At 39.1% G+C, this 127,999-nt stretch overlaps 9 protein-coding genes across 19 annotated transcripts; 3 read left to right on the forward strand and 6 right to left on the reverse strand.

Annotated features, from left to right (window-relative positions):
• Positions 1-4,368: 4,368 nt before the first annotated feature.
• Positions 4,369-16,819, forward strand: slc43a3a (solute carrier family 43 member 3a). Its single transcript, XM_041983292.1, has 13 exons — positions 4,369-4,673; positions 5,542-5,859; positions 9,271-9,400; positions 11,980-12,026; positions 12,997-13,073; positions 13,212-13,304; positions 14,158-14,297; positions 14,374-14,516; positions 14,780-14,923; positions 15,047-15,154; positions 15,232-15,418; positions 16,273-16,396; positions 16,528-16,819. The coding sequence occupies exons 2-13, from the start codon at positions 5,667-5,669 to the stop codon at positions 16,669-16,671; spliced, it is 1,530 nt and encodes a 509-aa protein (XP_041839226.1). The 5' UTR covers positions 4,369-4,673; positions 5,542-5,666; the 3' UTR covers positions 16,672-16,819.
• A 514-nt stretch (positions 16,820-17,333) lies between these two features.
• LOC121638472 lies at positions 17,334-37,772 on the reverse strand. 2 transcript variants are annotated; one of them, XM_041983281.1, is made up of 7 exons: positions 37,486-37,772; positions 31,237-31,565; positions 30,793-30,857; positions 30,549-30,706; positions 29,921-30,412; positions 21,227-22,722; positions 17,334-19,569 (listed from the first exon to the last, which is right to left on the reverse strand). In XM_041983281.1, exons 1-7 carry the CDS (start codon positions 37,724-37,726, stop codon positions 18,892-18,894), a joined length of 3,459 nt encoding a protein of 1,152 aa, XP_041839215.1. In that variant the 5' UTR covers positions 37,727-37,772; the 3' UTR covers positions 17,334-18,891. The 2 variants fall into 2 exon arrangements, with proteins under 2 accessions (XP_041839215.1, XP_041839216.1); XM_041983282.1 differs by lacking the exon at positions 37,486-37,772 and adding an exon at positions 34,298-34,732.
• A 1,515-nt stretch (positions 37,773-39,287) lies between these two features.
• Positions 39,288-55,861, forward strand: LOC121638476 (nocturnin-like). 3 transcript variants are annotated; one of them, XM_041983293.1, is made up of 6 exons: positions 39,288-39,415; positions 44,001-44,285; positions 52,795-52,940; positions 53,029-53,206; positions 54,399-54,730; positions 54,810-55,861. In XM_041983293.1, the coding sequence occupies exons 3-6, from the start codon at positions 52,803-52,805 to the stop codon at positions 55,329-55,331; spliced, it is 1,170 nt and encodes a 389-aa protein (XP_041839227.1). In that variant the 5' UTR covers positions 39,288-39,415; positions 44,001-44,285; positions 52,795-52,802; the 3' UTR covers positions 55,332-55,861. The 3 variants fall into 3 exon arrangements, with proteins under 3 accessions (XP_041839227.1, XP_041839230.1, XP_041839229.1); XM_041983296.1 differs by having other exon boundaries at positions 53,035-53,206; XM_041983295.1 differs by having other exon boundaries at positions 39,290-39,415; positions 53,032-53,206; positions 54,810-55,859.
• LOC121638473 (interaptin-like) lies at positions 39,737-42,557 on the forward strand. Its single transcript, XM_041983283.1, has one exon. The coding sequence runs from the start codon at positions 39,827-39,829 to the stop codon at positions 42,092-42,094; it is 2,268 nt and encodes a 755-aa protein (XP_041839217.1). The 5' UTR covers positions 39,737-39,826; the 3' UTR covers positions 42,095-42,557.
• Positions 55,862-56,901: 1,040 nt separating the features above from the next.
• elf2b (E74-like factor 2b (ets domain transcription factor)) lies at positions 56,902-73,087 on the reverse strand. Of its 7 annotated transcripts, none has more exons than XM_041983289.1 (10): positions 72,850-73,087; positions 65,503-65,670; positions 65,183-65,420; positions 60,053-60,166; positions 59,560-59,736; positions 59,231-59,317; positions 58,922-59,117; positions 58,425-58,838; positions 58,132-58,312; positions 56,902-57,894 (listed from the first exon to the last, which is right to left on the reverse strand). In XM_041983289.1, exons 2-10 carry the CDS (start codon positions 65,575-65,577, stop codon positions 57,316-57,318), a joined length of 2,061 nt encoding a protein of 686 aa, XP_041839223.1. In that variant the 5' UTR covers positions 65,578-65,670; positions 72,850-73,087; the 3' UTR covers positions 56,902-57,315. The 7 variants fall into 7 exon arrangements, with proteins under 7 accessions (XP_041839223.1, XP_041839222.1, XP_041839219.1 ...); XM_041983288.1 differs by having other exon boundaries at positions 58,922-59,114; positions 59,560-59,739; XM_041983285.1 differs by having other exon boundaries at positions 59,560-59,739.
• A 315-nt stretch (positions 73,088-73,402) lies between these two features.
• LOC121638038 (cytochrome c1-like) lies at positions 73,403-78,495 on the reverse strand. Its single transcript, XM_041982457.1, has 4 exons — positions 78,483-78,495; positions 77,976-78,215; positions 77,118-77,879; positions 73,403-74,653 (listed from the first exon to the last, which is right to left on the reverse strand). The coding sequence occupies exons 1-4, from the start codon at positions 78,493-78,495 to the stop codon at positions 74,616-74,618; spliced, it is 1,053 nt and encodes a 350-aa protein (XP_041838391.1). The 3' UTR covers positions 73,403-74,615.
• An 880-nt stretch (positions 78,496-79,375) lies between these two features.
• On the reverse strand, positions 79,376-90,624 carry LOC121638477 (cytochrome c1-like). 2 transcript variants are annotated; one of them, XM_041983298.1, is made up of 4 exons: positions 87,257-87,364; positions 86,471-86,571; positions 84,481-84,553; positions 79,376-80,740 (listed from the first exon to the last, which is right to left on the reverse strand). In XM_041983298.1, the coding sequence occupies exons 2-4, from the start codon at positions 86,552-86,554 to the stop codon at positions 80,328-80,330; spliced, it is 570 nt and encodes a 189-aa protein (XP_041839232.1). In that variant the 5' UTR covers positions 86,555-86,571; positions 87,257-87,364; the 3' UTR covers positions 79,376-80,327. The 2 variants fall into 2 exon arrangements, with proteins under 2 accessions (XP_041839232.1, XP_041839231.1); XM_041983297.1 differs by lacking the exon at positions 87,257-87,364 and adding an exon at positions 90,468-90,624 and having other exon boundaries at positions 79,378-80,740.
• A 7,827-nt stretch (positions 90,625-98,451) lies between these two features.
• LOC121638286 (ras-related protein Rab-33B-like) lies at positions 98,452-102,723 on the reverse strand. Its single transcript, XM_041982987.1, has 3 exons — positions 102,090-102,723; positions 98,981-99,159; positions 98,452-98,902 (listed from the first exon to the last, which is right to left on the reverse strand). The coding sequence occupies exons 1-3, from the start codon at positions 102,306-102,308 to the stop codon at positions 98,575-98,577; spliced, it is 726 nt and encodes a 241-aa protein (XP_041838921.1). The 5' UTR covers positions 102,309-102,723; the 3' UTR covers positions 98,452-98,574.
• A 2,701-nt stretch (positions 102,724-105,424) lies between these two features.
• Positions 105,425-122,064, reverse strand: LOC121638285 (N-alpha-acetyltransferase 15, NatA auxiliary subunit). Its single transcript, XM_041982985.1, has 20 exons — positions 121,874-122,064; positions 116,360-116,444; positions 116,162-116,266; positions 114,671-114,828; positions 114,092-114,226; positions 112,137-112,290; positions 111,497-111,616; positions 111,307-111,402; positions 111,068-111,174; positions 110,866-110,938; positions 110,612-110,781; positions 110,356-110,508; positions 109,085-109,213; positions 108,763-108,976; positions 108,485-108,678; positions 108,253-108,361; positions 108,075-108,173; positions 107,837-107,980; positions 107,255-107,352; positions 105,425-106,934 (listed from the first exon to the last, which is right to left on the reverse strand). The coding sequence occupies exons 1-20, from the start codon at positions 121,925-121,927 to the stop codon at positions 106,737-106,739; spliced, it is 2,595 nt and encodes an 864-aa protein (XP_041838919.1). The 5' UTR covers positions 121,928-122,064; the 3' UTR covers positions 105,425-106,736.
• Positions 122,065-127,999: the final 5,935 nt, after the last annotated feature.

Raw genomic sequence — 127,999 nt, forward strand, 5'->3', positions numbered from 1 at the left:
AGAATGAATGAATGAAAAATACTTTATTAATCCCAAAGGGAAATTCAATATTGTAGTAGTAGTAATTTTTTAGTAAAACAATCACATTAATTAATTAAGGGCTTTGTTCTTCAGCCTGATAGCTGCTGGAAGGAAGGATCTTCTGTATCTCTCTGTCTTGCATCGGACTTGAACAAGCCTCCCACTGAACACACTCTGTTGTTTCGTCACGGCGTTGTGTAGAGGGTGTGAAGGATCTTCCATTATCTTCGTCAGCGTGTACAGAATTCTTTTTTTGATGATCAACTCCAGCGGCTCCAGAGTTACTCCAAGCACAGAACCGGCTTTCTTGATCAGTTTGTTAATTCTTTTCAAGTCTCTGGTTCTGATGCCGCTGCCCCAGCAGATTGCTGCAAAGCTGATTGCACTTTCAACAACAGACCTGTAGAACATTTGCAACATTTTGGTGCAGACGTTAAAAGATCTCAGCTTCCTTAAGAAGTAGAGTCTGCTCTGACCTTTCTTGTAAATGTACTCAGTGTTGCTTTTCCACTCAAGTCTGTTGTCCAGCTGAACTCCAAGGTACTTGTATTCCTCCACCACCTCCACCTCCTCTCCCATGATGGAAACACTTCTATGTGTGTTCTTGTTCCTCCTGAAGTCAACAATCATCTCCTTTGTTTTCTTGGTATTCAAGATGAGATGATTGTCACCGCACCATTTCACAATCTGACCGACCAGTTCTCTGTACTCTGCTTCTTGTCCATCACTGATACACCCAACAACTGCTGAGTCATCAGAGTATTTCTGCAGATGACAGAACTCAGAGTTGTACTGGAAGTCTGAGGTGTACAGCGTGAATAGAAATGGTGAAAGTACAGTCCCTTGTGGTGTTCCAGTGCAGCTGACCACCATCTCAGACACACAACCTTTCAGTCTCACAAACTGTGGTCTGTTTGTGAGGTAGTCGTAAATCCAGGTGGTTGTGGAGGGATCCACCTGGAATTTCTGCAGCTTCTCACACAGCAGAGCAGGCTGAATCATATTAAAAGCACTTGAGAAATCAAAGAACATGACCATATACAAGAATATAAACCTAGCAGAGCTCTTAGATCCAAAGACTCTGGTCAACTAGTCCAAACCAAAATCCAGACTAAACATGGAGAAGCAGCATTTAGCTGTTATGCTGCAAACAAATGGAACAAACTGCCAGTGGAGATTAAACTTTCACCAAATGTAGACATTTTTAAATCCAGGTTAAAAACATTTCTTTTCTCATGCGTCTATGCATGAAATCTGCACAGTAACTTTTTTAACTTATCTTGCTTTTAATCATTTTAATGTAATTTATTATTTTATTGTGATTTTACTATTTCTAAATATCTGTAACGTCTTTGTTTTATGTAAAGCACTTTGAATTGTCCTGTACATGAAATGTGCTATACAAATAAACTGCCTTGCCTTGCCTTGCTTACACTACCATGTCTGTAGAAAGTTTAGTAAAAACTATAACTATTTCAGGTGTTTGAAAAGATGTTAAATTCACTCTAAGTTCACATCCTACAATCATGAAGTTCTCAGTAAGCGGTTAAAACAGAATAATAGAACAATATTATCCCAAAAATGAGAAATAGATTATCAAAAAATGAATAATCAGTTAAGACTGAAAGGATACACATACAGTACACACACACACACACACACACACACACACACACACACACACACACACACACACACACACACACACACACACAAAACCAATGATCATGCCTGCAATATGATTGACAGAGCTTCTCACAAACAGTAAATTTTCCTTTTTATTTCATTATAGTTGACTTGTGATTTACAGTTAAGTGTAACTTGTAGAACTGAACAGTAGAGGGCTGTGTTCATTGCTGACAGAGTGATGTTTGGGCTTGGATTGCTGTTTGTGTGGTATGTATGTATCAAGATCATTAAACTACACCGACTGCTGGTCTCCCGCAGCAGCACACGTCAGAGGAAGAGAGGATCAAGTCAGCACACAAGCAGAAACCTAACCTGATGAGAAAAAAACAGGCTAATCAGCATTTTTTTTTGTTAAATGTTTTGTTGTGAGGCATTCCTTTGTGAAAAGAAACACTTGGATGTTTGTTTTGTGTGGTGTACTGAAAATATTAGAGGCAGTTATGTTGAGAGAGTAATACAGCTTCTTCAACCCATGATGCTGACTGTGTATAAAACTTACAGCAGAGAGATTCTGCAATATCATTATAAAGAGTAGTTTATGATTCTTATTATTTTACCATGACAAATTCAATAGTTTTGCTGTGGTTATGTTGGCAGGTAAAACATTGTTTGGATGGTTTTCATAAGTCTTTAGGAACTTGATGACATTAAAACCGAGCTCCAGAATGAGGAAGACAGGAGATTTTAGTTTGTTCATGGCATGGTTGTTGGTGGACAGACTGGTTAGAGATGATAGAAAGGAAACAGTAACTCAGAGAACTAGTTCCAAACAACATATGCAGAATAGCATATCTGAACACACAACACATCCAACCTTGAAGCAGATGCGCTACAGCAGCAGAAGACCACATCAGACAGACTCCGTTTCAGCTCCACATTCAGATATTAGGGTCAGAATTTGGTGGAAACAACATGAAAGCATGGATCCATCCTGCCTTATATAAACGGTTCAGGCTGCTGGTGGTGTAGTGATGTGGGGATATTTTCTTGGCACACTTTGGGCCCTTTAGTACCAGCATGACATGGTTTAACCAGCACAGCCTACCTGAGTATTGTTGCTGACCATGTCCATGTCACGGACTCTGTGTCATGGACTCTGGGCTCTAGTGTCTGCCCTTTTTGTTAGTTTCCTCCTTTCCCCTATGTATGTTTGTGGGCGTGGTTGTTTCTTCAGACAGATTCCTATGGTGCAGCTGCCATTCATCAAATCATCACGGCTACCAGTCATCTACTTATCCACCAGCAGAGTATTTAGACCACATCCTTCCTTCACTTGACACCAGAGCATTGAGCTACCAACACTTGGTATCTGGTCTCTTGTATTTGAGAAATTCCGTCTTGCTCGTGTTTCCTGGTTTTAAATCTGCATTGTCTTCCAGAGAATCCTGTTTAAGCCTTCAAGAGCCACGCCTGTTTAACTCTGCCCCTACAGACCGAGGATCCACTGTCTGCCTGCTCACTGTTTCTACCAGCTCACAAGACATTTTTAGTCGTCAAATAAGTATTTTTTGTTCTCAGTTCTAGAACTCTGTCTACTCCTTGGGTCCACCATCTTGCCCTTGTGACAGTCCATTTTTTTTTAACTCTCCAGCTGCTTTCTTGAAAATGACGATGAGTTCACTGAACTCCAACGGCCTCCACAGTCACCAGATCTCCATCCAATAGAGCAGCTTTGGGATGTGGTGGAACGGGAGATTCTCATCGTGGATGCAGCCGACAAACCTGCAGCAACTGTGTGATGCTGTCATGTCAATATGGAGAAAACCTCTGAGGAATGTTTCCAGTACTTTGTTGAATTAATGCAGTTCTGAAGGCAAAAGGGCATCCAACCTGATACTAGCAAGGTGGACTTTATTTATTTATTTGTTTATTTATTTATTTTAATATAACTTGTCCTGTCCAGCATGATGGTCTGGCTGCTGTTATGCCAACCAAATTTGCTTTGCCAAGGGGAGCTTTATGCACAAGGCTCCTCTCGTTAATTTTTTTGTTTTGTTTTTTTTTTTTCATTTCACTTATTTATAATTAATTATGGAATTTATGTAATCTTGCTGGACCTGACCGGAGGGGGCAGAAAAAAGGGAGAATAACAAAGAGAAGTAAAAAGGAGGTTATAAAAAAGGAAGAGGAGACAAAGACAGAAGCAAATACGCTTCAATCCAACCTAACACCAGACAGCTGCTACACCTGTACAGATAACACAACAGATAATTTCCTACAGCTTTTATAGGTAAACTAAGCTGACAATGAGTTCTTAAAAACATAACCAAGTCAGCAACAGGTTTCACAACAACAACCAAAGTAACAGAAACCCACACACAAACAATAAACATAAACAAAAGTAGCTCTTAGTGTTTAAACCCACTTGATAACGCAGTTACTGTCAGCATGCAAGCCAATTATACTGTACATTATAATACATATATTATAACCCCCCCCCAAAAAAAAAATCTGATAATTCATAAATATAAATAAAACTTATTTTAAATTATTCTCTTTCTTACATTCAATAATTCATTAATCAGCTGAACCTGCAGGGGGCTCCTGGAGCTGTTTTTATTCATGACTTCATGACTTCATAACTTCATAACTTCCCTGAAAGAAGTGAGGAAAAAGGAAATAGATAGAAAACTCGTCAAGCAGCCAATACCAGTATATTAGCCTGTTAAGGAACTAATGAAAACAGCTGTCCAACGGCTGTCTCTCAGAGATTATGACTGATCTGTGGACAGAGTGAGAGCGAGAGACTGAGAGAGAGAGAGAGAGAGAGAGAGAGAGAGAGAGAGAGCGTCCACTGAGCGTCTTGGTGTGAGGCGCATCTTAGCTCTGCAGAGACCACACACAAGAAGTCTTCTCCATTTGGTCCACCTGGAGATTTCTTAACATAATTTCAGAAATGGTTAAGGAAGTCTCAATGTAGTCAGACAAGTTGTGTTTCAGGACAAAGTTCACACAACACTGAGGTGAGTTCCTTCCATACAGCAGTTTTTTTTGGTTAATATACTACTATTTATTTTCCACCCATGTGTTTAGCGGGGAAACGTTATTAAAACATTTTATGGTCGCATCTTAGAGCCAGATTGGAAGCACTTTGTAGCATTGTTTAGCTGTGTGTCATTACATATAGCTTAAGCCAACTAATCTGGATTACAGTCAGTACCTCCTGTTGATAACAGCCACTATCTGCTGTCCGCATGTTGTAGGCTTGTGTTAACATGAGAACGGTAGGGAGTGTTTAAAAAGGGGAAAAGTGTTATTATCTCTGTTAATGTACACATAGTTTCATGTAATAAGCAATTTCTTATGCTATATTTGTCTTACTTGTCTTTTAATTATATTTTCAGTTAGTTAATCTTAAATTTAATGAGACTGTTCATTTAGAGCCATTAATGGACCAAAATATGAACTTAACTGACTTCAGCTAAAGTGGAGAAACAAATATAATATTTAGCTCAGATGTCATGAGTTAGGCAAAGGCAAATTTCAGATACTTTGAAACCTTTTTATTTGCTCCAGTTTAGCAAATAGTGTTGTGGTTAAAATGAGCCAGTAATGCTGATGTGACTCAAGCTTATGTGAACTAAGTTTTTGCTGCTAGTGTGTAAATAATATACACACTAATCCCAGTGTAATCTCAGTGTTTTATTATCTAGTCATCCACTTATTTTAGCAGCTCTGATTGTATCGTACATTGTCATCACATCTGTCACGCAGATGCTAACAGATATGATGTTATTATAGTTTTCACACAGTCAACAGCTTGTTGTGTGAGCTGTAACCGAAACAAGACAAAGAAATAAATGTCTGCTGCATGTTTTTAATCTGTTGTAGGACGATCTGTGCAGGCTGTTGGATGAGCTGAAGAGAGCTGCAGAAAACTAACGAGTGAACACCAGCTTTATCTCAGGATAAAAGAAACACTACTGGAGACTGTGTTGGGTGAGAAGGACTGAACCATGCAGGGGTGCGTGGTTGGTACCAGGCTGCGCTATTGGCTGACCCTGGTCTCTGGGATGTTGGAGTGCCTGTGCTTTGCTGGTGTGGTGTTCGGTTATGCTTCCCTAGTGTTTGTGCTGAAGGATGACGGATACTTCAGTGACCTGTGTGTTAGCAGCCCATCAGACAACAACAGCACTCTGCCTGGGACAGGTGAGCATCTCTAGAGTCATTGAGAGTGATGAGGTTTTTTTCAAGGGTCCCTGCTGGTTGAACTCTAGATTTTTAACTTGATGTTCTTTTTAAAAAGTCAACATGAATTAAGTTTAAAACTTCAGAGTAGAAGATGGAAGACATTTTCACAAAGCACAAGGAATCATATCTTTAAACTGCAGCAAGTAAACAAAGATATCAGACCAGAAATCACCAAAATATATATCCTTTCAACCCAATTTGATTTTTATAGCATTAAAAAATAATAACTTTGGGGCAGTTTACATGGAGAAGACAACCATTTCCAATTGTTTGATCATACAAGCAAAAGCAGAGAAATACTACAAGGATACAAGAACATTTTATTTCTGTTCTGCCATATAACATGATCAATAAATAAAAAATAACTCAGGTAATGGTGCATACTATAACAAATACAAAAAAATAACTAACCAAAAGATAAAGTTAAAAAATAAATAATAAACTAAAAGATACAATACTTAAAATTAGGGATGCACTGATACCAGCATCAAGCATCAGTTCGATATATGCGTGTAGTACAGGTACTTAGTATTTATAGAAGTGTTCCTATATTACACAACCTGATACCAGTGTGGAAAAACAAGGGCTGTCAAAATTAATGTGTTAATGCAAAGAGATTATTGGTGATTTTCATCATCGGATGTTCAGAAACAAAATAATCACTAATGCTATTATAAAAATCCGAATTTGGCATTATATTGGGAAGAAAAGCTGGTTTTGGGCATATAAATACATTGTCACAGCTGTGAACAAATTTCACTAAAAAAACACTTTATCTTCTTTATTTATGAGGATTCTGACCATTTCTGGCAGCGAAATGACCCATGTGATATATCACACAATTTACCATGCAGTTATTCTGGTCCAATCTCCTCACCAGTGAACTGTAATGAGATTTATTAGTGTTCATATCAAATCAAACTTTATTTATATAGTGCTTTCACATACCAGGAGGTACCCAGTACCTTGACATCCCAAGAATATAACTGTACTCAGTATCGGCAAGTACTCAAATGTAAGTACTTGTATTTGTACTCGACTGGTATCAGTGCATTCCTACTTCAAATCCATTACATACATTTCAGATACACATACTCAAAATTCTCAGTGCAGTGTGTGCTGGTATAGGTTCATAGCAGGGTTACAGCTCATTTATCATCTTACTGTAGGGAGTAATTGGAAACATTTGGACCATGACACAATTTTTTTATTTGATTTTTTATATATATATATATTCACAGTGTTGAATTTCTTTTTTGGTGGTTCAAATATAATTGAAAAGAAAAGTGTCAAGTTGTCTCTCGAACAGATGTAAGCTTTTCCTTTAGATTTTTATTTCTTTATCAGTCAAGCATATAAAAACTCAGCATCTGGTTAAAACAGGGCTTTCAGTGGAACAAAGGAGATAACAGGAGCATGATGCATGAGCAAACTATCGATTTAGTACATTCAGAGAAAACTAAGGAACACTGGTCAGCTCTTGAAAGAGAGCTGGACATTCAGGAAGTAACGAGGGAGGGAGATAAAAGGGTGTTTTTGCATGGTAAACAAACACAACCTCATCATAAGATCCAAGCAAATGAAGAATTTAACTTAACATTATTTAAGTCTACTTTAAAGATAAAGCTTTACCACAAGTTGCATTCAATGTATGACTGAGTCTCAAAAACAGTTTGGGCAGATTACACTTTATCAGTAATGCCTTAGAAGCTAATAAATAAATAAATAAATAAATAAATAAATAAAAAGCCAGAAAAGTTCTGAAACACTGTTCTACAAAGATGCAACCTATTCCAAAATTAAAAAAGAAAAAACAAATACATAGAATACTCAATGGCTCATGATCCAAAACATCCATCAATGATAAATCACATGATGACCTGTTATCATGTGATTGACTCAGAGCTTCCAGTAGCTCTGAGCCACTATTGTTTGTTAATAATGTGACTGAAAACAGAACCAGGGGGTGAATTCTGAAGTCCAGAGATAAAAGTGATTAAACATTGCTTTACAGCACATTTGGACAATGACACGAAACATTCAGTGGCACCAATGAAACATGGAATATCCAACATAATGACCCTATGATGAGCTGCTGACACATCTAGAGTGTACTCTGCCTCTCACATGATCGCCTTGAGTCGGTCACCCACAAACAAATGATAACTACATGCAGCTCCTCCAAGTTTCTGGCAAAACCAAAGAAAGGAGACCAGTTCTTTGAAGTCACTGGATTCCAGATATTAGTCAGTGCCTCCAAAGAGTTTCTGACAAGTATGAAAAATAACTTTTTCTTTTTGCTTAATTTAATTTATCTTTTTTTGTTTGGCCACATTATAATAAAATAGAACAAAGTAAAGTTCTTTAAAGCAGCACTACTGAACGTTTACACTTTGGTGCCCCCTAATGAAGGTTAATTCAGAATCTGTCTTGCATCTTGTCTCTTCTCTTAACTCCCTCCAACCAGTAAAGCAGGAATCACAACTCCGGTCCTCGAAGGTCAGTGTCCTGCAGGAAATGTTTCTCTACTCCAAAACCTGATTCAAATAAAATGGATCTCCAGCAGCTTGTTGTCAAGTTCTCCACAAGTCTGTCAATGACTCATTCATCTGAATCGGGTGTGGTGCTGCAGGGACACATCCAATACCTGCAGGATACCTGCCTTCGAGGACTGGAGTTGGAGATCCCTGCAGTAAAGGCTAACCTGATACTGACTCTTGCTGTGTCACTTTCTCTCTTTCTTTTCCTCACTTCCTCTGATAAAGTTCTCTTGTGTTTCATTTGCTGAATTAGCCATGGTGTGCCTTCAAAACGGCTAGTGTGTTGATATCCAATTGCTGGTTTGTGATGTGATGCCGTAAAGCAAAACTTTAACATGGTTGGAACAAGAAGTTGTGAAGTGCAGTTTCTCAGCCTCTGGATACTGCAGGTCAGCAATGACTGTAATGTACATAATGAATGTCAGCGTGCCATCAAAACAAGACCGAAGCACAACGTTTTAAGAATGGAAACTTATGTAGTATGGCTTTAATATTTAAACTCTGGATCTAAATACCTGTAAATTGAAGCTGAGATTTTGTATTTTAAGCCCTTATTCATTATACAGCTTTGGTTAATGGCAAATGAAAAAGTATACCTTTCTTGGAAAGTTGGAGAGATATTTAACTTAAGCAGTAAATAACTGACAACTGAATAGTCAGAGTGCAAAACTGAAAACATAAAAACATTCAAAAACCTTCATTAACTGTGTGGTGTCACCAAAATGCCTTTATAAATATAAATAAATCCAAAATATTTCCATGTGTAAGCTTGTTCCAGTTTGCGCAGCTTGTCATAATGTCTATGTGTTTGTCTTTCTCTTTCTAATAGACTGTCGGGGCCAAGATGAGCAGTTTTCTCTGGTCTTCACAATCGCCTCTTTCCTGAACAACTTCCTGAGTCTGGTCAATGGCTACCTGTTTGACCGGTTTGGCACAGTGGTGACCAGGCTGCTGGGAATGTGAGTTCATGTCACCTTTCCTTCTCTCTATTTAGGCTGCAGTCTGAGGCCGTAAAAGCTTTGATTTCCAACTAATTAAAAGTCAAAATTTAACAGTCAAATTAAATGATTTAGTACAAAAACCTAAATGTATATTTCAGTTATTTCCACCGTTTACAGTTAGGGTGGGAGGAAGGGTCAGTGAAGATTAAACTGATAAAAACAGGGAGTTCCTTACAGAGGCAGAGAGATTACACACCGCCTCATATGACCACTTTTTTTTATTTAGACAAGGCAAGTTTATTTGTAGAGCACAATTCAATGACAGGGTGATTCAAAATGCTTTACAGAATACAAGAAACATAATTTAACATTAAAAACAAAAGAAAGAGGACAAAGAGAGAACAGTGGATAAAATAATATTAAAACATTATCAAGTTTCAAATAAAACCTATTGAAATGCAGCAGAGAACAGGTTTAAACTGGATTTAAATAAACTGATCTGAGGCTTTCTGGGAGTTTGTTCCAGACATGTGGAGCATAGAAGCTGAATGCAGCTTCTCCATGTCTGGTTCTGACTCTGGGAACTGATAAGAAACTGGATCCAGATGACCTGAGGGCTCTGGCAGGTTCATACTGGGTTAAGAGGTCACTGATGTATTTTGGTCCTAAACCATTCAGAGCTTTATAGACCAGCAGCAGAACTTTAAAATCTATTCTCTGACGAACAGGCCATGTAAAGACCTCAGAGGTGGACAGATGTGGTCCACTTTTTTGTTCTTTGTGAGGACTCGAGCAGCAGAGCTCTGAATAAGCTGCAGGTGTCTAATTGATTTTTTAGGTAGAACCTCTAAAAACACTGTTAAAATAATCAAGCCGACTAAAGATGAAAGCTGGACTAGTTTTTACAGGTCCTGCTGAGACATCAGATCTTTTACCTTTGATATATTCTTAAGGTACGGAAGTGTGGAGCTGTCACCTAAATAAAAAAAACAAACACCTTATCATGGTATACCGTGATAAATGTTATTGTAAGAACATGAATGAAAGCAGCCGGTACCGTAGCAGATGTTGTGACCTATATTGTAGCAAAATACATTTTATGCAAAATATTCTCATCAAGCAGAAATATTTCAGTTATTTTTGTTAATGATTGATTGTCCTACACTGGTTTATTGTTGTACACACCGAAATGTGAGACAGCTATGAGCAATGTGCGTCACCTGCATGCGCACAGTGAGAGCGTGTGCGTCTGAGTTGCCATAAAGTGTGCACTGCTTTTAGTTAATAACATGAACCAGTGATTACGCCTATGGCTGAAAATAGAAATGAAAATTATAATGGCTATATGCACCGCTGGGACTGGGAGAAATAAGTTGCAGACACAAAGACGTGGTCCTGTCTGAGTGCAACGTCAGCATTATCAGTGTCCTCCAAGCTTCACCAAACCTGTCCAATCCTGTACAGCTTAATCCCATTTGGTAAATTAGGCATTTCTCTGGCCATAGCATGCACAGTTTCCCCATACAACAACGAATGTGGTCCATGTTTTTACAATAAACTTATCACGTTATAACGTGATATGGTCCCAGTTTTCTTTTTATTTGGGTGACAGCTCCACACTTCCGTATTAAGGTGATAGTAGGCTGACTTCGTGTTTCCCTTAATGTGTTTTTTAAAGTTTAGGTCTGAGTCCATCAATACACCCAGATTTCTGGCCTGATAGGTGTTTTTATAAACTTTACAGAAATTAATTTTAGCTTTAATTCAGTCACAGCATGAACAGAGAAACTGCTTTGACATGAAACTTTCCAACTATTAAAATACAGACATGCTGTTAGAAAGCATCTAATAGAAATTAAAGTGTCCTCCTTATTCTGGCATTACATTTATGAACTTATGCTTGTTCTCTAATCTTTTTCCTCCACAAGACTGTTAGGAATAAAGATTTAGAGAACTTTTCTGTTTTACATTAACATTTTAAGTTACTTATTCATTGCAGTACACTTGAATGCATCTTTTTAGATTAGGTGACAGAACAAGTGAAGAAACCCAACCATGAACCAGACAAGACTAACTCTGCTTAAAGCCATGAAACAAGTAATCAAGGAAATACCAGCTTTCATATTTATAGAATATTTCCAGCTGATTCAACTAAAGGTTGGATTAGAAGCAAATTTATATTGCACCTTCCAAATACAAGTTTTTAACAAACTGCTTTGTAATAAAAACAGAAAGGTTAGACGACTAAAAACAGTAGAAATAGAACTTAAATTATAAGAAAAGTTCAAAGTAAAAAATAAAATAAAATATGAACATGATTCAAAATCAACTCTAATAAAAAGTAGATAGATAGATAGACAGCCAGCCAGACAGACAGACAGACAGACAGACAGACAGACAGACAGACAGACAGACAGACAGACAGACAGACAGATAGATAGATAGATAGATAGATAGATAGATAGATAGATAGATAGATAGATAGATAGATAGATAGATAGATAGATAGATAGATAGATAGATAGATAGATAGATAGATAGATAGATAGATAGATAGATATTGATGTTTGTCCTCTAAGTAATCTTTCTCCCTGCAGAGCTTTGTACACCACTGGAACGCTTCTTGTGGCCTTCTCTAGTGCAGGTAGGTGCACACATATAAAACCGATACAATCACTTCAGCTGAAGTTTACAAAGAAATTAGCAGGATTTACATTTACCGAACACTTTATCTGGTACACCTGTTCAATAGTTTATCACAAATAGCCCATTGGACTATCATAGGAACGTGGCATGGCTGTTAGTCTGAGTAGTTCAGAAAATGCTGATCTACTGGGTTTTTCATACACAACCATCTCTAGAGTTTACAGAGAATAGTCTGAAGAAGAGAAAAAATCCAGTGAGCCACAGTGGTTTGGATGAAAATGTTTTGTTTATGGCAGAGGTCAGAGGAGAATGGGCAGACTGGTTGAAGATGTTAGAAAGACAACGAGAAGCCAAACAAGCACTGGTTCCAAACAACATATGCAGAATAGCATCTCTGAATACACAACATGTCCAACCTTGAAGCAGATGTGCTACTGCAGCAGAAGACCACATCAGACAGTCTCCATTTTAGCTCCACAATTTAATGGTAGGGTCAGAATTTGGTGGAAACAACCTGAAAGCATGGATCCATCCTGCCTTATATAAACGGTTCAGGCTGCTGGTGGGGTAATGATGTGGGGAATATTTTTGACACACTATGGCCCCCTTAGTACCAACATGACATGGTTTAACCACCACGGCCTACCTGAGTATTGTTGCTGACCATGTCCATCTCTTTATGACCACAGTGGAGCATCTTCTGACATCTACTTCCAGCAGGATAATGCACCATGTCACAAAGCTCTGTTAACTCAATTCTTAAAGTGGAAGCTTGAGACCAAAGTAGTAAAGTGGACCTGATAGTGAGAATAAACTGGCAATAACAATATTATGCTGATTTATCTGTGAATTGTTATAGCTTACTAAAATATGTAGCCATTTTTGTTATTATTTAATAACTACAAATTCAAAGACACAATTTCAACTCAAAGGTATTATTTTAAACTTTGTTTTGAACTGTTTGGTAGCACTTTCAGTGATGCTTTTCCCAGCCTTATCCTGCATCACTGTGGGAGGAATTCTGCTCCTTATCACTAACATGCAGGTAAATACTCCAGACTCTTTCTCTATGATTATTTTAGCATTTAAAAAAAATTTATTTGATATATACGTCAAACAGAAATATGGTTTTGTAGGTTTATAGAAACAAATAAATTCTGTTGTGGTTTTGTGTGTTGGGAAGGTGGGGAACCTGTTTGCTGCTCATCGCTCCACCATCATCACACTCTACAACGGAGCCTTCGACTCTTCATCAGCTGTGTTCCTCATCATCAAGGTAAAGCACTGACAGAATATAATGATATCATTCTAACTTAATGCTTTCTTATGGCTTTGATCGTACTGACACCCCCACCAACCTACTGTTAATAACCTACAGAAATGTTTGTCAGAGTATAATTTTATTACAGCCTATTACAAAAATGTCAAGAATGTCTATATTTCTTTATAACTGTGGCCTAAAATATCATCACATTTGAACACGTCTTAAATGTAGATGTAAAAAGAAAATCAACTAATGTATTTATTTCATAATAAAAAATAAGATAGCGTATTTGTGAGTGGAAAAGGTATATAATCCTCTGCGATATAATGTTAATATATGGGTGACATTAGAGTTAAATGTTTTCCCTGATGTGAGTAGGCTTCTACTTTATTAATTTGTCATGTCTCAGGAGCACTGTTATCCTCTCTAGAAGCAACTGACCTGACCTGAGCTCAACACCTGCTGCTGCATTTTCTCTTACATTGATTGATGTTCATGTTTATAAGTCCACCATCTGTCCAAGATCAGGAGAGCCACAACTCCCCTAAACAAAGTTTTTTGTCAGAAGTCAGAGCGTTGTTTTATGAACAAAAGTTTGGAGACACCAAAACCCTGCATCACATCTTTAGAAATGATTTCCCAACTGTAAAACATGATGGGGGTAGCATCATGATATGGACCTTGTTTGCTGCTTTTGGGTTTGGGCTGCTTAACATAATCAATGGATCACAACCACAACATTAATCTGTGAACTGGTTAATAAATAATACAGCAAATGTTCAAAACAGTCAAAATTGACCTTAAATGTTGCGGAATGACCCGGGTGAGGAATTCACCAACATTTATTTATCCCACTTCTATTCAGGTTCTGTATGAACAGGGAATTTCTCTTCGTTCTTCCTTCCTCGTGTTGTCCCTGTGCAGCATTATTCACGTGGTGAGGACTTTCCTGCTCATGCCAAAAACCCACATCCCCTACCCTCTGCCTCAGCACTACACCTATGGGTGAGAATATTACATAACCCTGAGGTTATTCAGATCATCTTCATGGATGAGACATAACAGTTTTTCTGATGCTCAGGATGGACTGTGGAAAGGCCAACACTTACAATGTGGAGCAGGCTGAGAGGACGAGGGATGCTGCAATGACAACTTCACAGGAGTTCACTGGGAAAGAAAATACAACACAAGAAGACGGGACACAGACCGAAGACACGGGAAAAGGTTCTTATTACCACCATCACCTTAAAATTGAAGCTTGGCAGCTTCTGGGGGGTTGAATTTGATTGATTCATTAACACTCAAATCATTACATCTGTTCTTTTTTTAAATGTGGAGAAAAGAATAGTGAAAATAGATCTTGTAATAATTAAAATCTGATTGTGATTTGATGTCTATTTTTAATCTTGAGCTTTTTATTTCCGCTTTACATGCTAATAACAAAATGAAAAGTCATAACAAGGTGTAATATAAATATATGTGTTCAGTAATGAGTTTCCAGAGCTGTGTCTTCTCCTGGTTCTTCCTGTGGCATCTGCTGTGGTTGTCCATAATGCAGCTGAGACACTACCTCTTCATCGGCACTCTGAACCCCATGCTGAGCCGGCTGGCTAACAACAACCCCAACCTCGGTAACCTTCCCCGCATTTTCTCCTGCTCTTCTCATTCACCTTTTCATCTTCTTGTATAATCATCACCATCTGACCATAACTCAGCTTTTAAATCTTCCGTCCGCCACACAACATCTCCTTCAGTGAGTCAGTACACCAATGCTTTTGCCATGACCCAACTGTGTGGAGTCCTGTGCGCTCCCTGGAACGGACTCATCCTGGACAGACACAAGGGAAAGCCTCGAGCTGCTGGTAAGTCCCTGATGTTGCAGCTGTAATTTTATGCACAACCACAACAGCTTTCCTCACTTCTTCTCCTCCTGATGTAGGAGAATCGGAGCAGGAGGTGGACCTGCGCTCCTCCTGCTTGTCTCTGTTCTTGACATCCCTGCAGTGCCTCCTCTTCTCCTTATGCGCCTCCATTCCTGTCCTCCCACTGCAGTACATCACCTTCGTCCTGCAAGTCCTCAATCGGTCCTTCCTCTACGGGGGGAACGCAGCTTTCATTAGCATCGCGTGAGTGGCTGGCACACACACCCATACTATTAAGAAGGTGGAAGTCAAGTTAATGATTTAAGTAGTTTTTAGGTAATATGTCCACCCTCATTTGCTTTATACTCTTTTCCACATTTGACAAGTAAATACAGCACTTTTGATTAACTGATAAATTATGATCTGGTTGCAGTGTTGTGGCAAACAAATATGCTTTACCAAGGGGGACTTAATGGATATAAAGTGAATGAGGTTTTGACTCCCTTTAACACTTAAGTCTTACCCTTTATTTTTTCAATTTGGTTGTTATTACTGAATTATATGTTAATGCTGGACCTGACAGGGTGAGAGAGTGAGGAAGAGAAATGAGACAAAGATAAAAAAAAAAAAAGATAGAATGCATCAGTAACATCTATACAACCAGAACTGAAAACTACACAACCTGCTACACTCTTAAAGGAACTTAACCACAAAACATCTAATGGACTCTGTAAGAAAAGGCAGAGAATTATCAGGAGCACCTACAAGAAGACAAACTGGGAAAACATGACCATCATCAACACCAGCAACAAGTACATGGAAACATAACTGTAACTCTCATTAAAGTTTGTTTAGGGAACTAAAAGAGTGATGACAGTGTTGAAGTCGGACCAGGTTTCTAGTGTTTCTTGAGTTTATTCAGGACAAAGCAACAGAATATCCTGGCTGCTGCTGGTGCAAATATTTTGACCTTTATTTTTCCGTCCAGTCCCATGGTTTTAAAAAACTCAGTAAAAAAGAGAAGATGCAAAAATTTATAAGATTAAATACATCTTTATTAACAGCAGAATCTTTTATCAAGCATGAACTGTAACCCAACATTTTTAATTTTGTCTTAGTTTTCCAGCCCGCCACTTTGGGAAGCTGTATGGCCTGGTGATGTCTCTGTCTGCTGTCTTCTCCCTGCTGCAGTACCCCTGTTTCGCCCTGGTTAAAGGACCTCTGAATGGAGATCCCTTCTATGTAAGCAACCAGTGGAGATTTGAATCTCTAAAAAATATGCATTGTGAAGCAAGGATGCAGGCAGAGGGAGTACAAATGAAATGTGGCATTTAATGCACTTATTTCTCTGTCTGATTATATATCTGTTCCAGGTGGACGTCTTCCTCACTGTCCTCACCCTGCTGGTGTTTATCCATCCTGTTTATGTCTTCATTCACTGCAAGAAACAAGCTTCCAGCAGGGAGAAAAACTCTCACACTGAAGAGGAATCCAAACTGGCTGAAGCAAAAATGTAAAGACTGTTAGTTTAGAAGTTTTATATCTTAGGTTGTAGAATATTTTTTAGTTTAAATCATTGTTTTTTATTTGAAAATAAAAACAATATTTTATTTAAAAAATGTGTTCATAATAAATTAACAGATTTTTCTTTTCTTTTCTTGGGGCGAATTATGAGTTTTTTCTCTTTTTTAATGTTGCATGTGTGCAAAGCGCCTTATACTGCTATACCACTGATGGCCACTAGGCCCCAAATTCCATAGACATCCATTCAAAAGTTAAATTTTGCCCATAAAATTTACTTTTGGTCTTTAGAGTTTAATTGAATACATTATATCATTTTAATCCATGTACTGAAAAAAAAAGAGATAAAATAAGGTGACACTTGAGTCCAAGACAAAATTCTCTATGGCACCAATATATTCTGTATTATTAGGTTTTAAGTGTCCCTCACCAGCTCCACCCTGTACAAACATATTTCCCTACTAAAGTTTTGGGTAGTTTATCTAATCTCTACAAATATATTTAATACAATTACAGTGATTCATGATTAAATTCATATCAAGTTTCTGAATAGCAGGTCTTTCCATGTTTGTTCTTTTCTAAAGTTACCATGATGATGACGTAATAATGCGTCAATAGTCCTGAACAAACTAATTCCTTTATATATTACAAGAAAAATGGATTTTTTTTTTTTTATTAAAACAAGTGTAAACATAAATGGAAATACAGTAGACATGACAAAAGTTTGTAAAAAGTTCAAAAGCTTGACACAGAATATTTGGTCTGAGCAGCTTTAGTCAAGCTTTCTTGTAATAACGACGTCTTTAGAAATAGTTCTCCAGGCTTCTTGAAGGACTTTCCAAAGCTCTTTGGATGTTTCTGCCTTTCTGTTCTCAATCCAGCTGCTTCAATAATGTTGGGGTCCTGGCAGACCTCAGCCTTTTCTATACCCCCTTTTCTGACAACCACCCTTCCATAGAGCCCGTTTCTGGTGATGCTATGGCTACAGTAGATGTGTAACTAAAGTCCAGATGCATCTCATCTTTTTTTGCAGGATTTTTCCCCATTTAAGGAAATCGCTTTCTGATCCTGTTCATTTGCACCCTGTGCTGAGATAAGCCAAATTTGCAGCCAATAGTTCTTTGGGAATCACCTTGTTGCTGCAAAAATTCTATAATATGCTGGTCAAGCTGCTACGTTATGCACTTTATAAAGATGCAACTACAGAAACAGGATAACATGATGTGTCCTTTGGACAGGCTGCTGGTAAAGTAACTACAAAAGCCCATTAAAAAAAAATCTGTTCTTTGCAAAGTTGTCTCATGTTATGTGACTATCTTATGCTTGAACGATTAATAAGTCCGTGTTAGGAGGTTTGACAAGGACTGGACTGAAAATTAGTTAAAAAGCTAAAAAGGGCCAAAGAAAAACCTTGAAGGACCTTCAGAAAACCTGGGGAACTATTGATCAATATCACTTTAAAGGTTACAGGGACAAAGAAATAGAAATAAAAAGACATGAAGGATGGATCAAAGCTACTGAACAAATAATTAGTTGCTTCACCAGCTGATACAATTTCTTTAGCAAAGTGATGAACAAGCAGCATAACATTCAGGTTTCATAGGGTTAAATTCAGCAGACTAACTGACATACAGAGTACTAATAATGTGACAGCAAAGGCACGTAATAGATTGTACACAACACTACCATGAAAGGTTTCAGGAATACATGAGTTGTACTTTTCTTTTTAAGGAAAAAAAAATCAAACAAACAAAAAAGAACTAAAAATACTAAATTACTGAAATTAGGTAAGGCACTAGGAGCCAAATAGGTTAATAAACAACAGAGTTCAAAACGTCAGTAGTAAAAATAAAGGTCAAACACATACAGATCTGTTTTCTCCTCATTTTAAGCCTCAGAAAAAATCTAAACACTTACTGTGGGAAGAAAAACTGTTTTAAACCTTAAATGTGCTGCACAAGCAGGTTGAATAAAGACTTCGGTCAGACGAATCAGACGGTAGAGTGACGTTGCCAAACTCAACCATATATCTGAAAATAGAGACTCTTGAAAACATCCACTGAACCTCAGTCGTCTACTCGCGTCCCAGCTGCCCACAAGTTCTGAATCATGTGCTGCAGTTTTGGTTTGAATCAGGTTTATTTCAGATTGATGGTAACGTTTATAAAAAGGTTTAAAATGTGGTCAAAATGGTTAAAGTTACAGCTCATTAGTGTTTACGGAACCATTTCACTCCCGTTGTTCCTGTCGTCGCTCTTAGCTGCCGCCTGCCCGCTCTCTGCAACGTTAATGTTGTTGAGATGCAGAAACAGGATTGCATCCAAACTCTCTGGAGGAATGTTTGATCTCTTCCTGTGTGTGGTTCTTGCTCCGTCCCGTACAAAGTCCTGTGCAGCGTTGCCGGCCACTGCTGGGGCAGCCAGGTAGGCCCGAGCCACTGACGCCAACAGTGGAAACTGCACCGCCTTCATTCTCCACCACTGCAGGGGCTCCACGCCCATCGAAGCCCCCTTGTCGGCTTTGAAGACAGACATCTCCATATCGACTGACTCCTCCACAGAACTGTGTCTGCTCCTGGGAGCAGAGCAGAACAGGTCTCCCAGGAGGAACTCCATGCCAGACAGGCCGGCCTGAGAGCCTGGTTCCACTGACTCGCTATTGTTGACGTCTCCAGCCTCGCTGTCGTTGTCGTCATCTGCAAGCTCTCTGAAGTTGATTGGGGGGCATTCTTTGAGGCGTTTACTCCTCCGCAGGAAGTCGCTCTCAGACTCCGGTGACTCAGGGGAGGAGCTTCTCTTGATTTGGGTAAGCGTCTTGGCTTGGCTCTTCCTCCTGTCCTCCTTCACCATCCTCACAGCCTCCTTTTTCAACCAATTTAAAGTGGCTGTCTGCTCCTAGAAAATTAGGAAAACACATTTTCATTTACCTTCAGGGTATCACGCCCTTTGATAATTTCCCATTCAAAGTTTTAATGACACGCAAAGCTCAAACTACACTTCTTCCTTTCTTATTCTTATTTTGAAAAGAAAAGGTCCCCTTTTCCTTCTTGAAGTTCAAGGAATGGTGTCTACCAATCACTGAAGGTCTGGATGACCAGTATTCAGCACTGACTTTAATGACCTAAAATTTAATGCTAACCATAAATATCAGTAGTGTTTTAAGTTGAAAGCTGCAAAAAGCCAGAACTATTTCAATCAGTGGAATACAATTTGATATCATAAATTGTGTCCTAATACGATTTACAAGACAACAAGTAATGATTTAATACAATCACTTCCAGTTATATAAAAACACTAAAAGAAACTAAAAACAATAAAGAGAAAAGAAAATCTGTTCTTTAAGCCAAAAATAAACAAATAAATAATAATATTAATAATAATAATAATAGACAAGGTACCACATTCTGTACAGCTTTAAAATTTACAATTTAAAAAATTACTTATTTACAGTCTTTGAACTTAATGATAACCAAGGCAGTACAGTCTAACTTTGGATTGATGCTACTGGTGTGCTGATCAATGAAGTGATGTATTGACGTAGATGGATGCATTGTTACACCCCTGTCCCTTGAACCAACTTTCATTTAATCTTTAAGCTCTTATATTTTCATATTTTCCCAACAGAGCACTTCACTCTAAACTACAGGTTTACTTTTGGTTTCAAGAGTTTCGAAAAGTAAAATATGAGGCCAAACCTTCGGTTATCAGGTCTCTCTCGGAGGAACCAGCTCCCAGTTTGGCTTCAGGAGACAGACACCCTCGCCATCTTTAAGACCTTTCTTTCTCACAAAGCTTAGAGTTGGGGTTTGTATGGAACCTTAGCTATCCACTTAGTTATGCTGTTATAGGTTGAGGCTTCCCTCCACTCTTCTCTCTTTGCTCTTTATTTTCCATGTATAAATATATGAAATTGTTGTCATTAACTTGTGTTTCTCTTTTTGTTTGTCAGCAGGTCTCCTGCCTTGGAAATACGCTGTTTTTTTGACCGCACTGTCCCGTCCTCTCCACCCACAACCAGTCAAGGCAGATGGCCACCCTCCCCGAGTCTTCGTCTTCCTTCCTGTTAAGAGTTTTTCCTCTCCAATGTCACCCCCTGCATGCTCAGGATGGGGACTGAATTAAAAAGTTTCAATGTAATCCATTGGTTTCCTTAGCTAGATCATTAGATTTCATGAATTGGCTTGTATGAACACAGTTAATACAAACTGCATTAATGTGGATAATATAATGGATTTGATTTAGCTGGATTATAATTATGCTAAACTGAACTAAATTCTATCTTTAAAAGTGCCTTGAGATGACTTTGAACTGCTATTATAAAAATAAAGCTCAATTAAATTTAAATTAAATAATTTGCAATATATCCAGACAACTTTGGGACATCAACTGCAAATAGTAGCTATGCGATTTAAGTTTATGGGAATGTTGCCAGCGCCATCAATTTAGCAGATTATAGCTGAAAAATGCAACTTTCAGCTGATTTCTGTAGGCTAGCCTCACTATCTAAACTGATCAAATGGGCCAGTTGGAGCATTTAAAATGTACAACTCACCTGCTCCTCCATGAACCCCAGCCCGTGGAACTGTGGATCGAGGGAACACGCCACACTCAAAACTCTGTTCACAGCAGGGTTGTCGTAACAGCTCGCCAGGTTCCTCCTCATCATCCTCTTCACCTCCTTCAAAACGGTCGAAGAATCTCCTGGTCGGGGTATGAGGTGGCGCGTTAGCAGGCCTGTGAGGATTGGCTTGATCAGAGACAGTCGGGGGAAGGCCTCCTTGGCCAGAGTTCGACAGGCCACATCCAGCGGTTTGAGGACCAGACACAGCTCCTCCACAACCTTCCACTCAGAACGCAGAGCGTGGAGGCCTGTTGATGGCGTGTTGGAAGTGGAGTTTGCGCCACAGCTGCCAGATGTATTGAACTCTGAAGCATTTTCCTCTCCGGTCAAGTTACCACTGTTAATCTCTTTTATCGCATCACAGACTAGGCTTTTATTTTTGATGAGCATGCTTAGTAATGGGTACAGTAAATTCCAGGTCGGCCGGCTGTGAGCCCACGACTTGAGCCTCTCCTGTTCTTGTTTTGTCAGACCCTGCAGGAGCCTCTGAGCATGATACTGGAATGAATCTTTATTCTGAGTTGGTGGCAAGAATAGAGTGGAGATAATACCCTGGAAGTGACTGAGAGTACTGAAGATAACAGGATGTGACATCACTTCCTCGATGCAGCCCTGCACAGCGCTGAAGAAGCACGGGACTGATGGAAGACCCTCACTAAAGTGGCTGTGTTCTGCAGCGTGAGCCTCCTCGGATGACGCAGAGTCGTCCCTCTCTAAAAACGTTGTTGAATTTGGGTGTGAGGCGCTTCCTGTGGCCTCCTCACCCTTCTCGCTCTTTATTGGCCTCAACCTCGCCCTGCTTCTCCCCTCAACTCCCAACAGGACCAGATTAGGCTGAGACATTCCCCACTGCTTCGCCATCGCTTTCACCTGCGTCTCCACCACTTGAAGGGTGTAGTTTTCTTCTCCGCTCTCTATCAGTCTTTGCGTTGACAAGGCAAGATTGTGAAGACTAAAAGCATCATCTATGTAGTGGGCCCACAGTGTGAGGTACCGCTCAGTATTTCCCTGCCAGCTGTGGAGCCAAACATCTACACTTAAGGTGACAGAGTGAGGAACTTCCCGCTGATGGCTGGGAGGCCGCCCGCGTCTTTTGGGCTCAAACTCAATGGGAGCTGTGTAATCGCTTATCTCCTCATTTTCTTCACTTCCACTTCTGCTCCTCAGCAGCTGAGAAAAGCTCGCCTTGCCTTTGGCGTGGTGGTCTCTCAGGAGGTTTTCCACCTGGTAAGATAAAGGCAGCTCTCTGTAGGAGGGCAGGAGCGTGTGCAGCAGCTGTCTGAAGCCTTCCCCTTCGACCAGACCTGGAGGTTGGAGGTCCATGATGATAAAGTTGGTGATGGCACTGGTCAGTTGAGCAGGCATTACCAAGTGGGGAGCGCTGACTGGACCACTGATGGGCATCACTGGCTGAATGCGCTGTTGACCTATAGTGAAAAAGAAATTTTCAATCACTGCGAAAGAATGACGTTAACTCTTTGACTAGCAGACTTTTATTTATTGCGTTGTTATTATCCCTCTTTGTAGAATGAAGCCATGCTTTGGACCGCTTCATCCTCACTACCATGTAAACAACGCAATGAGCACTGGTGTTGCCTTCAACTGTCGGCACAAATATAGTAATCAATGAGCTCAGACAGCCCCTCCCCAAGCGATTACAACTAATAACTGAAGTTCGGACAACAATTGTGAATTCTGATCCTTAAATTTTTCCCAGTTACTGAAATGTTAATGTAATTTTGAGAAACTGCAGCGCTCCAACACGGACCTTCAATAAAAAGTTTCTCATTGTTCTGCATTAAGGTGGAGGTAAACGCGCCATACAAAAGTTTTTCTAACGCAAAGCACCAAAGAAATGTCTGAAGTGCGCGAACAGACGACAAATAATCATGGCGGAGTTTAAAATATCTAGATCTGATGTAAATGTTTTGGTTTGCTGTTGTGAACTGCCTGTACACCAAAACAAAGCATCATGCGCCTCACTTTCTTCTACCTCTTAGTCCACCCCATGCCTCGTCTGCGAAGGAATGTGCAAAGTACAAACACACTGAGCAAAACAATGTCACCAGTTTGTGGAACATGTCGAATAAACTTATAACGTTTATGTTTTTATCCAAGATCTAAATAAATAACTGCAGTAAAACACTGTACATTAAAATCATTCCTTAAAACAACTTATGATTCTCTTTGGCTCTAAGCAATAGTTATTCCGCAATCCAACTCCTTTATTCTGCCGTCCTTATTTGTTAAGAGACCTCCAATGGAAACTGTTGCACTTTGCAGACTACTGTCCGAAATAAATACGTTAAAAAAATTAACTCTTTGTTATAAACTTTTTCTTCAGGAGCGGACCCACACGATGTGGCGCTATGAGATGTTTAAATAAGGTGCGATTGGTGTTGCTAACACACTAAAACGTAGCTTTGTGCAGTACCATTAAAATAATTCATAAAAGTATTTCCACAACTATACCGTTATTTTACATTGTTTCCCCATGCATGACTGATAGCCAGTATCCAATGTGGAAAATGTGCCTAACAGTCAATTTTTGAGTATTTAAAAATTATATGCACAGTCTTTATCATAGCTCTAAATCCGTCATTGTCGACGGTACTTATCTGGAACATCTGTGGTCCTATGGAATGTGTTTGGGGTCGTCCATCTTTATCCACCACTTACTTATTTTGTCACAGACAGTACTGCTAGCAAAAACGTCCAGAAGTGACACGTGACTCGAGTGTCCTCCAGCGTCTGCAGTTCTACCCGTAAATGTAGACGATCTCGATCTAAGTTTCTTATATTGTTGGTACTCCAAAGCATGTCTGCGGCTAAGGTGGTTCAGCAAGTTGCTCGTGCTGCCGTTTTTGGCTAAAACTTTAGCTCGACAGCATTTACAGTAAATAGTTGTTTGCGCCACGTCCGATCTTTTAAAACCAAAAAAATTCCAGACAAGAGAAAATGCCCCCCTTTTCGGTAAAAGGTCTTCTCTGGCATAGTGTTTAATTTCAATGTTTGGTATAGCTGCGCTTTCGAAACTTTCTCTGCTCATTTTCACCACTCAAAATCAACAATAACACAACCACACTAAACCATGCAGCACGTCGCTGTGCAACGATGAATAAAGTCCCTCCTCAAACATTTCCTGACGCGCCACGTTCCCAAAGCCCCCAAACAGCATGGAAAAGTTTGGGAAACCCTGCTTTAAGATATTTAAATCAGTGTTGCAGAATTCACATCTTAACATAAAAAATTAATAAAAAACCAAAATAGGTTTTTACCATGAATTTGCCTCATAAAGACTACCTTATCTTGAAAAGGGGATAATTTATGGTTACTACTAAAAAATGTATTGTACCATACTAAATTACTCAATTCAATACATTAACTAGGAAAAATTTAACAAAACAAAAAAATTAAATTAAAATTGGAATAAAAAAAAGTGAATTCTAGACTTTTGACTTTTATTATGTTGGCAATTAATAATTAAACATTTTCTCAATCTAAAGGTTGGTGCTAGTCTGCCCATACTACATCTGCAGGGCAAAAGAGAATTTTTGTATACTGTTCCATAGCCGATCAGTGCAAACCATCTTTAAAACTCTGATAAAATGTCCTATGAAAGAGGCGGATCAAAAGAAACTGAAGAAAAGAGAATTACTGAGAGACAGAAGTTATTCTGATCTGCTTAAGAAGCCACAAAAGCAACTGCAGTTGTGATTTTGACGCCTTAACCAGCCTACCTTTCCAGCGGAGAAAATCATTATTTTGGCAGATCGAAAGATTGATGTATAAAAATGGGGCTTTTAAAGTCAATTGTTTATTAAACTTGAACAAATGCAGTCCTAGCAATTTACATTTAGCTGTATTTTACACTAGTCCCAAGTGCTGCCTGCAGCCTTTAGTTTCAACCAGTGGGGGGATAGCAAACCGCCTGGTTTCTGTTTTCATGATGGCGCAAATGAGTTTAGGTTCCACTCACCATCCATAAAGTGTCCGGTCACCCCCAAATAGTTGTGGTTGCCAGCTGAGGTACAGCCATCTCCAGTTGTAGAAACGTAGTTGGGCGAATCCTCCGCTAAAATCTCAGGGTTGTTTTTCTTTTCGCCATCGTACATCTTCATGATTTTGGTCGTCACTGTAGTGCTGCGAGGTGGTTTGTATGATGGGTCATTGGACGCTGTTTGCAACTCCTCTGTTAACCCCTCGTCTTCCACTATGTTTATCGGCCCACAGTTCATCGCTATCCACTTGGCAATCACATTCGCCAGCTTGTCGGTCCCATACTTGCTCATACGCGGGGTGTTCTCCTCGAGATTAGTTTGGCGAAAAGCTTTGTTATGGCTAACCGACTTGCTAACATCGTCGCTGCTAGCGTTAGCTGTGGCTGCACTCGCAGGGTGCTTTGCCTTGATGTGGTAGGCTAAACTTGCGTTGCTTCGGTGGTAAGCAAACTCCTTCTTACAAATAAGGCATATCACTCTACCTTTATCAATGGTGCCGTCAGGACGTTTTGTAAAAGCAAATTTCCCATTCATCGGACCGACAACTCTTGCATGCTCCTCCATCTTTGCTAGAAATGTGACGTTCATGAACGAATCGATTCTTGTGAACGACACTTTTAAATGAACGATGAAAACCGAGTCACAGCTGTGAGACGTTCATTTGTGAGCCATTCTTTTTATATACAAATTTTCCACACTTCCTTCATCACATATGTGACATCATTAAAGTCGGATGTCCAACACGCTCCATTTATGTGAAGCATCTATAAGCAGAGAGTATTGTTTGGAAACAAATGCTGTAAGTTCTATCCAAACATTTACTAGAATTTGCACTGACTGCTCAGGTTTATCCTTTTTAATTTATTTTCGCTATATTTTTTAAAAATCTTGTATAGTAGATTTTTTATAGGTACATATATTGATTGTCATTCTTATATATTGTGAAATTTCATAAGATATTGTAAGAACAAGCCAGTCTTTTGGATGGCTCTTTTAAAGGAATGGCTCAAGATCCGACTCCCTTCAAAGACCCATAAATCCCATCTCTAATTCATGTCTCCCACTAAGGACTCCTGATTAGCGTTGTGCGAGTCATGAACGAATCGTTCAAATCTCGAGAATCACTTTACTGACTCGCAAATCACGATTCCTCGTCCCCACTGACTCATTCACTGAATCGCCCCTGCTACTGCTAGCAAGCTAACTAAAGAGACCAAACAATATAAAGTATTGTGAAACTGCGATTATAACTGCACTTGTAGAAACATATTAAGCTAATTATTGTAATACAGGGAAAAGCAACAGCTCCTGTCTTTTAACTAAACTCTCCATTTCCCTGGCGGACCATATTTCCCTCCCTGCTATGAGCTGTGAATGAGCTAGCTCACAGTTAGCATCACTCGACTGGTAGCACGTGAAACTCACTCACCCCCTTACTTGAAGATATTACGCCACAACTTCAGTGTTTTTATTATATCACATGTGCATATTCTGTATTTTCTTTTATTGAAATTTTATCTGTTTACAGTTGTGCTGCTGTTTATTCTGACTGAGAATTTCAATAAAAACTTATATGAAAAAATAAAACTCAAGCTTCTCATCCGGTTAACAATCATGTTTTCTATTAAGTGTTTATCTCCACAATTTTTTTTAATGTACTTAAAATTTAATGTAATGTAATTTTCATTATCAAAACTGACACTGGTTATTTATGTGTTTATTTTATATTTTTTATGTGTTATTTATGAGGCAACAAAAAGTCAAAATACTTCAAAAATGCCTTTGACACACTTTATTGTTCATGTTTAAGTCATGTACAAAAAAAAAATGCACATTTTTGATGGACAATTAATATAAAAAAAACTTCCAACTGTCTGACTGTACACATACATCATCGTCATCATGTGTCTTATCCTATGATCAGCTGATCACCATCTTCTCCAGCATCTGGTGTTCTCTTCTTGGTCTGTAGCTCTCCAGTGTCTGCATCCTGGTGGACTCCATCTCTGCTGCTTACAGCGTCTCTCTCCTCAGCTGATCCGTCTTCTTCTTCTTGCAGAATGTGCAGCGTTTGTGGGTGGAACTGATGTGTGTCCTAGAAGCAGGTATGGTGCCCAGTCTTTGCCAGCCATCATTTCTTAAGCTGGTTGACCTGCAATCACATATTTGGTGTTATTAAAAAACTAGTTAACATTGGATGCTTCCATTGCAATTCACAATCTTAACCACTTAATCCAACCAGTTAACATCCCATCAGATCTCACAGAGCACTGTTGGCATTTACCTTGTATCTCTAAAATCATTCACTCTATGATGTTTTATATAAAGATGATTAAACAAAATAAACACTGATCAAACACAAAGAGATGAACCCATTTCTATTTCCCTCCCTCTTTGCCTCTAGTTTACAAGTGAAGTTAGACAATGTGAATATAGCAACTTTAAAAAGCCAAATAAAGCATATTCATTAACATTACTTACACAATAAAAACAACAGCATCAACAAAAAAACTCTCCTACTTGCCTTTATGAAAATGCCGAGAGCAAACACGCATGAAGGGAGATGGTGGTGAAAGTGATGTCCTTCCCTCACCGCTGCGACCCAGGCCATCCGATGTCTCCGTTACATCCTCAACCTGCTGTCCAAAGCCTCGTTTAAAAGTGGGAAACTGGAAAAAATCTAACGTCGTGGCCAACTTTTCTACCTTTTTAATCGTGTGACTTAGTATGGCAGTCTTTCACACAACACGAGACTCCCATTTTATCAAAGATTATAACGCAGCAAAGACGATGAACAGTCGTTTACAACGAGGATGCAACCAACATGGCGATCGACTGCGGCTATCCCGAGTGTGACGTCAGCTGACACAGACCAACTGAGAATGGAAAATAGATTTTTGCCATATTTGGGCAGAAAAAACAATCTGAATTATTAAAAATGAAAACAACTGTTCATATTTATTTACCCCATACTTACATACATATATTTGCAGAAGTTATATTTGCATGCATTTTGAAATAAAAAGTCCAACACCAGCTTTGCAGTGAAGTTTTGTCTTTTTGAGGGGTAAGCACATTCAATATGAGAAGACATCCAAGCAGCAAGCAATAACTGTATTGTTCATAGATATTTTTTCTGTTTAAACATTGCACATTTAGTCAGTTGCACTTATATTTAATTTCATGTGTAAGTTAGAGAAAGAATAATAAAAGGTTCCTCTTGGAGATCTGTTGACCTTTCACTTTTTTAGATTATATAGATTATATTAATAGAATATTTTCAATTAGTCATTTTAGTGGTATGAATCAGTCAGAAATGGGGTGAAGCTTGTGTGTACATGTAGATTTCAAGGTACTTTTCGGGCAACTGACTCAAAAACCTGATTCACTTTGGTGAGTGACTCATTCAAACTCGAGTCAGTAAAAAGAATGGAGTATACCATCACTACTCCTTGCCCTCCTAATTACGACGAGAGCCTATCAGCATTTTGCTAGACAAGCCTAAACACAATAACAGCCAATCAATGTCCACTTTAGGGTCTGACTGACCTTTGTTTTTTATTACCGTTATTATATATAAAAAACACAACTTGCAAACAGTAACAGTAAAATTAGAGATTAAAAAATAGATTAACGGGATTAAAAAACATAACATGCTAAATGTACGTTATTAATGCGATAATTTGTCACCCCTAGAATATATGACATATTTGTCCATGTTAACTTAGCTAATGATCACCAATTCATTCAATTGTAGAATTAATGTCTTTACTGAATAAGTGGGTCTGTGGGGGAAGCACACCTTAACAATTTCACACCGCTAGCTTCATGCTGCCTCCGATTCAGGCCGCTGCCCCTTGACTTCCCTTTTCATGTCCACAGATGGGCAATAGTCTACGTCTTCGGTGTCATCAGATGGCCAACCAGAGACGAAGTGTGCTCTGCATACCCAGTGCCAGGGCCTTGCCTTCCATTTTACATGGCTAATTAACATGAATCCAGTCTACTCACTGGTGTTTGTTAACAGGTAACTGGTGAAAACTTATTCCCTGGCATTGCTCAAATTTCCTCAGTAAAGACGGAGACAAAAACCAGTTCACTCTACAGCCGCACGTTCTGCCCCCCAGAAGCAGTTATCCGCATGCATGAGTGAAGTATGCATAAATTAAGAAAAGGGTCTATTATTCTGGTGATTCAGGGTGTGTTCACACATGAGAGGTTTAATTAAATTAAAACAAACCCTGCTGTGATCCCACTGGTGCAAAGACTTCAACAATGTGCAAATGCCGTCATGGCAAAGCTAGTGAAGAGCAAACAAATCTGACTATACATTTCAGAAACGTACAGCATACCACTGCATACAGCCTACTTTCATACAACAAACATTAATGTTCTGGAAGATCCTAAATTCCATCTACTAAATATGTCAGAGGAACTATATAAACCTTATTCCTTGTTTTTGTTTAGTTTTTGAATGAAGTATCAGTCGGTCTGCTGAACAGCAAAGGGAACCAGGATTAAGAAACTGGTCTACAAGTGGGAACACACCCTGTAACCATTAGAAACAGCAATGGAAAATTGAAGCCTGTGTTGTAATAAACACAAACCTTTGAAGCTCTCTTACCTGTTGGCAGATTTCGATCCTTCTCTCGGAGTTTGATGTGATGCCTGCTCGTCAAATGGTTTTGGAGATCTGCTGCTCCTCCTATACAGTTTACATGCTCCAAGCACAGCTTGCACACCGCCGTGCTCCGATCCAGAGGCCGACCGGTCGGGTCTGGCTCCAACCCAAAGAAGTACCAGGGACTGTTCTGGTGGCTTCCCAGGTTGCTCAGCAGTTTCTCTGTTCCAGGCAGAAAATCATACTTATCCATCACATGAGAACTCGGGGACTGTAAGGAGGTGAAGGGGATACCAGACAGCAGGCCGGGATCAATAGCTGCTTCTGTGCTTGGCACTGTCGTCACGTCACTGATGACAGGCATGGGGCTCTGTGATTGGCTCTGGTCTGACCAAAGGGAGGTGGCACTCTGCTCTGGGAGGGTGACCACCTGGATGTCCTGCAGGAGACGCAGAGCTGTCTCCTTATGTCCAATTTCACATTTCATGTTGTCACCTGCATCGACAACACAGACCAATGCACAAAGCTAACATGAACAAATTATATATTCTTTAAAGTAAAAACAATTAAATTTATCATTAAACTCAGCTGAAGGTTATTAGTTTGCATCCATCACACACACACAACTCACCCAGCCCCAGTCCCAAAAGTGAGGCATAGTCTTTGCCAATCCAGACTTTGAGCTCTGCTCCCTCTGAAATAGACCGGGAAACCTTGTAGTAGATGTGCCGGTAAAACTGGAAAACGACCAAGTTGTGTTCCTCCTCATTGCTGGTGTAAGTTACATATCTGAAACATAAAGCAAAACGTACAGCGAGTCCCTCTACCAGCTTTCACATTAAACTAAAACATCAGAGACGATCGTCACTGCTCACCTCATCCAGTTCGATTTGTTTTCATCAGATGCATCCACAAAGATGAAAGAAGTATCATCTCTGATCTGGAGGTGGAAAAACATCTTTTAATTACAGATAAGATCAAATATGACTGCCTTCTTAGCTCACTCGCTTCTTCGGCTCACTGATTGACATCATATATTTGTTAATAGCAAATTGACAAAGAAAGCTTGGCTGCCATGAAGCTTTTATCCCACTGTGTGCAGTAATTTTGAGTCGTTTTGACCAAAGTTAGACATTTTAAATACAGGACAAGGACACCTGGATAAAACAGACTTAAATATTTCCAAAAGGACAAAGAGGCACAAATACTTGTTGAACTCACGCTCACAAATCAAAGTTAAACAGGTTCCATTCTGTGAAACATGATGTGTGATAAATATTTGTATGTGTGATGAGATAATGGTACCATTTTCTACTTACAGCCCAGGCATATTTGAGGTTGTTTGGCATTTGTCCCTTGCACATTTCCCCTACAAAGGGCCCAAACATGACGCCCTGCTGAAGCTGACACTTGGCATACACATTCATCTCTCCTTGTTCCTCGACAGAGGATCTGGCATCGGGCTTTCCAGGCGCAGCTTCCCTGGACAGGCACAGGCAGGAAGGCAGGGACAGCACGGCCCGCAAGGGGCCTCCGTGGAGCCACGGCTCGCCGGGTGGCACCACAGCGTCTGGAACGTAGTTTGAGCTTGAAGGGCTCTGAAGAAATGGAGAATCCTCCAGGAGTTCATCATGGCTGAAATCTGCAACTGGAGAATAATAGTGTCAAAATTTGCAATTAGGTTGAGACACTAAGGGAAATCAAGAAAACTGATCCATTTTGACAGAGAGGATTCCTGTTTAACAATAGAAATGATAGAATTAAGCACCAGTTAGTGTAAAACCTGAGTTTACAAAAAGATACACACAACTGTCCCGACTGTGGACCAGCCTGCCAGAGAACCTCAGGGCTGCAGAGACTGTTGATGTTTTCAAAAACAGGCTTTCGTTTTAGTTTAGCTTATAGCTGAATTTTATTTTGTTTAGATTTTTGCTTATTTAACCATATATTCTTCTATTATTTTTACCACCTATTTATATAGCTTTCTGTTTCATTGTTTTACTGTTTTATTGCTTTATTTTTACACAAGTAGTTTTTATAAATGCTTTTATTTATATTTTTCCTGAACTCCTTTATTGTATCTTTATTTTTGTCACTCTTATCAGTTTTTATTGTTTACAAGTGTATTTATTCTTGTTTTTACTGTTTAACTCCAGGGTTTCCTCCTGGGGATCCTTCACACCAGCAGCTCTGTCTGTGGGGTTGTTGCCATGGTGACGGCCATCGTCTCAGTGGCTGGGGGTCCTGCACTGCAGCCCTGTGGCTGTGGTGTGGGCACCGGCATGTCCTCACCTGGGTGGTTCCTGTAGTGGCGCTCTGTAAGGTCATGGGTGGGGTGGCTTCTGGTGTGACTGGATCCCCATGAAATCGTTTCTTCACAGCAGAGTCAAGCCAGATGTTTTCATTTTATTATATTTTTAGAGACAGTTATTATAGATGGGAGTTCATGCTTGTACAGACTGGGGTATGGGCGGGTGGGGGGAGTGTGCATGCGCTTGGTTTGTATGAGTGTGAGTTTATGTACAACTGTGCCTTTTCATTCTTTGTTCCATTCATTCATTATTAGATGTGTGAAGGTTTTTTTTTGTTTTTATTATGTACAGCACTTTGTGTTACTTTGTGTATGAAAGTGCTATATAAATCAAATTTGATTTGATATTTATAAAGCAAAAACAGAAAGTTTGAGTTCATCAGATCCTTTTGTTTGTTTTCTTGGAGTGTGACCTTGAGTTCACTGGTTTCAAGCTGAGTATGAAGCAGCCAGGGATGAAACTCAGTCCCTCTGAATACAAAGTCATGGTTTTTAAACCGATGAAAAGGATGGAGTGCTCCCTCCAGGAACACTGGAGAGTATCTGCCTCAGGTGGGAGAGTTAAAATATATACAGGTCCTGTTTATCATTGATGGAAAACTGGAGCAAGAGACTGACAGAAGGACTGATGCTACATGCGCCATAACGAGGGTGTTGCACCAAAGAGCAGAAAGACGAAGCTTCGTCTACTGGTCCATCTTCGTTCAAACCCTCACCTATGGTCCTGAGATATGGGTTGCCTCCCTTTGATGGTTTTCGAGCACACCCAACTAGAATGTGCATGGACTTTTCTGGAATTTTAGCGATTCCAATTCAAAGCCATTGTGTTTCTGGAGCTTCATTTATTCACAACTTAACCAGTTATTATACATTCACTCTAAATGATGGTTGTTTTTCCTGCTGCATTAGATGAGCATTTGTATTAAACTACCTGGGCAAGCTTCACTTGGTTCAAGTTCAAGTGCAAGTTTGAGATGTATTGAGGAGCTGCCCGACTCTGCCCGTTGAGGAAGAGACACTGCGACCCTCTGTGCTTTAACATTTTTAACAGTGTTTGTGTGTTTTGATGTAAATAAATTTTTAACTGAGAAAAAACAAATTATTCGGTAATTAATACATTTGTCAATGCTTTCAACATTTTAAAAAGAAAACATGACATTTGATATAGTTAACTTGTAATAAGGTTCTTTCATTATATATTGTGTGGTTTAATGCTAAATATTTTGACTTTAGGGTGGCAGCTCACGGCCTTGTGATTCATATGTGTATCAATAGGAAGATGTATTTTTAGATATAAATATTGGATTAATAATCCCAGACTGTGCACAATAAATAAATAGAATTATCTATAAACTCAATTTCATTTACTCACATGGGGAAAAGAAGCTTATATTGCCAATATGTGTTCAAAATCTATTGATAGAGACTCGAGAAGACATCTGAATCAAATGGGGTGTGTCCGAGTGGCATTGCCCATTGTGACGTCATCGACCGGCGCCGGGACCCGAGCAGATCTGCGTACCCGAGGACATCTGGACCGTCAAGCTTTCTGAGTTTGGGCCGTGTTATCTCTGCGCATGCGTATAAGCATATTTCGATCGTTATTGAACGTTTCCTTTGGAAAAACAATGTGCCATGTTGCACCGTTTATCCGCTTCAGTGAATGAGACACCAAAATACATGATAAAAACCACAAGAAACCCCTTCGTTTTGAGAAATACCTCCACTTACTAGTTACATGCATCACCCTATGCTGTAATTTGCCGTGCTTACGAGGAATTTGCGGCAGTGGTGTTTATGTAAATGATGCATGTATTCAGAAATACGCTAACTGCACTTGCATCTATTTATATTACTTTACAGAGAATTCTCACAACATAACCAGACCAAGGCGCGTGGATCGGTAATGGGGAATATTTTCCCTACACTAGTAAACTTATTCGCAACTTGTGGTGTTGCAGATTTAAGGTAACTGGTGGAAGAGCAGCTCTCTCGCTCTATTTATGATTTACAAGGGGAAAATCAATTAATTCAGTCATCATTGGAAAATGAAAACCCGCAAAATTTACCTTGAGTCTCTGAAAATGCTGCAGGGGTCGCAGAGGATATGCTCTCAAAAAAATCTGCAGGATGTCGACGTCTCAGATGACTTCTTAAATTTGTGGTGTTTCCTTTAGAAACCACTATTTTTCTGCATAAACGGCAGATGGCCTCATCTGAGTTCAGCGGTCGTCCATTTTCATCCGCTTTGAAGCCAAAGTACAGCCACACAATGGACTTGCCTCTTGGTTTGCTTATGAGATCCATGTTTGTGTCCCCCCTCTCTGCAGACTGGTCGCTAGCTGCAGGGCTGCGATCAGAGCTCGGGTCGATAGAACACGTGCATCTGAAACGTCACTAATGTTTTAAATGTATTTCTTCAATTACGACACTCAATGTAGAAACGTCTGAAGCATTGATCCATGATGATTTCAATCAGGCCATACAGTCTCAGTTGATCTCTTTAAAATACAAGTCAGACATCGAGTTTGTGGTACACCTTCTATCTGATCTGTTTCTATGCTTTTTACGTCCTTTCGAATCGACCTCCGGCAATACAGCGAAACTGCATGGGTTGCCAGATCCTATTGTCAATACACTTGCACAAACCATGAACGTAGAACTGAGACAAAAAAAAAAAAAAAAAAAAAAAAAAAAACTCGGGAAAACGTAGAAAAATTCTAAAGAGTTATTAACATTAATCAAGAACAATTTATTGTTGAAAATACATCTAACAGGTTCCACTGAGAGGAAGGCTCAGCATTCACCCCCCTTTCACCCAAAACCACATCCCACCACTTCCTCACTGCACCACAGGCAGGTAAGTCTTGAAACCACATAAAACAGACGAACTGCACTCTGAAATACAACCTTGAAATTTTCAGATGCATCAGAAATTCATTTACGCTGGAGACACCTGATACCTTTTTAAATACCATGATTCTGTCACATTTTTCCTGTATTTCTCAAGCTGCTAAGATGCTAAGTTTTGAAAAGATGATCATATTTGCAAATGAATATCTAGTGTTAAAATTATTATCTTCATCTCTGAAGCCCTTTGTTCACCTGACCTCTGAACAAATAAACAGAGTAACCAACGGTGTAACATTTCCAATCATAAAACTGCTTTTGCATAATCAGCCTTCTCATAAAAGGCCATGAAGTAATAGTACAAGTTCCTCACAGACTTAAAGACCAGCACAAATTACAGAACCTTCTCTAGAGAGAAAAATAAAAGATGTTAAGAAATCAAACCTGTCGCACTGACTCTTTTAAATTATACCTTAATGCCTCAGTTGTCGGTGACCTCATTACCTCTTTTGCTTCTTTCCACATTATGAATACATACATGTTTTTCCCCATTTGTATCGTTGCACTGTATCTTTGTATTGTATGAAATGAGTTTTTGTCTCTGCAAGAGTTTTAACTTTATACTGACCACATATTGTAATGGATTTTCTGTTTCTAATCTTTATCATGTCTGTTTTTTTTTCCCTACTTTCTTAATCCTTTAAATTTCTTACCTGCCACGCAGGGACTGCAGATAAAAACTAGCTAGAAAGCTATAGTCTGGTGCAGTGCATCACTTTTCAGTCTAAGTTTGATAATGTTTCAGTACATGGTCCCTGACAAATAGACTATTTAAATAAAAAAAATAATAATAATAATAAAAAACACAATAAAAATGTATAAATAAATAAATAAATAAATAAATAAAATGGGGATTTTGTCAGATGACAATGCCCTTAAAATAAAATTTATGGTATGTTTAGGTAACTTGATAAGAGTATTTTGTTGTATTATTTCACACTTGGGCTTTACTGTTTTTACAGATCCAAAATTATTTTTGAGTCCAGTGGAGTGTAGACATGTGGACAGACGTTTCATCCACAACCAGACAGAGACTGTAAGTCTTCACAGGAGCAGGCCCAGGTTTGAGTCCCAACCTGGGGTCCTTTGCTGCTCTTTCTGCCCACTTGCTATAGTCCATTAAGGTCACCAGTCCGATGCAGCTTTCATCCAAGCTTGTCACCCATGCCTCTTTGCAATTTATCATTTCAGGTGCTTCATCCTCATCTTTCTTTATTTATTCATTCATTCATTCATTCATTCATTCATTCATTCATTCATTCATTCATTCATTTGCCTGCCTTCCCTCGCTCACTTCTCCTGGATTGATTTAACAGCCAATCAGCATTTATCCAACACTCATCATTTCATTGAGCAGAGTTGTGTGGTCAGGAAGAAAACTTTCCTCTGCAAAGGCATTAAAATTATCATAAATAAGTAGAGTTTGCCCCTCTAAAGACCCACTACAGTTTTCCTATCATCCAGGGGTTGAGGTTGAGGATGCCAGCATATACTTGCTTAGGTAAGCCAGCTCTTATCTTGCAGCACTGAGGATCATGTTTGTATTCACCACAACAAACTCGGCATACGCTGCTTTGTGAGAAGCTCCAGAAAACACAGGCAGATCCTTCTACTGCCTTCACCTCAGACTTCCAGTGCAGCTCAGAGTCCTGTCATTTCCAGGAAAACTCCAGACAACTTTGCAGATGTGTGTGTATTGGTGATGGACAAGAGGGCTGGATACAGATAACTGGCAGGCTTCTTTTGTAGTATAGTGACCTCTTGATTGCAACCATTACAAATTACATTTTTGTGGATTTTAGGGAGAGTAGGAATACACTAAACAGCATTTCCATTTTGGTAGAGGGTATGTATGACCTGGGTGTTCACATGAACAAGAAACGGAGCACTAAAGATGTCTACAAAAAGGAACAAAGAAAACTACATCTTGAGAGAGTTTATGGCTTTCAATGTTAGCAGCCAGATGAATGAACTTATAAAGAAGTTTATCTTCTTACAAAGCCTTCTGCTGCAGACTGCTCTGTAACCCTTGGTGCTGGTTGAACAAAGACTATTGCAGTGCATAATGCATCTGCCTTTTACTTTATAATTTATTAAATAAACATATATATTAAATAGCAACGCAAACCTCTACAGGACCCTTTTGGGAAAAAGAATTTTTTCTGTATAGCTATCTTAAAAAGCTTTAAAACAACGACAGTAGTGGGTCACTCTACAGCTGCCCTATGTCAAGTGTAAGGGGGTGGATGCACGCTCAGCTACTGTGCGGAGTAAAGACACAAAATCATGCATAGTTCAAATCACATCATTTATGCAAACAAAATATCGTAAGTTAGTGGGAAATTACCTTGAGTATCAAGCAAAGCTCCAGATGTCGTGTGGGAAGTGTTATCCAAAAATTCTGCACGATGTCGACGCGTCAGATGACTTCTTAAATTCGTAGTGTTCCCTCCTTTTGCGAGCACTATTTTTCTGCATAAACGGCAAATGGCCTCATCACTTCTCAGAGGCTGTCCCCTTTCATCCGCTTTCAGGCCAAAGTACATCCACACGATGGACTTACTTCTAGGTTTACTTATGAGATCCATGCTTGTGCTCCTTCTCTGAGCAGTTCGCTAGCTGCAGAGTTGCTGCTAGACCTTGAGTGAATAGAATAGACACCGAATTAAAATGCACCTAGAGTAAACATGTATGACTTAAATTATTGCACTAAAACTGACACATGAAAAGCACATAGCTGCACGATAACCTTAAATTCTTAGTGAGTGTTATTAAAACATGTAGAATACTAGTGATTGGGCTCCCGGAGCACCTTCTATCTAAACTAGGTCTACACCCTTTGCGTCGTTAGCAGTCGACCAACGGCATTATGTTGCGACCACATCTGTTGCCAGGTCCTGTTGTCAACAAACCTACACAAAGCATGCAAGCATCGAAAAAAAACAAGCTGGAAAAACAGGAAAATATACTTAAAACCTCGCCCAGATGCCTAAAAACAAGCAACTGAGTCACTTCGTTTTGCTTTTTAAAATAAGTCAGAAACATTACGTTAGTTGCTTTCCCCATGTTTTGTCGAGTTAGTTTTTTTTATATACCGTAACACAATTAAAAAATAGTAAACCCAAAGCAACTCCAATAAATATGATAAAAAAAAAAAACATAAAAATCTGAAATATTGTAAAGTTAGAAAAGTTAGACATAGAAAACCAAATAAAAAAGAATAATGAAAAGTTTTACCCATATACAATAATAAATGGAAATTAGTATCTTAATTTAGAGAATATATATTTGCTGATAAGCATTTAAGTAAAATATAATGGATTGTCATGTTTATGCAATCTTTTTTGTACAGTGTACATAAAGTGTGGTGACAAGTGAAAAGGAAACCTCTCAGGTGTGAAACAGCATTTCTGAAAACACAATATGTCAAACAAACATCAAAAGACAAAACACTACAATGTTTTAGAATACAAAACACAGTATCCAAACACAGCATCATTCAAAATAATGACAAAAAGAAAACAATTTATTTGTTGTAAATTGTATGGACTAGCATGATTGTATTGTTCACTGGTGGGCCACCACAGTAAATAGGTACCCAAACTGAGCTAAATTCTGCTTAAAAACAAGTTAACAGCTCCCTCAGTAGGTCTTCTTACTTACTCCTACTAACTGTTGTATTAAAAAGAGACAGTTGTTTAAAATTAAGAAAGCTGAGCTAAAGTTATTTAGCATGTCAAAATGCCTGCCCATTTTTGTCACATGGAATTTCAAATTATTGTTAGCAATAATCCTGTTCAAATATAAAAAATAATGTTATTTTGATATTTTTTTAAACAGTCATTAACTATATATTTTTTACATATCAGGACACAAGTTAAAAATAATTGGGTCCTTATTAAGTTTAAATTAGGAAAATACAGACTTAGGTGGACAATATTATGTGACATTGGTTTCATATTTTGACATAGTTTTGTTAAATAAATAATAACACTGTGCAATATGTCACGTGTTGTTCATCTAAAACTATATTAACCGCATTTTAAAACTTGGTAAAATCTTAGAATTGAAAGAACGTGCTCTGATTTTCACATGACTGTAACTGCAGATCAACTTGACCGATTAGCGTATAAACTGCAAACCTGGCAACACGTGAGCTCATTTACTGACGGTACGTGTTTGATAGCCCACGTCCCTCTGACTTCAGCAAGCAATTACATATAACTGGATTGGCAGGTGAGCCTAAACTCCCTACGAGGGTTTGCTATACCTCTCAGGTAAGAACTAAACTCGTTGTTGGCATTTATAACGTTTTACTTTGAATACTATAACCACTACGGCTTCTCTCGTGTTTGTTCTTATTTCAAACACAAAAGTTGTCCAAGCGGAGTGTGTATCTAAACTTTAGTTTCGCGTGGTTTCCGTTAGCCGCACTCTGCTTACATACAACAGCCTTTGTTTGTTTGTTTGTTTGTTTTAACCCCCACAGTTAGCAGTTAGCACACAGTTAGCTACTACTCAACGTTCTGGCGTCACCTGCTTGCCGTAACACGTTGAGTTCTCCGTAGTGAGGCAACTGTTGTCTTGGCGACACCACTCAAAAATTAACGATGGCAATTATCTTAGCTTTAATGCCTCGGACATCCTTTCCAGATTAGAAGGAAAAAAACAGAGAACTACACATAATAATGGCTTATTGTCTCATCCCCGACTTCCCCACTGTCATGATTGCCCTCGAGCACTTAAAGGACCTGGACAAGCAGTTGAGCGAGGACGGAGTCAGCTTTGCACCTGAAGCCAGCATCCATCTGACGGAGATAACGGCTGCTATCACAACAGTGGAGACGGAAAGGCGCACCAGTCATGAACACTTGGAAGTGGAAACCATAGAAAACAGCAAGTTGAGACACCAAATTAACAACCTACTCAAACGTATAAGCGAGGGCATAATGGCTGATGTAGCAGCAGTCCGGGCATCTAATGCTGAGGAGATGGATAATTTGCGCAAAGACCTCAGCACAGCGTATCAGCTCCAGGAAGAGACTATGAAGAGGTTGCAGACACTTTTGAGCCAAAACAAAATACTTCAACCAGAAAGGGAACAGGTGCAGGCTGAGAAAGATGCCATTGTTGCCACTTTGAATGATCAACTCATCCTTAAATATAACTTGAAGATGCAGCTGGATCAAACACAGGAGATGATAGAGGAGCTGAAATCCGCCATTGTTGCTGTCGAGCAGAAACAGGTAGCTCTGCAGCAAAACAGGATACTGGAGAGGGAAGCTTTCCCTGAGAAAAAAGACACTCTGTCCAGAGAGATGGATCAGACTGGGGAGGAAATTAATCAGCAGAAGCAAGCTATAACAAGGAGGAGACAAGAGTTGGAGAGAGTTAACATGAGGAGAGAAAAAACTCTCAGCCATCTTGATGAGCTTAACATTCACATGGGCAAGCTGGAAAGCAGCGTGCAAAAACGGATGGCATCACGGTGCCATTGTGAACAGCAGCTAGAGGAGGAAATCCAAAAGCATCAAGAACTTAAACAGAGAGAAACACTGAGAAAGGAGTTGCATGAGTTAAGGGAGACTTTCAACCATCTAGTCCAAAATCTTCAAAACGAAATTGCCAAAGTGGATGACAAAAAAGAAAAGGGGCAAGAATCAAGGCTACTTATTCAGGGAATCTTAGCTGGAGTCCAAAAAGTATTCAAGCATCACCAAGATGAAGAAAATAATGTAAGGGCTGAGTATCTCCATGTCTCACAGCAGCTAGAGCGGTCCAAGCTGCAGCTGGAGGAGCGCATTGCTGGCATAGTCAAACACAGCAAGGGCACAAAAGAGATGGAAAAGGAGATCAAAGAGCTCCAGGAAGCAGATGCAATCAACAGGCTTGTGTTTAAAAGGAATCAGGAAGAATTGTGCATCGACATGAATGCAGAGAAGAAGAATATTAGTCAATCTGAGGAGGAAAAGAGGCAACTTTGTCAGCTCCTGGAGGAGGCAGCGCAGAGGCAGAAGGAGCATGTGGCCAAAATGACACTTGACATCAGCAAAATCAGAAGTAGATATGAAGAGCTGCTTGAAGAAGAGGCTGCGCTCCACCAGCGCCATCCTGAGAGCTCAGATGTTGACATGCTGATGAGCCATGTGACCCAATCTGAGGTTGAATACAGACAAATAGAGAGCATCCACAGGCAGGAGATGCAGCAGTGCGTCGCAGAAGCTGAGAGTATCAGCCAGATCACCCAGGAGAAGCAGAGAGCCCTGCAAGTGAAGGAAGAGATGTTGAAAGAGGTGGAGGTTAAGTTCAATGAGGAGCAAAGTAGGCTTGAGAGACTTGATGCACACAGATTTGAACTGAACAGTAAGAGGTCTGAGCTCAGTCTGTCAATTCAGGGGAAGAAAGAGCAAATCAGCTCACTGCTTCAGCCCAAAGAGGACATGAAAACTCAGCTGGAAAACCTGCAAAGCTATTACATTGACATGCTGGACAACCAGGTCTTAGAGCTCAGAGCTCTAGAGGTGGGCATCTATAACAACAGTGTGAAACTGGAGGAGGTCAACATGGAGAACAGCCGGCTGCATCTCCGTATTAAACAGATGATGGAGGACATTAGCACAACCACACAGCAAAAGGAAAGAAACCAGAAGGACATTCAGCAACTCAGCCACAACATAAAGGTATTATTGGAGAGTTTACAGGAAGCCTGGAGACAGGATCTGTTAGTAACCCAGGACTGTCAGAGCAGAGATGGTGCCCTTTTGGCATTGATGAGTTCGTTGCTGAATCTTCATAAGACCAGGAAACAGCAGTTGGCGAACGTCAGCACACTCCTACACCAGCAAATGCTGGATTTCAGCAGATGGCTGGGAGATGAGGCAACGTTGGAACAGCACAACTTGCAATATTCAGAGTGCATGGTCACATCTGAGGAAGCAAGTCAGCTTTGTAACTGAGATAACGTGTACATTAAATATTAAGTGTTGTTATTAGCTAGAATTAAAAGACTTGATGCAACACAAAGATAGTTCTCTGCTCAGTTATCATCCCTGCAACATTACTGGACTCAGACAGTTTAAAGAAAGTCTAAATGGAAGAACCAGAGAGAAATAAATTATTCTTCATATTCTAAATGGAGATTTGGGCATGTTGTTCTTTTAGCTGCAAACATTTCAACTTTTCAACTTAGATGATTTCTTTGATCACTTGATGTGTTAAACTGTCTTTAGTGGAGACTCCTGCAAGAAGTAGAAAGTATATATTTTAAGAGCTTTGACCGTGACTTTTTATTTGGTGGCTAGAAACATAAAAATACACCATTTATCATAAATTACCAAGTCTGCCCTCGTGTATAACATTTTTGACTGTCAAGGTTTTGTTCCCACTGACTTGTGCTTAAAAACAACAGATCATAACAGATTTTAGTTTTCTTTCTCCCTCTTTCTCTATTTCTGTTTTAAATGGTGTTGCGTTTTAATAAACGGTTTCCCTGTGAAACTGAGGCAAACTGAGTTCTCTGGGGGGGAGAACCACACTGACCCTCCAGGTTTGTGTGCTCAGACCCATCCTGTTCACCCATGACTGCACACCCAGGCACGAAGGGATCTCTTTTGTATAGTTTGCCAACGACGCCACCATCATTGGTTCGATTACAAACAACAATGAAACTTTAGATGGGAATCTGCACACACACTGAGGTGTTGAGAGAACAGCCAGCTGCTAAACATTTATAAAACAAAGTAGCCAATCATAGGCTATAAAAGAAGGCTGGTAGTATTTATGTACTTGGCTATGTCTCTGGAGCAAGGTAAGAATCACAGAACCAGCCATGGCTTATATATGGAATGGTATGATATATATATGGTTTATATATATCATATGGAAACTTAAGAAGTCGGTTCTCTGGGGTTCTGCTAATATGCTACTGAGGAGCAACAGAGTGCATCTAATTTAAACTAATCAGCACACCCCAAAACTGAAACTACTATACTTCCAGTTCTGTTCTACACTATCAATTTTTTAAATCCCAAATGTGTTGGTGAAATGACCAAACTTCAGCTTCATTAAGAGTTTCCCTGTTTTTCCCAGAGGGTGGAAAATATATATATATATATATATATATATATATATATATATATATATATATATATATATATATTAGGGATGCACGATATATTGGCATTAATATCGGTATCGGCCGATGTTAGTCATTTTTTAACATATCGGTATCGGTCCGATAAGCAAAACTGGGCCAGTATTTATTTTCGTATAATTGCTGATTGTGTAACGTGTGTCGGAAGGTTTGGCCATGCAGCCATGTTTGGACATGTGACAACGATGCAGCACCACGTTGTGGGATGTAACTGAAGCAAGAAGCAATTTCAGCTGTGTGGTAATTTTTCACGGCGTAAAAAGAAGGTAATCGGAAAGCAGTATGCAATATCTGCAAAGTCGACGTAATGTGAGTAGGATGCCGTGTCAACACATTCAGCACCACAAATTTGATGTCATCCATAAAGCTGCCATCCAGAACTTCACAAACAGTGGTGGGAAGCTAACACCCCTAATGTTTGCCTTATTTTCCCTTTGTACAGAATTTAATAATCTTAAACATTTTAAAACAAAATCCATATATCGACATCGGTAAATATCTGTTATCGGCCATAACAACAATATTAATATTGGATATCGGTATCGGCCAAAATTTTCATATCGGTGCATCCCTAATATGTATATATATATATATATATATATATGGCAACAATTTTTCCAAAGTCTTAGCCCAGCAAACCAACAGAAGCCTAAATTGCAGTTAATTGATTTTTATTTAACCAGCTGTAACCTGCTTTTTCTTATTTTCAGATTTTCCTGCATGGATTTTTTGTGACAAAAAAAACACTTGTTCCCCACATCGTTCCAACCAGCAGATGGCAGAAGGAATCAGGTTTCTATGTTGTGACCTTGCCCTTTTGCTTGAGGGTCGATCAGCCACCCACTGCTACTTCCCTTCAAACAAAAACCACACAGACGCATGCCTGAGGAGGCACACCACAACTTTCTGTGTCACACGCTGGCTGGACTGAATACCAGTTAATGAAAGAGGGAGCTTGAGTTGGGAGGAAATCATCCGTTTAAGGCAGTAAACAGGTAAGAGTTCAGAAGAAGAAGGAGAAGAATTTGTTTTGAGGTTGCAGCTGTGCCTTATGGTGTGTTTTATACTTGAGTGTATAACTGATGCAGTTTCTTGGATGAATGCTTTTTTATTCTTTTACCCATAGCCCTGTACATGCTCAGGGTCGGGGATTAAATCAAAAAAGTTTCAATGCAATCTGTTGTTTTTTTTCCTAGCTAACCCAATTTTTTATTTTTTGAGTAATATTAACATAGTTATCATGAATTGGACCAAAACGGGTCCGTATGATTTGTTTTAATGCATTATAATTGGGCTTTAATGATACTTTAGTAAAAGGGCCTGGAGTTGTTAGGAATTGGAGCTTTACAGATTAAGCTGAGCTGAAATGTAAATTAATTTAAATTCTCTTTAAACTGTTTACTGTCAGCTTTGTTTATGTAAGAAGTTAGTGCCAAAACACTCTCCCATGAAGGAATGTTGCTTCACAAACACAACTTGTTTCTGTTATACCAGAGTCTCGCTGATGACTGCTTGTTTTCAGCTTCACCTGTAGGACACATCCACTTTCAATGCTAAACACTGGATTCTTTCTTGCATAATTTGCACTCATCACAATTGGCTGTGAAAATTTTGCAGGTATGTTTTTTACTGCATTTGGGATGTTTAGTAATATTTTAGTACTAGCTAAATTTTTGTTTCTGGTTTCTTTTGATGCTGGGTGAAAAAAGGTTTTCCAAATAAAAAGTCACGATCAAAGCTCTAAAAATATATACTTTCTACTTCTTGCAAGAGTGTCCACTAAAGACTAAGTTTAACTGTGTTTTAGTTGTCTGACATCATGCACACATGTCTTTCACATCTTTTGAAGAACAGAATTTACTTTATGCTTTATTTCTACTGAAGTTATTAAAAATAAACAATGTGGTTCTTGCAATGTTATTCATACAGGGAGGCATGGAGGAAACTGATTAAAACCTACAACATTTTAAGCTAAAAATGGAGCTACAAGTCTGACTTACAGATCTGGTAAAGGCCAGGAATTATTTAGCCGTTATTATGTTATCGCTTAATGTTTTAAAAGGTAAAAGAAGTGTGCAATGCTTTGAGTTTGGAAGTGTTTGAGATTCCTATTTACTTAGCCTTTAAACATATTGTCCTGTCCTCATGATGTCTCATTTTCTAACGACATTGTGCTTTTAAATTGTGAAAATGAAGACATCTAGTTTGAGTAATTCTCTGAGCAAAATACGTTTGAAGCTTTACAGTAAAAGACCAGAATCAAAACAAGGAGGCAACATTTTTATCCAAGAATAACATGAGCATCTCTGTTTTGTTAGTGTGTTTACTCCTCTGTGTGGTGGAGGCAGTTGCATGTGTTAAGGTCAAAGTGAAAAGAAGCCTTCTAAGACCACAAACTACATTTATTAGCTTCAGGGTTCACAGTATCACATTGATGCCTGCAAGCCTTACAGAGACATGTAAGAAAGTATTTAAAATTTTAGACCAACACTTGTTATAATTTCAATGACAAACTTAAACAAACTTGTTAACAATGTTGTATACCCATAAATTTATAAATCACCAATAAATGGAATACATAACAATAACCAAACTAACCCAAGGTAACAAGCGAACAGAACTGAACTGTACTTTACTAACAGAAGAAAATTAAATGGCTTCAATGTAAATGGAAAAGAACCTCATATTTACAAAAAGATGCAGAAATAAGGAGGGTGTAGATCTTGTATTGCCCCATCTCTCCTGGCACAGAGTCAAAGATGACATTAAGCCCAGTTACACAATATTTTCAGTCAGTGTATGTGTGTAATGTTGTCAATCATGTTTAGCGGCTTGATGGCGTGTCTTACAAGCTGACACCATCCCAACATACAACATGACAACATTTTAAACCCCCGTTTCCAGAGGTTTACAGACAGACAGTTGAACTGAATCATGGGCTAATGCTAGCCACTTTTCTTTTAGTCTTTGAATCAATTCACTGTCAGAGAAATCTTTGAAAGTCAAGCTTGTGTGACAGCATTTCACCAAGTCTTTTTAATGATATGTGAGTTTATATCTGCTTTTTAAGGTATTCTCAGTTTATCAGTTCACTCTTTTTTTATTCCTGAAAGGAAAGTAGCAGAGTTAGCCTGCAAGTTAAAAAGTGTCTCTTGGTGCTTGTATTTTTTTTTTTTTTTTAACTTTTGGGATATTAAACATTGTGCCTGTAACATGGTACTCATGGCAAAATATTTTGATACCACTTATCGTAGTTTTCCTCGTGCTGTTTTTTTTTAAGAGAAAATGTGTAATTCCAGTCCACAAGTGCTATTGTCCTGCAGGCTTTTCAATGTTTTCCAGCTCCAGCACTGATTAAAATTTAATGGATCTGCTCAACAGCTTGTTAAGTTTTTCACAAGTCTGTCAACAACCCATTAATTTGAGTCAGGAATTGAACCAAAATAGGACATCTCTGATGTAAGGTCTGTTCCCAGATAACAATTTAAATAAACTGTCATTTTTAAGGCATGTTAAAGTCCAAGTAAAGTGGATATTTTTCACATGGTTTCAGATTAATTAACAAAGCACCAGTTTTCATAGTTTGGTTTGAGGGGAATGTTTGGTTTTCATTAACTAGCATTGTAGACCAGATCGAGTTGATTCATGGGCCTCTGTTGATCTCCAGGATGTATTTTACCTATATGTTGCAAAGTTATACCCAATGTAAGTTATACCCGCATTGAAGTGTAATGAGGCACATGTCCTTCAGTGTGGAAATGTCATGCCACTAAAGGATGCATTGACGCTAATTCTACATATAACTGCAAACATGCAATGGTGTGGTTGCGTACACCATTAGTTCTTTATCATCGTGTGGTTTAGACGTCATTTCACTGACGCACAACCAGAAAATGAACACAATGAAAATGTAAAACATTTGGTTTTGACCTCCACTCAGTTGAATGATAGGATTCAGTAAATATTATGGCTCAGGAAATAAGAGAATTGTACAGGTGCAGCAATTTTTATCTTGTTTATATTTGCTTAGCAGTGTGTACTGTTGATGATGCAAGCACCTTTTGTTTTCTTTTGAGTCAACATTGACACTCAAGCATCCCATGTTAGCTGTTGATGTCTTATTTTAATTTTCTACTTTAGGTGTAGGTATTAATGCGCCTTCCAAGGATATACAAAAATCTCACTCATAAACCTGCTATGCTGCTGTTAGCGGCAATAAATCACACGTAACTCGTGCACAATATATACCACTAACAAAATTTAGGAATATTCAACTTTCTGGTAAATTTACAGAAAATCTAAAAAAAAAAATTAATACTTTCATGCTACACTGATATAATATGAATGTAGGGTATTTAAGTAGAATCATGTAATGGTAAATCCTGTATCTCAAACATTTATTGAAACCAAAGTTAACAGCTGTGGGTATACCATAACATAAACATCATGTCATGTGTTATGTGTCGTTTTGGCCTGATCATGTCAAAATGTAAACAGTATTTATTAAACCAGAACATTTAGTGGTCGATTCATGGTTCACAAACTTTTTTTTTGTTTGTTTTGTTTTTTTGCAGTTAATCTTGTTAGAACATGTGCTAATCAGTAAGTACGTAAATATTGAGCAGTTGTACATGTAAATTCAAAAGTTTAGAGAAAGTCAAATTAAGCTTACCTGCAAAGCTTATAATGCATTTTTCTGATCTCCATCCAAAAAACCAAATAATTCTAACTTTTTGTTGTGTATATGTATTTCTTTGGTTCTGACTCATAATTTGCCAGTTTAATCTGTAGACCCTGAACTGTAGGCGTCGTGGCCACTCAACAGCTGTTTGAGCCTTCATTTTTAGCAGTCTCATTTTTAACAGTTTTTACCATATTTACCCTCGTAGTGCACTATGTCAGCATGCTGACGTTGACATTGGATTTCTTATACTCCTAAGGCTGAATGGAATGTAATTAATATACATATTTTTGTTCAGTAAACTAAAGTAGTAGATAAATGAACGTTTAGTGGTGACGATGCTGGCAGAATTACAAATTTATGTGAATTTCTCCTGAGAACATTGATCACATTATTTCATAGCGGATTATGGGAACCTCTTTTATATGAATGCTTTGTCTTGTCTTCAAATGGTGGATTTATCATGCTTCTCTGCAGTTCATTACTAACTGTAGCACTATGACGCATCACTGTGACTTGTACAAGTCGAATGGCCGTCTCTGACCACTAGGAGGCAGGGTCATTGGTACACATTTATTTACAAGGCTATGGATGGACTACTCCCTCCCTACATTTGTGCTTTAATCACACAGAGAAGTGTTGATTCGTACTCTTTACGGTCTAATGATCAGTTGTTGCTCTCTGTTCCTTTTGCCTTCAAAGAGCTCGGGAAGAAAGCCGTTGTTCATGCAGCTCCATTTACTTGAACATGTTGCAGAGAGGCTGGAAATTGAGCTATTGCCCTTAAATGCCTTCAAAACGAAGCTGAAAGCATCAGACTGCCTCAATAACTTGGAATTGTTTTTCATTACCTGTTTTATATTAATGTTGTTTGTTTGAATGTTTTAACTCTGTGTTTAATTTTTACTGCCTCTTGGCCAGGACTCCCTTGGAAAGGAGTTTTTTTTTAATCTCAGTGGGACTTTCCTGGTTAAATAAAGGTTAAATAAAAAAATGGCAATCCAGCACCATTAATAAGAATAACTCGTACACCAGTATTGATCCTGTCTGCAACTCTGCAACTGATCTGGAGCTGAACTGGGGCACAAACATTTTAGTTTCATTAGTGTCAAGCAGCCTCATTACAGTCAAACAGTTGTGTTTATTTTATACTGTTACTTAGAGACTGAACCCCAATATTCACAAGACATGATCGAAACTGTACTTTTAGTCCAAACAATGTTTAGATAGGCTTTTGTTAGTCAATGGCATCTGTGTACATAAAATCATTGTTGACATGGTGTTATTCTCTGTCAAATAAGAGGGGAAAACAGGTGAGGATAGAAATGTCACATTTTTCCTGTTTTATGGCAACTTACATAGGCATAGAAACACAAGTCTTCCTCTGAGTTCTCTAGGTGACACGTAAAAGATACATAATTACCTAATTTTTTGGAGCAGTTCTTAATTTACTTTGACATAGTCAAAAAAAATTGGCCATACATTTTTTATATATATATATATATATATAAAATATTTATATATATATATATACACACATATATGTATGGCCATTGCTAAGCAGATTAAACCTTAACATATGATGTATTTAATTATATTCTTTTCCTTGCAGCAGTGGCATACACATGCACCCCCCCTTGTAATTGAAATTGATTTGTCTTTTTTATGGATGGCTGTTTCAAAATGAATAAATAAATTTGGAAATTAATATGATCATCAAATAAATAAATTCCCATTTAAATAATGAGATTTATTTTGATATACACATATCAAGAGTCTGCATGTTCTTCCCGTGTATGTGTGGGTTTTCTCAGGGCACTCTGGCTTCCTCCCACCCTCCAAAGACATGCATGTTAGGTTAACTGGTCACTCTAAATTCTCTCTAGAAGTGAGTGTGAGCATCAGTGGTTCTTTGTGTCTCTGTGTTTGTCCTGTGATGGACTGATGGACAAATATCCAATTTAATTACAGGTCATATGGGGGAAAAAAAATAAAGAAGAAAAAAAAAAGGAAAATTGCTAATGGGACTGGGTAGCATAACTCAGTTTGTAGAGTGGTCATCCTGTAGCCCAAGGGTTGCTGGTTCGATCCCTGGCCAGAGAGCTCATGTCGAGGTGTCACTGAGCAAGACACTGAACCCCTAATTGCTCCTGATGGGTTGAGGTTGAGCGCCTTGCACGGCAGCTTCCGCCATCAGTGTGTGAATGGGTGAATGTGGCGTACATGTGAAGTGCTTCGGATAAAAGCGTTATATAAGTACAGACCATTTATGAGTAAATACTTTTTTAAACCACTATTTATATTTGTAATTTTTTCTATTCTATTAATTCTATACTAATTATTTCTATTCTAATTTGATAAAATTCCCTTTAAATGTGTGGAAAAGTACAGCATGCAGCATTGAAAACAGCACTTAGGTAACATTGGTGAAGCTATGTTCGGAGTTGCTTAACTTCTATTACAAAAGGTGCCCTGAAGAAGTTATTGCATTGCATTTGCATATTTGAGCGCCAGTGCAGACACTCAGTGGTGGCTGATTCATAAGAAACCACTAACACACGGAACCAGCTCAGCAGCACATGGCCTGTACTCTTCCATATGGCCTGGTGACGTCTTTGCTTCCTAATCTCGCTCTGCCTCTCTCTGAGGCTTTAAAAGCAGCAGTGAGAGGTCAGGGTTTGTGTTCACACACAGACAACACATCTGCTGCTTTTCCCAGACCCACTCAAAATCACTTACTGCAAAGCCAGGGGGTCTCATATCTGAAAGAGTAATTGATTGTAGCAGTGAAAGGAGCCGTAAAGGACGTTTTACAGAGGAGACGTAGCCAAGAACAGTGATGCAGACTATGGGTAAGAGGCAGATTTTCCTCTTCTTCTTGTGGATGTTATGCCGTGTCAGAAAATGATGATGATGTGCATTTAAGTACCAAAACACAACCCAGCTGGATGTGCCTTGTATGTTGATAAAACATATTGATATATGATCTGAATTCAGTTCAGTTTGTTTTATTTTTGGAAAAATTCAGTAGTTGGATGAGACCTGTACTTTCTCTTATCAATTATTGTCATATGTCTCCTTTTATAGTATATTATAAGTATAATTGGAGAGTATGAATCTGCTGAATGACGGCTATTATGTAACATATATGAGTAATTCCATTGAGGACTGATAGGTAACTGATAAATTATCTATTGGTGTATTGTGTTTTAAAAAGGGAGAGGCATTATAAGTTTTCTTCTTCCTGCTCCTTTTCAAGCATGGTTGTGCCTTAAGATGTGTTTTTGATTTGTTTTCGTAAAATTCTGTGTTGCTTGTGCATAGCCATGTGAGAAATAAATAACTAACTAACTAACTTATAGTCATACAGACTTGTTCTGGGGAAGCTTAGGAGAGAAATTAGTCACCAGGATTTGTTCCACAGAGCAGAGATAACACTCAGTTTTGTGCGTGCCAGTATGCATGAGTGTGCATTGGTCTGCATGTTTGAGAAACAGCTCTTCTCCAGAGAGCGACGAGCCGGAGCAAACTGCTTGAGACTCATCTGACTTTAGAAAATTATCATACAAACTAAGAGTTTGTTACATTGCTGAACATTTTAAGAAGATATACTACTTATGGTTAGTTTCATAAAAGATCTTAGAATTTTTGTGTCTTTTTACTAAACAAGTTAATTTGCTGCGGCTCAGAATGGTTACAGGTTAATACTCGTGGAGGCGTAAAGTAGAGAAAACGATGACACGTTTTTGTATGCACATGCTCCTGCAACTGCTTATTATCAGCAGGGTGTGGCCTGCACAACCTATGCTTAAAAACTGAAAGTTGCTTTGCAATAAAGACTTTGTGACTGCAGTATAATAGTTTATTCAAGTCATTTATAGCTGCTTTTACATGCACGCAGCCAAAGGACATATTCACAAAATAATAAATCAACATGTTGATCAAATGAAAGATGATTAAAGGACTTTTTGCTATGAAGTGTCCAAATTTCTATGCTTTAAAGATGGGATAAAAGTAGTTATTTACATTTATGTCTAATTGAGGGCCAGTATGGAGAATTTTGTTTTTTTTATTACAGTCTGAATATATCAGTTCTCTTTGTGCAGCTTGTTCACATTCACTTAATGGGTTTTTACAGGTCTGCAGGGATAATTGGAGTAGCAAAAAAGTGATAATTTTGGTTTAAAGGTATCAAGATAATGATGTCAGTATGAGTAAGTCTAACTATTTAAAGTGTTTCCAGTGCAGTCAATTAAAGCATTTTGTTTTGTTGTTGTTTTGTTTTTTTCTTTGATTGAATTTGTGAATAAGCTGACATATGAGGTAACAGATGTTGTTAAAGCAGGACAAGAGGCATTTTGAGCTGCACCCGTGTGTTCACGGTGACCACCAGCTACAGACATGCTGTCACTGCAGGACACAAGTCAGAAACACGCTCTGACTCGTGCTTCCGCCAAAAACAAGAAAAAAAGGGCAGGGATTTGACAGCTGTGATGGCTTAATGTGATCTGCATCTGGAGGTCAGCAAATGCAGACAGTAATCTGAATTAAAGAAAAAAACATCAGTACATCATTTTTAAACTAAACCAACTTCTTTTTTTAAAGCACTTTATCACAATTACAGCTGAGACAAAGTGCTGTACATCAGTCATAAAGTGTAAAATATAAGATTTAAAAGAAATCTTAATAAAATACAACTAAAGTAGAAGTAAAAAACAAAATCCTACAATAATAACCATCAATTTAATACAAATTAATGTCTCATACTGCGTTGAAAGCAGATGACTAAAAGTAGGTTTTAAGAAAGTTTTTGTCATTTTTAGTGTATCAGATGGGTGGGGGGGCCACCAGGCTGTACGGCACCTTGACTCAGACCCTTGACAGCAGCAGCTCTCCGCGCTCCCTCCCTCCGTCCTACCTGGACCCCCGCCAACCTGCAGTCTCAAACCTGGATCCAGACTTATGTCAGGTAGGTCTTGATCTCTTATCTCTTTGCTTCTGAATAAACTTTTAGAAGATTTTTATTCACTTTTTCTAAGATAATATTCTTCACATAGCAGCAGCAGAAGGGCTCCTCTGTATATCCTCCTGATTCAGTGGAGCTGCTTCGACAGTGTGAGGAGGCCCTCAGGGACCAACCACCTCGGCTCCACAGGAAGTTTGTTCTCCTTAATGATGGAGACAGCGCCCCCAGCAGCCCCATCAGGGTGATGCAGTGGAACATATTAGCCCAAGGTAAACAAAAGTAATATTTTTCTTTTGTCTGCTATCTGTCTGGCACCAAATTAGGATGGAAGCTCAAATTAAAATGTTTTTAATGTGGCAGGTTCAGTGAGTTTTAGTAATACTATAAGTAATTTCCAGGCCTCATTCCTTGTCCTTTAAACACGAAGTCAGCATGAATAAGTATTTATATTGGATCTGTATCTATCTGTGGATATAGCCTGCAACTTTAATGTTTTGTTTTTCCTGCCCCAGCTTGTTTGCAGACACAAAATGCCTTTCGCTGTCTGTCACATACAAATGCACAATGTTAAAAATGCCTCGCTGAACTTGACAGAGTCTTTGAAAGATTAACACAAACTAATATCTATGTTCACAGCAACAAAGCCACTGTTTTCAGAGTTTCACTGAAACTCTGAAAGTCTGAAACTGAAACTTCGGTGCCCATCTCCAAACACCAGGCAGCTTTAGTCATCAGCTGATCTACATGCAAGTGCAATAGGCAGTGACTATCAGAGCTAGTCTTTACAAGTGGCTAAAAACATGCTACACAGCTTATGTAAATAATAAACTTTTTTTTTTTTTTTAATTAACCTTACTCATACTTTAGAAGATGTTTTTATCCTTATCCGCTGCCTAAAGTTTCCACGTAATCTTTTAAAAACAAATTATCTTTTAAAGATGTAAGCAATACTAAACAAAACATGAACTTTTCCAAGTCAATTCAAGGAAATATAATGGATCACAGCAGAAACATGACTCATAGATGAAACAAATATCCCCTACCAGCATGTCAAAGTCTGGAGACATTTCCCACATCTTGACAGTGGGTTATGATAATCATAGACAGGTGTATAGACATGTTACTTTCATAAGACCAATCAACAAATGATTTTATCTGGGAAACAGTGAGAAGAGTAAGATGCTCCGATCTGCTGAGTCATGCCAATCAGCTAAACTTTTAAAGAGGAAGTTACAAAAAAATCATTGATGCCATGTCAGTGACTGTGCTGAAACAAGTTTGACCATGAGCTTGCGTCACGTTGGAGTTTACAGAATTTAAAGGATTCAAGTTCAAATCATGGTCAAAAGGAAGTTTAAATGTCTCAAGTTTGTTACTAGGTTGTGGTTCATCCTCATTTACTTCATCTTATTTAAGGTAAATTGTACATTGAAGCTGGATCTTTCTTTAATTTTCCCTCAGCACTGGGCGAAGGGGTTGACAATTTTGTCCAGTGTCCTCGGGAGGCCCTCAGCTGGTCACGAAGAAAGCACCTCATTATAGAGGAGATCCTCACCTACCGACCTCACATCCTCTGCCTACAGGAAGTCGATCACTACCATGACACCTTCCAGCCAGTAATGGCGGGCCTGGGCTACAATGGTCACTTCTGCCCGAAGCCCTGGTCTCCGTGCCTGGATGTGGAGGGTAACAACGGTCCCGACGGCTGCGCGCTTTTCTTTGACCAGTCACAATTTGAGCTCCTGGACAGCGTGAACGTACGACTCTCTGCCATGATGATTCCAACTAATCAAGTGGGTAAAATTTCATTTCATCACAAAATAAATAAAACAAGAAGAGAAGCATCAGTGACAAAGTGCTTTCCTCATACAGGTTGCCGTAGTGACAACTCTGCGTTGTCGCAGCACTGGAAGATTCGTGTGTGTGGCCGTGACCCACCTGAAAGCTCGGTCTGGCTGGGAGTGGCTTCGTAGCGCTCAGGGATCAGACCTTCTATGGCATCTTCAAAATTTGGTACAAAAACTCGCCGACGGGTCTGCAGGAGACGCCGGCGGCAACATATCTCTGCTCATTTGTGGTGATTTTAACGCGGTCCCATCTGAGGAAGTGTACCGACGGTTCACAGCATCTCCTCTTGGTTTGGACTCTGCCTGTAAGAAACTCAGCCAAGACGGTTTGGCTGAGCCAGAGTACACGACGTGGAAGATTCGGGCCACGGGAGAATGTTGTTCCACTCTGGACTACATCTGGTACACAAAAAACACGCTGAAAGTGGTCGCTGTGTTGGACATGCCTACCGAGGAGCAGATTGGACCAAACAGGCTTCCATCTTTTATTTATCCATCTGATCATCTCTCTCTGGTTTGTGACTTCAGCTTTAAGGAGAAAGAATAAGAATCGTATACGAGATGCTGTGGAGTTGAGGTTTGCTCCTGGTCGGTTTCAGTCCAGAAGGGAAGCAATGTGTGAGTGAAATGAAGATGAAGACAGGAGGTCATGAAAACAGAGCGTGGAGTTTAGCAAACTGATCAGTCTGCTGAAGTTGTAGATACACACAGCAATGGCCCCGAACTAACTTTGACCTTCACCTGTACTCAAAATGCATGTGTACTTCCATTTTAACTAAGTAACCCTAAAATCCGACTGTAGCACAAGTTACACTGCAAACTGTCAAAGACAGTAGTTGAAAATTTTTTTGCCCACCCTCCCGAGTAAATATACTTTGTTTATATATATATATATATATATATAGTAATTTTAGTTTTCTATTTACTTGACCACAAGGGGAGTAAAAGGGTTAATTTGAGGTTCCTGCTAAGAGATGTACATTTTGTTCTTTTTGTGGTTTTCTGTTGTTTGGAAAAGAAAATTGCAGTAAAATTATTCAACTTCTCACAAGAAAATCCATTTTTATACCATTTAAAACAATGTGCTGTGTGTAATTTGTAATGCACAATGACACCAAAGGTTTCCTGATGCCACTTTTTTTTTTTTTTTTTTAAATCAAAAACATTTCAGCTGTAAGGTTACATTTCCTTGATTGGTTTATAAATGTAGAAAATGTTCAGTAAACTAAAACTGCATTGCAGAATGTGCAAAGTAGGCTAAAACATCTGGACAGGATGTTCCTCTTTTATACCATTTTATCTACAGAAACTGAATCACATCGCACACAAAAAAAGCCGAAAAACAAATACAAGTTTCACACCTTTGTCAGTAAAATCTACTTTAATACACTTTGAAACAAGAGTACAACAAAATAGAATATACTTCAAATGTTGAATATACAAACAGTTCAGTCTGAACAGACAATCTTACCTCTTTTCAGAAAAATTAAAAATGAAATGTAGGGGCAGGGTCAACATGGCAGACTTAACTCTGACAAACTGACCCTGTTTTAAGCTCCAAGTAAAGTGGCCAGGGATCCGCAGAGGTCACAATATTCTGCAGCCATTTTGCATAAACTTGTGATTTTTCAATGTCAATGTACTTAAAATAATGCAAATCAGTTCATTTAACTTTGACTTAAAATACATTCTTGTTTTAACCCCCCGAATTAAGCCTGGAGATTTTCTGAAAATGCTGAAGGAGACACACAGCAAGCAATCTGTCTATATCAGTGAGCCTACATGAGCATCAACAGCCTGACAGATGTAGAGAAACCAATAATACTGTGCCTGGTACCAAGTATCAAAACACAAATTTCAGCTTAGTTTTAACAAAGACAAAAAAAAAAAACCAAAAAAACAACCAAGGCTGTTCTGTTAACGTTAGCTCCGTAAACTGTAAAGATATTTACACATGTGACAGTTTAATGTCCGATACCGTTCCTCGTGAAAGCCTCTCGTTGTTTTACTTACCCTCTCTTTCAAAGCACCACCCATGCTCATTCTGCACAGTGATACAAGTTCTTTAAAAAAAATGCTGGTTTTAACATTTGTAGAAACAATTGCTCTCTAAAAGAGCTGCTGTACACCGTGGGGTGTATTATAGTTTGCAATTTTTTTTTTTTCCTTGCTTTGTTTTTGTAGTGTTGCAGTCCCCCCTCCTTCAATCTTCAGTCAGTGACAGTGATCCATTTACAAGGAGTAAAGTGTAGTGATCAAGGTTGGTCCCTTTGCTTTTCCTTACAAATCCCTTTAAAGTCTGTTTATTCCTTTGCCGCATGCCTCCATGTATAACAGCTAAAGAGGTTCCATTGTGGCTCTGAGGGACGCCAGCTTTGTCCAGTTAAGTTCTCAACAAAAATGTAATGATACGTTTAGGACTAAAAGCAGACATTTAGGAGTCTTAAGTCTCTCAGACTGCTGCTGGTTATTACAGGTAAAAATGAACTCAGAAAAGTACAAACTAAAGTTCTCTGAAAGACAAAAAAAATTTAACACTCTGGTTCCTCTGTCTTTATCACGCTTGGGGTTTCCAGTTTGACTACAACCTCAGTGTCCACAGCATCTGATTTGACGTTCTGAACAGTCATCGGGACCTGCACGGCTTGAACCTGGACACCAGCAGCCTTCAACTTCTCCACTGTAACTCCTCCAGCTCCTCCTATCACCAGCTCTGAGCCGTTGAAGACACCGCCGATGATGTGAGGCTGTGTCACCACCGTCTGATTGGCTGCAGATACAGTTACCACGCCCGCAGCGCTGCTAACACTTCCTGGCTGTGACACCACCAGAGTCTGTTGTGTCTGTGTCGGCACGGTGAGTCTCATCACTTGTGTTCCGGGGGCAACGCTGACGGGGGCCAGCGCCCGGACCGTCAGGGGGCTTCCGAGGAGGCTGATGCCCGTTGGAGAGGCAGCAACGTTGGGCTTGTTTGTGCCTGCGGAGGTCTGGACCTGACACTGAGCCAGCTGGTGGGCTGGAATTGTGATGATCTTAGCCAGCTGGACGGTGATCTTGTCTCCGTTCTCCGCTGTAGCTGGGACCATAGTAGGAATGGTCTGGATCACAACCTAACCAAAAACCGAAAATGTAGTAACCGTTTCACGATTATACTTTGCAAAGAATGATCAAGAGTGGGACAACATGGACTACATTTTTTAATATCAAACTTTTTAGCACTTTGAAGTTCTATTTAATATATTGTCTAGTATATTATTAAATGCATGCCCAGATAGACTAAAGACACCTTTTAGGAAAGATTTGAAATGAAAATTTGGATGACAGCTGATGAGTTTCCTGATGCACACCTTTTGTTGTGAGCTGGCGTTGGCGGCAGCAGCTGCGTTGATAGCAGAAGTGTTGGTGAGGATGGTGGTCGGACCAGCTCCTCCCGTCGTTACTGTTGGTTGCTGCACAGCAACTGTGGAGATCTTCTGGCCCAGTGATGTCGTCATGACAACGGGCACCTGCATTGCCACCCGCACCGTCCTGTGGACGAGAGGTAAGACTACAGTCAGAAATCAATCATTTTTTGGAGGGGAAAAGTAAAAATTTGCATTAGCAATGACACTTATGTCCAGACCAAAGGTCCTCGTCTAACCTTGGCCCTGCGGCAGTGGGGATCATGGTTGTCTGAGACTGCTGGGTCTGGTTACCATCTGGTGCTGCTGAAACAGCCACTATCCTTGGTGTCACTGCCGTTACCGCTGGCCCACCTCCTTGCATTAATTTGCTGCCTGTGGCAACAGGAGCTTGGACGATGTTGGCTCTGTTAGCACCGCGCAAGATGTTGGGCTTCTTGGAGGAAGACAGCTCAGTGGCTTGGAGCAACATGTCTGACGGTGGAGGCACACGCTCATAGGATGCTGCTGTCTCTGAGCCAATCAGATCATCAGAGGTGACCATGTCTGCCTTGTCATCATCGATTATGACAATGTTTTTTGGCATCTCTTTGAACTGGTAAACCAGCCGCTGACCCTCTACCTTAGCAAGGATGCCACGCTGATAATAATATCTATGGACACAAAAATAATCAGGCATTTTGTTTTATTTACAGAAAAAATTATCTAAAATCCACTGCAGTCACACAACTTTTACCTGAGAGCTCGTCCCATGGTCTCATAATTCATGTCTGGTTTGTTCTTGTGTTTACCCCAAAGCTTGGACACAGCCTTGGAGTCAACCAGTTTGAAGATGCCCTTCTCCCTTTGGGTCCACTTGATGTACCTGGGACAAGTGGTTTTATCCTGGAGAAGGTCCAATAGGAACTCCCACAAGTAGGTGGTGGTTCCTGCTGGAAATCAAATTTAGTTAATGGACTACTAAATACAAATCTTCATCTCATTTAAGACAGTATTTTGCTCCCTCTGAATACATTTGTCCACAGTTATTTCAACGGTTAGATACCTTTGCCTTCTCTTGGTTTCTTTTTGATGCTAAAATCTGGTGAGCCATTGGAAACAACAGAGTGGTGCATCTTTGGCTTCCGTCCGGCTTAAAAAAAAAAATAAATAAAAAAGTAAGACAGATGAGCTCATATGGTACAAGTCGACCACTAGATGGTGCTCTTTGACAATGAGGTTCAATGTGAATAACTCTTGGTGTGGGGTTTATAGGCTACCATGTGAGCTTTTAGAGCTAATATTTAGTTTTTCCTCACTAAGAAACTTTTTCTGGTTCTATAGTCCAGTCATCCCCCCCACTAACTTGGTGTTTTAAACATACTGGGAATATACCTCGCTTCTTTTTGACTGGCTCATTGTCGGGTTCCGGCTCTTCAAGCAAAGTGACCATTTCATCTTCCTCCTCGCAACACTCCTCAGTTGAGATCTCCACCTCCGACTCTGCAATCATGTCAGGCCGCATAGCAGCATGGAGGAACTCTGGTGTCGCTTCACATGGTGGGATGAAAGCTTCTAGATCAAAGAATCGAAAGATGTTAATATTTTGATGGCAAATTTCACAGTTACAATTTTTTTCAGAAAACTGAAAAGATGCCCCAGAGATAAAGTACTAAGGATCTACTTGAGTGACCCCAATCATGTGCAGTTTAAAAGTTGTAAAGGTCTAGGGAAAAAACAAACATTTTGTGCATCAACTATCATAAGAATGACACAAAATGTCACTGACAATATCACAGTCTGCATTACATTATGTCAAAAACCACTAAATTTGTTTTCAATATGGACATTTTAAAACTGTATGTACATTTATGCATACACATATCACCTGGACTGCGGCCTTCTCTGAGGCTCGAAGGTGAGTCCATGTGTAGCAGAGTCTCTGCAGCCTCAATGGTTTTATCAGAGCAGTGGACGCTGGTACCGCGAACAGAAGCTTCAACTGCAACATGAACAAAACACAGAATCAATAAGAAAATACTTAGGAAAAATAAAAGTCCAAGATCTACAGTATTTCTACAATAAATCATTCAGACTTTGCCTTCCTTACTGAATGCTCTACAAAAATCAAAAAGTAATATTGCACCAATCACAACACAGTCTCCTGCACAAACTACATGCAAAAACGCTCAACCATATGGTTCCCCCTAGTGAGGAGCACGACGGGTTTGGGGGCCCATCAATGGCATTTTCTGTTTCAACAAAGTATGACTCGTTTTAAAATACACTTCAAAATACACAATTATTTATCAAAGAAATCTGCCCTGCAGCTTTGGCTTTTCTTTAAACTGAATGACAGCAGTATTGTTAAAGGATATATATATATATATATATATATATATATATATATATATAAAGAAATTTACTTGACATATAGTGTTAGCATACAGAAATAATAATATGCAAGAATCTGCAATGTGAAGTTTGAATCCCGCATGACAATACTATTGTATTCAAGAATTAAATTCAGCCTGTTGAGTTGTGGTGGTGCAGGGAAGCTGTGGTCTCTTTTGGGACCCTGGGAAGGAACCCAGATCACCTGCTGTTGTTGTCAATCACTACTGGGAAACATGAGATACCATTACACCCTGCCTGTCCATGTTTGGCTATCTCACTGAGGCAACAAGCCCCGTGCAGGGGAGAGAAAAGGGCTATCTTTAGTTTGCCCCACTCATTGAGTCCCCAGGATCTGGAGGTATACTTAATAGAGATCCCACAGCCTGCTGAGCTGGCCTTGAAACCAGCAGCCCTACACAAATAAAGACCACCAAAAGGCGCTAACTAAAGCTGCAGCAGAAGTGGGGACTTTAGTCACTTTTCCACTTGTCTGAATTATCAAATTTTATAAACTGAAAATATTTTTTAAAAATCAAACATTCCGATTATGCGGTTAAAGTATAGGTCACATAATTCGGTAAAAGTCTTATTAAATATTCATTATCAAGAAACGGCGTCGAGAATACCAGCTAGTCCGACAAAAAGTAGTTCTGCCTCTGATGACTTCCGTGTTTACACTCTTCATCCTTTCCCTCCAGTTCTCTTCGAAGAAGCTCACAAATCCTCTTGTCACTCAACACCCGCCTCGTCTCCTATTGGCTCAAACGTAGATTAACAGCCCGCCCCAACAGAAATCTGATTGAACGCCAGCTACCGTTTTAAACCAACGCACACACTAATGGACGGCGGAGGAGTCAATCGAAGACACACTCCGCCCTTTCTCTAAAACAATGCTTCCGCCATCGGGACAGAGCAGAAATACTTTATTAAATGTGATCGAAATTAAGTTTAAATATATATATTCTCATTATTCAACATTCATGAAAATAAACGTTAAAAGAAAAACAAGTAAAAACACATAAAATGTTTTTCTGGAGGTAGGTGCGGCGGAAGGCTGAAGCCACGCTCAACAACAACTACAGGGAAGAAAACGAGTGAGCCAGGCCGTCCCACGCTTCCATAAGAGGCTGCACAGCAAGATAACGGAAGCAGTGAAATCAATTTATCATGACCTGGCATCCCCAACAACAAAAAACTGAGCCAATAACACCTAAATTTCCCAAAAGATGACATAGTACTTTTCATACTTTTTAGATATTTAGTAGGCTACTATTAATCTGAGAGTTTGTGAAAACACGGTGAACATTATCGATGCAAATACGAGTAACTTTTTTTCTCGCTAAAGACAGAATCTAATAATTACAAAAAGTTACATCCGATGCAGTGTTCACAATTGTGTCCGTAAAAATAAACCCACATGTCATTCCAACTCAGACAGCGTGGCAAAGACGTAGGAAAGACAACATCTACACACTTCCTGGTTGTGCAGACCCGACGAGGAGACCGTTATTCAATATAATCCAACACAAAGTAACATCTGCTCATACATGCAAAACACGCGTCAAGCACACAACTATCTAACTGTGCACACCGACCAACCCTGCTACACTTTTAGTCATTTTAAACTGGGTTTGAAAGCCGTGTAGCAACGCCATGCAGGTTGCTACCAAGGTGATTACTTCCTGATTGCCCTCCATTACTTCACCAGACTAGGTAGCGGTCCGGAGGGCAGCGGTCTAGACTAAAAACAAAAGCTGCGCGTTAACAATAACATCGAGTTAAGGCAAGGAGTACGTAATAATATTTTACCGGCTCTGATAAGCAGATCCAACTGGTTTGCGTGTCCCTCATGCTGTGAAGTCGCCATGTTTTCCCCTTGCTGCAGATTCACATTGACTTCTCACTGAATTGTATGGGAAGCTACTAGCTCAGATTAGTCCGCCGCTAAAGGGAAAATCTCTGCGAATTCAACCAGACGCAGCACGGTGGCAAAGGTGTATGCCTCCGCCACCGACAACAGGAAATCCTCCCTTCGCCCTCCCTCTGTTACGTACCTAGTACGTCAAACGAAGCTGAGCTGGGAGAGTTTTATTTAAAAATACACTCGGGCAGAATCCAACAGAGAACTAGAAGCGCTCAGAGCACAAACCTCCACCAAGCTATTGTATTTATTTTGTTGCCAATGATTGTGGGCACTATTTTTAAGTTACAAGCTATTTTTTCATTCTTATTTTTTAAAAAAATTGTAAAATTTGTAAATTGCTTTCATGTGTTTCAGACCCACAGCTTGACACTTTTTTTATTGTGTGACCAGTAAACAGTTCAAGTAAATCCAACACGTGTAATAGCTGAACCTGCCAGATCTAACTGGATGGGGGAAACTGGCAGGATTTGTCATGCAGAATGCAACAACTGTCTGAAAATATCCACCAGGTGGCAGTACAAGAACAAAAAAGTCTGTAAGCCTTACAGCTAAGTTGACCAGACATTCTTTGTGGTGAAGAATCATTTGACCACCATGACCTTGTGCATGCCAAAGTACAAAACAACAAACACTTCTTGAGCCTGAATTTGTAAAACCTGGCATACAGCCCCCTCCAACCTTCATTGTACAGGTTTTCAGTGACAAGAAGCAGTCTGGGGAATATGAACTGCCAGTAGTGCAATGCTTTGTGAAAAGAATACAAACATTGGACATTTCAGTAAAGCTTAAGCAAGATCATAATGTTTTTAAAAAAGTGATTCAGAGAGCAAATGGGTTGTTCAGATTAAAATATATATCAAGGAATGTCTCCATCAGACAAATGCATTATATTCAGAGAGCCACTGTTAAAAAGCCACTGATGAGCAGCAAGCAGGTATTTGAAACTGCTGAAATCTCTGGAATCCCAAGAGCTTCTCCATCAGGATACTACAGACACTGCAGTGGTGCATTAAGTTGTATTTCATCCACTCACAAAGAAATGTTGGCAATGGGCTAAGAAATAGATGAAGATTCATTTTCACTTTTATTCACAAACGAATGTCGTGGTACACTGGATGGTCTATAGATGGAGTTCTGGATGGTTGGTGGGTGGCCACCATGTCTCAACAAGGCTGCCACATCAGTAAGCTGGTGATGTTGTGGGTTTAAATAATGAAGAGTGGATGGTAGAACCCTTTAGGGGGCCAAAATTACCTCTGCTAAATACATTCAGTTTCTAACTGACCATTTCCTGCCATGGTATAAAAGGAAGAATCACTCCTTGTGCAGAAAAGACAATACAGCATCCCATGCTGCAGAAATACCATTAAATCTTTGGCTGCTATGGGTATAAAGGGAGAAAAGCTCATGGGAGAAAATAGACAAAACTGAGATTATTCTGTTTGGTAGCAAAGAGAAGAGAGTCAGCATTGGTAAACACCTGGAGAATCAGGCTCTTGAAGACTCCGACCAAGTTCGTACCTCAGTGTGTTGATGGACTCAGATCCAACTTTCAACAGCCACACCAAAGGTGTCACAAGGACAGCTTTTTACCAACTCAGAAACATCACAGAATTAAAAGTTTTGCCTTCTAAAAAGACCAGGAGAAAATAATCCATGCAATCATCTCTAGTTTGCTGGATTACTATAACAATCTTTTAACAGGACCTCCCAAGAAGAGCATTAAACATCTGCAGCTCATCCAGATGCTGCTGCTAGAGTTTTAACCAGGACTAAGAGATCTGAACACATCACACCAGTTTTAAAATCTTAACACTGGTTTCCAGTCAGTCACACAATAGATTTTAAAATCATATCGTTAGTTTACAAATTCCAAAAGGATTAAGTCCCAGAATCCATCTGTGATATGTTCAGAAAATATAAACCAGGGCTCTTAGATCCAAGGACTCAGGTCAGCTAGTCCAGACTAAACATGGCAGAGCAGCATTTAACTGTTATGTGGAACAAACTGCCAATGGTCCTATGTTGACATATACTGAATCTATAAAAATGTTTTTTTTTTTTTTTCTTTTTAGAAAATAATTATGTAATGCAAAAAAGATAACAGATGTACATTTTCAGTTCTTTTCAACCTAGTTTCAGTTTTGAAACATTAATCCAGACGATTATATAACCTGTTATAACTCGAGAATGAAAATATATTCACTGTCATTCACACTGATTACTGAAGATAAATGGATAAAAACAGCTTATGCAGAACAATTTGGAACACAGTGTAGTAAATGAACTGTGCACAAGAGCAATGGGGTAAAACCAGTCACTTATTGGCCATTTTTGTTTTATTCCAGGTTGGTGTATTTCACATTAAGGCTGCTATTGTGAATCTATGGATCATGCAAACTTTGCAATGGTCAATTTCTGCAATGCAAGTTAAGATCACTCAGAGCAGGGATCCTCAATCATGGTCCTTGAGGGCAGGTTTTAGAAGTTTTCCTGCTGTGACTACCTAATTCAAATCAATGGGCAGTTAGAAGACTTGTGCAGAGCTTGACATCAAGCTCCTCTGGCATGCTGGGGTGTGTTAGGTGTGTTGACTCACACATGACTTGCACTGAAAGAGCCCACAGGAAGACCCTGGCAGACAACTGCTAACATGAAAAACAACCCCTGATGAGCACAGCTAAGTTTATATCTCACCTTGTTCTCCTTCCGTCTCCACTTCCTGCATGACATATGCCTCATCATTGTACAACACCACCTGGGCTGAGTAACCTTGCTCCTCTGCAAGGCTGGCACCAGGAACCTCCTCCACTATGACTGCTGGGAAGTCATCAGCCTCCTCTCTTTCTTGAATCTCCTCATAAACCTCCTCAGCTTCACACTCGCCCTCCACCTCTCCTTCCAACTCCAAATCCACCTCACAGTCTCCCTCCTGCTTAGGGAAAGAGGATGAAAGAAATAAAAGAATCAACACATTTCTTTCAGATCCAGTATTTTCTTGTGTTTGTCAAACTCACCTGCTGGAGGTCTTCTTCCGCTGTGACATACTCTACTACTGTCCCTCCAGTGTCAACCAGTACCACTGAGGTCATGACTCATGCTCCTGGGTGATTAGCACCCACAGCCAGTGATTCGCCACAGCTCCACTTCTTGAAGGCCTCCGCCGCTGTGGTGAGCAACAGCCACTGGAAAAAACCAAACCAAACACTTGTTACACAGCACATTTCATCTCAGAGCACTAAGAGTTAACTAAATGTTTTACGGGTAGGTTTTTTTTTTTAATGTCTGCTGGACATGTCTAGTCACATATTTAGCTCACAGGTGTGAGAGCAGCATCTGAAGAATTTACCAAAAAAAAAAAAAAAAACAGAAACTGAAATGCAAATCTTGCCTTTTAGGGCTCCACAATCTGTTCAATTATTTAAAAAGATTAAATAATCTGACCGGCATCTTCTTCCATCTATCCCAACCACAAACCAAGATCTTGTTACAGGCTGCAATCCCATCTCCCTCATCTCTTCATTTCTGCCTTTGGCCTGCAGGACATGCCTGTCTGCTATTACAGGAAGAAATGCACTGACAGCAAGCCAAGTCATTCCCCAAAACACACAGTGTCCAGTGGAAAAATCGAGGCCGGGTGGATTGAAGCCATGGTAACAGTTGCTAAGAACAACGTCGCCCCAGTTCCTGTTCTGCTACGCAGCAGGATGACAACTGGATATAAAACAAAAGGAAAGCTGGAACATGGAGACAATTTTGACACATGAAACTGATGTCCCTCCTACACTTACTCTGCTTGTTTTCTAAAGATCTACTGGGATTTGTTTTTTTAAAAAAAAGATGTAAAACTGCAGAGTAAAGTTTGCAGATTCAAAACAAAAAGTGCAAATTCTCTCTCTCACACACACCCACCCACACAGACACACACACATGTTTAGAGGGTCAGACCTGGTTGTTACTAGCCCTTTCCCCAAAAACAGAAGTTACAAAATTGCAGTAGCAGCTGTTACATAAACTCATGACACAAACAGTCTAGGTTATGCTGCTTTTGCCTTAAGCAAAGAAAAGTTCATGTAACATTTGAAATAATTAAATTTTTTACTAAATAAATTACTTTTAATTAAGCTAATCAAGGGACACCACCATATCTAGCTTAAAGTGACTAAATACACAAGCAAAAATTGACAGTAAAAATGCAGGCTTAGAGCTACTTTGGCTTAAATAGGGCACATGCACGAACAAGCAAAGAAGTGAACAGGGTTTGAATTTCTCCTCTCAAATTAATCTTTTTCCCACCTTTAACACAATTTGTTGTTATGTAAGGTGAACATAAAATAGAAAGCTTGTGTAAAAGTTTGCCTTGTGTCTCTGTTCTCTGCATAAAGAAGTTCTTTACAGCCAGACTTTGTGAAAAATAGAGTACACCATCTGGTCCTTACTAGGTCTGACAATTAAGTAAATACAACCTTACATGACCAACATATAATCATTTTATGGGAAGGGTTTTTTATTTTGTTTTTTTAATGCACAGTTCATTTAAGGTCCTCTGACAGTGTTTTAACCAGGTTGAGGTCTGGACTTTGGGCCGTTTCATTAGCATTCTTTATCAGTCATTCTGTTGTAGACCTGCTGCTGTGTTTGGGATCATTGTCCTGTCCTATGAGCCAGTTTCAGCCAAGCTTTATTTGTCAAGACAGATGGCCTAACTTTAACTCTAGCATACTTTGGTTGTCAGAGGAGTTCATGGTCCACTCAATGACTGCAAGGTGTCCGGGTCATGTGGCTGCAGAACAAGTACAAATCATCAGCCCTCCACCACTGTGCTAAATAGTTAAGATGTTTACACTAATATACTGTATTTGGGTTTCACCAAACCTCCTGCAGTGCATTATGTTCAAATACTTTTAGTTTGATTCAACCTGTCTAAAGGAATTCGCTCCAGCAGTCTGGTTTGTACACATGTACCTCTCTGAACTGTCATGTTCTTTTAAGAAAAAAGGCTTTCTGCAGCAATCCATTTAGTCTTTTGTACTGCCATGAACTTTAACGTTTACCATGCTGAGGCCTGTAGAGTCTGAGATGTAGCTCTAAAGTTTACAGTTTCTCTGAGCAGTGTATTCATCCTTTAGAAAAGTAGCATCTGTAATTAGAGCTCGAGCGATAGATCAGCAGATTATAGCCCTTTTAAAAACAATCATAGTCGACATGTCTTTGGATGGTGTGAGGAAGCCAGAGTACCCGGAGAGAACACATGTATACATGCATACGCCTCACGGAAAGACTACTGTTCGAACCTCTCCCTAGCCGGGGCTAGAACCAGCAACCTTCTTGCTGTGAGGCCGCGGTGCTAACCACCACATTGTGGTTGTTTAACAGTGCTTTATAAATAAATCTGGATTTGATTGGACATCTTGGTCCTTGTCTAGTCAAGGATGCCCATCTCTCTGCTTAAAGATTATCCTACAATAATTTTTTTAAATTCTTTTGTAGAAGAAAATACAAGGATTAATAATAACCCTTTTTATCATTATTCCTTAAATTCCTCAGTAATTTTGACGGAAATACCTAAATAAGTGAATCAATGAATGAATGATCCAGGATATTTGCAATTTTGTGGAAATCTACTGCACCAGCCTGACTTTACGTCTTCAAACTCTGAGCATATGAAGACATCAGGGTATGCTCAGTTACTCCAACAGTTGTATAATGGATGAAGCTTGATGTGCCGGTGTTCCCTCAGATACTGAGACCAACATGCTGTCAGCTGGTGCTCAATTATTCAACATCATACAGCGACACTGATCAACACAGCTGTGAGCTGTACACACCTTTTTCAAAGGTTCATTCAGATTCCAAGTATGCTCAGCCACCATGTGACAGGTCCACAGGTCTGAATAGACTTTTTTATTATTATTATTATGCAGTACTTTTCATACAAAACTGAATGTAGTAAAGTGCTTCAAAGAAAGCATTGTACCACCTACAATCCCAGGAAATCAGGACAGAACAGCTCATTCTGCAACTCTCTCAGGTTCTAAAGAGATCTAAACCAGCTTCCTTCAGTATACACTTCCTTAATCCAGTCTGAATATTTCCTTTCCTACTTCACTTTTCCTGCCTTATACTCCACCACATAAATAGATGAACCAAAAAAAGAGATGTGCACAGATGCTGGCCTATGTGAAGCTAAAAGTTTTTTTTTAACTAATAAAAGTTATCAAGTAACTTTAAGGAGTTTCTGAAATCTGTCTGATTTGAGAGTTGATCAGGAAGGAAAGAGGAGTGTGAAAGTACAGAGCCCTGTGTGTGCTACATGTGCTGTATGCTGAGCAGTAAAATGCAACAACTGTACAGCAAATGTTATCTAAACATATTTGTTGCAGAATAAATTCATGAAAAGGGTATGTGCACACACAAGATGTGTTAGGAATCGAGTATCTCTGGTACGTTGCATCATCCAAACAGGTATTACAGGACCTGCGACTTAACCACGTGGCCGCCTTTTTGCTTCTCAGCTCAAAACTCTACCTGCTTAAAAATCCTGTAACATCACAATTTTAAGTAATTTCATTAAAGCTATAGCTAAAGCAATGAGTAAATGTGACCTTCACGCTGATTACGGTTTGCTTTGAGTCACACTGGTATTCCAGGAATTGAAAATATTTGCGGCGCCGCGGATAACAGTTGCACGTCTTTGCTGTAAATGTGTCAAAGGCAGTTTGCTCATTATCACCATGGTGGGAAGAGATGAGCGGCTCACTTCTTTTGTAAATTTTGGTCTGGTTCATGGTCAGTCAGTAAGTGTCAAGACTTCATTAGTGTCATCTTGAAAGAACAACTTTCTCACCACCCAATCCCAATAAACGTAGTGAAATTAAAAACAAGTCCAAACCTGCATCGCTGCTGAAAGCTCGATCCAAAATGAAGCCTTTTATCATCATGTCTGCTGTTTCAAGTCCAACAAAACAGGAGTGAAAGAATTATTGTGATAATGTAATGAAATGTAACAAGAGAAAAGCGTCTGTATCTTTCTCTGTTTTTCTTCTCCATTACTCTTTGCCATCCGGCATCCATCAATCCATCCATCAGGCTGTTCATCTCCTCTCCCTGCCCGCATGCTCGCCTGCTCCCTGCGTGGAAGAAACCTCTCAGAACGACTCAGCACTTCTCTTGCCTTGAGCTTGCATCACATGACAAGGGTGGAACACGAACACACTCTCTCTCTTTCACACACGCACACACACACAGTCACATGATCATTCAACAACAGAGCTTTTGTTCCAAGAAACTGGGGCTGCTGGTCTAGATACAACGCCCTGCCTTGTGCCCTTCCCTACTCTCCACCCGGACACACACACACACACACAGTGATAACACAACCAGCAAACACACAGCAAGTATGACCTCAGGATTTACTTAACAGCCAGCCCGTAGTCAAACACACACAGCCAAAGTCCATCACAACGTTTGGATGTCTGCAGTTGCCATGAAGCTTCTTACTGTGTTTACATTTGATTTTCACATTTAACAATATAAATCACCTTATTCAATATCAACGGACAGAAAGCAGCATGATTACCTGCACTCTCACATAACCAAGACTCGTTTATAAAATGCACATTATGTCATAAGCCTTTTTTTAGTTTGTGACTCATTTCCCCGATTTCCTTCCCAGATTTCCTGCCTACCTCTACCGAAAGTAACAAACACAAAATACTAAAAAAGAATTACAGAGATTATCTTAGCTACAGCTGGTTAAAATATCAGCTAAATCTGTCATGTTTTGCAAAATGAGATTTGTACATTAATTATACTCAGCTGACTGTTTTCTCGGTTTTATGTCACAATGAACAGATTTTGTGTTGTAGTGATCAAAAAGAGCAAGCCATTTCTGAAACTTACTCTTTTAACAAAGTTTGAGGTAAAATTGTTCTCAAGTCAACGCATTAAAAAGAAGAGACACTGTCAATATGTCAATTCCTCTTTAAAAGTATTCAGCGTGTAACTTCAGCTGCAGTGAATTTAACATTAAAGGATGTTAACTGATTATTTTTGTTATTCTAATCTACATACAATATTTTCACGCTTATGTAATTTTCCCAATGAAATACCCATGGTTACATCTTAAATTTAAGTCTTTGTTTGACCGATGCTGTAAAAAATACAAAATATTTACATTTCAGAGGCTGGGATGAATTTTGCTTGCACTTTTAAAAAACTTTCATATGTGTCTGTTTTTACATACTGATCTACAAAAATGCTGTTGATTACATTACAAAAGCTAACAATGTGATTATGGTAGTGACTTTGAGTAAAAAAAAAAAGTTATGCAATTATATATATTTTTTTAAAATAGTACTTATGTTGCATATCAGGTCTTAGCCTGAATGCATCACCACTGTTTTCATACTATATTACTGTGCAGAAGTCTGGACCCATTCCTCATTTCTTCATATCTTGCACCTGCAAACATAAATGGAAATTCAGGGCAATATCATTCTGTACCATTTGAATAAGGTTGAAAATTAATATTTGATCTGAGCAGCTTTATTCTTCAACACAGTCCAAACCCTCTTAGACAAGCTTTCTTGTCATTTCTTAAAATACTCTTTTGGATCCAGGCTTCTTGAAGGACTTTCCAAAGCTCTTTGGATGTTTCTGCCTTTTGTTCTTTTCTCTGTCTAGATCACTGATACTCACTTCGGTCCTACGAGGGCCGCAATCCAGCAGGTTTTCCATGTATCCCTGCACCAACACACCTGAGTCAAATTAGGTGGCTCTAACAGCCAATCAGGTTCTACACAATGACTCATTAATTTGACTCAGGTGTGTTGGTGCAGGGATACATGGAAAACCTGCTGGATTGCGGCCCTCGTAGGACCGAAGTGAGTATCAGTGGTCTATATGATCCCACACTGCTTCAATAATGTTTAGGTCTAGGCCAGGGGTGCCCAAGTTCGGTCCTCGAGATCTACCATCCTGCAACTTTTAGATGCAACCCTTTTCCAACACACTTGAATCAGATGTCATCTGCAGGTCATTCAGCTCTGCAGAGGCCTGGTAACGAGCCAGTCATTTGATTCAGGTGTGTTGGAGAAGGGTTGCATCTAAAAGTTGCAGGATGGTAGATCTCGAGGACCGGACTTGGGCACCCCTGGTCTAGGCTCTTGGGATGATTCATCCCTCCATCAGACCAGTTGTCACTGATTTTCAGTCCAGTTCTTGTCTCGTTTGGGATACTTCAGCCTTTTCTACTCATTTTCCTTCTTAAGAATGGCTCTGTGACACTTGTCCTTCGATGGAGACCATTACTGCTGGGATTTTGGAGACATTATACACTATCCTGAGATATGCCAAGTTTTCTACTAAAAGTTCTTGATGTATCAAAAACACAACAGATCTGTCAAAATGTATTGTCTATCTATCTATCTATACACACACACATTTTTTATTTTTTGCAAAGTTGTTTTGATCGGAAATGAGTCAAAAACTAGCCATTGTTCAAAGAAAGCAATTTAAAAGACCATAACACCAAGTGGCACCAAACCTTTACATTTAGTGTCAGTGTCCAGGCTTTCATAACTCAGCTCCACTACACAAACACTGTCTTTTCACCCACCTCAAACTTTCAGACTACAGTTCAAATGTTGGCTTAAACTAAGGGACGGGTTGAGTATTAACCATCAAACAACAAAGATACACAGATCCCGCCCCAGTACTTTCAAGTCAAAACAGTCAGAGGTCTTACATAACTTACAGTATTGGTAAGGAATACGAGTTAATGACAACAATTTTCTCCCCTCAAGAAATAGAGCTGAATTAATCAGTGGCCATCATTATCACCTGTTTCTACACCACAGGCTCACATGTACCCACCTAAATTTTAATCAAACCTAGTGTAGTTTCACTGTGATAATCTGATCTAATCTAATTTACTGGGTATTACAACCCCCAATTCATTAAATAACAGTGAGATACAAGCTCAAACTTGATTACAAGCCCCTGGCTGGAGTCACACACTGCCTCAGGAGGTGGATTACAGTATTAAGGCGTGTAAAACAGGTCAGTGTGGGAATTCAGTGCTGCAATTTGCTCATTTTGACAGATCTTTCACAATTTAACGTCACAAAGCTTTAAAAAAGTGACAATAACTTAGCTAACGCTTGCTAGCTCTGTTAGCCACCAGGCGAAATTAACTGTCAAGGAATAAACAAAACAAATCATGTTGCTAATACCGGGTAACGTCAGGTCAGCTGGCTAACCGTCGAACTCCTCTTTCGGGCACCCCGTTGGTTCACCAGCACCAAGTTGTCGTTAGCTAATGAGAGTTTTCTGTAAGTGTGTGTATGTGTGACATCCAGTACCGTCTCTCCTCCTCGCTGCTGCTGCCGACTGTCAACCCTGTGAGTCCCGCTGCTAAGACACCACCACTCAGCTAACGTTGCTGTTTGCTGTCACGACGAGGAGCAACGGAGCCTTCAGAGATCTCGAGGGATCTGGTGCTGTGGTTCGGTGTCAAAAAATAAGTGAAAACAGCGGTGTTTTTTTCGGTCCTTTTCACTAATGGAGACTGGTTCCGTTGCCAGTTTACTCCGCTGGTTCAGGCAAATTACATTCGTGACGTCACGCCGCACGATAAACACGAGCACAACAAAAATAAAAATGGATCCATTTTTATAAAACTGTTTTTATTTATTGACAAACATACACTGTTCTGCTCCACAACCTATTTATTTATTTACTTACTTATGTTTGCCAATTATTGTGGGCATTATGTTTGAGCTAGAAGCTCTAAGGGCAAAATAACCCCATCTCCCCCACTGTAACTTTAACTATAAATTGCTTTTAATACTATCTAATAGTCTATTTAGAGTTAGGTATTTTCATGATTGACTTAAACATTGATACTTTCCCTGAGGAAAAAGGTTTTGATCACTTCTCACACCAATCACAGATGTTGCCGATGATGAAAAGCAGAGGAACAATTAGTTCAACCACCACTTTATTTGGCATGTGAACAGATTATGACAACATAAGTTATTTCCTTAGCCATTTAACAAACTGATATATTCTTATGTAATGCTCATCATTTATTCAGTACTCAGCTTCTATTTGACAACAAAGCATCCATCTATATCCATAACCTTTTCACCCACAGCTTTACTTATGCATCTTGGTTTAAATCTTAAATGGATTATGACAGAGTACCATGTCATGTTTTGTTTATACTGAGGCTGTATTGACCCAATTTTAAGACTTATGGACAATATGGTTCATTTAATGTGCCCAGATAATTAAAACATAAATGACAGACTGTGTCAATCATATACATTCCCCTAAAATAATGTCTGTGTTTAGATCTGTCGACTGGGAGAACTGTCAGGTGTACTTTTACCACTTTATAAAATTATTTACAATTTATTGGATCTTTCGTTACTCTGCGTGTACTCTGTGTGCATTTATCATTTAATGGCACCAAGATATAAACTTAAACTCACTGTATCAATATATATTTCTTCTGCATATGAATAGCCTTTTTCTTTACAATATTAAACAGCTTAAAGCCTTTCTATTAAAGTGAAATCTTGTAAGGTAAATACGTGCATTTTATTGATTTGACCATTTTTTGTTTTAATATAGAAATATACAAATCTAAATATGGAAAATAAATATGGGGTAAAAATTTTCCAAAGCTTTCTTGTATTTAGGTGTCATCATTTTCCCTAGGAATCCATCACTGTCAAATAATGTCAATTGAGGTGTTATATAAGTTTTAATATCTCAAGGTAGTCATGTTTGCAGGTGCATAAGTGCATTATGGGGAAAGCAACACTACTTGTAGGCTCGTATGTCAGCTGACATTAGCAGATAAATCATATTAATAGTTTGCAGTCTATCAAAGTTTTGCATTTTAAACCCACTTCCGCTGCCCAGTAAGTTGAAACTTCAGTTGATCATAAATGAGTTTGTAACAGTGACATCTAGAGGACAAGAGACATCAAAGTCATGTAACACCTGCTAACAGATAACACATTAGTCAAACATGTGACTGCTTCTTGTCTTATTTTTGTCATCTGTCCACTCGGCTTGAGTGAGAGCTTGGTGAGTGTTGTGGAAGGCACTCTCTCTGTCACGACTGGGCTGTCACCACCGCCATTCTCTCTGTGGCTGCAACAAACAAGAACAGCATGAATTTATGAGAAAGAGCACAATCACGGGAGGGGAATCGTTATTATTCTGGAAGTAGAATGGACATTTGCTATATATCTATGCAGCCTCTATGTAGGAAAAGTAAAATTTAAAAAGAGCAGAGAATAGCGGCATAAGGTTAATGAATCATGCAGACCTCACCAAGCTCTGAGTATCTACAACATGTGAATATTTATAATATTCACTTTGTAGATGTCCATTCTACTATCTCCAGTTCTATGTGTTTACCTTCTTAACTGTACTATTACATCACTGAGCAGCTTTTTACAGTCCAGTTAGACAGCTTTGGCTCTGTGGATATATGCAGACACACATCTGGTCAGAGCCAAAAACAAGAAACACATTTTTATGTTTGTTTGCTTAAGGGGAGAAATAAACAGTAGTAAAATGATAAATTAGTCTTGCCAAAGCATGCTCCTTTATTTAAATATTTTTAAAATAGAAATGTGAAAACACTCCTTGACATGGCCCAAAAAATCTCAAGGCTGCACATTATACTTACCAAACCAGTTAAAAAAATAAATAAAAAAATACACCTCCTGCTAATCAGAAAGCTTAAAAAGTCATGATGTAGTGTATGAAGACAATAATACATTTTTTTTAAGTTATACACACACAATTTTAAGGGGGTTTAGGAAGTTTTCTAAAATGCAATACTTAAATCTTCAATCTGTAAACTTGTTAATCTGGTGCAAGTCCAAAGAAATAATTTTCAATGTCCTAAGTTACAGACAAAGAAAGACAAAAAATGTGAATATTTCTGTAAAGTTAAAGTATCAGCAGATGACAGGTGAAGGTGCCAGCGTTGGATATAAAAGTGGCCACCAAAAAAGGCTTAAGTTTTCCAAGTATAAATAGGTCACGCAGCTTTGTACCAATCATAGCATTTACAGTTAGTTAAAAAAAAATCTTGGTGCAAGATTGTTAAAAAAAAAAATCAAAATATTGTGAAAAGTCTCATGACATCTCTGTGTGTAAAGGCCAAAACAGAAACCACTTTAGGATAACCTTTAAGGCCTCAAACAGCACTGCACGAATATTTGTAACGCCACCATAATCCGTATAGCCACATGGGTTCCAGAGTACCTCAGATGATGATTTTTACACAACAAAATCTGGCTGTACCCAGAAATGTAAGTTCAAACTATATTACACAAGGAGAAAGCCATAACTGCATAAATACCACCGAGTTCTCTGGACACCAGCTCATCTCAGATGGACAGAAAGACAGTGGACAGTGTTCTGTGGTCGGATGAGTCCATGTTATAGCTGCTGGTATTTCATTCTGTATGCTTAAGAAGATAAATGACATTCAGGCTGTTATCACAGAGAGCTAAACGAGTCAGTCTCTATGGTAACATGGATGTGCATCAGTTTCCATGGCTGATTTAATTTTGTGAAAGGTACCATTGATGCAAAGGGGGTGTTAGAATTTTTGACATACATATCCTACCACTTGGGAGCTCAACGCTTACATCAGCAGGACAAGGCCAGGCCTCATTCTGGAAATATTACAACTTGGCTTTATACACACAGAGACTGTCTCCTTTTGAAAATGTATGGAACATCATGAAGAGGAGAGTCAGACAACCATAGAAATCTTGGCTTTAGCAAGAAGCTACATCTAAGGGACAAAGTCCTCTGAAAACCAGCAATGATTTATACCAGTTCCTAAATTATTTAAACATGTATTAACAAGGACAATGTTAACACAGTGGACAGGACGACTGTAATGCAACTTTAATTTCTTTGGACTAATGTCTGTTTTAAACAAAGAGTAATTTAAGTTTATATTGCATATTAGTAAGCTTAAAGTTTCTGGAAATGGGGTTTGTAATTAGTTTTATGTCCATAACAACACTGACTCACACTTTGCACTTCTTTATATGCTCCACTTGCACTTTTTTAAACAGATTTAGCACTTATGCCAAAGTTTGTTACTGCATTGACGCTTGCACTGTTATTAAGTCGCTTTGTATGAGAACATCTGCTAAAAGACAATGTAAATATGTTTTGGAGAAGGGGACAGAAAAAACAACAACTTTGAAAACATGAAGGGTCTTGCTGTAAAGTATAAAATTTAGTCCCATTTCTTAACCAAAATGCTCAACCAGTTTTTGTGTTCACAGTTGCCTGTTTGAGCGAACTCTAAATTATCTGTATTTCAGTTTTCAGACTTGTTTGAGTTAAAAACTTGTGGGGACCACACTGATTAACAGAAATATATATATGGAAAGCAGCAGAAAAACTTTTGGAGATTAATTCAAGTAAAAGTTTTAACTGAGCCAGTGCATTTCTGATTGGATGACTAGTGTAAAGTCCTGAATACATTTATTTAGCACTTAAACATGTGTGCTAAGACTTAACAATGGGAAAAAATTTACTATTTTATGCAACATAAAAGATGGCTGATTGTCCTTACTTTGTTCCTCTACCCCTGATGCCTCCTCCTTGATTTCATGTGTAGCAGCCACATCTTCTCCCATAGCAGCAGGTGGCGCCACCTCCTCTCTTGTTGATGGAGCAGAGTGGCAGGAGTGGCAATGTTCTGCCTTGTGCACTGGAGCTTCCGGTGTAGATCCCAGTTCTGCAGGTAAAAGAACTTCTAGTTCTGGCCCAGTAGAGGCTGCTGCCAGCTGAGTCATACCAGTAACTGCTTCAATGGTCTCCTCTGCTGAAGGTTCAACTGCTGGTGTCTCTCCTGCAGGTGTGATCTCCTCTGGGGAAGTCTCTGCCACTGGAGTAGCTTCAGCAGCAACAGTGACCTCCTCAGCAGGTGCAGCTTCCTCAGTAGGAGGAGAATCTTCAGTGGTGGAGGCAGCCTCCTCAGGAGAAGCTTCATCTTCAGCATCCACCTCTTCTATTATGAGGGTTTCCTCAGGAGGAGGTGCAGCTACATCCTCCAGCTGTGCTGCAGGAGAAGTTGCAGCTACATCCTCCAGCTGTGCTGCAGGAGAAGTTGCAGCTACATCCTCCAGCTGTGCTGCAGGAGAAGTTGCAGCTACATCCTCCAGCTGTGCTACAGGAGAAGTTGCAGCTACGTCCTCCTGTGCTGCAGGAGAAGCTGCAGCTACGTCCTCCTGTGCTGCAGGAGAAGTTGCAGCTACGTCCTCCTGTGCTGCAGGAGAAGCTGCAGCTACGTCCTCCTGTGCTGCAGCAGATGAAGCTGCTTCCTCCTCCTGTGCTGCAGCAGAAGATGAAGCTGCTTCCTCCTCCTGTGCTGCAAGAGGGAGAATTACAGCAACCTCTGCAATCACTTCAGCAGCTACAGTTTGCACACGTTCTGCAGCCACTTCTTCGTCCTCTGTAGACAACTCCTTTTTGCTTGTACCAGCTGCCTCTTCAGATGTGTCCTTTCCACCAATCTCCTCGGTTGGCTCAAGGACACCTGGCAAGGGGTCCAGTACCTGCCCATCAGTTTCTATCTGGTGCTCCGCTTTCACCAGATTCTCCTCACCAACAGAGGCAGCAGCAATCTCGACTACTGAACTGGCCAAGAGCTTCACAGCTGCTAGCAGATCTGATATAGATGGGGGGATGAAGAACAGAAGCAATGGTCAGTTTTTTTCATACAGAAACATGTTAAAATAAATAGATGACCAATATTTACTTTAAGCATTAAGCTACACCAAATTCCATCTGGGATAAAAACCCCTCCTGTGCTAGTTTATGCTTCTGTACATGCATATTTTTTCTTAAAAAATTAAAATACAGAAACTTACCTTAAACAGGCATCTATCACTGGACAGTCTACAGTCACAACTTCAAGCGTGCTACAGGAGTCTACCTGCCCAGTTCATGCTCCTTGTGCCGAGGTTACTTTTCTAAAAAATCCAGCCGATCCATTAACATTTTTTCGGGAAAGAAATGCTTCACAGCATCATTCTATTTGCTCTGGAGGAATGAAACAACATTCTTCCAAAAGTTCCTTTTCAGTGTCTTCATTAAGAGAGCAGTGGGTTTACGTCTTAAAGCCTGAATATTTACCTTCATATGAAAATAAAAAAAAATCAAATATTAAACATGTAAATTAATAAAGAAAATTAAAAATTATGAAAAAATTTAAAGTGTTGCGTCACAAATTTGCAGCAAGCGTCAAGGGGGTTCACATCTGGGTGTTAGACCGTCATTTGTCATGTGGAAGAAGCCACTTCCATCAGGACAGACGATCAGATAAACTTTGTGGTGGTTTACAATACTAACAAGACCTTAGTGCAGCTTCTTCCCTTGAGAGGGTGATGAATAAAATCTAAACACCTCATCTGGTTGTGTGACCACAATATGATGAAATGCTGTCCAAATTAAATCTTAATATTTTAATTTCACAATCAAGTTTGTTTTCTTCAGAAATTTGTATTAAAGATGGAAAATTCATTGGCTGTCAGCTGAAGCTTGACAGGAGCATGAACATGACAGCGAGGAGAAGCAGCTATTTTGTTTGTTAAACAGAGGGTGGGTGTATTTTACAATTAACTACATTTTACAGTAGGAACAAGCAGAAGCAGCTATACCAGGGCACAAATCAGACCTGAATTCTGTTTTATAACTTAGGAAAAAAATATAAAAAGGTGATAGTTTGAATAAAGCCAAGAAAAAAAAAACAAAAAAAAAACAAAAAAAAAAAAAAAAAAAAACTAATGGACCATCAGAACTTCATCTTTATTGAAACAATTCAAATTTCTTTATTATTATCATCATCATCATCATCTACTGATGTTCAGTTCTTTTAATCCTTTGTGTTATTCATAACATTTAATGCCCAAACAGATACGTTTCTTGTTGAGGTCATGCCACTGAAAGATGAAAGTTACACAGTAATAAAAGCCTCAGCAGCATCCAACACGTACCAAAGAAAAATGGCTTGAAAGTGGATAAATTAAATGAGGGAAGGTTGGCGTCGCTGTTAATCAAATGCAGATTAGGGAAACATTGGAGTGTGCAAAGGAAAATGAAACTGAACATCCCAAAAAAAAAAAGAAAAAAAAAAAAAAAGAAAAAAAAAACTACAAATATTTTCACGTCTTACTGATAATAGTGTGAAAACAAGATTATAAAAGCTGTAGTCTAGAACAGAAAACTGGATTTAGGTCACTTCACAGTGAGACAGTAAATACTGAGAAACAAGGCTGAACATCAGAAATCTCCTGCACTAGTTCACAACTGAAGGTTTTAGACAGCTTAAGGAACAACTTGCATTATGGTCCTGTTTTAAGGCCACTTAAAATATCTTTCTCAACAGAAATAGTTAGCAACTTGGTTCTATCCCTTATCGCCTTGGTCAACACTAATCCCTTTTCTGTAGGCAAACCATAGTTTGGATTTGGTATGGTGTGGGTATGACTAAACATTTTATAAACTGCATTTGAAACTGAATCCCATGTCAAGGATTAATGCCAGATGCTACTTGGATCTGAATGATCAGGAAAGGGAAGGAAGAACCTTGAAAACTGGACCGATGAACCCTTAATGAATTTTTATAAACTGCTTATCAAATCCTGCTGCCGCTTACCCTTTTTTAAAAAAAGGGAGGGGGGGGATTCATGACTCATTTTTCCTGAGGCAAGGGAATAGGGACACAACACATCGAACTTCTAGCCCTTTTTTCTGGGTCAACTATCGAGCCATCACAGCTTTATGCTGCCACCTCTGCAGCAGGGGCAGCCTCAGCCTCAGGGGCTGCAGGGACAGTCTCTGCTTCATCTACTGCTGCCGTACCAGCGCTCTCTGCTGCAGGAACCTCGGCTGGCGTCTCCACGGCGACAGCGACTTCTGCAGCAGCTTCAGAAGCCGCTTCTTCCACCACAGGGGGAGCGGCTTCCTCAGTGGCCGCAGGCTCAGCTGCAGCTTCAGTAGCCACTTCAGTAACCTCAGACGCCAGGAAGACTGCTTCTTCAGGTGCAGCCTCAGCGGCAGGTTCGACTGAGACCTCTGCCACTGGTTCTGCAGGAACAAACTCGACTACTTCAGCGGTTGGCACGGCCTCCTCTTCTACTGGAGCGGGTTCAGCTGCAGGAACTTCTGCCACTGGTTCAGCCTCAGCTGGAGCTGTAGATTAAGAGGATGGAAACAAAATGCATAAATTTATAGGCCCACTCTGGTTATTTTTGTGTGTGTTTTAGTTTTTACAGCTACAGACATATCTTTTGATGGTGTGACATCTCAAATGTTTCACAAACATAATCCTAAACATGAAAAAAACACACCTTGTGCATGTTTTGACCTTTGTCTACATGCAAACTAAGTTCTATGCAACTGAAGCTTTCTGGAAAATTGGAACAAATACATTTAGAAATGCATAACATTATGCCATGGCATTGTTTTGGATCTTGTCCCATTCCAAATTTCTATTCAAGGCTTTGAGGCACGCACTGCTGGGTGCTTTGATAGCTGATCAACTGTCAATCATAACTGACCCAAAAGGTTGGGTATCAGCATGCAAATTTGCTGACTTTAAAGTAGTCCACAGCCAAATTGGTAAAACAGAAAAGAAAAAGAACAAAGTAATCATGACAATTTATCTGCAAGTGACAGCATCTCATTCTGGTAGATTAGAACAGTTTTATAGAGTTCACACTTTCAAATGTCTGCATTTGAAAAGATATTTATAGAGATTTATTCTCTTATGGCTATCATGACTTAGTTAAAAAAAAAAAAAAAAACAGTATATTGTATATAAATATTAGAAAAAGAAAAACTATTGTGCAATAGCGTTAAATATGTAGTGGAGGTGTTTACAGGCAACCTTTCCTGCTGTTATTTTTCATATTTAAATCCCTCGAAGTTTCTCATTAAAGCACGACAGCTGTGAGGTTGGGTTAAATCTCAGAGGGTTTAATGATTAGACTTTAGTGATGGAGATTAGGATTGGGCTACAAGCCATTTGTTATACTCCTTTTAAAATAAGCAACCAACCCTTTCACCCAGTTTGTGATATTAGCTGTATGATAAAATAAATTGACCATTTTCAGACTTTAACAATATTAGCCAATTATTTTATTGAGCCAGTAAATGAATGCACACGGCTGCAGGGGAGACACTAATTAACAAATTATAGGGTCAATGATTTCAAATAACAGCCTTCTAAATTTTTATTGGTTTCGAACATATAAATCTGTTGAATAGAACTGATGCCATTTCAGTGGTGTTACATAGCATCGCCACATCTGCTGCAGACATGGTGTCGAAAAGGCAAATGGACAAAACTCTTGATTTTTTTTATTTATAATAAATACTAAATTATTTTTATTATTATAATTATTATTATTATTATTATTATTATTATTATTTTTCTTTATCTAATACAGATGATTCCTATGATAAGCAGGTTGAAGCCATCAGTGCTGTGGCCTGAGGTTGGTGTCTATTTATCTGATGAATTAACAGACAATTCATGATATTGGGTCAGTTTCTTTTTTTTATTGCTGTTGCATAAGTTATCTGGAAGTGAGGACAAGAAAAGAGAGAATAGCAAATCTTATTAATGGAGGGAGAAGGCGTCTCAGTAAAGCCACATGGATCTGTCAGAATTATCTAGATTTAATTCTGTTATTCTAACTTTAGAATAAATGTTAAGATGTGCCATATAGACTAAAATGAACTGTACCATTAATTAACCATTTAATGGAATGTTTTTTTAGCATTTTTAGCAAATTTCCAGTGTTTCTTCTTGCATCGCTACATGACATCGAAAAGATCTTGTTGGGTTTGTTACAATCACAAGATTGAGATGGAAGAGCATTGACCTTAAAAAGAAACTTCCATCCATCGACCACTTATGTTGCCAACTTGTGTTAAGATGCAGTGATGACATCATACGGACATCTTTCAACAACTACCTCCCATAAACCAGCTCATCAATACAAGAGCCGTCATCTGAGAATTAGAAACTGTTTAAGATTTACGTCAGCAGGTTTTGTGGGGTCAACAGCTGTCAACATAAGTGAAGGCTAATCAACAGAGACAGAAATAAAACTGTTGACCTCAGTAAGTTGTCACTTACTGACTGATAATTAACCGAAGAATACTCAGTTGTCTTTTATATGGCTTTAATCTCAAATTCATTAATCTGAAATAGGTATCAAATACAGTCAATAACCAGATATACACCATGGCTGCAAAAGTACTGCTTTCAGTAAGTTTTTAATGTAAGTTTCCTGATATAGAAGTGGTTTATTATCAAGTTTCACATCAGTGACAATTTCAACAAATCCCAGAATGGGACGTGAACCCTGACTAATCCCGCCAACAATTACTCTAATGAAGACTTCTTTCCTTCTCATTTGTATCCTTAGAATAATTTCAGATTCATGTGGTGCAGTCTCCGTCACTGTTGTGCACATCCACATCACAGACGAGTTGGCTGCCCTGGGCGCCCAGCCACAATCTCTCCAGCTTGACTAGACAAACAATTTGCAGACGCAAATCCAAACAGACAGGCATGATGAAGCTATTGAGGGTGATCATTCTACCGTGGCTGATATCTGGTGGTGCAGCAAGAATTTGCTATGAAAGACATGCAGATCTCCTGTTTTCTCTCTCGCTGCAGTGATTCTCTGCATGCCGATTCTTAAGCCCTTTTCACACGTGCACTGCTTGTACTTAACCTGACGGCAACCGAAGGATTCAGCATCATATTGGAAGGAGAACCTGGTGTTTCCCCACGACAAACTGTAAGCTAATTACATTTACATGCCACAAATCTAAACGTGCGGTCACATGGGCATTACTGAAAAATAAATCAGTTAAATGAAATAGAATAGGTTTGACAAAACAACTGTATATGAATGCCAAATATTTATGAATTTGTAAAAAAAAAAAAAAAAAAAAAAAACTAAAAAACTCTAATTATGTACTTAATGATGGCATCAGATGTCATTAAGAAATAATCAAACAAAAATCATTTTTTGCTATAATCCCTTTGACTTGTCTACTTGAATCATTACAGGCATTTAAAACAACCTCCCTCTATCAGGCTCCAACTTCCTGTAGAAGATGACAGAGCAGCTTTACAAGACTGGACTTTTTAATAAACCTTTTCTTTCTTCCACTTGATTTCACCCTCAAATTTTCAGTAGGATTGTTTCTGCTCGCTGCTCTTTTGTTTCCAGGTTTGTTTTCAAGTCTGCCAGCACTAACTGCAGACCAGTTTACAGACCGATATTTTATGGACCTGTAAATATAAGCTCATTCCACAAACATTTCCTCTGAAAATATGAAAAAATACATTGCCATTAATTACATATTACATTTTTAAATGTTTACAAAGTAAGAAACAGCTAAGAACATCCTCCAAGATACAGGATTTCATGTTTTTTCCTCATGTTGCACGTTTAAAAAGAGCTTCAAATGAAGCAGATACAGAGAGCGTTACCCATCATCTCATTTCAGAACTGCTTTGAATCTTCTTCCATATGATACAATATGATTCTGAATCAAATGTGACATTACACTTATTTAGAAGTGTCTAAATAAGTCAACCTATTATTTTGCAGGAAAAAAAATATATAAAACCTTTGGGGAAAACTGATGCTCACCTTTGACTTTGCTGTATAAATAAATCCTCAAAGAATGTCATGTCATTCAGTATTTGAGGTGATTAAACTTATGTAGCTCTATATTTAAGTCAGCAACATTTTCTTCCAAAATTAGCTGTTAGCACCAACTAGCGAATGCTAACATGCTTGACTAAAATGAATATGGTAAACATACCTGAAACTGTTATATTAATATGAGTTGCACAAATGTATGTCCTAGAAAGTGTGTGTGTGTGTTTATGAGCAACTGACCTTTTGCCTTAGAGCCCATGTTGGCGAGTCTGTCCTCATAACGCTCACTATCACCATTGACCGTTTTGTACGCCTGAGAGAAAGAGGAAAGATATCCCTTTAAATTTCACCACACATTTTATGATAACAGTACAAAACGTAGCAGTTTTACAAAAGCCCTCCTCACACTGATATTTTCTCCATCATGAAGCAACACAGCTGAGACAGTGACTGCAAACAGAACAGGTCCGTCTACAGTGACTGCAGCTGGAGTTCAGGCTGAATGTTGACTGGCTCCCAGTTCACACCAGCAGACATCACACTGCACAATACACACACTTACTGGGTCACTGCAACACTTTGGATGTTTTAAATGGAAGTCGTTTTTGTTCTTAAAATCTTACCAATTTCCAATCAATTGCTGGGACCCAGAAACTTTGCAGCAGTTTTCACTGAAACAACCCAAATGGTTCTTATTGGCCAGATTTAAACTCCCGAACCAAGCAATACAAAAAAATAAAACTGATTCAATAATTACACTTTTATATAAAAGAATGAATGAATGACAACATTTCGGTGCAAACATTAAAAGATCTCATGTTCCTTTAAAAGAATAGCCTCTTTTGAACCTTTGGAGGTGACATCAATGTGAGGCTTAAAACAATTTGTGTCAAGAACCACACCCAAATATTTATAGATCTCCACCTTCGCGATGGCAGCTGCTTTAGTAAAAGTAGATGGGGGTGTTTCGTGGAGACGTTCTAAAATCGATGACCATAACTTTGGTTTTAGACACATATTTAGAGGAAAGAGTCATCACACCAGCTTACAAAATCATCCACAACCTGCTCATGTGCTGTCTCACCACCCTCCCTTCCTTCTGGAATCATGAAGAGACAGAATGTCATTTGATAGAAAACACCTACTGATCACCATCACTCCAGAAACGTAACGTGGTAAAACGGTCTGTTTCAGTTTCCGCGCCACAGCCGTCACCCACCACTTTCTGTACAAATACTCCTTTACTCTGTTTAACAAATGTTTAAGCTGACTGACGAGCGATTTTGGTAATAAAAGATTTTAACAGGGCAAATCAGCTTGTTCAATAAGCTCAAGTTTATCCATTATAGCACCTTAAACATAAAATGATAAAATAAAAACAATTTAAATACCAAACCAGAATAAAAAGTTAAAATAAGTGTCCAGATGAACAGTGTAAAGACTTGTGTTGTAAGCAAGGCTTTTAAACCAGAACATGTTTGAGCAGCTCTGATGTGAAGAGCCAGACATGAAATTTGCCGTCACCCAAAAACTGCTGGCTTGTTAAACTGGGCTCTTTTAGACGTCGTTCCGGACAGATTTCTGACATCCAGTCACCAGGTAAAACTGATTAATTGGAATTCAAGTAAATTAAAAGTGTTTGTGAGCACAAATGAAATGGATGGAAATGTAAGATCTAACCATAACAAAATTTCCTGTTAAAACAAAAAAAGATGGGAGTGCAGTAATGATTGCGTGTTTATAGTAATACCATGTGGGGTGTTCTTTTACAACATTAGTTAAATCTGAGCTAACATTTACAGTATGTTTTCATCTGGTATTGACTTACAAGTGCTTGGAAATCTAAGAGACACGATCCTGCATTTTTCTTGCAAGACTACCCATCTAAATACGACACAGTACATGAGCCTTTTTCAAATAGGATCGTTAAATACAATAAATAATGTCAATATTTACAGCAATAAAAATCAAACTCGGTTACAAAAACAGACATTTAAAATCCATTGTTACATGAAAGTCATTTTAATGCGATTTATTATGTCGAAAAAAAGTCCTGCTCATGCAACTCTTTAAATAAATGTTTAATTAAGCATGTGTATTCTATTCTAAAGTCATTTAGCAGATGGTTTTATCCAAAGTGACTTACATTTGAGAGTAAGAACAAGTAGGAGAAGACCACATAACTAAAAACCTCATTTTAGGAATTGACTAAAATTGAAAGGCTACTCACATAGACGACTGCAGCAGTGAGGCCTCCTCCACACAAAACAATGTATGTCATGTTGGTGGAACCTCCAGGAACGCCGAAGGCCATGTGTCGCACCGGAGTGGCTGATGAACACAAGAGCAGAGTTACAGAATTAGTTTGGAAAGCTGAACAGAATAAATTGATACACACCACAGAGGTTTACATTTATATAAATGTACATTAGAAAAGTGCACAGAAGCACATTTTATGTACTTTCAAACCACTTACTGGCCATTAATACATGCAAGTCAAAAACATTTTAAATGTCACTTCATCCTAAAGGTCAACTTAAAACAAAGGACGGTGCATTCTGACAGTAACAACATGTCTCCATCCTTTAATCCTGTTACGCAACACGGCTGTGGTCATTTGTAGCAGAGGAGATGGAAAGATTTAGCAGCAGCCAAGCTAAACACTGAACCGTCCCTTAAATTAAATCCCCACAACACAAACACAAACACTTCCTGCCTGAGATCTCAGATTTGCATCAAAAACAGCTTCAAAATAATTACATGGGCTTTAATTTGCTTAAAACGAATCCTTAAACACATCAGGATTAAAAATAATTCTTCTCAGGACTTCTTTGGAGTCGTTTGTTGTGGGGAAAATGTGATGAAAAGATCTGCTAATTTTTAAAGGGATTGTCAGCAGTGCATGCAGGAAGACGACCATAAATAAAACCACCCTTCGTCCCCCGACGCTGTAGCGGTCTAATCTCTTCCTAAATCACACCCAGGGCAAACACAAAAAGCACGTGCACAGAGTTACCTGAAGACGATATGTTAAGCACTATTTACGCCTCTGTGCAAGCACATACACATGTTTTTCCTGCAAGGCGAGAAGGTTGTCTGAAACGGTGAAAGAACAAAATGTACAACACGACCTGCTTTTTTGGTTTCACGTGTGTTCAGGCAAATCAGAGCATTTCCTGTCATTTTTCCACACACACACTTTACAGTACATGGAAAAATAAATGCATAAAAGCTGATGATTGGTTGGGTTTGTGAAGCTTAGATTGGAACAACCTTTATCAGACAAGTTACAGATGCTAAAAAGATACCAAAAAAAAAAAAAAAACGTATGAAATGCCATGTGTGCAAAGGAGCAAATAAATACACAAAATGTGAAAATACAAAGACCAATAAATAAAAATATATATTAGTTTCCCACTGAACTTCAAAGTGGGGCAGAACAAAACTTAATTTAGGCCTGTAACAACATTCACTTCATAAAGAAGAAATAACTTGTGCTCATAGCCGAGTCATAGCAGGAGCTAGTGGTAAAAAAGTAGACTAAACAGAAACATGAAGATTAACAAAATTCTCTTCAGTTTTTCTAAATATATTAGAATTTTTTTTTTCTGATAAAATATGCATAGTGTAAAATAAAATGTTTTAAAACAATAAGGGAAAAAGAGCTATTCACATGCCAAGTTACTTTAAAAAAGCAAATACAGAAATACAAAAGTGAAATAAAACTGCTCATCTTCATATTTTCAAGACTATATTTCCCTTTATTTGTTGCACGATTTGTATATTTCGGCAAAACAAGATATTATTTTAAAGCCAGCTACATGAAATTAAAGCCCTAATCAGTCTAACAATGTGAAGAAAAATGCACAGTGGAAAAAAAAAAAAAAAAACACCTGAACAGCTTCACCATTAAAATTAAAATGACTTTCATCGCTTTAGCGTTAGTCAAACATCAGAAAAAGTAGTCAAATATATGCTTCAACAGTTGCTACCAAAGTAGAGCTAAAGGTTGGTGAACGTTATCAAGTGTAAAGGAACAACTTATTTCATGATGCCACTTTTAAGAGCTAAATATGCAAATAACTTATAGCTCATTTGCCATCCAAAAGCAACCTGAAAAGCTGAGGATAAGACTTATCAGGAAGACTTGTGGCTGCAGTACTGTTACCTTGACTTGCTGTGTGTCCAAGTGTTTGCTAATGCTAATGTGCTTCAGGGGTTATTGAGTAATTTGGGAAAGTGGGGCATAAAACTGTTCTTTTAAATTTTTGGAAGCATGTATGTTGTCATGACAGCAGATGCTTAAAACAACATATTCACTGATATGTTGACTACCAGGACTTAGTTTAGCTTATGTTTAGAGGTGGCTTCCTTGTTGAGGCAATGTTAATATTCACATGCACATGAATATTCTTATATTTCCATGCTTGTTTATTATATTCGTGTTTGGGCTACTTGTAGAACCCAGTCACTTGTCATGTTTTGGATGGGTGCAAATACTATTTTAGTGAAGGGGGCAGCAATGTTGACTCAATCGAATACTGCTTTATAACAAAAGGTGGAAAAATGAACAGAACATATTACATGCAGATAAAAAAAAAAAAAAACAATACTATAAAATTTTGGGTTCAGTGGAAGGCAGCAAATAGCTGGAATTTATATGTGAATGTACACACTGACAATCGTAGACCAAGAGAAGTTGACAGCAGTTGTCAAGGCAGCTAACATCTCCAGTAACTGCCTGGATGCAAATGTTAAATTTTGAGTTTTAGAAGCCACTTTAAATAAGGTGAGAAAAATGGGAACAGTGCCAGGGTCACCTTTTCCTTCTCCAGTCTTTATGCTAAGCTAACTCTAGCTACCTTTACAGTACAGCGGTACCAGCAACACCTTTTATTTAAGTCAATTCATACTGCACCTCTGTAAGTTCTTCATTCATTATACAGAACTGTACAGAGTATTTATGGTCAATGTAGCACCACAGAAGTACAACTGACACACGAATAAATCTGAACAAAAAGAAGTCAAGGTTTGTCCTGTTGTGGATGCTGAGTCGGTCTAGCTGTCTAGCTTCCCTCCTTTAATACCCATGACACAGCAGCACCATGCAGGGCCAAGGCCAAGTCCTGTAGGCTACAGGTTATTTATACAGGTAATCAGATAATCCCTGATGCCAGGTTCAAGCTGCAAAAATGGACACACGTAAGACAACAACACACAAAGGATTGCTATGATGGAAGTGACACATGTGAGAGCATGGTGGGCTAACATATTAACACCCTTCCCCTCCCACTACTGTCCTGCCCCACCATGTGCTTGCCAAGAACATGCAAACCTGAAGAACGAGAAATCGTGAGGCCTACAGGCCACAGTGATGCAGCCTGCAGCATCCATCTCTACTCTCCAAGCGCACAATAACCGATCTTGTTAGTTGCGTTTCTCAACAGGAAATTAAACCAGCAGCTTGGCCTCAGGTTGAATTCCACATGCTCAGATTCAAAAGTAAAAAGATGATTCATGTAAGCATGCATGTGTGAGGAAAGGTTCTAAAAATGCAGAAGAGCAAGCCTAAATCCACCCTTCAATACTTCAAAGCTAAGTAGGATTTTAAACAAAAGCTTCAGCAAAGTAAGTCTGTGCTCAGAAAATTGGTTTTTAATATCACACATTTCATTAAAAAAAAAAAAAAAAAAAACTGACATAATTCCCAAACTGGCTGATTCCAGTTTCCCATCTGGGCTGCATTGGCTTGTACTCATGAGGTCGGGGACAGTGTGTTAACTTGACAAAGTATCTCTGAAATGATTACTTATCCATGCAGTTGGTGAATATTTGTTATATTGTATTTATAGACTCTGAAATCAATTTGTGTGAATGAAATGTTCTGTGATGCAAACGTGAGAACTAAGTGTTCCCAACCAAGGACACACCTCCTCTGTCAGGCTGCCTGACAAACTGCAGGGCGACTTTGCACACTGGAAAACTCAAATGCGCTCCTTTCAGGAACAATTACCATTAAAAAAATAATAATTAGATGCACATTAATGAAAAATAACAAACTAAACATCTAGAAAAATATCACTTTAAAGACAAACAAGTACTTTTTTTTTTTTTTTACAAAACAACTAACCGCATAATGTAAACTCAGTTGGTTTTAACTTGGAATTAACTTCGTTGCCAATCTTGGCACTAAGTCTTGGAATATCACTGTTAATAGTTGACCGTACCGTTGTTGGATGCTGGCTTGAAAAGCCTCTTTGCCAGCGGCCCGACTCTCTGCCATGCTCGTCTGCAGAACATGTTTGCTCGGTTTTCAGCAGCAGGTGAAGGAGTGCGTGCGTCTGCAGCCGGTCCCACAGATAAATGATTAGGAGAGCTCAGCTGCAATCCAATACTGATTGAAAAGAGCACACCCCCTCTTTTACAAAGACAAAAGGAAGCTCACCAGCACGCCCTCTAGAGGTGATAATGTAAAACAACACATTTAAGATTGAAGATTCAGCAGATTTGATTTGATGTGGATCATTTTATTAGACTCTTCCCTGCAATATTAATTTTTGATATGTTAGAAATGTTTTGAATTTTGCATTATACCATATAACCCCCCATTCAGACATAAAAATCAGCCTTCTTTCTACTGTGTGAATGTGAGAGGGATCAGACATCCGTCAGACTGCTTTTAGAGTGGATTATAGCCTCATTCGGCTGCACGGCGACAGTGAATAATGTTGGTTGTGTAATACACACTGAGACAGATCAGGATGCACTGATTTGCCACAGATGGAAGAGACAAAGCCCAAACTAGACTGACAATCAGGGGCACAAAGAGGCCAAAATCCAGACATCCGTTATATGATACAGAGCTCCATTAAACCATAAAATCTGCAACTAAAAATATGTATAATTTAAAATGTGAAGACAGCTTATAAAATACCAAAAGAGATCAATATGATTTTTTTAAGTGAAAATGCACTCAAAAATCTACTCAGCAAACTCAAAGTATTTACTATTATTCAGATTATACAGCATATTTTATTTCAGTTCGCTTAAGTTTATTTATATTATACCAGTTCACAACAAAAGTAATCTCAAGGCTTTTATATAGACAGTAAACAACTTCAGTAAAGTACAGTTTACCCTGGTTATGATCCAGTTCATTACATTTGCAATAATGGTAGTATGATAAATGGACTGTACTTATGTTGACTACTCAAAGGGCTTCACACTACATGTCACATTCACCCATTCACACACACACATTCATACCCCGATAGACACATCGGGTTGCATTGTGGGTTCACTGTCTTGCCAAGGACACTTCGGCATCTAGTCAGGGGAAGCCTGGAATCAATCCACCGACTTTCCAGTTGGCAGACGACTGCTCTTCCTCCTGAGCTTCAGCTGCCCTAATACCAGTTCATAAAGATTGACTTTGATTCAGCCCCTTGCACTGAGCATGCACATAGTGGCAGGTGGCAGCAAAGAGGAACCACTTCCTCATTAACCCGGTTTGTTGGTGGGAGCGTTAGGGTCAGAAGAGATTAGTCACAAATAAACACAAAAACATCAGAGCAGGGATGCCGGCTATAAAAAGAAAGAAAAAAGGAACATAGTAATACTATAGAGAGCAAAGTGAGAGGGGCTCAGTGCATTATAAGAGGTCCCCCAGCAACTCAGCTCTGCAGAAGACAGCAAGCTCTCACTTTAAGCTTTATGAAAAAGAAAAGTTTAAGCCCAAATACTAAAGAGTTTTTCTGCTCTCCAAACCCAAACTGGGAGCTAGTTCTACACAGCGAAAACTGCTTTTAGAAACTGTAGGAACCACAAGTAAACCAGCTATCTGAAAGTCAAATTAGGAAATAAAACAAATAATTTATCATTCACAGTACATAGAGCATAAAAAGTAAGGACCCTAAAATGAAATGTACAAAGAAAAAATCCAGTAAAAAAAAGATGAACTTTTACATATTGTATAACTTCTCAGATTAACAGCAAATTAACAGCAGAGATCAGGAAGGCAGCTGTTTAACACTTTACCTATGTTTATTTAAACAGACAGCCTAACAAAAAAAAAAGTTTTCTGGCTAAAATTGTGAAGAATTTAGTCATTTTGTCATAAATGATACAAAGTATTACAAAGAAAGTGCAAAGAAAAGAACCTGAAACTTTTATTGACTCTTCATTTATATAAGATGGACTGAGATGATTCACGAAAGCCAGAAACATTTTGGTAGACTCTTCACGCTTTGGCCACAACTCGTTCCAACTACTGCATCAGGGAGGAGATGCAGGAGCATGAAAGCAAGGACAGAGACTGGAAAGCAGCTTTTATCCTACAACTATCAGGTCATTAAATGGCACTTAGCACTTAAATGTTTTATGTACAATAATATTCTTTATGCAGATAGCAGATAGATGCCTTTCTCCACCGCTTCTGTGGAGACATACTGCATTATTTGGCATTTTCGCACATTTTAAAGCACTTTTAGAACATGACTATGAGGTTTAACAAATCATTAGATCTGGTGTAAGAGCTGCACAAATTAAAGGCCAATCAGTGATTTCACACTGATTTTCAGTTTCTGCAACAGTAAGTTGTCTCACTTTCATGTGGAGACAGTTTGGGGTTCCTCCAAATGTTATTTGAGACTTTTTAAGACTATTTTTTTATTTTACAGAAATTCTGCAAGTATATGATGTATTTACTTGCTGTTTTTTTGTTCATTTTTTGTGATGATAATGATGAAGCATACAAACAGAAAAAGCAAACTATGCATGATAAACTCTATAGTTGGTCAAGTAATAATAAGAATTTGTCCTTCATGTCTTGTGGAGCAACTTTAACATGTCCTTTAATGAGTCTCTTCCTGCCTTATAAACCCTTCTTTCACATCCCCTGTTTATAACCCAAGCAGTGCCCTACAGCTAAACTAATGTTGCATTCAGGGGCAGCTGGGAATTAGGAATTATCATAATCAACTGGGGAAAATGAATGAACATGCAAATAAATGAATAAAAATGGATCACATCTCATTTACGTCAAAAAAGAAATTATCCATATTCTGTAAGATTCTTTCAGTTTTTGTTTTTGTTTTTTTCTATTTAAAAATTATTTCTAGTTCTGTGAGATTACTGAGCTGTGCTGTTTAGATTTTGCATGACATATCGGTCCATCTTCAGGTTTTTTAACAAGACAAATATGGATTTTAACCCATAAGAGCACAGCGTGACGTATATGTTACATACAGTTTCTGAGACATGTTGCTTCAATTTATGGTATAAATGCTCAAAATCCTGTTAAACACAAATTGATACTTGTCTTCTGTCCCCTAATAGATACCCAGAAGCAGAAAACACATTATATTTTTAATATATCATATGGTGATAAATGGTAATTGTTAATTGTAAATGTTAATTTTTTTGTTACATTTTGTTAAAGGGCTAAATAAAGACTTGATATTAAAAAAATTTGACTTTTCTAACCATTTTTTCATGGGTCGGGACTAAGATGTATTTAGTATAAAGATGCTTATGAAGCAGCCATCTTATCTTTTTCTTTATTTGTTTAATAAATAAGCAATGTTTGTTTCACGTGTTTGCAGGTATTTCTTTGTATCTATGCTTTTCTTTACCATTGAAATGTTTCTTATGTTACTTGCAAAAACCCAAGTTTAAAGGATCAAGCTGCATTAGTACTAAACAATGATTTTTCTTCTTTTATGTTTGAGTCCTTGAAATACAAAAATCAGATTTTTTTTTTTTTTTTTTTCCAAATTTCACATGGTGCTTTTAAGCTTAATTCTACAAAACTGATACGAAACACTAATTTTGCTTTAAATATTTTAGGTTTAGATTTACTCATTTGGGAGGGGCTCAGAGTAAAGCCACTGCTCCTCCACGAGAGGAGCTAAATGAGGTTCCAGATGAGGCTCAGGCATCTGGTCAGGATGCCTTATGGACGCCTCCCTAAGACCCAGGACACGCTGGATGGACTACATTTCTCGGCTGGCCTGGGAGCACCTCAGGATCCCCCCCAGAGGAACTGGAGAATGTGGTTGGAGAGAGGGAAGTCTGGGCTTCCCCGTTTAGGCAGCTGCCCCCACGACCCAACTCCAGATGAGCGGAAGAAAATGGATGGATGGATGGATGGATGGATGGATGGATGGATGGATGGATGGATGGATGGATGGATGGATGGATGGATGGATGGATGGATGGATGGATGGATGGTTTAGATTTATTTCTAACATGTTGATAAAACATTTAATCTTTAATTTGATGCCTTCTGAAGTTCAGCTCATTCTCAACTTAGTTCACAGAAATTCTGACTTGTAAGTTTTGCATGCTACATGTTTGACTTCAGTTTGTTTTGGCATTTACAGAAGAAACTTCTCATTATTTGACCGGTTGACAGAACTAAAACTTAACAGAAGAAAGTAACTAATCCACCACAAACATTTTAATCAAAAAAAAATCATCTGGATGTTTTTAATAGAAAAATAGAGTGAAATGAGTGTAATCATGCAGGCTTTGCAAACATTGCACAGCTGCAGCCTGTTGAGCTGCAGTCATTGGTTGACTTTCTGGCTGAAAATGAACCAATAAGCAGTTTGTGGAAGTTTTTACCAGCTCACACCTCAAGCTCACATACTGTAAACCTAAATCACATCTGATTAGATACATTTAAGCAAGCCATTTACAATATCTCACAAAAGTGAGTACACCCCTCACATTTCTGCAAATATTTAATTATATCTTTTCATGGGACGACACTGCAAAAACAACACTTTGATACAATGTACAGTAGTCTGTGTACATCTTGTTTAATAGAGTAAATCTACTTTCCCCTCAAAATAACAACACAATTTGCCCAATTTGGACATTTAACTTAGGGGTGTACTCACTTTTGTTGCCAGCAGTTTAGACATTAATGGCTGTGTGTTGAGTTATTTTGAGGGGAGTGTAGATTTACACTATTAAACAAGCTGTACACAGACTACTTTACACTGTATCAAAGTGTCATTTCTGCAGCGTTGTCCCATGAAAAGATTTAATTAAATATTTGCAGAAATGTGAGGGGTGTACTCACTTTTGTGAAATACTGTATCTCACAGTTGCAGATTGGGTTCTTAATATTTTGTGAGATCATCAGTCATATATGTGGCATACACTAACCCTAAGACTTCATACACAGTAAATTTTACCATTTTTTTTATAGAAGAGAGAAAAACATGGAAAAACTATTGCTCATTTACTCTTATTTAAAAATAAACTATTCTAAGTACCTATATTATATTTAGGTTCTGTGGTGTATAATGCCCTCCTGATTGATAACAGTTTCCCTCCTCAGAACTACATCATGAAGGACAAACTTCACAGGAGTCATGCATCAATCTCGTGCATGAGAATGTGGGCAATGGAAAAGTGCATCGCATGTGATTCTGTGACTCTGTGTGTAATCGATGATTCAGAGGTTGTCACATGATGAACAGGACTGTTCGCTGCAGATCATGCTACATCCCCACAGATATACAAAGCTGAATGTGTGTGTGAAAGAGAGCATTCAAGTGTCACATTAGTGCAACATTCACCAGCCAGACAGCAGATGTCTCACTGCGACCTCAAAGAGGAGAGACCATGCCACTTTCATAATTTACCATAAAACTGTTTTAAATGTGTTTTCAGTGTGTTAAGCAGAAAACATTACAAATGAAAAATAAACGAGACTCGTTACAAAATAAAAAAAAACAAACTAAATGCAATAATTTGTAAATCTCATAAACCAATCAATCGAGCTCCTGTTGCCTTCCTATCATCTTGGAGGGTCCATTCGGTCCATTCTCCTCTGACCTCTGACAGCAAGACATTCAGGTCCAGACAACTGCTGCTCAGTGGAAATTTTTTCTTTTTCCAGACCATTCTCTGGAAACCCTAGAGATGGTTGTGTGTGAAAATCCCAGTAGATACTCAGACCAACAACCATGCCATGTCCAAAGTCACATAAATCCCCATTCTGATGCTCAGTTTGAACTTCAGCAAGTCGCCATCACCACGTCTACATGACTAGACGTATTGAGTCGCTGCCATGTGATTGGCTGATTAGATATGTGTTAAACAATTAAACATGAGTCCCTAATAAAGTGGCCAGTGAGTGTAGCTGCTGTGAGGAAACTCAGTCAGGTGACTTTTTGTGCTGCAGAAAACAAAAGCCAGGAATCTGAGTGGCATCACCCCCTGAAATATCACAAGCACAGCACCAGTCAGTTCTCAGTGAGACCACTGAAATAAAACACCACCACTGGACAACGCATGTGAAACTTTAAGAGGCTGCTTTGATTGTACTGACTGGACTGAACTTTTAAATGGCAGTAATTATATTATCAGTATCACTGACATAGTCACCTGCTACATACATTTCTGCGTTGAGTCTGTCATCCCCTGTGAGCTTGTGAAAATATCTTTTCTATGTCCATGTCTACATCTAAAATTCCAGCAGCATGGAAAACATCCTGTATAATTCCCATTCCCAAAACAACCAATATGAGAAGCTCTCTGTCTAACCTTAGACCCGTAGCTCTGACCTCATACATTATGAAATGCTTAGAAAGGCTTGATCTGGGTCATCTGAGTAGTCATGTCTCAGCTTTTCTAGATCCCTTCCAGTTTGCCTTTAGGAAAGGGGCAGGAGTGGATGATGCATTGCTATATATGCTTCACAGCATCTACAAGCATCTGGAAACCATCGCTAGCTCAGTGAGGACTCTGTTTTATGATTTCTCCAGCACTTTTAATACCATTCAGCCACATATTTTAGACAATAATTTAATTAATTTAAAACTCCATAACAAAACTAAACTCTAAAGACATGCATGTTAGGTTAATTGATGACTCTAAATTCTCCCTAGGAGTGTGTGCGAGTGTGAATGGTTGTTTGTCCCTGTGTGTTGGTCCTGCGGTGGACTGGTGACCTGTCCAGGGTGTACCTGCCTCTCACCTGTTAATGCTGGGATAGGCTCCAGCTTACCCGCCACCCGTAATGAACTGAGCGGTACAGAGAATGAATGAATAACAAAACTATAGCTCGGATTTTAAATTATCTTCTGTCCCATCCTCAGTATGTCAAACTTGGTAGTAAGCAGTCTGATACTACTTTAACAAATACAGGAGCTCCACAGGCAACAGTTTTATCCCCTTTTTTATTCTCTCTTCACACAGCTGACTACAGGGTCAGTCGGTGCTGCTAAAGTACTCAGATCATATGGGACTTATAGGTCTGCTGACCCGAGACGATGACCACGCCTACAGAGGAGATGTGGAAGCATTTGTCGGCTGGTGTGGTGCAATCATTTTTAAATTTAATGTTGAGAAGACAAAAGAGCTTATTATTGGTTTTAGGAGGACAAAAGAGGACCCCTCATTAACTTTTATAAAGGGTCATCAAATTGAGGTGGTTCAATCCTACACGTACCCTGGTGTTGTTCTGGATGATAAATTAAATTTTAAAAAGAATATGGAAGTGGTCTTCAAGAAGGCTCAGACAAGGCTCTTCTTTCCGAGGAAACTCAGATCTTTTAATGTGAGCAGAAACCTTCTTTATGTGTTTTATCAGAGAATTTTAGCCAGTGTTTTTTTCTATGCTGTGCTGGAGGAGCTGCATTTGTGTGGATGACAAAACAATAACAAGTTGATTAAAGAAGCTGGGGCTGTGATTGGCATCACCCAAGTTTCTGGACTTCACTCTGGCAAAAAGGAGGTCCAAACTGAGAACAATTCTATTCCTTGAAAACCATCCTCTACATGATGTTTTTAATAGTCTTAAAAGCTCTTTGAGTGAACGTCTTTTCCTGCCTCAGTGTTCTACTGAACGCTTCAGAAGGTCTTTTGTTCCTGCAGCTGTCAGATTTTTTAATGAACACCTGTAGTTTTTTTTAACAATGTTTTTTGTATATTTATATAATTAAGGTTTTTTATCATGTTTTTTCTCATTGTGAATATATGAGATGTTTGGTGGCAAAGAAATTTTCCCTTTAGGGAATGAATAAAGCTTATCTCATCTTAAAAGGTCACTTGAATCTTTATACTCACAGTATTTTATTGTGCAGCTATTTTTAAACAAGATGATCACTAATAAACACAAAATTTCAAATACACACATATTTAAGACTATAAATTTGAACCTTGTCTGTGGTAGGGGAAGGTTTGACAAAAGAAAACTGGTCAAAAATTTATTTTAATTTTTACAGACATTCACATTTGTACAAACTAAAAGAAAAAGCTTAAAAAAAAGGAAAAAAAAAAGTCTTCAGTCAGGAAAATTCAACAGTCGTCTGTCACTCAGCAGCAGCTCCAGATCTCTTTCTCTGGTCTTTTCTTGTTAACGATTCTAAAGGAGCCACTGTATGTCAGGGAATTCACTGCTGAAAGTTTATGTCTCTTCAGAGTGATGCCAACAGCAGTGACAATGTCCTCCACCTCATCCTGCTGATAAACCACCTCCTTGTCGCCACCTCCCCGGTTCATCCTCTTCTTTTGTGGATTCTTGGCAGATGTCTCATAGAAGATCATGCCATGACTTTTGGCGAAGCTCATTGCCTGCTCCTGGCTCACCTGTCGCTCAGTCCTGCTGGGATTACGGAGGTCACTCTTGTTTCCAATCAGGAATCTAGATGGAAGACAAAGAGGTGCAACATGAGAGAAACATCACTCATGTTCTTTAAGTAAAAACAGATGATGCACTCACCTGGGTATTTCATGACCCACTGAGTTTTGCCGGCACTCCTCTATCCAAGCAGTCAGCCCATTAAAACTCGCCGGACAGGTGACGTCATAAACAAAGAGCACCGCGTGGACGTTACGGTAATAGTGTTGGACCATGGACTTCCGAAAGCGCTCCTGTCCCGCCGTGTCCCACAGCTGGAGCTGATGTGGATGAGGGGAAATTTAAAGCAGAAAGTAAGAGAATATGATGGCAGAGGAAGGTGGCAGACCAACACAAAAAAGAGGAAATGAGCGAAGGCGCACGGAGGAAAGAAAGTCCCTGTGTTGAAATACCTCAAACCAAGCAGAAGCACGCAAACATGTGGACAGAGTGAGTCATCTCTAAGAGGAAACACACGAATAATCACAACATTTTTGTTGTTAGAAGGTCTGAATTCTTTTCTTCATTAAGTCATAATTTCTTGAAAGAAAACAAACATGGTGGAGGCGTCACACGTCGGCAGAGAGAAGCGTCATACATGTTTGGTGAAGAGACTGTTTAAATGTGATAAATATGACATTGGAGTGAATAATAGCCTCCCTGAGTTTCAGTGAGGTCAGTGCTTTCAAATAACGTTATTATGGCTCTAAAAACGTCCTAAATGTAGCTTGGTAAGAAAAATCTTTAAGTTCTAATTCAATTAAATTATTTAAATTATTATCATTTGTGTGACAGGCTTGCTTAAGGAACCCAAAAATTTCTGACTTTTTAGTAGAAGTAGTAGAAATAATAACACAAACAGTAACAACAATAATAATAATATTAATAAAACTTTCACAGATATAGAGTCACAAAGTGCTTCATAGAACAACACAAATAAAACTACAGAATATACAGAAATAAAAATATTTTAAGCACAAGTTTAAAACACCATTAACCCTCTGGTGAATCAGTGCCACATTTTTTCCCCACATACAATATTTTACTTCTACAGACATGTACAGTTATGCTTTTCTTTATTTTAAGATTATTTTACTTTTTATTTAGTTTATTTCAATCTATTCTATAAACACAATTATAAAATAATGTTATCATATTCATATAAATATTCTATAAAAATATGGCTGTATCATGTCCTGTTTATCACAGAGTCAAACTTGACAAATACAATGAATGTATGTTGTAAGACAGACAGACAAATAATTTAATCACCTATTTATTTATTCTACAGTAAGTGGTGGTGTCTTGGATGACTCACTAATGTCCAATGAAGTGGCTAATTTGCAAATATGCCATCCACCCCCATGCATAAACGAGAAAACATGCTTTAAATAGGTGTGCTCAACAGAGTAACAACGACAAGTATTGTTACAAGACAGAACCCTGAGTTTCCCTACAGGTAAACTGTGTCGATTCAGACTTAGACTAATAAATAAAAACTCTAAAACTTTGGCCAGAGAGGTCTGAAGAGAACCACTCTAAAACCATTCTAGAAAGCCCAACCACATCTCAGAGTCTAATAATCAGAAGCTGAGATGCATCAAACTGAGACATGGCTGGTTATAGACTGGGTTTGCAGAGACTTGGAAGATTAAGACTTGTTAACAGACTTTACAACTTAATTAAATATATTTTAAATGTTCTTTATTTTCATTTTAAGGAGGCTGCATGTGCTTGCAACATTTGGGTCCAATCCTTATTCCTACCCATGACTTCACCATTTGGTCCAACCCCATTTTACTACTTTTCTTTTAAGGGTCAATGAGTGGTGTTCATATAGTGTTTCAGCTTGGGTCTCTGTAGATGGTTAAATGGCTACTCCCTCGCCATCAACAGAAAAACAGACTCATTTCTCTTATCTTTACCCTTACTGTAAAAGAAAACACTGACGTCAACAGAGCAGAGTTTACACCGTGTGTTCTCTCCTGTATTTTTAACATGCACACCTCTGGCATTGATTCCCTGTTGTGAATTGCTGGTATAAACGTTTCCAAAACATTCTCCAAGAATTTTGGCCCATCTTATAAATATATAAAAAGCCTAAAACAGGTTGAAATGACCTACTTTAGATAAGTATCCAGACCCCTGACATTTTAAAAGTAGCTTTAATTGCCTCAAACCTAATTGTGAATTATCCTACAAGCTTGTCACATCTTTAGGTTTAATCCATTCTTTGTGGCAGAAATGTTGTAGCTCAGCTGGACTGGATGGGGAAAACCAGTGCACAGCCATGTTAGGCTCTCAGCAGAAAAGCTTTACAGGGTTCTGGTCCAGATTTCGGGTCTACTGGGAACCTTATCAATCTTTCCTCTATCCTGACAGGTCTCCCAACTCACAGCACTTCACTGGAAAGATCTCCATATAATGAGCTGCCATCACCAAGTTTTACAATAATAGTGTTTTTGAGGCGTTAGGTGTTGGATTTCTTCCACACACTGCTGGGAATAGTTCAGTCTTAATTTCATCAGATCAGGTTTTTGTCTGGTTGGTCTCTATTTAACTCGGTTTTAAAATAATGGGTACAATGATGCTCTTTGCTTTACATGCTGCAGACATTTTAATACACTTCTTCAGAAGTCTGGGTTGATACAATCCATTGGCTAATTCTCTCATTGTCAATCTCTGATTTTCTTTCTAAAACCACACAACATGAAACTCAGCAAAAAAAACTGAGTTCATAAACAAACCCTTGTTCTCATCTTGCAGACACTTCCTCTGTCATGTGGATGTTTCAAAACACTAAAAACACACCCACTCCTAACAATTTCTTCCCCCCTTAAAGAATTGAGTTACTCTAATAAAAACAGTAGATTTTCTCTCATAGCTGCACCTTGAAAAAGTCTCATCAGATTTAAGATGCGTTGAAGCTCACAGAAAACATGGCGCAGAAACTCTTATGTGATTTCCAGGTTGCAAACACATGCAGTTCTGCTGATTTTCTGCCATCCTGAGAATTTTCTGACGCTCAGAGACAAACGATCCTGTGTAAATTTAACAAAGCCTCTTTGCAGAGCGAGCACAAGACCCTGACATATCTAAAGGTAACAGAAAAAACTCACAGCTCTGCGTAAAAATGGACTTTGGTTTCTTTTTGAGCACAAACTGAGTTCATTCTGTTTAGTTGTAGGTGATACGAGAGTTTACCTCTTACCTTAATTCTATCTCCATCAACATCAAGCACTCGCTCGCGGAAGTCAACCCCGATGGTGGCCTCCACTCTGATGGGGAACTCTCCTGCGCACAGTCGGTGCGTAAGGCAGGTTTTTCCCACCCCGGAGTCTCCGATCACAAGCACTTTGAAAGTCCGGCAACGGGTTAAAAGAGACGAAACACTCCCCAGAGAGCCGGAAAACTCCAAAGAAGACTCCATCTGCCCGGCGTTACTGCTTCTTTTTAGAGTTTGTCACACCAAACAAAAGCTCTTAAGAAACGATCCACGGTGGTGATGACCTGCGTGGGTGTACAAGGAGGAGATGGGGGCCGTCTCGTTTTGCAGACTGTTTATCTGACAGTATGGTGATGAGTGGAGCTTCAGGGTGGAGAGTTCATAGAGCAAGTTTCTTTCAAGGCAGATAAGACTGATTGATTTTCCACTAAAATGTTTGGTTACAAACTTCCCTGCTGTTAAATAATACAAACCCTTGTCAAAGCGGAAGCTGCAACACAGCGACGTTTGTAAGCAGTAGGAAAAACAAAAAAGTTTGTCAAGATGGTAAAAAGTTATCAGCTCACTCATGGAAACAACAGCCCTCGCTCTCCTCCTCCAACCCTTCCTTTTACAAATGTTACACTAAAATCTGTAACCCATCAGAATCTGTGACCGCAGGGGGCGATAGCGTACATTTTGGTGTAACACCTGTCTGAGACCCCCGCGCTGCTGCTCCCTGCTGGTGGATCCTCACTGTTGTCACATTTCTGACTGCTTACTGCAGACTCTCCCCAGACACCAAGAAATGTTTGGCCCAAACATGGCCTACATCTGCAGTTTGGTTTGGCCCATAGCCACATAACAAATACAAGTAGTCCACAAGGAAACTGCTGGAATCTGTGGCCCTAAGTAGCCCAGATTAGTCCCAAATGTGCCTGCAGTCTGGTTCTTCAACACGATGATTTTCTACATGTGTAGTTTCACAGTCTCAAGTCAAACACCCCTCAAATAAGTAAATAAATGGACTGAAAATTCTTGAAGGATGTTCATTTAGCTGTTTTATTAAGTCAGAAAAGGTCAGATATGATAAGGATGATTTAACAGAAAAACACCCTGGCTTTGTAAAAGTTCGGAATTAAATAAAACTATTGTTACTGATGGATTTTTAAAAAATAATCTTGTAATTTTAATTTCCGAAACAAATATGTGGACAAGTCTAAAGTCTAAATGAATCTGCATTTAAAATGAGAGCTTGCAGAGTTTCAAAAGCTGGTGCACCTGCTGATCAGCAGAAAACATGGCTCCGATGGGAAAAGCTGCCACTGAAACAACAAAAAAGATCAGAAATAAACTTCAAAAAGTTTTGAAGCAAGATCTAAAGCAAGTACAAACAAAAAGGGAAACAACAAAGTTTTAGATGAGAAGGTAGAAATGTCACAGCATCAGGACAAAAAACTCAAAGTAATGTGGCCGAAGAAAGAAAAATGCACAACAAATTAAATGGAAAAACAAAACAAAACAAACAAAAAAGCAGAAATCAATGTTCGTAACTGAAATGTAAGAAATAAGTTGATGGAAATTAGATTTACTTCCTGAAAACAAACAGTAAAAATTGCTAACACCTAAATAATAATAATAAAATAAAAAACAAACAAACAAAAAAAAACAAGGTTATAGGGAGACTAACGAGGAGAGGGAGCATCCAGCTTGTAATCAGTGGACCGGTGAAAAGCTGCATCTCTGATGGGATGGGGCTGCATTAGTGCTTATGGCGTGGGCAGCTTCCACATCTGTGAAGCTCCATCAATGCTGAAAAGTACATGGAGCAACATCTGCTCCCATCCAGATGCCTCTTTCAGGGACGGTCTTGCAGATTTCAGCAAGACGATGCTGAACCACATCCTGCATCCACCACAGCAGCATGGCTTCAGAGGAGAAGAGTCCGGCTGCTGAACTGGCCTACCTGCAGTCCAGACCTTTTACCAATACTAAACATCTGGAGCATCATGAAAGCAGAAATTCAGCAACCCAGGTCCAGGACTGTAGAGCAGCTAGAATCCTGCATCAGACCAGAATAGGACAACATTCCTCTCCAAAATTCCAGCAACTGGTCTCCTCACTTCCCAGACAGTTGTTAAAAGAAGAGGGGATGCTACACCATGCTGAACATCACCCTGGAACTACTTTTTACACCATGCTGAACATCGCCCTGGAACTACTTTATACACCATGCTGAACATCGCCCTGGAACTACTTTTTACACCATGCTGAACATCGCCCTGGAACTACTTTATACACCATGCTGAACATCGCCCTGGAACTACTTTTTACACCATGCTGAACATCGCCCTGGAACTACTTTTTACACCATGCTGAACATCTCCCTGGAACTACTTTTTACACCATGCTGAACATCGCCCTGGAACTACTTTTTACACCATGCTGAACATCGCCCTGGAACTACTTTTTACACCATGCTGAACATCGCCCTGGAACTACTTTTTACACCATGCTGAACATCGCCCTGGAACTACTTTATACACCATGCTGAACATCACCCTGGAACTACTTTTTACACCATGCTGAACATCGCCCTGGAACTACTTTATACGGACGTGTTGCTGTCATAAGATTCTAAATTATCTCATATTTTCGATGAAATGGTAAAATGTCTGTTTCAACTTCTGATACATTATGTTCTAGTAGCAATAAAATATGAGCTGAGATTTGCAAATCGCAGTTTTTAATTTACACAGCGTCACAACGCTTTTAGAATTGAAGTTGTAGAGCAGCTGAATGAACAGTCTCCTCCTCATTGTTGGTTTCAAATTTATTGGTTCTCTAAAAATCATTTTGAATGTTTAGAATAGCTTGAAGATGAAAAGCAGTGACAATGACATGTAACACTCCCAAAGGCTGAACCCGAGAATCAAACTACTCCAGCTCGACTGCTGGGACTGGAGAAACTTTATTGCACTGCAGTTTTTGGTATCTTGAGAAGAGCTCAGACGGTGATCATGGAAGTGTCCGAGTTAGAGCTATTGCTTCTCATGCAGCTCATAAATGTATGGTTTTAATTTTAAATTAGGATTCACGGACACTAGAACTTTGTCCTCAGACCCAGTCAGACACATACTGGCAGGAAGAATACAAACTGTTTTAATAAGCAGGATGTCAAGATATCTTTTAACTTACTGTTCAGGTGATGCCAACTTGGCAACGTAAACTACTGTAGAGTGGAAAATATGGAAACTATCACAGCGTGACACATCTGGGCTAGACTTCTTAACCCGCAGCAGCTCGTCCAAGAAAACATGCGAAAATACACAAAAAAAAGCAACCATTTTCTTCCTTTTTAATAAAAAAAAAAAAAAAAAAAATCCAGATATCATACATCACCATCTCAGATTTCACCTTTCACATTAGAACCCAAATTAGAGGAAAAAGGGGAAGAGATCACTGAAAATGAGAGGAACACAAGTTGTAATGTTATTTCCAGGTGTTTCTACATCTTCTCACCTTGTAACGTTTAATGTACGTCACATTAGAAACAGGTTTTGATGCTGATTTATCACCAATACAGGAGCCACTTCCATCAGAGGAGATCCCTCTGATGGAAGTGCTAAAGGCTCATTTGCACTTTGTACATGCAGATAAAACCATTTCCAACAACAGCAACAAATACACGTCTCTGCCTTCAGGCTCAAGGTTACCATTTTTAAATCACATCAAGAAATGATAATCATCAATAACAGTTACACCGATCCATTACGGACAGGGAGGTGACTATGGTATTGCTCAGGTTTACCCATTTGACAGAATTACTGTATGTAAAAATGAATAAAGAGTAGCAGTGTATTGGAAAAGGAGCGCAACACACAATCTTTACAGCTTTTATTCTGTGCTACAAAGTGCTCCATAAGACCAGAGAGGATTACATATTCCCAAGTTGAACCCGGAGCTGTGAGGGAAGCACATTCTGATCAAAAACTGTTCACGTTTGAGGCGAGCCGCGTCCTTGCAGGGATCAGGCCTTTCTCACGCAGTCCACCGAAGATCAGTAGTTTACTGGAGTGAGTTTTACAGCAGATTCACCTGTGGTCGCTGGATGTCCTCAGCACCTCGTCCCACTCAGCTTCCTACAGATCAGAGATCAGATCCACTCAGTCCCCATGTGACAGCTGTGTCCTATTTTCAGTTAAATTAGATTTAAAACAAGGGAACACAGTGTGTGACAGGTGACTTAGAGCAGCACAGTCGGCTCCAGCGGCTGCCGTCACTGTTGATCGATCATCGGAGAGGAAACCAGCAGACTGCATCAGTTTTCTCCCGTTTTAACCTTTTTAATTTCATGTTCAGCATGGTTGTAGACTCTGTTAAAAAAGTAAAACTGTCATCTTCCTCTTTTTCCCCCCAGTTACCCACAAATGCTCACACACGCACTCAACACACACACACGCAGTCCTGAATTTCACCCATGAGGGAGAGAGCCAAGCCATGCCAGGTCAGACCCGATTTAAATCGAGCCCTAACGACGAGACACCCATTTTTGCTTCCTGTGTCTGGCTCTTCAAAATGGCTGCCAGGCGTACCACAAGGCTCTGTGCTTGGCCCAATTCCTTTATCGCATCCGCTGTTGTTCGGTCGCGCTCACATCTCGTTGGCTAGCTCCTCCGTTTCTGTGGAAACGTCTCCGTTTGCGATCTTGGTGTTCTCCTCGTAGCCGGGGGGCATGAAAGCTAGTGTGTAGGGGTAAAGCTTGTGACACTCGGTGCGATATGTCTCCGCTCGTTCCTTACAGTCGCCCAGGACGCCGCTCCGGAGACACTCCAGGACCTCGGTGCAGATCTGTCCGTGATGAGAGGGGAGGAAATGAAATAAAAAACAAGCCTTGTTAATTTAACAGCATTTCCGACAGGACGTTAAAGTTTGTTACAGTAAAAAGTGAAAAATTCAGCAGTTGCTACTGTTGGATTGTCTAAAACTTTAATATCATACCAATATTTGTCTCACCCTTTTATCATCCACAACATTTTATAATTATCGAAAAGTACTCACTTTAGCCTGTTTTCTTTTCTTTCTACCATTATATTTTCACAACATTTTAACAGTATAAAAACTATTTTGTTCACTCCAGGAACAGCACAGGTCCAACAGTGAACACAGACCTGTACGGTTCTGTTGTCCAGCGACTCGTCCAGGTCAGTGGCCAGTTCCGCTGCTTTCGTTTCTGTTGACGAGTCCAGGTACGCCATCATCTTAGCAGCTGCATGAAGAAAACAGAGGATGAGTCTGAGGAAAGTTTAGGAGCTAATTAAGTGTCTGTGATGAAGACATTATAGAGGACAAGTATTTACAGCTTAAAATTTAAGGTTAAAGATGGGACATGAGTTACAGATTAAGTTAACTGGGACACGGTAGAAGTCAGGGAAGGCCCAAACAGAGGGTGAGGTTATATTGTGTTTGCATCAAGAACTTGAAAAAAGTAAAGCGTAATGCATAATAATCATGATATTTGTAAAATTGTGATTATTTCTCTGACAAAAATAATCGATAATCATGACATCAGAAAACCACCTCAGAAAATCTTCAACAGCTCCATCTTAATGCATCTGATCATTATTACCCCAACACTAATTTTTACATGACTAATTTCATCATGTCTGTCTGGCTTGGTAGAGAGTTTCAGAGCACATGTGTATCATGCTTGAGCTTAGTGAGTGCAGGTGCACGTGAATAAAGATGTTTACCGGCCAGTCGGTGTGGTATGGAGTTGGAGTGCTTGCTGAGGTAGGCCTGGTTGAAGCTCTTAGCGTTGCTGTCTCCAAACAGCCGGGTGATCTCCTGCTTCAGAACTGTCCTGACCACCTCCGGCAGCTCCTTGCTCTCAGAGACTAAAATGTAGAACAGGAAAAAGAAGGAAGAGGAGCACGTCAAATGAGATGAAGGGAAGGATGTAGGAGAAGAGATGCTGGACCGTGTACTTGCCTCCTTTAAAGAAGCGCACGAGACACTGGTGCAGCCACGGGTTGTCTGGGTCAATGGCCAACGCCCTCTTCACTGACTGGAGCATCAACAAGTATTTTTCTGAGAGGAGAATAAAGATTGGAAATGTAGCAACAGAAAAAAAGTAAAGCATGATTTCAATGAGCTCCTGAATGCCAACCTTTCCTAAAGTAGATCTCAAAGGCCATAAGATGCGTGTCGATTTTGTCTTTGACCAGCTGTTTGAGCGGCATCAGGAACTTGATGGCTTCTTCCAGTGGATTTTCTACCTGTAAACATGCAACAGGAAGATACACCCGAGAAAAAGAGACAGAGAAAAAAAAAAAAAAAAATTCAGGCATCACATCAATCAGGCCCAGCTGATTTGCTCGCTTCCTGTTTCCCTCTCTAACCTTCACCAGTTTGTCGGGGATGAGCTCCTCTTTAGGCCCTCCTATTTCCTCATCATCATCCTCTTTCTTCTTCTTTTGGTTCTTCAGCTGTTTTTCCTTCTCTGCATTCTTCTTCTCCTCCTCTAGCTGGGCCTTCTTTTGGGCTCTCCGTTGTTTGTTCCTCAGCTTCTTCAGTTCTTTGTCTGAGAGATTTGCTGCAGAAAAGAGGCCAAAGGAGGCGTTAAATGCGGACCAGATGTGATGCTAACGGAGTAGGACAAACAGGAAATGCCTCTGACCGGTGTCAGCCTGCAGCTCTTTGCTGTCATCAGTCAGAGGATTGTCATGGAGGCTCAGGTAGATCTGGATCGCAGTAGTGGCTGCTTTGTAGTAGAAGGGATGCATCCGGAGAACATCCTCCAGCTTCAGGAGGTCCACGTAGGAGCGTAGTGTCATCTTCCTCATGCAGTAGGTGTGGAAGTCAAACTGGTCGTCCGTGATCTCCACAAAATGCTGAGTTACATTATGAACGATAGACAATTACAACAGGCTTCATGCATGCAAGAGAAGAGTCTCATTCAAACTTATAATGATGAGAAAAGGTCCTGATACAAAACACACCCTTTCAATCTCGTGGCACTTCTTGAGGGCTTCTCCAAACTTGTTCATGGCTTTGTATGCGAGCGCACATTCAGTCTGGAACCACATGCACTGCATCTCGTTCAAGTTCTCCACCGCTGATGCGCCCTCCTGAGAACACACAAGCTGCATGTGAGCGCAGGGATGTGCTCTGCTGTCATACGAACTCGATATGTTACTATTCCAGGTCTGAATTAAACAGACTATGCTGACCACAGCTCCTTAGACACTGTGTGTTCACTTGTTTTTTCTTGTTCCACCAACAGCATCAAGATGTCAGTGTTGTTAAACTACTACAAAGTTCTATACTTCTGCATACCTGAAACTCTGCAATAAAATGAATTGTTAATCTTCTCTTTTAAAACACAACTTTACCAATTTGCCTCCATGTGCTGCTTAAAGGTCGACGTTGGGTCTCTACGTAAAACGTGGAAGCTCAACCAGCAAGAGGTGGACCACAGAACATGCATTTCATTCAGGTTCACATTTTTTTATTTAAAATCTAGCGTACATTTGCATCATGTAATACAAAAACATTGAGGAAGTATCCTGCTTCTTTTCAGTAACTTTTTTTAAACATAAAATTGTGACAAACAACATATGTATTACATATGCAATATGTTATGCAGAACTTTGTGTCACTAAAGATGAATGTTAATTTGTTTTCTTTTTCTTTGGTGAATTAACTAATTTTATTTAATCACTGCATTTAAGGGTAGGGTTGATAAAATTCACCTTTTAGCCAGTGTTTAAATCAAAGAAAAATCTAGGCCTTTGGTCAAAGATTTGAAATTACAAAGTGCCTTAAAAAAACTTAGTAGTGTTTATTTAGAACATATTCACTAATGTGAAGTTAAAAAAAATTAAACCTGTAAATAAATAAAGTAGCATAATATTTTTTTCTCCTCCATTAAATCTATTGTGTTGGAGAGAACTTCAACATGATAAACCCAAACATTTGTATACTGAATGTCTTGGCCCCTTGGAACTGCAACAAGATATTTATCACATCTTCAGTGATGGAGAAATAATACTCAATACTTTGTCTTGTAAATTTTAACACTGCAAACACTCCATATTAATATTTATAATAAACATTTAATCTTATTTAAATCTACAATAAGCGGATAATTTGCTAAGAAAATTTATAAGTCAGCTTCCAACTGAATCAATCCTTTGTTAAGAGATTTAAAATCCTACGTTTTGTTCCTGACATTTAGGTCAGCAATCAGCATGCAAACAGTTTTTCTCACCCGTGTGAACTTGGAGCACATCTCCTCTGCCTCTTTGACCATGCCTGCCTTCAGCATGTACTTGGCACACTTGGAGTTGATGAATCTGTCGGCAGTGTCCAGAGCCTGAGCCTCATCCATCCACTGGGCAGCCTCTCTGATATTCCCAGCATGCTGCAGGAGAGGAAAAGGTCAATACCCGAGGAAGCAGTACGGCAGCAGTGCTCCACTGAAAATTATAAACAAGTCTTCAAATATGCAGTGTACAGCGTGTTACCTTGTAAATCTTGGCTTTGATAAGGAAGAGTTCGATGAGTGTGGGCGTGCTCTCAATGGCGGCATTGATATATTCTAGAGCAAGCGTCTGCTGGCCAATCATGTCGTAGTGCTGTGCAAGGAAGTACTGCACCCAGAGCAATGTGGTCGGAGGCTCTTCTTTGCCGTCATCTGCAAGAGTGAAAGCAAAATCTTTCCTCAGCGTTCAAAGCAGCAGATAACTACATCAAAGTCATCACTATCAAATCATCTCACCATTCTGGCTGAACATTCGGCAGCTTTTTAAGGAGGTTTCATAGCCGACCACATGTTCCTCTATTATTGCCACCTGCAATGGCAAAGAGACAGTAAGTGTATGATCTGAGCTGCAGTGCGATAAAATACAGCAGAATTATTCCCTTTGCAGCATTTTCTGAGAGACTGCAGCATCAGAAATCTCTACGCTCAGCAGCCTCACCTTTTCTTTGTCGTTGTACAGTGATCTGAGTGTAGTGAAGACGGGCGGGCAGCCTTTACTGAAGTTCATCCTCAGATACCTGTCCAGGCACTCTCTGAACTTTTCACCTGAACATATCATAAACAATTACTCCACAACTTTCATACAAACTAAGGGGCAGAAAAGCTGGAATACAACTACAAAAAGCTTTCAAAATAAATGTAAAGTGGACATTTTTGTGAAAGGATAATTGGATATACCGGACAGAAAGTTAAGGGGCAGCCTGCGAGGAACTAGTCCTTTGGGAAACTTCTCCCAGGCTTCTTCGTAGATCTTGTGTCTCTCCTCTACACTGCCTGTAACAACAAAAATGAAGTTGCACTTTCTGTAACCATTGTGGTCACTGATGAAAAGGCAAGTGTTTTAAAAAGAAACAGCTAAGAGTTATACTTGGTTTTAGGGCTTTCTCCAGACCGTGGTAGTAGGACCAGTTCTCGGGGTTTCTCTCCTGCAGGCGTCGGTAGACTTCTGTTGCTTCATCGAGACGCTCCAGCTTCAGCAGCAACTCTCCTGCAGAGATGTGAGAGCACAGACTCAAACCATTAATCTAAAATTACACAACAATGTGAAACAGCTTCGTGTAAAAATGTAAATCAGAACTGTGCATTATGGCCCAGTTGCATATTTATAACATGAAGGGCGTTTCTTAAATGTTGACACATCAACTTACATTTAATAATCACAAATCTTTTTGCCATCAAAGATGAGGGGAAAAAAATCCGTCTACAGTAATAAATGGATATATGCAGCTTCTCCACCAAGGCTTTGGTATGTTTTAAATGTCATCTCTCTCGCAAAGTTATGGAGAAATTACGAACACAATTTTCATGAGATTTTGTGGAGAGGTGCAGATCTGGATCATTTTGTATAAAATCAAAACAAGGTTTGGTCTTTGTTTATGATATGTGTGAAGCTCCTCTTTTCATGCCTCTTCCTCACCTCCGCTACTTACATCAAAAGGAGGAAAAACTATGGTAAATGAATTGACAGAGGACTCAAAGGTGTAAAAACTGGCTCAGAAATGACCCACCTCGTGTCTCCTCCACTGCCAGTTTATCACAGATCTGCTTCTCATAGTTCGATAGATGCTCAAGGGCTTCCTTGTTCAGACCTGCTTCTCTCAGCACCTGATTCTGGTACAGCAGCAGCTCGCTGTACTCATAGTCCACCTTGTCGGGAGATGTCTGGACAGAAGGCACAACGAACAACCATGTGTGAGTTTCACTAACATTAAAAACTACACTCGCATCCACAGCCCTTTTCACACATCAGTGGAAGAAAGACATTGTCTTTAGAATCTTAAGCCCCAGGAGTCTCTTGATGTTTAAGATGAAGATGACTCAAAAAGAATTTCTCTGCAATTACCAAATCTATGTACGTAATCTTGGTATAAAAACAAAAGGAACACCTGTGAGTTTTTATCAAAAGTAAATAACGATGGAGCAATTTTCTCTTCGCCTACGTTTTTTTTTTGTTTTTGTTTTTTTTTTGCATTTTATAGAATAAAATTAAACGACGGCCTGCTTAAACATTTGCTGCAGTTTGCAAAAAAAAAAAACTTAAGATAACCCTGAAATTACAATTCATGGACATGCAAAGAATTATGCTGCTGAAGCGAAAAGGAGCCGAGTTACAGAGGTGTTACAGTAGTATAGAGATAGCTAGGCAGTGTTCAGTTTGGCACTGAATGACGTCCTCGTCATCGGATGAGGAATGATGGAAGTGGTTTTAATGAGCTCTTAGCTGAGGTTCTGGACTTTCTGTGGATACCACACGTCTATATTTATATAACAGACCTGACGTGACACTCTGTGAAACCAGATGTGCTTAAGAGGTTAACCCTCTGGCATGTGTGATTTATCAAAGATTCAGCAGAGGATTGAAAACCAGCACAGTGTCAGTTTGGGGTTAAACACACCAAACCAGCGTTGCAGGATCAGCTGACAATCAGAAGCGACGTTAGTTATTAGACTGATGAATTCTGCTCTGCCGGCTTGCTCTGGGCTGGGTTGGATTTGTGGTGTTCAGGAAACTCTAAATTAGTCTTTGTGTATATGAGCTTGTCTTACACAGATGGCACAAAAGGAGGAAGCAGACTGATCTTATCTGGAGCAAGCCAGAGACAAAGCTGGTGAGCTATACTACTGTGAACAACACTCATATTTAAAACACTTGAGAAGAACAGATGAAAAGCCAGGCTCAGAACTGAATTAAATTCATCAATTTGCAGATCAGAAACAAGAAGCCATAACTTTGTTATTCATGTTACAACACAGCAAACTACTGGCTTCTTATCCTGGGCTCTTTGTTGGACCCCTGTGAAAGACTTCTCCAGCTCATCCCAAACTTCCTCAGTGGGGTTCAGGTCTTGACTCATGCTCCCTGAACCACTCTCTCACAATCTGAGCCCAATGGATCCTGGCACTGTCATCTTGAACTGTGCTCATGCCATCAGGAAAGAAAAAATCCACTGACGGAATAACTTGGTCATTCAGTACATCACAATGCACTAAAAGAAAAACAAATTTAAAAACTGATAATCAGCTTTTCCCCCACATTGTGCGTGTGAAATTATTTCACTATTAAACTTATCCCTGAATTCTATTATTGCTGTTTTAATGTTTTGATTTTACTGGTAAAATGATTATGTGATTACGTGTTGAACAGTTCTTAACTAAATTTTAGTAGTTTTAGCATCTTCTTAGATTTTTCTTTGCTTGATGCCAATAATTTGATGCTTAAAAAAACAACTACAGGATGTGTCTTCTAACATAGCTGTTTAAGGAATGAGTTATGGTTAAATAACTTGCTGCAGCAGAAACATACTCATCAATGTGATAATTATCCAATGGGAAGTTCTTACCCATTAGCTTTAAATCCATGTGGTGACTTCTTTTTCTTTGAATGGGCAGTGTAATAATGTCTTCACCCAGACTGTGATAGTCATAGTGTAAGAAAAATACAGAGCCTGTCATCGGGTCTGACCTGCTGTGTTTTCCTGAACTCTTCAATGATCTTTGCTGCCATTTCATAGTCTTCCAGTAGGTGATAGGCGATGGCGTAGCCAATCCAGGATGCCCGCTGGGCTGGACGCAGCTGTAGCAGCTGGTACCGTGTCTCCTGCAGGAGAAATAACATTTTACTGACAGGATCCTGCTAGCTGGAACAAACAGAGCTAAAAGGAAAACCTAATACACTTTGCTTCAGAGATCTTCCCTTTCCTCTCATCCATATTTTTAATCCATTCATCTCAACATTTCATACGTCTCCCTCAATCTGAATCCCGGGCTATGTCCCAAGAGAGCTGCTCTAAATTTTGAAGGGACAAACTGCAACTTGATATCTGATTTTCACAGTCTTCTCCCGATCAGGGCTGGAGAAAAGCAGGTGACTGGTAGGAGTGTGTGCAATCAGGAAAGTTTTTTTTCCAAGTCTTTGTTCCCCTTGTGTTTAAGTTCATGTATCTCTAAAATCTGCTTCAGGTTATATGTGGCTAATCCTTTACCACAACCACCAGGTTTTTAAATCAACCCACAGACCCCAAGTCCCTCAGTCAGTCCTCACCCTGTATCCCTCCAAATCTCTCATCTGGATCTGCAGCAGCGACAGGTCTCTGAGGATCTGGAGGTTGTCTTTGTCCCACTTCAGAGCGTTGCGGTAACACTTGATGGCCTCATCGTACTTCTTGTCCGAGCGCTGCAGTAAGCCGTAAACATGCCAGCCTGGGACAGAGGGGCGGTTAAGGAACACACTCTTCACCCCTCTGGTTGGAAACCATCAGACAGATATTAGTACACACAATGAAACTTAAAGTGACATTACATGTCCAAACATCCTTCTTGTGATAACAGATATGACTTGATTACAGTAGTGACAACCTGTGTTAGTTGAGCAAACAATCGCCACTAAACTGCCATTTAGAAAGAGAAACTACTGAAAGTGAAACGCTTTAGGAACAGTTCAAACTTGTGGAAGCATGTAGATGGTAAAGGCTTCCAATGACACAGTGTTACATTTACAGGACTATGATTCCTGCTACGCAGAAAACGTGGGCAGAATTGCGGAATTTTATATTTAAAATTAAATTATTTTACCTTGTTTGTAACGCTTTTGGTGAAGCATTACAAATGAGGAGTGAAAACCAGAGCATCCTTTATCAGACTCACTCCCCCCCAGAGTGTTTGAGCTACAGCTAAAAGCTATCCTGAAGAAGATCAGTGGGAAAAAGATCTGTCGACAAAACTAAGCACAGGAGAGACTGTCGTATATTAAAAATAATAATGTAGATATGCAGACACGACAGCGCCTCCATGCAGCTGGTACAGGTTCAATTCCCGGCCTGGAGCCCTTTGGTGCAGACCACCTTCCCTCCGTCTCTTTCTTGTTCGACAACAATGTCATAAAGGCCCCTTGAGCCAAATTAATAATACCTTATTTTCCTACTGAACTATTTAAATTTTATACATCCAACACATGATTACACACATTCCCCACAGAAAAAATAAGCTTACCTAGTAAAACGAAGAATTCGGAGGGAGAAAACAAAACAGAAAATAGTGAATTTTGGTAAAAAAAAAAAAAAAAAGAAAAGAAAAAGTAAACCAGATTTCATATTATGAGAAAGAGTAGATTAAAACCAATGATGTACTCAGAACTGGACTGTCCACTACCTTTTACAGGTACGTAAAAAAATCTAAATCAATTTATCAACAATCATTTCAGCAATAGATTACAGTGGAAATTCAAAATGATAGTTTCCCAGCTTCTGCTAGAAGCAGACATCAAGAGATAAATACTGAAACAGCTTAAAAGATACAGTAGCCACGTGTCTGCTCAGAGATCGCATGTGATACTTTAGAAGGGCTGACACTGCGATATCACTTATCTGCTACATATGTGCACAGATTTCACTCTGAATCTGAGAAAGACAGACGTATTGAATGTATGCTTCACAGCTACAATAAGCCCTCTCGAGGCATCACACAAGCTTTTTAGCTAAAAAAAAAAACAAACAACATGGAGTACATCTTTTTGCAGTGCAATGTGGAAGGATACAGACGTGGCTCCTAAGGTCGTTGCGCAAGCCTCTCCTCACCAGTTCGTAGGCCTCCTCCTTCTTCCCTAGACAGTTCAGGGTCAAGCCCTTCATTGCCAACGTCTCTGCAGCAAGAAAATAATATGGTAGACAGTAAAGAACAAACTCAGAGAGAGAGAGGATATATTTTCCATCCATCAACACTTTTTGCTGCTTACCTCCATGTTCTGCAAACTTGGGGTTTGACAGGATTTGTTTGCAGAATTTGAGCCCATTTCTGTATTGTTTGTGCTCGTAACATCGCTGTTAAAGGAAAGAGGGAGATTACATTAGGCTAATTGGACAAAAGTGATATTCAGATAGAAGATAAGCACTCATCCTGGTTCATCCTAGTTCAACTAAACAGGATCCGCTTGATGTAAAGACAATATTTCTATATGACAGCAAAAATCTGTTTTCACTTGTGCTATGCTCATATGCAACAAGAAACAGCTAATTCAAGGTGGTTGAAAACAACATGATCATATCATGTTGTGCATATAAACAACATCTTCTGTAATTACTAAAAATATTGACAAAGATCAGATTTCCTCTACAACAAGAAAAAACAAGCTGCGCCTGATGTTGAAGCAGTCCATTTACAGACACAAAGACCATTTCAAATAACAAGCTGTTAGCCCCAAAGTTTTAATTTAGGACACAGTTGCACAAATAGTGCACCACCTCTGTTATTAAGCTGAATAAAATTCGTTAGGCAAGACTGTCACTGTATGTCTTTGTGAGAGAGGAAGTGCTAAGCTGGCAGATAGCATTTTGTTACCCCACCAACCACTTCTCTAAAAATGACGGGGGGGGGGGTCGACTTCATAAGGGTGCTAAGACTGGTGATGGATTTTATAAATGCACCATCACCACAGGCAGAAGGTTATTCCAGCAGATGAGAAATGGGGATCAGCACATAAGGAAAAGATTAAAAGTTCTACCTGAACTCTAATTGGACTATAAAAGAAAAAAAAAAAAAAGAAAAGTTTGTGCATGCTGGTGCAAAAAGTACAGATACATAAGTTCCTGCTTTGGACACAAAATCCTAATACTCGCTTTAAAGAGCATCTGGATCCAATTTGTGCTTGATCTTCACTAGAAATCCAACCATAAAAAGATGGAATGAAACATGAGCCACAGAGTTTGGAGAAGATGGTATGAATTTAGAGAAATTATATGAAGAACGCGTCAACCTTCCTCCAAACTGAAGTGGGTATAAAACACAGAGCAGAACATAACCACCAGCAAAATCAAAAGCATTCAAACACAGATGAGTTGCATCTGAAGCTTCCACCATGCAGCCTACAATCCTCATTATTTTAATGATGTTAGTTTTCTGAAATCCTTAGCTTCTCAAAAGCTTTAAACCAGAGATATTAATGATTTAGCTCAGGGAATATGACAAAATGACAATGTTTACAACAAGATGTCAGACATTCTAAAAGCATCTGTGCATTTAATGTAAATTTAGTAACATTAAGATCACCAGCTGTGCTTACCCAGCACGTTCTTTACCAAAATAACTCAACCCACCAAGTCTCAGAGAGAATCTGTTGGAGCATGTGGCTCAAGGCTGCAGGGCTCTCAACAAGGAGCCGAGTGTGCCAACGTCTGATTCTGATAAAACATTTGAAACCTTGTTTCAAACATCAACGCTGCATTTGCACTGTGGCGAGAAGAAAGCGGCATCGGGAAGAATTTTTAGTTACAAGTCAAAAATGCTCATATTTGTGAAGTCTTTTCACTGCGTGCTGGGAGTGAATTCAGTTAATAAATTTACAACGATTGCACAGTTTAAATGGATCTCAGCTAACTTCAGGCATTTCTTCTGCCCATATTCTAATCATAAACATCTGAACTGTCAGGAAACTGGAGGAGAAAAATGTCCAATATAAAACATATTGCATTACAAAGAAAATAGGCAATGCCGTAACTATTTGAACTCATGGCTGCAGCAACTTGTTGTCACTAGTATTTCTTGGCCTGGCAATGCAATCAGGCTTTCATGTTATACAGAGCTTTGTGGAGCTCATTTACTCATGCAACAATTTTAAGTTTTTTGCTCATGTTTGTTAACAATTACCAAGAATCTGTTTTACAAATAAATAAAACTGAACTTTAAAAGTCAAGAAAATATATCACAGAATTTATAGACTGATTAAAAATGAAAAATGAGAAACCTCTTGAGTTTTCTTTTCGTGTCAAACAGTGAAAAAGTTGCATCGAAACAAGTTTGGGCTGAGCTACATTGTGCATCCTGTTATGTGACTATTTCAAATGTGCACATTTACATCCACACTGAAACAACACATCGTACACCTTAATGGGCTCTTTTATTATGTATTTTTCCTACATAATAAATACTGCTCATAAGCTTGGGAATTGAAATACTTCAAGTGGGTGTTGAACTTTACATAAACTGTTCCACCCAAGCAGATTTGTAAGTACAACACAAAGAGCTCCCCAGCGATGTGGGCATGTTGCTACAGGTGAAGTAAAATATTAAATATCTGCAAGTTAAGTTTGAAGACTTCAATCCATCTCTTTGCTGGCTTATCATAACACCCACAGAGCAGCTTATACTCCAGAAAAAGTTAACATTTAAGTTGTTGGAAAGTTGTTCATACAAGCATGCATGCTTGTATGTTATCTGGTTGGTCAGAGCTGTGTTTATGTTTACCCCCAAAAACTACAAATTCAGTCTACTCATGAATTGATCCAGTTAAAGGAAGAACTAACTTCCCGCAGAAAAGCTGTTAGTAAGCACATATAAAAATGACAATTTGACATTAATAGTGCAGTCCAACTTTTAAGGAGGCGTGAAGAGAAGAGTTCCTTGCCTCCATAGCTGACCAGAGCCAGAGAAAAAAAGTCTCAAATGTTGCTTCAAAGCAGTGAGATAACAGTAATTCTGTTGCCAGTCAGCTTAATCAGAAAACAGCTAAATCCACCAAATGATGGCAAAGTTCCTAACAGGTAAAAAAGACCTGAAATAAATCTAGACTCCACAATGAAGTGGAGAAGCAACAACTGACACTGCCCCTAAAACTTAAGAAACAGATCTACTGTAATACAACACAAACTGTGCCATTTATCTATCTGACAACTAGCTAGCTAACTGTCCTGCCTTTAGCGGGGTAATGAATCTCCCCTGCAAGCCAGAATTGGCAGAATTTGGTCTGCTAGTGAAGAATAAAACTGAGAGGTGCCATCTCAACTTTTAGTGGAGTTACAACAAATTCAGAGAATCTGATTTACTCTTAGTAGATTGAAGGGCCAAGTTCTTGCATGGGTTTCACTGAAGTAAAACTCAATGGATAAATTTTTTAAAAAAGCTAAAATTACACCAAGAGGTTAAAGGGTGATATACCTACTGATAGTCTATTGTACTAATGTCTTAACAACTGTATGGTCAGTGGATGCTCTATGGATAAATTTTGTGCTGACATGATTATATGGTGATTGAATTAAAGACCGCCACCAACAGCTGCTTCATTTTTCACCTCTTAGTTTTAAAAACTTTCTCCAGACAGCTAAGAATAACAGGATTACTGTGCAGCATTTTACCATAGTTGGACTGACTCTCTCCCACCTCTGCTAACATGCTCACGAACACAGAAACTTACATACAAAACCAAGGCTAAGGCCTGGGGCCACAACAGTCCAAAAAAAAAAAAAAAAAAAAGTCAACGAAAATGTGAGTTCCATAGTTTTACAATATCAAAATCCAAGATCCAAGCTGAAACATTAACAAAACATTCAATACTGACTGTGTGAGTTTAAGCAGTTTGTTTTATATGCCCAGCTTTATTAGTCCTGCCAATGCGATTCTTTAACATAGTGCGATTTTGAAGCTGAACTTTAAAATACCAAGTGATAGCTTTGACCATTCATGTTCGACTAGGTGTTAACATCTTAATGCAATGTGATAAACTCAAACTTAAAAACTTTTGCAATACTTAAACTTAAATAGATTAAATACCATGCCAATAACTGCTGTGGATAATTTGTTTTGGGGGAAGTTTGTTAAGTTTATGCCGCTATTAGTTTTCGATTAGGAGCATTAGTGTCTTCAACTACTGTCCCATTGCTGTCTTGTACTCTTTACTGGACTGCAACTAAATGGATGATGGTGCTCATCAAAATGCAGTCTAATCTCAAACTAAACAACTTAGACAATTAAGCCATAGAAAAGGAAGAAGACACAAATAGTGTAAAATAATGTAGACATTATTTTACTTAAACTTAAATATAATGTTTTTGTTATTTTTATTCAAGTGATTGTATACAATATACCAATTGTGTCAAATTATATGTTCAAGATGCCATCAAACAATTGTGTAGTAATCGTGAGCTAATCTAAATATAAACCATAATAGCTCACAATGTTCCAAAAGAAATTATTAAGTGTTTTATAGGTAAAATCTAAGCTTGCATGTTATTTTGTTCGTGAGTGTGGTCTTAAGCTGTTTAAGAGAAAACAATACCCCAATGTGGAGTGTAGCAAATACTTTTAAAGATCAGGTGCAGGTCACACGTTGTGACTGAATGCCAGGGCTCTGCCAATATTCAGATTAACATCTTCCTACTACCAAAAGAGACCTTGCCTTTCCTTTCCAAAACAATGATGTTTATTTGAACCTACTAATGACTTATAGGTGGTCATTGCCCACACTGGTTCCTGGAAAGTATGTTACTAGATGTGCCAGCTGTGACGTTGAACCATATTCAACCAATGAGCATGGCAGAGGTAGAAAGGACTTAGCTGACAAGCTGTGAGCTAATGGAGCTCACTTACTGTCATGTCCGTGAAAATGCAACTAAATTCCACAACCCCTTTTTAATTACATACAGCTTAGTTCAGGCTGCAAATAAACAGAGTCTATAGAAAGATTCAAGCATAGAACGGAAAGATATATGGCTGTGTAGCTGCAAAAGCACAAAAGGCCTGAATCAGCTACAGATTTGCTGATACAGTCACAGAGGTCCCTCCCTTGCTCCCTCGCGTAGTAATATAGACACACAGCTAGGTTGACCAAATCAATCCTGGACTAGTAACGGTAACGTGTGTAGGTGGATGTATGCAACACAGACTTAAACTGACATTTACCAAGCTAACTTGGTTGGCTAGCGTTAGCCGATTAAGAAGCATGAATTGTCCAGAAAGCGTTAGCACACCTCCGTTCTGATACAAAACAAACACTCTGGACGTCGCATCCGTTTCGCTAATGAGCAACCAACTATCACAACTTTTACCAAGGCAACTTGTGAAGCCTGAAAAGTACATAGAAACCCACGAGCACAACCGACTGTTAGCTACGTAACAGTCGGGTGTGCAGCAAGTTAGCTACCATGGAGGCTCGCGATAACTTGCTGTTTGTATGGGGCCTGTCGCTAACTGCTTGACAACTCTGATCATTTAAACCGACACCACAGTACTTTTAATCAAGAGAAGTGATTAATTATGAGAACACTTTATAGGATATCAACAGGGTGACGATTACTGTTTTGGCATTACAATGACAGCGCATATCTGGGCCGAGTTAGCTAACCCATTCAATGATGCCATTTTTGCTAGCATACTAAGGCTAATGATAACAACCGGACAGCTTCACTGACTATAAGGGGTCCGTTGGTGGAACTTTAAAGTGGGCAGCTGTCGTTGTGCAGCTCTTTAACGACCAACTCACCAAAATCCTCTTGAAGAGAGCGTTCTCTTTCGGCGGTAAAGTAACCGTGGGCATCGTTGCAGTTGGGATCAGCTTCCCTCTCGACCTCAGCACATGTAGCTAAAGTTAGCCCGGGTAGTCCAGACGAGTTGAGTGATGGTGGCCTTGGTACGCCTGCCTCAGCCGCTCCGCTCGATTGCTCCGTTTTCTCTCCTCAGACACTTCCTCCTCACATGCTGACGGAAGCGCAGATACCTTTCAAAATGGCGTTGAAAGTGGTTTCTTTGTGCTAAAATAATCCAACAATAATAAATATCAGTTTGTACGTTAGAGCTGTTTTTCATTGCAGTGGTGAAACGAAGTTCATATAATATGGAACTAAAAATAATAATAATAATAATAATTATATATATATTAGTTTAGAAGAGTGGTGTCTCGATATTTAAAAAAAGTATTAAATCAGATATTTTGACTGGCTGATACTGAAGTATCATCTCCAGAGTATCAACACACCCATCCCTAATGTGAGTCCAGGAAAAATCAGAGGAAGTTGCTTTGCAAGAACTAGTATAAACATGAGTGAAAGGAAAAGACAAGTGAAATAGATGTGGCCTTCTTCATGAAACTGTAGCCTCCACTACGGTAGCACCAGTTCAGTTTCAGCTCCAGCTTGTTTTAGACTCTCTGAATGAGAAAATGAGAGGGGGAAACCAGAGGATGACAAAGACAGAGGAAGGTCACATCCATCTGCATCCAAAACTGATATCAAGTCTGCTTAACATCTACGGATACAAATACCCATGAAGTTCACATTGGTCACATTATTATTATTATTATTATTATTATTATTATTATTATTATTATTATTGACTTGTTTGAGATGGGTAACAAAAGTACTTAACCATCTCACAATTTTACAACTTTTTGAACAAGAAAAAATGTTGCTTTTACACGATTTAATGTGAGACTGCATTAAAAGTATCTTGAAGGAAAGTTTTGGGACATGTACTTACTCTCTAATTCATTACATTGCAACATGCACTTGTGTGGTTAGAATCTTATATTTAAGAAAATGAACAAAGCTACAATACTTGCATTACTAACTGATGGAAAGCATGGACTGTCAGCCTTTTTAAAAATTAGCATGTTGGCATCTGAATGTGATAATCAGCTCATACAAAGCATTTCAGATTGTGTGATCGGTAGGTTTGATTAGTAGCAAGCTAGAGATAGAAGAGACTCTGGAGACCTCTGGTGGGTGGAAAAGGACGGGAAAAAAAACCAGCTTAAGATTAAAGGACTTAAAGGAAAGAACGTGGACAATGTAGTTTTAACCAAGATGTTAAACAGTTATGCTGGTTCCCAGCAAAAGATGCTAAAGTTTCACACGTTTCATAGGATCATAAGTTGTAAATTGACGTCATGTTCAAAACTCCAAAAACTATTATTTGGTGGGAAGAGGTAAAAGATGGCATTACCCTACATTGGGTGTTAAGAGTCCCAATCCTATGTTGCCTGAAAACAACTTTGCAGTCAGTGATGTTTATTTAATTTAATTTAATTTATCTTTTAACCAAATAAAACCTGATCTGGCTGAGAAGGCAGCAAAACAAACGTTAGTAAATATAACAGCCATCATTTAGTAAGCTTTATGTAATATATGATTACAATAATCATGCAGAAAAGTTTAGGAGTCATATTGACCAAGTTAGTTTTCCTCTTAAGCCTTTATAATCAACTTAAACTACTCCAGAGAGATTAATTTTGTTAATTTCTAATCAGTCTGTAAATCATTAGAAGTGGAACAAGCAACATTTTTAAAAGCTTTTTTCCAAATTCTGTTCTCACTTGCAGGGCCAACATCTGTACAACAGAATGAAAGTGAAGGCCTTATTAATTCTGGTTTTTAGACATGTAGATAGAAAGATATTGAGGAGCTAAGCCAAGAAAAGTTTAATATATAAAAATCAGCCAATGCCAAAGCCTGTGTACACTGGCGGGTGGTCACATGTGCTATTTTCATAGCCAGCGCTGAAACTTAAAGCACAGTTTGTTCCTAAAAAAGAAACCCAATTTGACTATTTAGGGTTACATGCATGGAAATACAGATGGAGGGTCAGATGTTAATAAGTAACAAAGTAAATTTATTTCTATTCATAAAGTTCTTCAGAAAGATAAAAATAATAATAGTAAAAAACACAACAAACAACTGAGATGAAAACATGTTGAAATATATGCCATATATATATATACATATATTTAACATGTTACCATAATGTTGCTCTTTATGGGACAAAACAATATACAATAAAAATCATTAGCATCTCTCAATATGCCTGTCCACAAGTCTACTATGACCAGAGTTAATTGCACATTTGGGTTTTATTTTCAGGATTGAAGTGTGTTCTACCAGAGTCCCATATGTGTTCACTGATTCATTTGTTAAACCTAAATAGGTCTCATTTGTCTTGCCCATCTTGATCCTTCAAGTCAAGTAATTCATTTATTGTCCCTGAAGGGAAATTTGGTTTACAGACAGGTCCTCATGGGAAAACATTACAATATCAAACAATAAAATCTCCACTCACATACACCAAACAGGACTTCCAATAAAATTGCCTAATAAAAAATACTAAAATATAAAATAAAAATGACTAAAATAAAAATGAAAACACACAAAAATAGTTGAAAATTATGTCATTCAAAAAAACTGCCCCAAACAAAAACACTAAAATTGAATAAAAACTACTTAAAATATGATTGTTCAATAAAACCACACACACAAAAATTTTTAGCATGTTTCTGTTTAAAAATGCTATTTCATGAGGAACACAGGACTTTCTTCTATTCTCCTACTCTTTACTCTTATGTTTCTGTAACTCTACATGTATATACTCTACATACATAAATTCAACATGTAGAAGATGGTTGTGGTTTCCCATGATGGCTCTGGCTTTCCTCACTACTTGCTGAAGGGAGGAACATCTGTGTGAGGCTTATTATTTTACTGGCCTCCTTCACCGTCCTGTTTAACTTAACAGAATCTTCCAACATTTCCATTATGTGGAAAATAATGGAAAATGTTAACCAATTTGACAACAGAATTTGGAAAAAAAAAGTTTTCATGTCCACAATTAAAAACTTGTAGCGGCCGGATAGCGCAGTTGACAGGGCATCTGTCTGGGAGACACTAGTTTGAGTCCCACAGGGGACAAATATTAACACCTTCCAGTAGGTTCCACCTGCACGGCCCTCAATGCTACTGCCTAACCATCTTCAGTTGTTTTGGAGAAAAGTGTCTGCTAAATGACTGTAGAATAGAACTGTAACTCCTTAGGAAGTACAGCCAGTGATGGCTGTTTGTATTAATGCTCATCTGGATTTGACCATGAGGTTAAGCCCAGATAAGATCACCATGTTGGGCTTTTGTCCATCCAGTATCTCTGTTCTGTACCTGAGCATCACCAGCAGGGGCAGCTATCACTGGACCAGTATGAAACCTGTGGACAATCTAACATTGGATCTGGCTATCAAGTAATTTATTTCTGACATAGACTAAATGTAAAACATGTTGAGAAGTACTTCATATTTCAGCCATTGGAGGGCGCCATAAAGATACAAAAGGGGTGAAACCATATCACTGCTCACAAGCAGACAATTTGTAGCTCATTTGCCAACAAGTAAACGGCTCCTGTATTACTTTAATGTTGAGAGGACAGACAGTCCTCCCAGAAGGTGATTAACTTTGTATATGTTTGCTCTGCATATATATGTGCATATTGAAGAAGATGGGACAGCATATGAAGCACTGATGTCTGTCTGATACTTTACATTTAAATAGCTCAGAGACTCACAAGATAAAGTCATCCAAAGGTAATTAAATATCTATGTGTGTATGTGTGTGTGCGTGTGTGTGAGTGACACAGCTTAGGCCTTGCTCTACTGTTATCTGGTGGCCTCCAACTCCTCCACCACCACAATGGCTCCTGCACCACATTTATCAAGTTGACACCACATGCGCACGTTTTTCTCTTTCTCTCCCCCACCACCTCATCCTCTGTTCCCACTCTCTCCACTCCATATGTCTCTCCCTCTCCACATTTCTGCAGCTACATTTCTTCTTATTATTACTCTCCACAAAGTGGAGGGTGAATGATTCTTTTAAGAAATCTTCTTTTTGTGACACATCATTTGTTGCTCTGACTGGAGCCCATGGCAGTCCCTGAGAAGTGTGCACAAGATTGGTGGTGTGTCTCTGTTAGCATGTAGCTAGGATCGTTGTTAATTCTGGTTAGGATTAGAGTATGAAATATGGTGGCTCTTGTGTGTCTGGAAACCCTTAAAACTGCTTTAATCTCTTGCAAATGTTAATAACAAAAGTCGACTTACAGAGTTTAAAGATTTTAGAAGATCTGACATTTGAAAGCACAACATAAAGGCTTAAAATCTTATATTGCAGAGTAAATACACATACCATTGATCAACCACTTAACATAAGTTAAGCTGTTTTTGTAGCTCCTGCAATCTCCTGACTGAAGTGTGTTACTTCACTCTTTTTATTTTATTTCCTTTCATCTAATTATTCAATTTTATAATAATGCTATAGATTTATATAGCACATGTCAGGGGCAAGGCAAATTTAGTTTTTTTGCATATTTAATGTACAAGACAATTCAAAGTGCTTTACATAAAACATTAAAAACATTACAGCAGTATGCAGGAACAAATACAATAAAACAAACATTAAAAGAAATTAAATAATTTAAATAAAAACAGAAAGAAAAAGCTAAAATTACAATCGTTAAAATGCAAGAAATAAAGTTCCAGTGTGGGGAAAAATGGTATTCAAACATTCTAGTTTAAAATTTTTAAGCTTAAAAGAAAACTATTGCAATGCAGCAGAGAACAGGTGGGTCTTTAATTTGGATTTAAATAAATGAGTGTTTCAGCTGATCTGAGGATTTCTGGGAGTTTGTTCCAGACATGTGGAGCATAGAAGCTGAATGCAGCTTCTCCATGTCTGGTTCTGACTCTGGGAACTGAACAGAAACTGGATTCAGATGACCTGAGGGTTCTGGCAGGTTCATTCTGGGTCAAGAGGTCACTGATGTATTTTGGTCCTAAACCATTCAGAGCTTTATAGACCAGCAGCAGAACTTTAAAGTCTATTCTCTTGCGAACAGACAGCCAGTGTAAAGACCTCAGAGCTGGACTGATGTGATCCACTTTATTGATCTTAGTGAGGACTCGAGCAGCAGAGTTCTGAATCAGCTGCAGGTGTCTAATTGATTTTTTAGGAAGAACCTGTAAAAACACTGTTAAAATAATCAAGGCAACTAAAGATGAAAGGATGGACTAGTTTTTCCAGGTCTTGCTGAGGCATCAGATCTTTTTCCCTTGATATATTCTTAAGATGATAGTATGACTTTGTGATTCTCTTAATGTGTTTTTCAAAGTTAATGTCTGAGTCCATCAACCAAAACACTTTACACTGTTTCCAGATTTCATTCATTCTTAGTGATGGAAAATGGTAAATGGTCTGTATTCATATAGCGCTTTACTATATCTGAAACAATACCCAAAGCGCTTTACATCATACACCACATTCACCCATTCACACACACATTCACACACTGACGGCAGAAGCTGCCATGCAAGGCCGGATGGAAAGCTAAATGTGTAGAAGACAGCTGCCCTTGGGCAGACTGAAGGTTCATTTATGCTCCCTTACGTAAGTAAATCCATTTCAAACGTTGTCATACGTGGCCGTCTTCATTCTTCCATGCGTGTTTTGCGTTGCCATGGTTGTTAAGTTCAAAGTTCACTCCTGAGAACCGACGTTAGTTGTAGACACCGTTCGGCAGCAGTAATGCATCCCTATAAAATAGTGTCCAACTACCCAACACGCCCTGGTACTGCCTTTAAGGCTCAACGCAGATGATGGATACACAAATGGACGGACAGTTTCGTCCGTCCTCTGCGTCCGTTACGCTTTGCGTTTTCAGGGAGCTTAGCTATCCGTCGTTTGACGCAGAAGACAGAGCAATTCCACTGGAAATCGCGCGGGTCAAAGACACTGTGTTTATTAAAAGCAGCTGTACGTTGCAGCTTTTTTTTTCTAAAAATCTTCTAAGTCTTCTATGTGAT

This window comes from Melanotaenia boesemani, chromosome 4 (genome assembly GCF_017639745.1).
Source record: "Melanotaenia boesemani isolate fMelBoe1 chromosome 4, fMelBoe1.pri, whole genome shotgun sequence".
NCBI classification, from domain to species: Eukaryota; Metazoa; Chordata; class Actinopteri; order Atheriniformes; family Melanotaeniidae; genus Melanotaenia; species Melanotaenia boesemani.

What these genes read in the sequence shown, in the direction of transcription:
- elf2b (XM_041983285.1), bottom strand. Translation starts at nt 65,577, where the DNA reads ATGACCTCAGTGGTACTGGTTGACACTGGAGGGACAGTAGTAGAGTAT. An exon ending in GAAACCAAGAGAAGGCAAAG is followed by an intron (nt 59,118 to 59,230) that starts GTATCTAACCGT and finishes TTTGATTTCCAG; the next exon opens with CAGGAACCACCACCTACTTG. An exon ending in CCCACTGCCGCAGGGCCAAG is followed by an intron (nt 58,313 to 58,424) that starts GTTAGACGAGGA and finishes TCTCGTCCACAG; the next exon opens with GACGGTGCGGGTGGCAATGC.
- LOC121638473 (XM_041983283.1), top strand. Translation starts at nt 39,827, where the DNA reads ATGGCTTATTGTCTCATCCCCGACTTCCCCACTGTCATGATTGCCCTC.
- LOC121638477 (XM_041983297.1), bottom strand. Translation starts at nt 90,540, where the DNA reads ATGTTCTGCAGACGAGCATGGCAGAGAGTCGGGCCGCTGGCAAAGAGG. An exon ending in TCACTGCTGCAGTCGTCTAT is followed by an intron (nt 84,554 to 86,470) that starts GTGAGTAGCCTT and finishes TCTTTCTCTCAG; the next exon opens with GCGTACAAAACGGTCAATGG. An exon ending in CATGGGCTCTAAGGCAAAAG is followed by an intron (nt 80,741 to 84,480) that starts GTCAGTTGCTCA and finishes CTTAATCTACAG; the next exon opens with CTCCAGCTGAGGCTGAACCA.
- LOC121638472 (XM_041983281.1), bottom strand. Translation starts at nt 37,726, where the DNA reads ATGGATCTCATAAGTAAACCTAGAAGTAAGTCCATCGTGTGGATGTAC. An exon ending in AGCTTTGCTTGATACTCAAG is followed by an intron (nt 31,566 to 37,485) that starts GTAATTTCCCAC and finishes ATTATTCTCCAG; the next exon opens with TTGCAGATTTCAGCCATGAT. An exon ending in GGATCGAAATCTGCCAACAG is followed by an intron (nt 22,723 to 29,920) that starts GTAAGAGAGCTT and finishes TTTTCACTATAG; the next exon opens with GTCAACAGCGCATTCAGCCA.
- LOC121638038 (XM_041982457.1), bottom strand. An exon ending in CGAAGAAGTGGCTGCAGAAC is followed by an intron (nt 77,880 to 77,975) that starts GTGTGCAAACTG and finishes CTTCTGCTGCAG; the next exon opens with CACAGGAGGAGGAAGCAGCT. An exon ending in ATCAGGGGTAGAGGAACAAA is followed by an intron (nt 74,654 to 77,117) that starts GTAAGGACAATC and finishes TGTTTGTTGCAG; the next exon opens with CCACAGAGAGAATGGCGGTG.
- LOC121638286 (XM_041982987.1), bottom strand. Translation starts at nt 102,308, where the DNA reads ATGGAGTCTTCTTTGGAGTTTTCCGGCTCTCTGGGGAGTGTTTCGTCT. An exon ending in TTGATGGAGATAGAATTAAG is followed by an intron (nt 99,160 to 102,089) that starts GTAAGAGGTAAA and finishes CATCCACATCAG; the next exon opens with CTCCAGCTGTGGGACACGGC. An exon ending in GTGGGTCATGAAATACCCAG is followed by an intron (nt 98,903 to 98,980) that starts GTGAGTGCATCA and finishes TCTTCCATCTAG; the next exon opens with ATTCCTGATTGGAAACAAGA.
- LOC121638476 (XM_041983293.1), top strand. Translation starts at nt 52,803, where the DNA reads ATGGGTGGGGGGGCCACCAGGCTGTACGGCACCTTGACTCAGACCCTT. An exon ending in TGGATCCAGACTTATGTCAG is followed by an intron (nt 52,941 to 53,028) that starts GTAGGTCTTGAT and finishes TTCTTCACATAG; the next exon opens with CAGCAGCAGAAGGGCTCCTC. An exon ending in TGATGATTCCAACTAATCAA is followed by an intron (nt 54,731 to 54,809) that starts GTGGGTAAAATT and finishes TTCCTCATACAG; the next exon opens with GTTGCCGTAGTGACAACTCT.
- LOC121638285 (XM_041982985.1), bottom strand. Translation starts at nt 121,927, where the DNA reads ATGCCCACGGTTACTTTACCGCCGAAAGAGAACGCTCTCTTCAAGAGG. An exon ending in GAGATTTGGAGGGATACAGG is followed by an intron (nt 114,227 to 114,670) that starts GTGAGGACTGAC and finishes TTTCTCCTGCAG; the next exon opens with GAGACACGGTACCAGCTGCT. An exon ending in TGAGATCTACTTTAGGAAAG is followed by an intron (nt 108,174 to 108,252) that starts GTTGGCATTCAG and finishes TTCTCCTCTCAG; the next exon opens with AAAAATACTTGTTGATGCTC.
- slc43a3a (XM_041983292.1), top strand. Translation starts at nt 5,667, where the DNA reads ATGCAGGGGTGCGTGGTTGGTACCAGGCTGCGCTATTGGCTGACCCTG. An exon ending in TGTGGCCTTCTCTAGTGCAG is followed by an intron (nt 12,027 to 12,996) that starts GTAGGTGCACAC and finishes ACTGTTTGGTAG; the next exon opens with CACTTTCAGTGATGCTTTTC. An exon ending in TGAATGGAGATCCCTTCTAT is followed by an intron (nt 16,397 to 16,527) that starts GTAAGCAACCAG and finishes TATCTGTTCCAG; the next exon opens with GTGGACGTCTTCCTCACTGT.